At 41.1% G+C, this 144,179-nt stretch overlaps 3 protein-coding genes and 1 long non-coding RNA gene across 13 annotated transcripts; 2 read left to right on the plus strand and 2 right to left on the minus strand.

Moving 5' to 3' along the window:
• Window positions 1-10,535: 10,535 nt before the first annotated feature.
• Window positions 10,536-18,666, minus strand: use1 (unconventional SNARE in the ER 1 homolog (S. cerevisiae)). 2 transcript variants are annotated; one of them, XM_037771331.1, is made up of 8 exons: window positions 18,558-18,666; window positions 13,856-13,905; window positions 13,681-13,759; window positions 13,285-13,437; window positions 13,005-13,020; window positions 12,857-12,887; window positions 12,499-12,661; window positions 10,536-12,169 (listed from the first exon to the last, which is right to left on the minus strand). In XM_037771331.1, the coding sequence occupies exons 2-8, from the start codon at window positions 13,882-13,884 to the stop codon at window positions 11,987-11,989; spliced, it is 654 nt and encodes a 217-aa protein (XP_037627259.1). In that variant the 5' UTR covers window positions 13,885-13,905; window positions 18,558-18,666; the 3' UTR covers window positions 10,536-11,986. The 2 variants fall into 2 exon arrangements, with proteins under 2 accessions (XP_037627259.1, XP_037627258.1); XM_037771330.1 differs by lacking the exon at window positions 18,558-18,666 and adding an exon at window positions 15,917-16,092.
• A 900-nt stretch (window positions 18,667-19,566) lies between these two features.
• On the minus strand, window positions 19,567-90,128 carry LOC119489125 (unconventional myosin-IXb). 9 transcript variants are annotated; one of them, XM_037771327.1, is made up of 45 exons: window positions 89,554-90,128; window positions 65,956-66,176; window positions 65,620-65,839; window positions 64,806-65,312; window positions 50,362-50,456; window positions 46,735-46,797; window positions 43,487-43,586; window positions 42,958-43,058; window positions 42,422-42,551; window positions 42,253-42,342; window positions 41,460-41,576; window positions 41,126-41,260; window positions 40,018-40,139; window positions 39,714-39,855; window positions 39,411-39,606; window positions 38,796-38,871; window positions 38,171-38,263; window positions 35,336-35,449; window positions 34,003-34,042; window positions 33,753-33,875; window positions 33,565-33,645; window positions 32,555-32,665; window positions 32,100-32,225; window positions 31,841-31,990; window positions 31,577-31,737; window positions 30,289-31,434; window positions 30,053-30,128; window positions 29,794-29,912; window positions 28,923-29,038; window positions 28,188-28,387; window positions 27,986-28,093; window positions 27,722-27,892; window positions 27,593-27,634; window positions 27,361-27,472; window positions 27,134-27,207; window positions 26,047-26,239; window positions 25,830-25,958; window positions 25,438-25,543; window positions 24,400-24,531; window positions 24,146-24,269; window positions 23,927-23,977; window positions 22,465-22,580; window positions 22,231-22,379; window positions 22,077-22,130; window positions 21,149-21,286 (listed from the first exon to the last, which is right to left on the minus strand). In XM_037771327.1, exons 2-44 carry the CDS (start codon window positions 66,111-66,113, stop codon window positions 22,117-22,119), a joined length of 6,429 nt encoding a protein of 2,142 aa, XP_037627255.1. In that variant the 5' UTR covers window positions 66,114-66,176; window positions 89,554-90,128; the 3' UTR covers window positions 21,149-21,286; window positions 22,077-22,116. The 9 variants fall into 9 exon arrangements, 8 of the variants coding, with proteins under 8 accessions (XP_037627249.1, XP_037627252.1, XP_037627253.1 ...); XR_005207097.1 differs by having other exon boundaries at window positions 21,198-21,286; window positions 22,219-22,379; XM_037771321.1 differs by lacking the exon at window positions 22,077-22,130 and having other exon boundaries at window positions 19,567-21,286; window positions 89,554-90,126.
• Window positions 68,571-84,081, plus strand: LOC119489127. Its single transcript, XR_005207098.1, has 3 exons — window positions 68,571-68,638; window positions 80,826-80,840; window positions 84,071-84,081. It is a non-coding gene; the product is annotated as an uncharacterized LOC119489127 (long non-coding RNA).
• Window positions 90,129-97,313: 7,185 nt separating the features above from the next.
• s1pr4 (sphingosine-1-phosphate receptor 4) lies at window positions 97,314-99,953 on the plus strand. Its single transcript, XM_037768850.1, has 2 exons — window positions 97,314-97,466; window positions 98,133-99,953. Exon 2 carries the CDS (start codon window positions 98,272-98,274, stop codon window positions 99,496-99,498), a length of 1,227 nt encoding a protein of 408 aa, XP_037624778.1. The 5' UTR covers window positions 97,314-97,466; window positions 98,133-98,271; the 3' UTR covers window positions 99,499-99,953.
• The last annotated feature ends 44,226 nt before the right edge of the window (window positions 99,954-144,179 follow it).

The following is a 144,179-nucleotide window of genomic DNA, read 5'->3' on the forward strand; positions in this document are numbered from 1 at the left end:
AATGATTGTTGCCGTATTTGAGCATCCCTGAACTGTGATCAATAGCTCTGCCGGTGTTCTTCCATATACCCTCTCACCCGCCTGGCCCTCAAACAACAGGAAGATCCAGGCTTTAACTCGTCAGCGTCAATCACAGACAAGTGGACTGATGTTGAACATCACAAGACGCCGCAGAATAAAAAGCATAACAAAGGAAAATCCAGACGACAATGAAAAATCACTCAATACAAAATCAAATTTTCTGTTTTCTTTAGCAACAGAACAGTTAGTGCCTAAATTGACTGGCAGCAGCCATGGAGAGGGGTTTCAGTCAGAAGATCTCTAAGCTACTAAATAAAAAAAAGCCTCCAACACCGAGCTTAAGCATTACGACTGCAGGTCAAGGTTTCTCCCAACCTTCTCCCTGGTCCTGTGATGTTTTATTTAGTGGTAACGTTTCTCTGCTGCAGTGTGAGATGGATGGACGCAGAGAGGGGGAGGCAGAGGAGAGGGGGAGGAAGGATAGGGAGAGGTGGACAGGTAAAACTGGGAGAGAAGCCGTGCGATAGGAGAGAATACAATATCAGTGTCGGTTACAGCAGCAGTGGTCGAGGACAGCGTGACATTTACTGAGAAGTAAAATTTTCACACCAGGATGTGCAGAAAACCCCAAAAGACACTGCAGAGTAGCAGAACCTGCTAATGACACCTGACCAGCCGAGGAGACGATAGTATCAGTACGCTCAGCGTAAAGATTTAGTCTTAGGGGTGTGTTATCCATCAGCAGCAGTGGAAGAAGTATTCAGATCTATTTTCTTAAGTAAAAGTAGCAATGCAACTATTTAAAAATACCATATTCATGTCAAACTTAAGTAGAAATACAGAAATATTATCAGCAAAATGTACTTGAAGTATCAAAACTGTATTTTAGTATTATCTTTTTATCTATTATTATTTATTTTATTTTTATTATATTTATTTTTTTCTTGTTTTTTTCCCCGAGTGTGTGTCTTTTATCCTTTAATTGTTTCCTTGTTTTTATTCCTGTTATTATTTTCTTTATTTTTTTTCTAATTTACTATCAATTTAACTTTTTCATTTTAAAATATGTAAACATTGTAGAAATTATATAAATATGAACAACATCATATGTACGCAAATGTAAATCTATGTTAACTCCTGCACTACAGTATATAAAAAAAAACTTTGGGTTATTGTTACCGGTGTGTATTAATGTGAAAGTAGCATTTTATTGTAGTTGGAACTAATTTTAAGTACATTATTTAGTGTTTTGTATTTTTATATGTAACAGCGCATCATATTTTATAAACTGTTCATATGTTTTATAGGTAAAATCTTAATCCGCAGAATATATAATAAATGTAGTGGAGTAAAAGTACAATATTTTTCCTCTAAAATGCAAGTATAAAGTACCTCAAACTTCAGACTACTTACATTCCTGCCTATCAGCCTCTCAGTATTCTGACTGAGGTCCAATATTTAATAGCTTATTGTACGTACAAATGATTGTTCCTTCTTTGTATGTGGTGATATGTTGCTTGGATATTGTATAAATCTATTGTTCACTCAGTCTTCTCCATTTTTATCTATAATGCTGTTATATTTCCAATACTACAGCAGCCTTTTGCAGCCAAAAGCATCCTGCAAATCAAACATCCTCCCCCTGCAGGAGGCCCTTCATTCATTTATGAATGCTTTTGTATTGCGCTAAAGCACAGAGCCTGTTACACAAAAAAAAAATGCACTCCATATTCCCGCTCTTCGAATTTTGTCTCACTGGTTTCCAGTAGCTCACCAGCTCTTTCATGAGACATTTTCTATAGCTGAAGATGCTCACTATTGTAAGCATCCTCTTCCCCATCTTCCCCTTCGAGACATCCAGTCAGTTAACAAGGCACAAGAAACAGAGAGAGAGAAAAGAATCAATAGTTTACATACAAAGAGCTGGAGTTAGTCTGACAACCAAACAGGCAGCTCCACTATTGATCTGGATCGGTTGGAATATGATGGATTTGAGAGGAGGGCACAGGCAGGATTAGTGCACACACACACAAAATGGATGTGAAACACAATATGTTACATTTACAAAATATAGTCCTTTGCAACAGAGTAAAAATCGCTGGTATTGAAATCATAATATTCACAGTTTGGGCTGCATTTTCTCAGCGGCGAACTAACATGTCACTGGAAAACCTTGGAGAAGATTATTTTTTGCCAAAATGTAGCACCTTTGTATTTGTAATTAATCAAGGTCCATCTGGTCGGCCTTGACATACCGACTCAGTGGACAAAAATGCGATGAATGACGTTGGAACTACCCTTGAAAGAAACCTTGGTCTCAAACATCCTCACAAATAACATCTCAGCCAAGGATTCAGCCCTTTTATCAACACGGTATTTTACACACACACACACAACACAAAAAGACATACACAGGTTTAGTGTGAAACTAGAGAGAAACCTCGCAGATGAAAGCAAATATTACACACACACATGCATACACACCCCCAATCTGCTACCCCGAGGAGCCTCCCTTGTTGCAGGAGGGGCCCTGCACCTGCTGTGGCAGCTCGGGGCCTCCTGGGGGAGACCGTGGAGGAGGCCCAGGAGAGGCGCGCCTAGTTCCAACTTATCACTTTTGTTAAACAGCACATTATTCCACGGGATGCATACCCCGACCCACCCCGCACCCCCCAGGAGACATCCCAGTCTTGGCTCCAGCCTCAGGCGGAGCCCAAAGCCTCAACTGCTCCTGCTTCATGTTGTCTACAGCACCTTTACGTCCTTGACAGTTTCTACCCTCAAGGCCTCCTCCCTGTCTGAGCAGCCATTCCCAGCCAGAGACTCAGTCTACTCCGAGAAAAACAAGCGCTGCATGAAAGACACCTGCAACTTCTTACCTCAGACTCCAAGTCTAGTTTTAAACACCAGGAATATTTGGACATTTTAAGAAGATGTTTGCTTTCTGCTCGAGAATCAGATGAGAGGATCAATACCGCGCTCGATTCAGTATGAAGCTGCAGCCGGGTAGCTTAGTTTAGGATGAAGACTGGAAACGGGGAAACATCTCGCCTGGCTCTGTCTGAAGTAGGGCGGCAACAAATGTTTATTATGCATTAATATAGCAATTCTTTTTGAATAATAAATTAACTGTTTAGTTTATAACAGGTCAGAAAATAGTGAAAAATGCCACAACACAAGTTCCCTGAGACCAAGGTGACTTCTTTAAATGACTTGTTCTGTCCGACAGTTCAAAACCCCCAAAATTTAAAATTTTGCATAATATAAAGCAGAGAAAAGCAGCAAATCCTGACATGTGAGAAGCTGGAGCCAGAGAATGTGTGGCAATATTGCTTGATAAATAACTTAAACTGTTAATCAATTATCAAAATGGTTGCCGATTTTTCTTTTTTTATTGTTGCAGCTCTAAAAACTGAAGTGTAAAATCGTGATTAGGCCAATGTGCCGGACTATTTCTTGGCTTTGAACGAAAAAAACTGTAAAACGGTAAATTTACATTTTTACACTTCAGTTTTTGAACAGATTACACAAACGAGACAAAACATGTTTATTGGTGAGCTTTAAAGATGCAGATTTTGTTACCTTTAAAGCGAGCTGTTTCCCCTTGTTCCCAGTCTTTATGTTAAGCTAAACTAAGCTCATCTAACTGGCTCTAGCTACATATTTACCGTACAGGCATCAAACTTTTGGCAATAAAGCATATTTCCCCAAAATGTCAAACTATTCCTTTAATAATTGTGCTACATACGAGATTGGGAGCATTTCTATTGCCTCCACACAGCTCTCAACATGGGGACAGCTGAACTGAATGACTTCATTCTCAGGTAGACATTACTCCTCTATATGTTTACACAGCAAACAGTGTTATTAATGCTCTAAATATCATATAGAGAACCTTTAAGTCTGCTGTCTTATGGTCAACCAAAAGGCACACAAGCTTTCCCTCTCAGTATCAAGCCACACAGCCTCCTGTAGTACCAGCAACAGCAGCAGTCTTCAGCAGTCTGCCTGCTGGGAGATCCTGGATCACTAAAAGGTGAAGGAGCAAAGAACCAAGAAATTAAGCCTCTCAGCAGCAGCACTACCTGAGCTCCATACATCAAAGAGCTGAACAGAGACCAGCAGGGAGATTTGTTCTTTCACTGGGGACTCTTTCAGTGCTGCGCTGCCTGACAAATAGGCTGGAAGGTTCAGTGCATTAACCCACATGTTGACACTAGGCTGCGAGTGATAGAGGGGCAATAGGGGGCTGCAGAGAATGACATATGGCTCAGGTCTTTGGGGTGCAATAAACATACATGCATGCACAGGCGAAAACACACAGGCAAGTACAGACACACACCAAACACACAGCAAAGGAAGTGCTGTTATGGCTGCTTGGTTTATCTTGGTTAATCTGCTTCTTGGTGGAATTTCTCTGAAATCAACCTGGATCCTCAACCTGTCACAGATACAACAAGAGAGGTGAAAGTGGTCCTTCTAGGTGCTTCAACGCTCCAGTCAGAGAGCTGCCACAACACACAGCTGTATGTGTGTGTGTGTGTGTGTGTGAGCTTTGAGATGAGCCCTCATTAGACTGAGGAAGAGCCACAGACACAACACAACCACACAGACAGACAGAGATACAGAAACAGTCTCACACACACACACACACACACACACACACAGGGAGGCGGGAAACAGTAACGGCAAAATGAAAACAGAGAAACTTCCACCGCACCTGTGTAGACAAGAGAGATTAAGAGATTGAGATCAACAGCGGTGCAATTCTCAGATCAGAAGACACAGACTCCACTCCAAAGTTTTACTGTTTTAATATAAGTTTACCAATAAAGCAGTGCCTTGTAAACTCTACAACCGCTCTGTGAATAAAGATTAACTGCACCAAAGTTGGTTTGGTTTATTGACAACTTTCTAACATTAATTTTGTGGGGGATAAAATGATCAAATTTGACTTATTTCCATCATAGTTCCTGGTGTTTTAACTGTCCATTAAATGGTAAATGGACTTGGACTTATATAGCGCTTTTCTAGTCTTCCGACCATTCAAAGCGCTTTACACTACATGTCAGTATTCACCCATTCACACACACATTCATACACTGATGGCAGAGGCTACTAAGGTGCCAACTTTGCCCATCAGGATTTAATCTAAATACTCATTCACACACCGATGGCTATGCCTCCGGGAGCAATTTGGTTTGGGTTAAGTGTCTTGCTCAAGGACACATCGACATGTGACCCGGAGCAGCCAGGGATCGAACTACCGACCTTCCGATTGGTGGACAACCCACTCTACCCTCTGAGCCACAGCCGCCCTAGTTTCACCCACTTCGGGTGATAAAGTTCCCTCTAGGGTGCTTTTCCAGTAGAGAAAATGTCTCGAGTTGCCCTTTAAGTAGAAAAAAAACGTGATGAAGTGCACTATAGGGTGCTCTTAAATCGAGAAAATGTGATGAAGAGCCCCCTAGGGTGCCCTTCCAGTGGAGAAAACGTCTTTAAGTGCCCTCTAGGGTGTCCTTAATCGGAGAAAATATGATAAAGTGCCCTCTAGGGTGCCCTTCCAATGGAGAAAATGTGATGAAGTGCCCTAGGGTGCCCTTCCAGTGAAGAAAACGTGATAAAGTGCCCTTTAGGGTGCCCTTAAATGGAGAAAACAAGATAAAGTCCCCTCTAGGATGCCCTTCCAGTAGAGAAAACGTCTTGAAGTGCCCTCTAGGTGCCCTTAAATGGAGAAATGGTGATGAAGTGCCCTCTAGGGTGTGCATCCAGTAGAGACAGTGTGATCAAGGGTCCTCTAGGGTGGTCTTAAAATGGAGAAAACATGATGTCGTGCCATACAGGCTGTCCTACATGCTAGAAAACTGTCCGTGCGCAGCATGCAGCTGGTACCCCTCAGACAGCCTGAGTCCGCCACTGCATTATCCTTTTATCTAGATGATTTCCATGTCTGACCTAAGAAATACTGGAAACTATGAACTAAAAACTGGAAAATTAAACCATAAAAGCAGCCAGTCAATAAAAAAATCAAGGAGTTTATTGACTCATGGGAGATTAAACTGCAAATTGTATAAATTCTGAGCAATTCCAAACTGAGCCTCGGTGACTGAGAGTAAAGGCAGAAGCAGATCAGTTCTGTTTCCATGAATAGGAGTATGTGTGTGTGTGAGATAGTGAGTCACATTATAAGCTTAATAAGTGCAGCCTTTTACGCTCCCATTAGGTCATTAACATTACAGCACATTCAAAACATTGGCAAGAAGAAAAAAAAGAAAAGCCCTCTTTACCCTTTTGCTCCCTGAAGGAAGTACATGGAAAAAAATGAATGAAAGGAAAATCTCCTTCATCTCTGTAGGCAGCCCAAATCCTCACTGTAGCTGCAGCCAAAAACTAAATTAAAAAGACTGGAGTGTTGGTGTTTAACAGCCGCAGCGCTGCGCTGAGAGGGGATGGAAGCTCTCTCATGCTTAACAATTCCTCTGCTCTCTGCTGTTTGGAAGGATCAAACCAATTTAAAACGTACTCTCTCACACACACACATACCAGCTCAAATATTACCGGAACAATATCAAATGATATTCCTTGTTTCCTACTCCTAAATGATGAAAAATTGTTCCTACGTATGGCTTATAACTGATCTACAAAGCATTGGAATAGAGGGATAATGTACAGTGAGCTGGTCATTGTTGTGAAATAAACCCTGACAGGGTGATGCATCAACCTGAAGGGGTTTATTTCACAACAATGACCTGCTAGCTGTACATTATCCCGCTTATTACACGGCTACTTACTTAAGAAATCAATAGTTTGACACAAAAACAGTCTGCCAGAGTCCGACATCAGAACAGCGTCCATAGCAATGGTCTGTTATACATAGCAACGGTCTGCTTTAAAGAAATAACAGACCACAGAACGCCATGATTAACCAATCAGAATCCAGTATTCAACGAAGCTGTGTCATAATAACCATTAATAACAAGTGGTGGATGATATTTTCAGATATTTTCCTTAAAAATGTAGCAATCCCACACTAAAACAATACTCCATTAAATGTAAATGCCCTGTATTCATAATTTTGTTTTGGTGGCATCTAGTGGTGTGGTTGCAGATTGCAACCAACCGAGTACACCTCCACTCACTCCTCCCTTTACAAGACTGCGGTAACGTGAGCAGCCGAGTGTGAAATCGTGGTAACGCCTTTTGTCTTGCTCAGAAGCCATCCTTACCATAATAACACTACTTTAGGAGCAACAGAAGTCAGACAGCAGCTGGCGGTACCACAATTTTGCACCCTGCGGCTCACGTTACCGCAGTTTCACAAGCGTGTCAGAGAACTACGGTGGCCTTCAGGTAACTTAAAAAAGGGAAAGTCTGTTCCTTTAAGTATATGTAGTAATCCTACACTATAAAAATACTCCATTACAAGTAAAAGCCCTGCAATCAGGATTTTAATTAAGTACAAAAGTACTTACAGCAGAATGATCCCTGTCAGTGTTTATGGATATATATATAATATCATTAGATAATCATTATTGATGCATTACTGTGTAGCTAGTTTTAACTATGTTGGGTAGTTTAGATACTTAAATCTACAACAATGCATCAAATTCTACAAGCTGATTATATATTTTCATACAAAATCTTGATTGTCAAAGTAACTAGTAACTATTTAGAAACCCAAATACCCCACTGGTTGCAACTTACAACCCTTCATAAAGGGTCTTATTACACAATGGTACTGATTGATTCAGCTCAACTTACAAGCACAGGGTGTCAGACACTATTTTCAGGGTGTCCCCGTGGGAAAAGAGTGCAGGAAGGAACCCATTCAGGTTTCCGGGGTCAGAGGTTAAAAGTGCCATTAATGATCCCCACAGATCTCGAGGCCTTTGCTGAATATAGGAACTTAACACGTGCCAGACTCTGGAGTCTGCGTAGGAAACTAAGACGACCCAGTCTCTTTGAGTTAATGGGATAATACAACCATAATGAACATGAGAAACCGCGCCGCTGATGAAGTCATGTACTGTGGCCGCCGTGGCCTCGGAGAGCGGATCACACAGCCAGAGCATTAGCAAAGGCCTGAGAATGGAGGCGCAAACAGCTGTGATTTAACTGAGGGATGATGATCCTCCGCAGTGACACAACCTCATTTGGTCTCCTGGTGGCCTGCATACCTCGGCTTCCAGCAGGCAAAACACCCCCCAGGGATCCTAAAATACACGGCAGGCCGAGTCTCGGCCCAGCCAGCCAACCGGCCGGCCGTGAGGAGGGGCAGCGGCAGAGAGGAAGGGCCAGAGGCAGAGCTGCAAGCCTGGACAAGCTAGTCAGCTCCACAGTCCTCAGACGACAGTCAGACTGACAACACAGCAGGAATGTTAACCTCTTACAAGCTCTTTCAGTGCATCTGATCGCATGAAAAACAGTGATTCCAAAATGTTATCAGGTAAAAATTAAGTTAGAACAAATGCACAGATTACCCAGAAGTCCCATATGGTCACTGTGTGCTTTCTCTTTATTTAGCCATAGTTCAGTCCACAGATCATTTCTAAATGAGTGGTGGGGTTAATTTAGGATTCATGGCTCGATCAGGCCATCGGGGTCATGGAGGCCATTGATTTGTTCACATATGAAGGATGTGACTGACACACTGTGGCCACATGGAGGCACTGCATCAGACATGTTCAACAACAGAGGGCGCAGTTTGGTATTTTTACTTTATGAGGAAAACTCATACACAGCTCCCACAACACAAACACACACACACACACACACACAGTACACACGTCACACTTTCTGGAATTAAATTCTTGGGATCCTTAAAACATACAACAGCCACTCTGAATGATATATGTGGTTACAGTCATTTTAATGAGAACTAAACTTTCATCAGCTGCAGCAGTCATCACACATATCATCACTGATGGACATTTAAGGAATCAACCAGCAACACATACAGACTCATACACAATAAACAGGACTGAGGCTATTGGATATAATGAGGAGTGGTGAACTAAAAAACAAAAATCTATCAGCACAAAGCTTTAAACATCTGCACTATGAACATCTGCAAAACTTAACTGAGAAGATGAAAATGAAACTGATGCTTATCTTTTTAGTAATTTGTAATATGTCATTTTAGAGAAACGCTTAACTTTAACCCCTGTATTTAGCATTTATAAGCACTATATAAACATTTAAGAAATGGTTGATAACACACTATAATGTAGTCGTTTATTAAAGCTGCAGTCGGTAACTTTGAACAAGCGCTGGCTGGTGGGTACTGCCTGGTTTTGGCTCGACTGTTTTCAACATGAGCCCGTTTCCACCGCAGGAACTTTCCCCCCGAACTAAGAACCTTTTGAGGAACAAAGCGTTTTGACTGCAGGGACCAGAGTCTAAATTAAGTTCCGGGGACATTTTATGGGCTTTTTTACCCCCCTAAAAAGGGCCTGGTCGGGGGTAGTACTTTCTGAAAGTACCTGAACTTTCAGGGTGGAGTTTGCAGGGATGACCGTCGCTGATTGGTAAAACACACACACACACAAACAGCACCGCTGCTTCAATGGCATCAACTTGTGTACCGCTTCATTCATGAACAAGTAAGCACACCAGTATCGATTTAGGACCATTTTAGGACAAGAGGAGTGCATTTGTCTTTGTTTGATAACATTGAAGGTAAAGTTAAGCTCTGCGGTCGGCCTCCACGACTCATTAAAAAAAAGCCAGAGAGAAAAAAAAAAGAGAGAGATCGCAAAGTGGTAACATTAGAGGAGGGAGACATCGCAACGGTGCTGTGAATGAGAGAAAGAAAAGTTATTTTCTCATTGTTTCACAGCGGTTACGTTCTAATGCACAAATAAAGAACCATCAAACAGGCGAGAAATAGGCATTACAGCAACAGAATATAATAATTAACATTTGATCAGCGTTGCCTAGTTTGATAGTTTCAGAGTTTGCAAAATTTGCAAGCAGTGATTGACAGCTGCCCAGAGACGGCTCGGCTCCGATTGGTTGTTTTCGTTTGGGCGCGGTGGAAACTTGGCGTGGTGGAACAATAGGATTAGACAGAGGAACACGATTTTTTTTCACAGATTACTTGTCTCATGCACTACTGTCAGGATATAGTAACCGTTTTATAATAAATAACCTTTTCTCATATTTGCTCAAAGTTACCAACTGCAGCTTTAACATACTTTTCAACAAATGTAACTCCTCCTGTGGGCACTCATAAGTGGAGGCTGCTCTATAAGCAGATAATGAATGACAATATAGTAAATATAATATGTCTTCATAGGAGAAGTCAGAATTGTTGACAAACTTAAAAACATACTTATAGGTGCTTACAACAACATTATAGTGATTTATTACACGGCTTTGTTGAATGCTCTATTCTGATTGATCAATTATGGCGTTCTACAGTCTGTTATTTCTTTATACCAGACCGTTGCTATGTAGAACAGACTGTTGCTATGGACGCAGTTCTGATGTCAAACTCTGGAGGATCATTTTTGTGTCAAACTATTGTTTTCTTATGTAAGTTGCCGTGTAATAAGCAGGATAATGTACAGCTAGTGGGTCACTGTTGTGAAATAAACCCCTTCACGTCGAGGTCCTGCATCACCCTGTCGGAGTTTATTTCACAACAATGACCCGCTCGCTGTGCATTATCCCTCACATAAACCATTTATATAGTGTGTATAAAAGCCAAATCGGGCAGTTATAGTTAAGTGTTACCAAACTATTCTAAGCTTTAGTATGTTCTCAGCTATTAATAAGTCAGAATCTTTAGATACTCAATGAATTCAATGTGGTGTTGAAACTGTGGTTGATGTACAGTATATGGTGGACGGTTCGTGAACTCTTTAAGACGTATAGAGACAGAGCACAATTAAGTCCCGCCCACACCGAAAACAATTCATCGCTCTCCATTGACTTTGTATTGCGTGAAGGTGCCTCCTTGTCAATTTCTGTCCGCTGGCAAACAACAGAAAAGTGTCTAAAGGCTGCTGTGAGATGAGATGCACTACCAACAGGGTAAAGAATCAAGTTTTTATAAGCTGCCGAACCAAAAACCTGAGCTTTTAGGAAAACAAAAGTGAGGCGTCAACAGGAAGAACGGGGAAATTGAGGGATGCTGACACTCCGTATGCTTAGGAGCATATGTCAGTTTAAGGCTATCTATGTTTCTGTAAATTAAGCTAAAGCATTTTGACAGCATGCATCTTGTGTTGTAGTGGAATGTGGATAAATCACAAAGCTATGAAGTATTGTTTGTAAGTGCCTTAGATAACATTAGCTTGTTAACAGCAAACTTCATCATCTTTGTTATCATCCATCAACATTTTAGTTATCAACTGCACCCCTGGTAGGTATAATCCTTTGACATGCTGAAATCTGATGTTTTTAGATAGCTGCAGCATTTCAGCCCTTGGTTGCATATTGTGGCGCCAAATATTTTCCCCTTCGGTGGGCGTGGTTTTCAGAGTATGACGCGTTGTGCTCTGTCTCTTCTCATGGCGAAAAAAAAAGTTCCACAAAAGATGATTAAGTCGCACTAAGTGAGAGGATACATCCATGTGTTGAATGGCTAGTAGCCGACCTGATGAGAGATTAAATTAATTAAGGCTCTGTCGCTGCTGTCTGGGGATTAAGACTACGTTGCTGCTCGCAAAAAAAAAACTCCAACAGAAAGCTCTTCACCTCCAATCATGTTCTGTCCTGTTTAAAAAAAAAAAGAATATGATGCTTCAAACCACATTTTAAACTTCCATCAGCCCGTCTAGAGGAAGAATTTCTGTTTCAAAAGTGCAAATGTTTCAGTTCGTCGAACTGAGTCGTTTTGGTTCTGACCGCTACTGCTCTGTATCACACACACAGACGAGCTGCGTAGATCTATGTAGTGTACCGCTCTGTAAACACAGGAGGACGTAGCACTAAGAGTTCAGGGGGTTGTAGACGGTCATCATCGGAGTCTGGGGAAGATTCTGATGAAGAGGATCATGCTGATGAAGGAGAAGGAGACCAGGATGAGCATCAGCCACAGCAGCCAGTTGACGGACTTCTTGGTGTGCTGCTCCAGGCGCTCCGACTCCGTCTTCAGCTTCTCGAAGTTCATGTCCGCCTGACGCATCGACTGGCTCAGAGTCTGGGAGGGAAACGAACGCACAGCTGATGATGTAGACGTCGAGATAAATGTCGAGCACACAAACATACAACTCAGCTTTCTGATTCAGTGAATACTACACCGTTAACTACCGTACATATTTTTTCTGAAATAAGGTCCCATGATGGTCCACCGGAAGGGGCGTGACCTTTATGCATTTGTTGAATATTGAGATTATTCCCATAAACAAATTTAATCTATCCTTGTTTCTGCTGAACCTGGGTCAACAAATATATTATATTTTAGTAACCCTGATATTGTAAATACAGTATGATGAATACTGTGATACTTGCATGTGTCTATCCAGTTACCTGGTTGTCCTGTTTGATGATGTTCTGTGCTGCCAGAGTGTTGTTCTTCAGGTTTCGGGCCAGGTTGAGCATGTCCTCGGCCAGTTTCTCCTGCAGGTTGTGGTGGTGCTGCAGGACGGCCTCCAGCTCTGCAGAAGACTGACGCTCATCCATAGGAACACCTCTGCACAAAGTGGGACAGACTGGTTCATATTTTAAATTTGACTGTATGTCATTTTTTAAAAGCATTTAGCAGTGAGGAGTGATTTATGATCGAGCCTGAACTTTTCAGAAGCAATCACTGTTTGCACATATGTAAATAAATACAGTATAATAGACATAAGTCCTTTGAGATAAGAAATAATATGTGCCGCTTTACCTTCTGTTTCGCAAGTCTGTTTCTGACATGCCTAAAGAGAGGAAAGGAGAATGTCATCTTTCTAAAACTAACTTGTTTAAATATAAGTATCATTTTTCAGTCGAGATACTGAAATTAAGATGCCTTTGAATTAAAAAATATTTCTTACCTTTGCCCGACCCCCCCTGTAATGACACAAAAGAATAAAATGTGTGAGCTGGACAGATTGAGGCCTTTATTATTTATTTTCTAAATCTATTTTTTCTACCAAACTTTAAAATATTTAATTTGGAGAGCCCAACTCTGAAATACAGTGCAGTCAAGGGGGTAAAATGTCCAAATTTAAATGGAAACAAACAAACAAACAAACAAATTGTAAATGGACTACTAATCTACCTTATATCTTGACTACTCTGCATTTTGGCTCAGGAGTGTACATCTGATCTTACCGTGCCGAGCAGCTCGTTCCTCATCTCTCCTGTACACCGGGCCTTCGTCTGCATGTGGACAGTTTTAGAGGTAGGCATCCTCTCGTTGGCTATTGTGGGTGTTCGTCCGGGGGCGAGGAATTGATTAGCTAAAGCTTTTTCTGTTGGTGAAGACTGTGAACGAGAACAGGAGAGACATGAGACAAGAGATCAATTAAAAAAAAAAGTCTTAACAGGAACTGATTGTTGTCAAATGTACAGTTCAGATAACAAATACGAAATACAGTAGGTTGAGAGAGTGGACTACTGCTTTAAACACTGACAGAAATACGAAAGTGACAATAACACATCCAGCACATAACATGGAAAATGGCAATAATCTTGAAAATGATGAATTTGTAAAATATTGCCACTGACCAGTTTCTCTGCCTCAAGAAGTCCTTTCAGAAAATCTACTTTTCTAGAATATTCAGTCAGTAATTCTGCTGTAGGTTTGCTGGGAAAAAAACACAAGTTGTTAATGATTTGTGTGTCACAAATTATATAAATAATAAGAAACATTAAGATTCATGAGATGTAAGAGAGATGTTACCTCAGGCTTTTCTTCAGAGCCACCAACATCTCCTCGAGGGCAACGACATACTAGAGGAGAGAAAACAGTGATTGTATACGTTAGCTGACATTTGTTTGGATGATTGATTGGATATAGTTTGAAAATGACATGAATTTAAGCGATGCCAATCTGTGCCTCTGTCTTTTGCAGCTTTTTTGGTGTTAGAAAGCCAAGACAAAGCAGCGCTGAAGACCTATTCCCACTTTTCCTGTTAATAAACCCATCCAGATGTTAATTGTGGCTGTCATCCACTTCAAATGTATTAATGAGCAAATATTTAAACCGAGAAATTCAGCGGTTTGCTGTGATGAACATCACAGCGGCATACAACTTAACAGAACAGCGGCTGTGGCTCAGAGGGTAGAGCAGGTCACATGCCGATGTGTCCTTGAACATACTGAAGACATAGCCATCGCTGTGTGAATGAGTATTTAGATAAGATCCTGATGGGCAAAGTTGGCACCTTGCATGGCAGCCTCTGTCATCGGTGTATGAATGTGTGTGTGAATGGGTGAATGCTGACATGTAGTGTAAAGCGCTTTGAGTGGTCGGAAGACTAGCTATATAAATGCAAGTCCATTTACAACTTAAGCGAATCAGTTTTATTCGCCAAGGACATACATACAACTTAACTTATGTTTAACTAATATTGATAAACCAGATAAAACAGCAGACTAGTCACTAATCTCACCATCCAATGGCAGCATATATTAATGATCTAGAGATTGCACTAAGAAACTGTTTATAAATCACAACTAATGAACGTGCCAAGGCCGTCACATTATTTTAAACAAGGCAAGCATACACAGTCAGTTGCCAGTTTATTAGGTACACATAGCCAAAACTAATGCCAAAACAATACAACAATAAATCCTACATTAATGAAGGATGTGCAGTTGTGGTTGGAACTGTTTTAGAGAGGTGTCCATTCAACTTTATGGTAATTTTGGAGGCTTTAGTTTGTGTGATTTTAACATTAGTCTACTCATTTTCCACTTGTGCAATTTTGTTAATAGTCTGTTTATTGTCAGTACTGTATATACTGCGCCTATTTGTATACTTCCTTCTATTTAAATGGTTCATATTTTGTTACACTTTGTTTTTTTACTGTGTTAGCTGATGCATCTTGTTTTTTGCACTATCCCCTTTGCTGCTGTACACTGCAAATGTCCCCACTGCGGTACTAATAATAAAAGGTTTAATGTTGGATAAATACAAAGTCACGTTAATACTTATGGTAAAAGAAGTTGTTTCTTGATCTGTTTTTGTATTTTGACATAATATGCTATGGCCCAACCACTAATGAATCATATTTACCTCTATACTCTGTGAATAGTATTAACTTGAACCTAGGTCCTGTGTTGTGTGTTGGGTTGTGTCTTAAATATTGTGTGTTTTCTTGCTGTAGCTCTTTTGATGCTGTGGTCATTGTTGGTAAAGATTGTAATGTGATTGTGTACTGAAATGTAGCCTAACAGTTCAAAGTGATTTAAGTGGACTCCAGGAAGAATAGCTGGGCTTCAACCACAGCTAATGGAGATCCAAATAAAAGACAATAAAGGAATATCTTATCTTATCTCTCATTGATATAAATAAGTGGACAAAAGGAATCCCTCTTGTAAAGCAATACAGCTCAACAGCCCCTTCAAAATGACAACACAGTTGACTCAACACCTCTCTAAAACAGTTTCAACTGAACATTATAAGCTTCACTAAGGTAGGATGTTGTATTAGACTGCATTAGTGTCAGCTAGGTTTATCAAATAAGATGTAAAGTGAGTGTTAAAGTGTGAATATGAAGCTGTAGGAGCTCAGATGCAGTGTGTGACATCAAGTAACGTGAGTAACGTGTGTCAGAGAGGTAAACACCCTGAGAGGAGCCCTGTACTGAGCTCCTGTGGGGGGTTTTCAGTGACGACGTGGCTAACAGGCTGCAGCTCTCAACAACAACAGTCATGCTAACAGTTCTCTTTCTCTGCTGAAGGTTAGAGTTCAACAACAACATTCAGGATTATTACATTATATTCACGCTGTCTTTACCTTCTCTAACCTCCATTCAGCCTCTCCTCGTTTCTCCGACGCGATAGACTCACAGCGGGACAATAATCTGATGAAATTTATTTCTAATCTGGAAGCCATGTTTGCAGCTGACGCACCGTCGCAGCAGTATGACGTCAAACAGAGAGAGAGGTGGACGCGGGTGGAGCGCGTCACGGCTGAACTGTGTTTGGTATTAACATGAAGGACATTGTACTATAGAAATATTATATTTGGTTGCTATGGTTACAGTGACTAAAGACAGTAATGCATTTTTTCTTATTAATTTAATTTTAATTCTCTCCAAGTTCCACATTCACAAGTGTAAATTTACAAAAGAAAAAGCCTAATTTCTTTGTATTTATGAAAGAAATGGAATTATATCTGTCAACAATTTCTTCCTCACAAAACAAAAAAAGCAATGAAAACAATGAATGTATGCAATATCTTTAATGTTTTTAAGTGAAATTATTGTCATACTCTCGCGTGGTCTTTTTTATTATTATCTGATTATTTATTTATTTTTGTGTTTTTTTTATTTTATGTTTGTTTTTTCTTTTTCTGTTGTCCTTTTATGTTTGACACAACACATGTTTTTAATGTGTTCTGCTGTTACTATGTATACTGTAATTTTGAAATAAAAAAACAAATAAAAAAATTAAAAAAACCCATGAAGGACATTAAGAGTGACTTGATATTGAACAATTTGATTCTGCTGGCAGATTCTTTCATCCATGCATCAAAATGGAGGAAAAGGAAATCCCCTAGAGCTACTATGGAAGAGTGCAGTCTTATTGTTTATTTATTTATGCATTTCTTTTTTTGTTCCTTTAATTATTTTCTACCCTCTTTTATTTTTGTTATTATATATATATATTTTTTTATAATTTAAGTTATCTTTCCTATCCAATTGTGCCTTGTATGTTATAAGTATTGAGTTTAGATTGCAATGCCTTAATGTTTGTAAATGAATTATCTTCAATAAAAAAAAATAAAAAAACTGTCCAGTGGTGGAAATGCTTAAAAATAAATGGAAGTATCATTTATATACTCAATAAATCAAGAGAGAAACAATGTATACAGTATATATATTTATATATGAATAGATTTTATTTCATTTTATTGTTTTAAATTGTATTTCTTTTACTTGTGTATATTCTTTTTACTTATATATCTATTTTTTTGTATATAATATGTTTTTCCTGTATCTATACTGGCTTATTTTATATTAATATTAGGTTTATTAAGTTTCTTTGTACCGAGAATATTATTATTGGGGACGTTTGTGAATGTTTGTTCTGTTGTTTCAAAATGAACAAAAAAACAAGAAATATAATATTGGAAAAAAAGAGAGAAACAATGTTTTTTTTACATTTATCATTTGATATTGCAATATATTGATATTAATTGTTTTTTATGTTTGTTTGTTTTATTAACACAACAAACATGTATTACTTCTTTATTGTTTTCTTCCATTTACATGCATGTTCTTTTTAAATATCTATATATTGTATATTGCTTAATGAATTGTATACATGTGTATATATATGTTTTTGTTTTTATTTTGTTCTTTTTTTATTTTTATTTATTATTGAATTGACGCTTTGGCAATATTGTTCACCTGACAGTCATGCCAATAAAGCAAATTGATTTGAATTGAATTGAATTAAACAAGATCATTTAAACTCCTATTTCTGACATGATTAATATGATCATTTATGTGTAAATATATTCCTTGTAGCAATTGGAGAAATAGTGAGCCTCCTTTGTTTGGTTTAAAATTATTTATCTCATCACTTAAAAAATGTACTCTAGTAAAATAGCAAGAAAGAATTGTGGAGAAATATCTCATATTTTTATTGTTTTGATTCATGCCCCTCATTTTTGAAGTCCTCTCTGTTCCTCTCTGTTTTTTTTGTTCTTATCTATGCCTAATGATTAAGAAATTACTGTTTATTTCTATATTTCCATATATAATTTTAAATAAATCCCCCTTATTTTATTTGTTTTCATTTATTTTGATCTAGTTTGTATCCATCATTTTGAGTCACTTTGACTCAGAAACACATTTTGAGTTTTATATACGTCTGTAAAGAGCTTTATGGCAATACCAAGATTATCTTTATATGCCAAATATTCTAATGCAATATAGAACAAAACTAAAAAACTAAATGCTTTTTGTTTTATACACTGACTGTGATGCTTGACTGACCAGTGGTCATATTTTTCTGCTTTTATTCACCACATTGCAGGTTGTATTGTTAAGATTCCACTGTTATGTACTGTAAACGGCATGCATCTTGCATTATTAATTACTTATTCATTTTATGTCTGGGCTAATAGGTACTGTAGGTAATGCATTTCTTTATTTAATTTGGAGGTAATTAGTACTCTCTCTATGAGCTTTGTTGCACCTGTTAGGGGGCAAATTACACCTTACTTTTTTATTAGTGAATGGAGTCCATTGACCTCACATTATTCCCAATATATTAACAATTAAAACTAAGAACACACACGCACCTGGCAAGGCCCAAGGAAAAATGCAGAATAGTTTATATTGTGAAGTCATATCGGTGTCTTTTTATGTACAGCACGCCCTGTGTCAACTCTTGGCTTGAGTTATGATTCTGATATTTAGGCATACCTGTTGATCCTGAAGGGCGGTGTCGTCTTTTGGTGCATTTATTTCTCCATGTGTGTGAGAAGCGCCATGTAGATACAGTTTTCTTTGCCTCGTCTAATCTCCAACAGGTTGTGGGAAAATCCAAAACATTTTCAAAAACTAAATTCAAGTTAGGACACAGTTTCAAACGGCTGCGGGTTGTCATGTACGAGTTGCCAAAGACAACGTAGTGCTGTAATGTGATTTTATAAAATCTGAGCATTTGTTAGTACAAAGAAGCTTGATGGTTGTAACTATAAAATGTGTTTTTTTTTTTTTAATCTAGAACAAACTCTTTCACTGTCCTCTTAACACACAGCACTCTACTTACCTTCGATATGACCTCAGGTTTATCAAGTCATTGCTGCAGCTTCACTGGGAACAGTGAAAGTTAACATTTAAACAGCCAAACCTAAGTTTAAGTCAGAGTTAATGTCCCTATTTTTAAAGAAAATATTGTGACTGCAGACTGAATGTCAAATTGAATGGATGAAGATTCAAAACAACAGCAAAGACTTTCATCCCATGGTTATTTCTTTTGATTCAACATAACTGTAACACTTAAATAACAAACAGGTGCTGCTCTTCGGTCTAAATGTACAAATTAAAGCACATTAATTCATTTTTAATTAATTTGTGAATGTGTTACTGACTACATTCACATTTTTCTTCACAATAATGGTGTTAATGGGGTAAGTGCGCCTGTTAACCCTTGTTGGAACACGTTGTGCACCCGTTTGTTTAAAATGAACCACCAAATCAGAGTGATTTCTTTCACAGACGAGCTCCGCCGCCAGTTCAACAGGCTGAAGCGGCCGAAAAAAACTCTGACATGGGCAGACTAGAACCGACGGTGCGGGATGTACTAGAAAAACTATGCCGACGGACGCTCACCGACGGCCCAAAACTGTCCGATGGCCGACCGTCAGCTTGGTGTGTCAGTGCCTACAGAGACTAATTCATGGAGCGAGGTCATGAACACACAGCAACAGATGTTACAAGCATCACGTTCTGTATTGTCATGTTAATACTAATAATAACCATTACAGTTCACGTCATTCAGTCCCAACCACACACTCTCTGTTACACATTACACATCTTCCGCATAATCCAGACAAACTAACAGACATCATTCAACAGCAGTCAGAGAGGAACATTAGTATTACGTTTCATACAAAGTTGGCCAAAGCTGTGCTCCAGCAGAACCTGCTCATTTTGGGACTGTTTACTCTGAAAGGCAGGTACGCTACAGCTGAGTGAAGTTCGTTTTAGAAAAGTTCGAGTTCGAGGACCTGGAGCTTTAAAGACATCGTGGCACGGCTTGTTGCATCATGGCTGGGTTGGTGTTTTTGATGTTTTCAAAAGGAAAAAAGTGGCGTGTGCTGCTCCCGTTTCCCTTTGCTGTGTGAGGCAATGACTTCCTATCTGGGGTTTGTTGTGCGGTAGGTGGAAAGACAACGTTGTCCATTGCAGCTGTTGTGACGAGGCACCTACATAACAGTCACAATGTGCATGTTCAGGTCCTTGTTTCAAACATGTCTTGTGTCGGTTCAGTACAATAAACACAAAAAGTCACAAAGGACAATGGTACCCTCTCTTAATCCCAGATAACCCTCCCACCCTCTGTGAGCACTGTCCATAGCACGACAGGAGAAATGTGTTTCTTCGTCAACTTACTGTACATTACCAAGGCACTAGCTAACATTTCAGTGAGCGTGTTCTGCTCATTAGGAGAACTACGAAATGAAAAGTGCGGCTAGAACCTGCAATATCTCCTTGAATTAGCACAAATGTGTTTAAAAAAAAACAACAGGAGAAAGAAACAGAATTGCTGGTCCATCATTACGAGGCTACAGAAAACACAGTAACCACAATATATTAAAATGGTAGAAAAGGTGCTTGGCAACATCTTGTCCAGTCATTTTTACTGTCAGAGAGGACAACAACATTTGCAGTTCCTTGATTAGTTCCCACTGACGACAGCGACTGGAAGAGCCTCCATCACCTTTACATGTACAGCTTATGTTCCTCTACTGTGATTCTTGATTCGTATCCTCTCCTGGCTCTCTACTATCCATCATTGTCGTCTGTGGCTACTCGGAGGTTGTCGCTCGTACTCCTCTTCACTTCTCCATCTTTTCTGTTCTGCCCTGGTCACACGTCATCGTCCATATAAGGTATGTCTGGGTCAGAAAATCGTCTCTGGCCCTTCGTGGCTTGAGTGTCGGGGCGCTGGTGCTGAGGAGAGGGTGTTACCATGGAGACGGAGGAGGAGGAGGAGGAAGAGGAGGGAGGGCAGGAGGAGAAATGCATCAATAGGTCACACTCAGGGCTGTCGATGTACAGGGACTGGGTGCTGTCTTTACGGCGGCCTGGGTGATCCCTTCTCCTGACCAAGTACTGTAATGCTCGATTTCCAGGAGGGTTATTAGTCTGATCTGGACTCGAGGCTGCAGTGTGGGACAGGACGCCGGGCGGGAGCTTAACTGTGCTTGGTATGATGGGGTTGCGGCGCTGCAGCGGACGCCTGGAGGAAACGGTGGAGGATTCAGAGGTTGAAGAAACGCAGCTGGACACAGAGGAGATGGAGCTAGCAGGAGTGAGGCTTAGCAGAGAGACACGTCCACCAGGGACTTTAGGTCGCTGGGTCAGGTCTGATGGTTTGGGTGGACAGACTGGCCTGTATCTCCTCAGCTGGGGGCCACTTCGTCCTGGAAGAGAGAAAGAGGACAGAGGGAGAGTTGAGGGAGATAAACATGTTTTGCCTCAAATCTATGGAGTCATAGGAGTGCCATAATAAAGAGCACATCTGTAAAAGAATAAGAAAGTAAATGTGAAAATATAAAGAGGAATAAATAAAAGAATATATAAGTACAAAAATATGGAAAAATACAGAATACATAAGCATTTTCATATATTTCACATTTACTTATTCATTTATTTCTCTATGTATGTTTAAAAAATGTTTATTTAATCATTGCATATAAATTACTTAATAAATGAACAATTAAAGGTGAAAATAAATTAACAATTAAATGTGAAAATAAATGAATCGCTCATAATTATTCTTTTATATTTTGTTATTTTGTCTTTATATTTCCACATGAATTTATTTATTTTTTTCCTCTTTATATTTCCACGTTTTTTAATTTACTTATTTATTCCTCTTTATATTTCCACATTTATTTTCTTATTCTTTTACAGATTTAATCCTTATTTATGACTCCATACAAAGCTACTTGTTAAATTCAATCAACAATACTGACAGGGTGAAGAGCAATGGAAGAGCATGCAACCATGTTATCTACCAAAAATGATGTTCAATCAGGCAAACATCTGACTGGATATGTTGTGCCAAATGTTGAATTCATTAATTTGGATAAAGTTTGAGCATGCTTCTGTGCCACACATGCATTTACATGCATACATGGGTGTGCAGACGTATGGACGCAAACACACACACACACACAAACACAAAAACACGGTTGCTGTTCGTCCAACCTGCTTGGTTACAGAGAAGACATCACCGCCCCCGTCACCATCACTGGTCAAGACCTGCACCACAAAAAACAGGTCTGGTCTGGTCAGAAACCCACAGGTGAGTGAGAGAACCAGGTAGAAGGAAGGAGAGGCCATGCTGTACCTTAATACTGACCTTCAGGCTCTGAGCCGTGAACAGAAGAGCGCTGCTGCTGCTGCTGCTCGTCCAAAAGACTCTCGGAGCTCAACGACGCTTCAGAGTCAAAGTTCTCCTGGTCTGAACCAGGCTGCTCCATCTCTGGCAGTCTGCAGGCCAGATCCTCTCTGCAGAGGAACAAATGACATTAGAGAAATGGAGAAGGACGATACATCATGGTGAACAGAGAAATAACACAGAAAGCATTCTTACTTCTCCTGTTTGATGGACTTGATGCGTTCCATCAGGTTATTCTCAGCCTCCGTGTCCGAGTCCAGAGGCTCGTTCTCAGGGACCACGCTGAGATCAGAAGTCACCTTCTCATGCACCTGCAGAACACAGGACATCACACGCTGATACCTCAAACCAACTCAACTCAACAATGTCCATCATGTAATTATTATATAAACTCAATCGCTCATATAATAATTACACAATAAACATTAAAGGCCACAAAATACACATGGCTTTTCACCCAAATCTGAAACCTTTTGTTAGTGAGGGAAAGAGAAGAGGCTGGATGGTGCCTGTGGCATTCATGCATCTGCATCATTCCTGCAGCAAATCTGTGAAACACAATAACTAAAATGCTACAAAAGAAGCTAGAAAACTATGGAGGAGAAAGCCTGCCAAAATAAAAAAATAAATGACTCGATAAATAAATAAATATGCCATTAAATTAACCAAAGATAATATTAAAAAATAAATGTTGGCATTAATTAATTGTTTTAATTTGCTTCTTTATTTATTTATCTTTGTATCACGTCCCCCATCTCTCTACTCATCTATTTAATTTCCCCATTTATTTATTTTTTAACCTAATTTTTTGTATTAATTTTAGATGTATATTTACATGTATTTATTCATTATTAAATTGTATATTTATTTATTTCTGCATGGTTTTCCCTTTGCATTTCCCACCTATTTATTTCCCCAAACTTAGTTATTTATGTATTATTTTCTTTATACATTTCCTTTTAAAATATCAATTTATGTCACATTTTATCAATTAATTAATGGCAACATGTATTGTTAATATTATTTTTAATTCATTTAATGGCATATTTATTCATTGATTGAGTCATTTATTTATTTTTGATTTTGGCAGGTTCCGTCCTCCACAGTAAACACATTACCACCCTTTCAAAACAGTACTGGCGCAAGGCGTTTACATATAAACAGTTTGTTTGAGCTATGATAAAAGTTAAAAGACACATCACCACAATCCAGAAATGTCCAACCACTCATCAACAAATATAACTTTCAGAGCTTTGTGGTCTTCTTTCAATAAAAAAACAAAACAGAATAAGATAGGAAGACACTGGAATAGCACAAAGGAAAAAAATGCATGGCAACCATCAAGCTTTGCAAGTCACACTGTTGTCAGGCCATTGTCTTATCATAAGACAACAAAAGTATTATCATGACACCAACCCAGAACCATCTTGTCCTCTTATAAAGAGAACAAGAATAACAAACAGCAACATGCAAACTACTACCAGTTAGTAATGAAGAGTAAAAAGGATTATGGGAAGAAGGATAATAAATAAAAATAAAAAAACAGCCAGAGCATCACCCACATCTAACATGCCATGCACAGGCGCTTCCACATGGCACACTACTACACACTACAACTACTAGGTCTACTGTACGAGGAGAGCTCGATGATACATACCACCACTCCTTTGTAAGGAGCTGAGAACCTGAGAGGTAAATGCCAGTAGTGCTAAAGAGAGACAAGGAACATTGGCCATGTTACCCATGTGATTCCTTTACATCCAGACATGAGGCTGAGCAACAGTCTAAAACTTTATGCTGTCGCTGTGGTATTGAGAGACCACTTTAAATCAAACAAAAAGGTGATCCAGAGCGAGGCAGAGCGTTTGTTTCTCACCGTGTTCTGTCTTTTGAGTTTGAGCTGGTTAACAGCCAGAGCCTCGGCGTACTCCAGCTGCTCGATCTCGTCCATTTTCTCATTGTAGCGTCTGATCTGCTCGTTGATGACCATCTCTATACACCTGCAGGGCGAGGAGGGAACGAGATGTCAGATCGTATGTGTGTACAGATGTTTATTAGTTAACGATGCACGACAGAATGAAGGATTCATTCATATTGTGGAAAAGTGTTTTGCTTTCATGACAGTCTTACGTGGTGGTCTTGGCAACATCCTTCATGCTGAGCAGCGGGTCAGCGTTGTCTGGGCAGCGCAGGATACACGGAGCAAAAACTATGGCCAACGAGTTAGCAGACATACGGTTGTGAGCCTCCTCTTTACACACCCTGCAATGGAAATCATTTGATATCAGCATGTAGTTTAGTTGCACATACATATAATCAGAGCAGTAATTTAAAGGGATAGTTCAAGTGGTTTGAAATGGGGTTGTATGAGGTACTTATCCATAGTCAGTGTATTACCTACAGTAGATGACGGTCAACGCGCCCCCAGTTTGGAGAAGCAGACAGGAGTTACTGCCCAGAAGCAAAGTAATGTACTGCTGTGGACGGGGCCGGCAGCTAAACGTATTTTAGCTACTTAAAAGAAAGGCCCACCTAAAACATTCAATATCAGTATAAGTGTACGCTATATATTTAAAATATTTTCGCCGTAAGACAGTTATACAGTCTATGTTTCTGATGGCGAACTGATAGGCTCTCGCCAAAACAACTAGACTCCAAATTACAGTTTTTTTTCAACGGAGTCTGGTGGTTTTGGGGGGAGAATAGATGGATATAACGGCTTCAGTTCCCGGTTGGAAGGGGCTGTCTGACGGCAAGGTAAAGTGGTGAAAATATTTTAAATTTAGCGCACATTTATGCAGATATAGATTTTTTTTTTTAGTGGTCCTTTCTTTCAGGAGGATGAAACTTGTTTTGCTGCCGGTCTTGTCCACACAGCAGTACATTGTTTTGCTTACGTGCGGTTACTCCTGTCTGTTTCTCCAAACTGGGGACGTGTCGACCGTCATCTACTGTAGGTGATACACTGACTATGGATAAGTACCTCATACAACCCCACTTCAAAACACCCAAACTATCCCTTTAACTGCTGAGGTAAACTGAATATATTCATATTACGTCAAGTGACAAAAGAACCAATACAGAGAGTACATACAGTTTGAGTTGCCGTAATGTATTCAAGTGATGATCACATTAAAATAAACAAGACCACAGTGAGAGAATCCCTACCTGACGAGGTGGAAGACGAGTCTCTCCAATGTGTTGAAGTTTGCTGAAGGAAGCTCTTCCAGAATTTTGTATACAGCTTGAAGCTGTTCCTGCTTCTCCGGCAGTTCTAGAGGAGAAAACACATCGTAAGTAAAACCCCACAATTAACCATGAACAATAATAGCTCTCATTATATTTTTAAAAATACCTAATTTCAGTTTTAATCACAACTGATAAATGTTTTCCACCTCACATGTCAAATCCTAGTTTCACCTCACTACTAACAATTTACAAAAACGTTGTCATAAATAACTTAAACAGTCCCACAACCCACTGAACACTGAAAAGAAAATACGAGCACTCAGATGATCTATTGTAAAATGCTGCCCCCTGGTGGGGAACTTCCTCCTCACCCACTGCATGCAGGAAGTCACTGTAATGCGTGAAGGTCATGAGTGGATCTGGTAGCTCCCTCAACCACTGTTTTACCAGGCCCGTCACTGTGTGGATGGGATAGTCTTCAAGGCAGACCAGATGGGGGTCTAAACAGCATCAACAGAAAAATCAATAAAGGAGCCATGACAGAGTTTTTATCAGTTATCTGTAAATGTCAAATAGAAGGAGTCTAACCGGTCTCTAGCCGCTGGTGCAGCTCTTTCATTCGGTTGGCAGAGCCTGACTTGCGGTAGATGCCCTCGGTGTAGAGGCCGTGCATCTCCACGTGCTCCAGCATCATCTCCAGCACCATGGGTACTGGGTTCTTTTCGTTGACCAGGCGACACACGCGCACGCCGAAGTGCAGACCGGCAGTGTCTTCGTCACTCTGTAGATTCAGACAGACAGCAACAGTCAGTAAGACGTCTACTTATCCAGCCCACTCACCACAATCTATCTACCACATCTACATTCTTCACTAAAATAAAGTTGACCATCTGATGTTGAAATATAATTAAAGGATAACTTCGGTACTTTTCATCCTGGACCCTTTTTTCTCATATTTTTGTGTCTTACTGACTATTGGGACAACAATTTCTGAAACTGGTCCAATATTGAGGGAGAGCGCTGTAGACGGCAGCTGCTCTCGGGCTGCAATATGGTGCTATCAGGTCATCCACTAAAAGTTCTTGTTTTTGTCTCGTTCTTGAAATCTGGTGAGGTGACGTGTTGCTGGAAGACAGCGGTGGAATAGTGGAATACATCCATGGTGGAAAGCTGAGTGCCAGCCGGGCAGAGTTTGTTGTGTTGGAGTATAGAAAGCTTAGCTTAGTGTTATGTAAAAGATTTTCAATGTATGTATTTATTTGAGCCAGAGTATACGGATATTCAGATTTCACAACGAGACTTCTCTCGGCTCTTGGCTACGGCCACACGCGAGCGCGCATATGAGAGCGTGCATGTGTCCCGACCCGGTACATTTATACGCTTACAAAGTTACAAACAGTCCCTTTAAACCCTCTTGTAATTTTAACAAAGATAAGACTGATTGTTAAAATGAGGTGCTTAAATTTCACTAGCCAGTGCTGTAATAGTGAGTCATTAATCTTAGAATAAGGACAGTCATAAAGTCGGCCATGTTTCAGACTTTATGAGAACATATGCTTGAGTCTAGTAGTACATATTAAATTAGGACATTGTGTTTACTGCCTCACTCCAAACCCTTACATATAATAAGCAAATCATTAATCCAGGCCTGTAATTTCTAAAAATAAAAACCTACCTTTTTGGCACAGAAGGTGGAGCAGTCAGTGACTATTTTGCAGAGGCACTTCTTGTGGCACACCATTTTACAATCTGTCAGGCAAGATAAAAAAAAATATTATGAATTAACACAGGAACTCATTACTTTATGCTATGCTGCAAGATTTATTCTTAATATTTGAACACAAATAAAACAATAAAAGAAGAAATAGAGAAAGAAAGAAAGAGTTTTGTTTGTTAACTCACAGCTGCACATATAGGCCTTCTCCATGCCCCAGATGTAAGAACTACACTGGTCACATGACTGCATAATGTTGACCTGATAGTTGACGAAAACGTGATCCAGGGGGCTCTCCATCTAACAACACAGACACTCACTCAGTTAGAAATCATAATCTAGATTAAATTACAAATCATTATTGAATGAAAAAAAGTAGGTGAAATATAAATTGGGTTAATTTTAACATTGCATACTTACACTTTTATCTTTTTTCCTCCTCTTCTTCCTCGCTTTAGCAGGCTGAAAAACACATGGAGAGCATTGATGCGTTACTTTTTCATATTTGGACTAATTAGACTGAATAATAATGAATGTCGGTATTTAAACCTTTGCAGGTTCGGCCTCCTCCTTCTTCATCTCTCCTCTGATGAAGCCGTCAAGCACCGACTGGAAGAGGTTCACCACCAGTTGGACTTCTCCTTTCTGCTTGTCACGCGCCAGGATGATCACTCTGTTTTGGTAGCCTGTCATCAGATCTTTGTAGCCGATGGTGGGTTTCTGGTATAAAATGAGGAAGAGGAGAGGATGTTGAGGAAGAACTCTGATCAGTATGTATTATGTGTGTTATTATGTGCCTGCTGACAAACTCACTGGGAGAGAATACATGGCTTTGATAGTGTCTCTGAACTGCATGGTGGCTGATACAAAGATGGTCTCTGTGGCTGACAGCGGCTTCCCTCTGGAGCGGAAATCATTGACCTATAAAAGGAACGCAAACAAAACATAGTTTTGCTGGTAAATAAGATAAAATTACTTTATATAATAAGTACAAATCTTGTTGATTTCCACTCACCTGGTTGCCCAGAAACTCATCGAGGTGCCGCAGCTCGTTGGCGTTGGTGATTTCCCGATCCAGTGAGGCGTTCCACTGCTCAGAGACCCGTGTGGCACGACTGATCTTTATGGTGGGGTTGCGGCTTAAACCTTTACCACCGCGGTCCCCATGTGCCAGAGGCACAGACAGAGGCCGAGACTGATGTCCAGACGCTGGGGCTGAAAGGGAGGGAGGATGTTTTCATGCTTATCATCACAAAGTAAAAGGTGACTGAATCATACATAGACTACTTCTCCTTTCTCAAACTGAACTCTAAAGGAGAATGTAAAGTACCACGGAGGAAACAAAACCCAGAGTAAAGTTATTCTGTTAGCTCTGAGCGTGATCCTGCACGGGTCGGTATTTTCTCAGAAAGCAAGCAGCAGGATTAGTTAAGGCCTGAGAATATTAGTGATAATAAACCTGTGTTTTCTTTCCAGTTCTCACTTCATGAGGTGTGATGAAAGTGGACGTATCAGTCCAGCAGTTTGTGTTGAGCAATAAAATCTCAATATTTAATTTCAAAATATTTTTATTGATAATGAAATATAATCAGTTGGATCATTTTCAGTATAAAACAGAATTACTTTCCTTTTAACCAGCTTTAAGCAAATGGCACCCCAAAAATTCAAATTAAAAGGAATAAAGTTGATCTCTCTGCTCCAGTAAATATAATTCTTCTGAAACATGACAAAGACAAAGTGTATTATTTACCTTCACCTCCTGTTGGCCTCTCATTGAGAATCTGAGCAAGTGTCACCTCCCCGTCTGGAGTCTGGGCCTCCTTGTGCGGTCGTTTTTTCAAAATCTTGCTGAAGAAACCACCTGATCTGCAGGACACAGAGACACGGGAAGCTCTAAAGAATATTCACAAATCTTGTTCAGCAAAACTGTTTTGTAACTCTAAAGTGACTCATAGCGGTGGTAGCTGACTCGGGATACTGGGAAGAGATTTTTCAGTGTGGATTCACAATGTCAGCAGAGAAAGGTTTGTTTAGTGTTTCTGAAATGTTTCATGTTCTTAATAATATGCCTGTTTGTAACTCCCTGGAAGATGTCCAGTTTTTAAAAATACCACCAAAACGGAATTATCCAGAAACAGTCGTTTTTTTAAACTGCCACATATTCAAGCTCTGCTCCAGCAATGTCACCATAGCAACAATACAAACATACAAATTAAAAACAAAGCAGTCAAGCCGATGCCTCCGTCTGATAAAACTCTGGCTCCGTGTCTGAGCCTCAAGCGTTCATTTCTGGCATATAAATCCATTCAGAGTAAATTCAGTTATCAGGAATTTCCGGCTGTGAACGTGCAGCCCCACACGGGGAGCTGAGGATGGTTTGATTACGCGAGTCAAAGTGATTTCCCAGGAACAATCTGACTCAAGCAGACATTTGATTAAACGGAGGATGATTTCCTGTGAATTTTCTTGTCTCAGCAGTGTATTACACGTCAGATTGCACCTTTACTGACACATTGTCCTCTGCTTCATCTTAATCACCTCCTTTTCAAACCTCCTTTTTTTCCCACATTTAATAGCAAGCCTTCTGCTCCTCTATAGGCTGGTTCAGTGCAGTTCAGTACCTGTCTGGTGTGGACGGGATGGAGGGTGCCGAGTCTTGGTGACCAGAACCATCTTGGTGTTTCCTTCTGATGGAGCTTCCCTTTGAGCCATCGGCATGACTTTCTGAGGGGGAATTCATCTGCAGAACACAAAACAATTTACAAGTGATAAAGTATGTGCAGAATAAGTCGACCAGAAACAGATTTTTACAGCGTAAAAAGTCAAAAAGTTTATATCTGAAGCAATTTTTCCATTGTAACAGATGAGCATTTTAATTACCTCTCTGGCTGAAAAAGCACCAGCTCCTTCATAGCCTGGAGACAAACTGTCAATAGATGAGAAGGCTGTTTCGCTCCTGCAGAAGAACAGAGAGAAAAATAAATATCAATCAATTTATGAAAAGATAATAGTGTTCTTTTAAATGAGGGGTTTCCTAATCACATGAACATTATGTTGGAGAAAATATTGCCATTGATTAGAAAACATGATAATATGATGAGAGCTGAAAGACATACAACGGTTGTTTTTTCCTCCTTTCCTCCCTGCTGCGAGGAGGGCTGGTGTTCTCAGTAGATTCTCCATCACCACTCCTCCTCCCCCTCCATTTCTCCGGCTTCTCCTTAATTGCCCCTGGACGGCGATGCAGGTTTGTTGCACCAACGCCGTCTCCTAAACCGTTCCTGTCAGGCACGGGGTCAGCGGTGTGCAGGGCTAACGAAGACGGGCGAACAGGACTGGCAGAAGGAGGAGACGTTTTAGCCTCCTTCTTCCCTCCTTTATCTTCCTTCACCTTCCAGGCCACGAAGGTGTACTGGTCCAGCTCCTTGCTGTCCGCCCGCTCCTTTAGCTTAGAGGGCTCCTGGCTTTTGCTCTTAGGTGGGGATGTTTGATCCTTGCTGCTGGCTGATGTGGAGGAAGAGGAGGCAGCTCGTTCAGTCTCTCTCTGGTTGTGCTCGAGGCCTCGTCGTCTCCTCTGCTCTCTCTTCTCCACACTCTTGGATGACTGGCGCTGAATAGCTGGAGCTCGTGCTTTCTTCTGTTCAGCATTGGGAGGTGTGGCGGTGTCGCCGGGCGCCTGTTTGTCCAACTCCTCACCTGTGTCACCAGAGGGTAGTTTTGAATCTGACTGTCCTAAATCCTCATCTTCTTTCTCGTCCAGCTGGGGTCCAGCCTCAGCCAGGGTACCGTTGGTCTCCAATTCCTCATCCTCCTCCAGCTCTTCATCCTTGCCCTGTTCCTCCTCTGTTGTTGAGCTTGTGTTAACCTCTCTGTCCTCCACTCCTCTTTCCTCCTCTGTCTCCTGGACAGGGGGGATGACATCCAGCATCTCCTCTGTGACCAGCTCTATATCCGGATCCTCTCTTGTTTGAGGCTCGCTTGCCAGTCTTTTCTCCGCTTCCTCTCTCAGTTTCTGTGCTTCCTGCTCTTTCCTGGCAGCCTCCTCTTCTTCCTCTGCTCTCCTCCTTGCTTCTTCTTCTTCTTCTGCCTTTCTCCTTGCTGCTGCTTCTTCTTCCATCCTCCTCCTTTCTTCCTCCTCCTCAGCTCTTCTCCTTGCCTCCTCCTCTTCTTCCCTCCTCCTTCTTTCCTCTTCTTCTACCATCCTCAGAGCTTCTCTTTCCTCGTCCTCCTTTTTCTGTTTCTCCTCACGTATGGAGTGGCACCTGGAATACACAAAACATAATTAATGACACCCCGCGAGCATTTCTATCAGCATTTTTTAAAGCATAGTATGTCCATCTGTGGTCCACCTGACTTTTAATAATATGTTGTCTACAAACTCTCTGAGTGTCTCTGTGTTGTTACCTTCTGCGTGCCGAGTGTCCTCTGACCAGGGCTTGTATTTTGGTAGCTCCCTGTCTTTGGCGGTGGTACTCTGATCTCTGTCTGTGCCCTCTCCACACAGCCTGGATCACAGAGGCTGCCCGTCGCCTGGTCACCTCATTGCAGAACCTGCGCCATGAACGCTAAGTAGAAGGACAGGTAACGGGACAGGATCAGCATCACACTTTAGTTGTCTCCCAATACTGACATGACATCCCATAAAATAAATGTTGCGCCTGTGTTTACCTGAATCACGATGGCCGCCTGTATCATGTCCAGAAACTCTTTCCTCTGCAGGCGACTTCTGAACCAGCGCTGAAGGAAGATGATCTTACGCATTACATCCTTATGCAGCGTGTCCTGCAGCTGCTGTCGCTCCAGCTCCTTCAAGAACACCTGAACAGAGAGAACACATCATGATGTACATGGACAGAAGGGAAACAGGTTTATAAGGTGTACTGAAAGAATAAAACTCAGGAGCAATGACGAGAGTTTAGCGGTGTACCTTAGTTTTGCCTATCTGGTACGTGGTGGGGTCCAGGCCCATCTTCTTCTCAAGCAGCGCTGAGATGTCTTCTTTAGAGGCAGCGGCGTTCTTTGGCAGCAAAACCCTGAACTGCTCTATGAACTCCTGCAGGGACAGGACAACAAGGATCATCCAAACAAGAAATTAATGAGCTATTCAAGAGAGGACTTATGTTGTTGAGATGAATGGTCAAAAACCAAGGCCAAATATTAAAACAAATGTAATAGATATTCATGTCCAGGGAGACGGCAGCTATGAGTGAATAAGGACATGTGTGTTGAATAATATTTTGACGCTGTCTTCATGTGTGTTTGTAGTATTGCATCAGCTTCTATCCAGTATTAAAATGTTTTATCTTCAGTGCCTGGCGTGACATGATATTGGTATGTGATTATCACATGGATTTCCCTAAAGGAGGAGTAACGTTGCAGTACCTGGAATGTGTACTTGGCTCCGTAGCCTGACCTCCTGATGCGAACAGTTTCAAGCATTCCTGTGTATCGCAGCTGCTGGAGCACCAAGGCCTCATCCAGATACATCTCCTGCTGCTCATATGCAAGGACACAAGAAGCACATTCAGTTATACTCTTACTATTTAGATATCCATATTTAGCAAGTAAACAACTGTGATCATCAGCAAAATTGAGAATTGTGTTCAAGAAAATCTTGATTTAGATTGATTTTACCCTGTTACCTTAAATTCTTGAAGAAAACTTGGCATGCCTCCACGGTTAAAAGAGAATCAAAAAACGGCCGCATTTAACAACAGCGTTTACAATCTCACACACAACTCGTGAAGTATAATCCAAGTCTCAAGTCATATGCTCAGTACTTCCCAAACACATGCATCTTCGCTAGTACCTCACTATTTAAAACACTTTGAACTCGTCCGGACACACACGGACGAGCAGCGCACCTGTGCAAGCGTGAGACTGTTTATGCTGAAGTGTTTTAAATAGTGAGCTTATAGCGAAGATCCATATGTTTGGGAAGTAGTGAACATACGACTGGATAAATGAAACTTGGATTATACTGCACGAGTTGTGTGAGAGCTTGGAAACGGATGATTTGATATGGTTTTGCTGTTGTTAAACTTGGCCCCTATTTACTTCAATTCTTCAAGACTTTTCTGTTTTTTTTATTCTTCATTCGCCATAGAGGCATGCAAGAAAAAAAAGTTTTCTTCAAGAATCCAATGTAACATTGAGTGAGTAATTCATATAGAAATGGTCATTTTGTGGGTGAAGTATTCCTTTAATAAAAACAAATTCCATCATGCATCAGAGCAAAGAGGTTTGTTTAACAGAGGTATATGAAATGTGATTACACTACAACAGTTACACTCAAGACTTGCTCTTATAATGTCTTTACGCTGGAAGAAAACTTACCTATTAATTAAGAGGCCAAAGATTTGAACAGAAGATAATAAAGAACAAAGTCTTACCTTCTCAGCATTGGAGCGGATACAACGAATGAAGAAAGGCTCTGCTCTGTTCAGAGTCTCCAAGAGTTTGGTCAGAGAGGTCTGAGGAAAACAAGAAAAGGGGTTTGCTGAATGTTCAGAACTGCTGCTGGAGGGCGCGTTTGGCTTGTTTCTGTGTGTAACGTGCATACTGATGTGGGTGATGTTACCTGGAACTGGGCACTGATGCTGGGGGGCTTCTTCTTCTTGTGCAGGTGGAGCAGAGACTTGGTGGTGCGATCGTGCAGCGTCAGACTCACAATGAACTTCAGAGACCGAGAATCCAACAAACTCTGCACAGCAGTAACACAGTAAATTAATTCCCTGCTTAAACTCAATCATTATAAATCTAATGAAATGATGGTGAACAGTATATTCTTCTTATCCACCCCTAAACTGTGAGTCTTTACTCAGATTTACCTTGGGGATGCCCTGCCTCTGTTTGGTGTTCTTGTTTTTCCTGCGAAAAGGGGAGAAAGATGACGTAAGGTGAGTAAGAGCTTAAGAAGTGTTTAACAAGTAGTAGATGGAGGGTGTGAAGCCGGGTTAGTACGGACGGCTGATTTTCCTTCATGCACTGTCAGTCAGTGATGAAATCCAGGGTCGCAAATGGAAGACGAGATGAATGACGGGCAGAGACGAGGCATGAAATGAGTGAGAGGGTGAGGATGACAGAGAGGAGGAGGGGGGAGTCTGCTGCAGGAGATGGGATGTAACTCTAAACAGCTCAGCAGAGACTCACCATACACAGACAGACATGCTCTATCACTTTATAAAAAGGGCCCTAAATTCATGTTCAGGTTCTCTCTGTTGCCATGTGTCAGACTGCAGAACTAATTTCTAACATGCTGCGAGGCCGCTCGGACATACTTTCACAAGACCTCACATGCCAGCACAGTCGTCTGAGGATGCTCATGCAGCAGTCAACGAAGGTATTCAAGGCATCTCAGCTTTAGCCTTCAAGAAAACTAGATAGCGTCTACAAACAGAGCTAATGATGTGATGTCTGCTGATGATGCAGGAGTGTGTTTGATGTTTTTATTACATTAGCTCGTTGGTTCCCAACCTTATTTCTGAAGGGGTCCCTTTTCTATCAACGAGTAAACGACCCCTGACTAAGGGATATATTTCATATTATATTCAATGCATAACAATAACTGTACAGAACAACGGCTGAACTGTACATCAGAAATAGTGAATGCAACAACTGAAGGAAGTTTGTGTAAAACAAGAGATTTGGATCAATGTTGAGCAAACTATTTCCTGTGAATATTGCATCAGAGATAAGTTTTCCTGTTATTTTTAGGAACTTCCTGTCAGCATTATGTATTTTTAACAATCATACATAGGCTTCTTTTTCTTGACAAATTATTTTCTTTTCCTCTCCCTGACGCTTGGCCATTGTTCTAATAGCTCTTTGGTAGTTTTAGCTACATACTTTTCTAATGCAGGACAAGACTTTTTAGCAGAGAAGTTTTGGTAACCCGTAGTGGGGGTCGGGACCCCCAGGTTGGGAATCAGTGGATTAGATCACATGAGACATTAACGGGAAAAGTGGCTATAAATGTGACAGCTATAATTACATATGGCTGGTTATGTTATGAGCTGAACATGGCTGGTCAAAATGAGTTCATGATAGTCCTTATCATTCTTGGGGGAGAAGAAAAGCTATGATAGGAGCATGTTCTGCCGAAGCAAACTAGACTGGACTGATTTGGAGAAGAGCTGATGCCAGGTCTGTCTGCAGACTCACTGGAGGACGTGTCGAGGGAAGCGGAGGCGACCCCAGGACTGCAGCAGCTTGCGAGGGTCCTCACCGTCCAACGGCAAGTTCTTAATGGAGCTGATGATCTCTGCATGCATGTTTCTGATCACACCACACACACACACACACGCCCAGTGTGGAGAGGGAAAGACAGGGGGAGTACAGGGAGCAGGAGAAGGGAGGGGAAAAAGATTGGAAAAACCGACAAAAGGAGGAAGGAAATAAAAAAAAAAAAAGTGGGGCGTGATACAACATCACGGTTAGGACACCTTAGAAGAAAATACATCACCGCAGTTACCAAAGACAAGAACACACACTGCAGCATAGCTGGGGGTCTGATATTAAGAGGAACTTCATGCTCTACTCATCCATGAAGAATAACCCATATGTATTCTCCCACTGTTCATGGTTATGTACATGGAAACCACAAGACACACTAGACCACCCAACCATGCTGCCGTATCCTTTTTATGAACAGAGGAAGACACACACACACACACAAAGAGAATGGGGCACATAGGGGTTGTATTCACACCCATATCCCTGCCGCTGTGGTAGTTAACATGCAGAGCTGACGTTCAGTGTGGTTGGCCGTCTGTTTCCATGCTGGGGTTGTTGTTACTGGCTGTGTGACTGTAAGTTGTTACTGGTGAGGCTGTTGGATTCATTGGCTTTTAATCAGGGCTGGTGTTACACTGGACACTGGGTCAGGTGAGGTTAATATGGAACCTTTTCTGTGTCCATGCAATACTTTTCTGTACTTACCATGACTGACCATGAAAACAGAGGGCAGGCAGTGAAGGAATGGGCAACGTATACAGGAAATGAGTCCCAGTGAATCTGACCTCTACACCTCCGTGTTTGCAGATCTGGTAGAGGCTGGTGATTTAATAATGATAACAATGGGCCTCATGCAAGAACCACTCGCACTAACAGATTCGTTATTATGTGGCATGTACGAGTAATTTTTAGAACTTCAGCAGCATTCACCAATTTTCTTATATTTTGAATTTTCTCTTAGGAACAAACACGATTTACAAGTGGTCCAGATCTGTCATAGGAGTCATGTGCAGTTAGTCTGCTGTTATCCAAACCAGTTTTTCCACCGATGGATTGTATATTTCATTACTTTGAAGCAACTCTGAGTTTGAAAATCCTATAAATTACACTTCATAATTATGACTCTGCAATTTGAGTTATAATCTAATTCTAAATGTATTTATATAGCCTAATGATATCATCAACAATTTAAATTGGCCATTGATCCTATCGTATAACAGTTCCCTCATTTGCATAATGAGGCAGAAATGCATAAAGAAATGTGTAAAATAAATAATACAGAAATAAATAAGTTTGGGGAAATAAATAAGGGAATAAATAAGGGGTTAAATGCAAAGGGAAATTGTGCAGGAATAAATATACGCATAAATACATACATTTAAGAAATTCAAAAATTAATAAAAATAAATTGATAAATAAACAAAAGGGATAATTAAACAGAAAAGTAAAAAATAATAATAATAATAATAATAATAATAATAATAAAATTAATACAAAGATAGACAAATAAAGAAGCAAATCAAAACAGAAATAGAAATTTATGTCACATTTCAGCAATTAATTAATGGCTACATTTATTTTGAATACTATTTTCTGATACATTTAATGACATTTATTTAATTATCGAGTCATTTATTTATTTATTCATTCCTTTTTGATTTTGGCAGGTTACGTCCTCCATACAAAAGGACTTAAATTAAGCACTAATTGAAAGTTTATTTGTCTCTGTATAAAATAAGGTCAACATGGAGCTTAACCATGCGCGTCATCGCTGACTTACTTCTTTTGGATGCGCATCAGGACTTTAGAAGAGAGCGTGTCTTTAGACAGTGTGCTAATATATTGGCAGAGACAGATGAATGGGGCAGGATGCGTAGTATATGGTATCATTGGGGTGTTAAATATGCTAATTTACAGTTCTCATAAATGCATGCTCATTTGTGCCCAGGTGGCATTTATCATGTTTGGTCATTTACACAGCTATCTGAAGTTAGGAGGCGTTTGCTGAATCGGACGAGGCACAATCGTTTGAGCCCATGGAACAAAAAAAAGTAAGAGAAAGTTAAGGCAAGAATATGAAAATGTTCCTGCATGAGGCCCAATGTGCTGGGAGGTTTAACTCAGCTCAGGTACTATTCTGTAAAAAAATAAACACCCCAGTAATTTTAGATCTGAAAGCAGGAGGTTGAAGGTCAGGATTCAGAGGGCCCGACAAAATATTCTCCATGGTTTGGTTCCACTCTGAGAAAGCTCCCCAATTCTGTCTGTCTATTTGACTTGGGGCCTCTGGACGTGTATGAATACTTGTGTGCTTTCAAAGCACCACAGTTGATGTAAGTAATCCGGGTGGCTAATCAGAGAAGGCCAGTACAAACACCTTCCTGTGCTTTATAGCAAGAATAATAAACGTGAGGAAGGAGAGAGATTATCACAGCTACAGTAAAAGATGGGGACTACAGTGAGGGAAGAGAGGTAAAGGGCAACTTTGTTGTACTACTGTGTTATAGTGGTGTACTGAACTTCCTCCTATACTTTCATATTTAAAGAAGCGACATTTCGCAAGCCGGGCCTTCTGTGATAAAACCCATTTCATACATCAACTATATTAAATAGCTAAAAAAAGATTCAGATGTTTTTTTAAGATGGTAGCAAACTCAGAAAATGGAGCAAACCAGTCGGTATCTATTACCCCAAACAAAACACACTTCCTTCCTGCCTGGCCTCATTTCTTCATTCCTTTTCCTGTCCACCAAATTCACTTACTTCTTACTCTCATAGCTAGCAAAGATGTCTTCAAAGGCCTCTAGAGGGCGCTCCTCTGAGTGATCAAAGTAGAAATCGAGCATAGATGCTCGTCTGTGGAGGGGAGAGGAGAGAACCGCATACAGTGGGGTCACCAAGAGGTGGAGAGGATATGGGTGACTGAGATGAGGTGAAGGAGGATTCATATGTCAGGGTGATGTGTTAAAAACAAGCTGTGATTTTGTCAGTTACAGTAACTCAGCTGAACAGATTTCCCCTTCCTCATCTCATCTAGCACCACAGGGTAAATGTGGAGGTCCACAGTTCACCAACCATTTGAAACATCACCTTCAGCAAGGAGCATCAAACAGGAAATATGTTGCTGTGTAGTTTATAAGTGGAGGAAAGGCTGCAGCTTCATGAAGGCTGTATATTATATTCATCCTATTTAAAATAACCAGTCTGTTTGAGTCATGGAAGAAAAGTAACAGAGTTATTAGATGTTATTAGTCTGCCTCCACATCCACAGGTACTATAGCAGACAGATTCCTCCAGAGGCAAAACACCTGACAGTTAGAAAACCATCCAAACCCAACAGAGACCAAGTGAGAAAATAGTTTTAGATTAAATGATATACATTACTTACTTGTACATTCTGTCTATTGGGGCATTGGATCGCTGAAGCTCTCCTAAAGGAGTTCTGGAGATTGGACGGACAACACCTATAAAAAAAAAATTAATATGCATTATTAACGAGCAAACAATGTATTTATCATAAGACGGCTTTCAAGTAGAAGAAAACAGCAATTTTTGATGTTTTGGTTTTGGTCTCAACCTTATTTAATCTTGTTAATCCACATAAAAAGGCTCCTACGTCAGTGTGTTACGCCTGAGGGCATCAGAATAGTCTGGGGGATTTGAGAATTGCACGGAAAATATCAAAATCTCCTAAAGCCTCATAATTCTCCGTATTCCTCTGACCTGAGAGACTAATTACAGAGCAGAGAAACTGCAGGACTCTGAAGTTGTGGTATAAGCTGCACAAGTGGAGCGAAGGAAGCTGGTGTGCGTGACACATTTGTAAATGTACTGTAATCTATCTACCTATAATGAAACCATTGTACCTTTGTGTTCCATCAATACTTCCCTTACAATAATTCTGACTGATGAACAAGAATATCAGTCTCTGTTTAGCATTAGCATAATTCAGATAGTGTCAATTAGTTCACCCTGGGCTGACACTGTTCCACCGATAACGTACCTGAAGTTTTGGCGGCCCAGGAGCGGCCCGCTTCGTTAAAAGCAGCCATGCCCCTGATGGTGGCGCGCAGGATGCCCCATCGAAACATGGCCACCGGGTCCATGCCGATGAGCTGCCGCACATACGCACGGTCGCTACTCCGCAACAACGCCACAATGTCTGGACGCATGTGGTCTGTGTTTTTCTCCCGGAAATCCTGGTGAGGTCAAATATATCAAGAACATTAAAAACAGTATTGTCAACACACAAACAAATGGCCATATGCTTATGTTACCTGATGTCTTCTCTGTCCGTCCTCCTTACCTTGATTTGATATTTGACTTTCCCAGCAAAGTGTCGAATGACGAAGGCGGGCTCCATGACTGCTGTGGGGACAAAGTATTTGTTCCCCTGGTGCTGCTGCTTGAATTTGGCTAATAGTGTCTCATCTGTGGCATGGGGAAAGCTGGAGTACAGGCACAGAGAGAGGGAAAGGGGAACGAGGGATCGATAGAAAGAGGAGAGGAAAAGACAATATGTGATAGGTTAATAGAAAGCTTCAACTGAATCAAACTCACAGCCATGAGTCATGAATGAAACAGTGTGAATCATGTGTAGCTGTTCGTACTTGCTCTCCTCATCCAGCAGGTAGAGCAGGCCAGTGGGCTTCTTGCTGATGAGATGGATACAGCCCACGTTGTCTGTGTAGTCGATGTTGTGCCAGGTGATTCCCTCTGCTTGGTACTCCTCCTGGTTGAGGCAGGGCAGAACATGTTGGTGAATAAGCTCAATTTCACTCTTGATTTTTTACCTGATTTATTGGTCTCAAATGTAAAATAATTACAAATACTCAAAAACATCCAGAACAGATGTAGTTATTACACTGTTTATGCTAAAAGATACTGCAGTTTTACAAGTCAAGTTTGACTAAAGCCCTGTTTCGACCGTAGGAATTTCCCCCCAGAACTAGGAAGCTTTTGAGGAACTCATTGCGTTTCAACCGCAGGATCCACGGTCTAAATTAAGTTCCAGGGACATTTTCCAGGGCCTTTTTACAAAAGGCCCTGGTAAGGGGTAGTACTTTCTGAAAGTACAGGAACTTTTGGGGTGGAGTTTGCAGGGATGACCGACACACGCACGCACGCACGCACGCACGCACGCACGCACGCACGCACGCACGCACGCACGCACACAGCGCTGCTGCTTAAACTTGTACCGCTTCATTCATAAAACAAGGAAGTACTCTAGGATCAATTTAGGACCATTTTAGGATGAGGGGAGAGCATTTCTCCTTGTTTGATAACATTAAAAGTGAAGTAAGGCTCTGCTGTCAGCTTCCCGACTCATTTGAAAAAAGACGGAAAGAAAAAGAGAGAGAGATCGTGTGAGCGAGCCGAGAGGGCAAGCGGTAGAAGAGACAGACAGCGAGTAGTTCCGGGACTAAATTACCAGGAACCTCTTGGTGGAAACAGGGCTTAAATAACTAAATATTTTAACAGTAAATGTAACTTTGTATTCCTGTTGTCACCAGGCTCTGAAGGATAAGATAAACTAACATGTAAACTTTTCTCCCTTCAGAGAGGAAATGTTTGCATGAGTCACCATTTAAGTAGTCATTATTATAAACACAGAGCAGAGAAGAGAGTCATAAGTTTGAATCACAGGGGAGAAAATCCTCTGATGGTGTGTTGCTGGGTGCGTCATATCTGTGAGGCAAACGAAACAAGACCACTCACCTGCTCCAGGTTGAAGATGTGATGGTTGAAATAATACTGCAGCTGCTCGTTTGCATAGTTGATGCAGAACTGCTCAAAGCTGTTGGTCACAAAATCCTCAAAGCCAAAAATGTCCAGGACACCGATGGACAAACACTGGAAAAGAGGATGATGAACACTAGTGAGGAGCAGGAAGGGGAATGCATTGCATACAACAATCATACTCGCAAAAACAACAATATTTATAGCATTTGTTCTTCTGTCACATCAAAATGAAGTTCCTTCAGGTACGTCAGCAGAGGAAATCTCTAATATTCACTGTTTGTGTGTTGTTGTGTGAGTGTTTCTGTCTTACTGGGACAGATTCCTCCATATCTTTCTTGTTGAGCAGTGCGTGATTGATGCGCAGGACGATCCAGTCAAACAAGGCGCTGTACAGAGATTTAGCCATGGAGTCTCTGGCTGTGATAGCCTGATAGGAGGAAGAGGGGATGATGCATATTGTGACAAAAACTTCAATAAACACAATAGAACAGAGAACTACGGTGGCCTTCAGGTAACGTAAAAAGGTGAAAGTCTCTCTCTAGAGCCTGTGTTTGGTTTGTCCGTTCTGGGCTGCTGTAGAAACATGCCGGACTCTGTGAAGAGGACCCGCTCCCTATGTAGATATGAAGGGCTCATTCTAAGCTAACGAAAACACAACGATTCTTAGTTTCAGGTGATTATCCACTACAGAAAACATAGTTATGAATATTATATTTTATTTCTGCTAATAGATCCCCAAAATGTTACACACTGTTCCTTCAATCTGAATCTGCAAAGTTACTGAAGTCTTCAAATACATGTAGTGTAGTAGAAGTATAAGGCAAATCAAAAATGGAAATACTCAAGACAAGTATAAGTACAAAGTACAAGTACAAACTTTGGAAACAGACTATGTTACAACAAAAGTCTGATGTAAGCAAATGTAAATGAGGGCTTAATCAGAAACAAAAACAGAGAAAAGGACAACATGAAAGGTTGAACATGACCCACTGACTGTAGGTGTGGTATCAATAAAGAAGCAGACACATAAGGTCACCAATTAGTATGTGGTTAGACACCATTACAGTAATGACAGGTTAGAAGTCTTCATGGCTGGTGCCTACCTCAGAGTGGCTATAGGGAAGGATCAGCTTGTCGTTGACCGTCACTGTTTTCCTCTTCGTCAGCGCCTCAACCAGCAGCTCCTCTTTAACCTGAGAGGGAACCCACACCGGTTAATGCTGACAGTCACAGACAACTCACCAGACACAGTGAAATATGAACATATGTTACCTTCAGCAGGTCAGAGAGCGTAGCCAGGACCTCTGGAGGTCCCACATCCAACCCTTCGTCTCGGCCTGTCGACTTCCTCCTGTAGGTCACGTTGCCCAGATACAAGATGGCCGAAAGCACAGAAAAGATCCTGCAACACAGTCACAAAAATTAAGCTGAAAGCAGCAGCGACAATGCAGTCACATGACAAATGCAGGAACAGTGATACACATACTGTTCTTCAGCCATATCATCTGTTTATGTTTAATAACTAGTAACCTGAATAGAAGCATTGTATGGGGCTGCATCCGGACACTGTTTCTAATAAACGGCTACATTAGCCGCATTAGTTGCAGCTATTATTATAAACAGTCTCTTTGATGTAATTTATATTTTTGGTAATGTGTCCAACGCTCAGACAAAATAACGTCTGTTTTTCGGACTGAGTGGAAAAATGCTTCAAGATGGATTTACAACATAATCCCCTCAACATGTCTGGAAGAACATTATGTCTCGTTCCTACATTACATACAATGTATGAACACTGATTCACTTACTGTTTCTTGGTGGCGGGAAGGAAGCCAACCATCTCCATCGCCTGCTGCAGCCTTTCGAAGTCATGCCGCAGGTCTTCCTCATCTTCTATCTTAAAGTTTTGCTACAAGACAAGACATACAGTTAGTATGGGTGACAGCAAAAGCACAAAATGGGCAAACAAAAAGGTGACTGAAAAGGAGGGTGAGGAAAGAGGGGAATAAAAACGAGTGAGAGAACAAAGACTGCTTCATTAACATGCAGTGCACATGTGCGCAGTAAGCTGGGAGTGTATACAGCAGCTTATTCAGGAGCTTGACAGTCTTCATGAATACAGGGTACACTCACAGTGAAATACAGTGTTACCTTAAAGGTCAAATCACACACAACAGACACAACGGGTTATAGTTCATTAACACAATCCGAAGGTTATCCAGTCGGGTTGCGTAGACTGAAAACGGTAGAATGAAAGTGAATCAAGATTTGCTGTTTATTTCAAATGGATAGACAATGAACTGCTGGATGTGATTGGACAGGGGAGCAGTACTGTACCTGCTTGAGGTAGAAGTAGTCTTCAGGCGGCAGCAGCTTGAACTCCTTCCTCTCCTCCTCTGAAGCTCCCAACAACAGGTAGTAAAACACGTGGTAGTTCCTGGTAACAACAACACACATCATTCTTAAAACCTGTACTATACACAAACTGTACTCACACCAAGTTATTACGGCAAGAAAATGTTCTTTAAACTGCTCTTCAAAGGATGAATTAATTCTTATATGCATCCATTAGGGCTGTCCTTGACCAAAGAAATTCTTAGTTGATTAAAACTCATACCATTTTGTCTACTAATCCACTAATTGATTTAATTGACAGATCTGTAAAACTGAGTTTCTCCACAAAGTATCAACAAAAACACCACTTTAAATCTTGTGTTTACCAGAGATGTGCTCAAAAGTGTCTTGGGAATAAGTCATTTAGCATGAAAAAAAGCATAAAAAACAACTAATCGACTAAAGAAATCTTAGTCCACTAAGAACAAAACGACCGTTTAATTGACTAATCGACTAAGAGGGGGCAGCCCTAGCATCCATCAGTTGTTTATTATGTGGTGAGCAGTTATCAGTGGATATGAGCTTCACGTTTATGGGCACAAATAAGGGGGTGATAAAGTTTTGCCGATAAACCAAGAGTCAACACATTGTAAAAAGCTAATAGAAAGAAGACAATGTCTGGAGCTCAATGATATCAGTTTTCCACTCGTGCTATCAGTGGGCAGGTAGGCAGATAGGCGACTAAGCTTTGTTGTTAAAGCAAATGGGAGTAATGAGTTTCCACACGTATCACTAAGAAACACCATACAGTGGAGTCACTCCCTGACCAGACAGGCAGGATGCACCGTCAACAGCAACTGTAGGCTCGGTGACTCACTGTACACTGTACAGGTGGCTGGTAGCTTGAAGGTTACGGAGGCGGGCTTGTCAATGGAAGGTGTCTACATTTTCCAAAACTAGGTAGGAAAATCTGGACATGAGAAGTGTAACGCTCTTCCCACTTACAACAGCTACAGTATGTTTTCATATACAAGGCGTCAACTCCTTCAGCTGAGCTGCTCAGTGCTAGGTTGTGGTTTTTCAGACTAACCCACATGAGCGCCTTTGTGTATCTTTATCTGTACAAATCTAAAACAGAGAGTATCAAACATGACTTGAGTAGTCTTTCTGTGAACAGGCTTCCTGTGACAGTTCAATCAATACCACCTCATGGTTAAAGCGTTGCTGTATCTACAGTCAATATGGAAACATTCTTATTGAAGTCAGATTAAACTGGGGTTAATCAACATCTGTCAGTCTCTTCTTTTGACTCATTCATCAGTAATACAAATTACTAGAACTTGTTCACTCCCGTAACACTTTGACTGTATTTCTCAATTACCAAAGCCCAAATATTTGTCTGCACATTAATCACACAAGTAGCAACAGACCTGTGGTCTAGTCGGTAGTGAATGTCACAGTGAGTAACGAGGCTTACATGACTTGAGGAAGAGTGAGCAACCACATGGTGAGTGAGGACAGGAAAGTGATTTTGTATCTCCGTTTGTATGGCAACAGTTAATTCTTAACACACAAGCTGGAGTCACTTAAGGTCACAACACCAAATTATATTAATATGATCTATCACTGCTACATTCAAACTCCCACCAAGTGTCCACACTGTCCACTTTGACATCAGTGGGCAACATTATTCAGTCTTCTATGGACACACAGCTAATGCTAGTTTAATTGCCATAATTGTTTATGTCATTATTTGATATGTTTGTTTACATAATATTATTTATGTGATTTATTTTCATGAATATTGATTTCTTTGTATTAACTAGGGCTGTCAAAGTAAACGCAGTAACGCAAATTTGTTTTAATGCGTCTTATTTCTTTAACGCATTAATGGAATCGATCTTTCGGAGGTTGTAGTGGGCTCAGTTTTAAAGCCTGAGTGAAGATGCTGGCATCACATGAAACTAGAAAACCTAAGCACTAAATTGGTACCAACCGTGTCATACTAGCTTATCGCGAAGGAGGCTAAATAATGCTCTAAACTTATGCTAAATTTTGGCACGGAAAAACTGGCATGGCCATTTCCAAAGGGGTCCCTTGACCTCTGACCTCAAGATATGTAAATGAAAATTGATTCTCTGGGTACCCACGAGTCTCCCCTTTACAGACATGCCAACTTTATGATAATCACATGCAGTTTGGGGCAAGTCATAGTCAAGTCAGCACACTGACACACTGACAGCTGTTGTTGCCTGTTGGGCTTGAGTTTGCCATGTTATGATTTGAGTATATTTTTTATGCAAAATGCAGTACCTGTGAGGGTTTCTGGACAATATTTGTCATTGTTTTGTGTTGTTAATTGATTTCCGATAATAAATATAAACATACATTTGCATAAAGCAGCATATTTTCCCACTCCCATATTGATAAGAGTATTAAATACTTGACAATTCTTGACCCTTTAAGGTCAGTTCCCTTTATCAGGAACTGATAAAAAATGTGTGATTAATTTGCGATTAATCACGATTAACTATGGACAATCCTGCAATAAATTTTGATTAAATATTTTAATTGATTGACAGCCCTAGTATTAACACACAGGAACTATGTTTACATCTTATGTTGTGCAGGGACACATTTAGTTGTGGCAATTTCCTCCTAGAAGACACGTGAAGCAGCAGAAGTTTTTATTCTCCGCTTAAAGATTTTAGTTCAAGTTTAAGATGATTGCATTGCCTGTTCTTGAGATTTAACGGTGTTCAAGTGGACTCATCCCGTCTCGGTTGTGTGCAGCCAGCGAGGTATGTTTATTTTGTGTTTTTTTTCGTAGCTCACATTTACCGTTACGTGTCTACAATTTGTGTGTAATTATTCTGTACATTGTCATGTATTTTCAACAGTTCGACTGTGGGTTTGATGACGGTGATTTTGACTGAGGCGCTATTAAGAGATGAATAAATCCATTAGTAACAGAAGAACCACGATGTTGCGCATTTCTGGGAGGGAGTGATAGCTAGTATTAAAATATGAACATAATTAAGCTTTTAAGTAGCTAATATCTCAGTCTAGACTGTGAGTTCATGTATGTGGGTGTGTAAGCGTTTAGACAGATGAACATCTAAAGTCAAAGACTGAAGCTGAACTTCATATCCAACCATCAGAGGCTTCCCATGTTTGTACAGAGGGCCCCATGAAGGTCAGTGGGGTGAAGGGTCAAGACCCCTCCTGTCCCTCCTCCTCCTCCTCCTCACCTCTCGTTCTTCTCTCTGGAGACCAGACGAGACTTCTCCAGGAGATACTTCTCCACCACGGCCCTATGAGACAGAGAGAGAGGGAGAGGGAGGGGAGAAAAAGGGGAAGAAGAAAGACAATGAGGATGAATCACTTAACACTAAAGGTCACTCAGCTCTGTCTGTGTGTGTGTGTGTGTGTGTGTGTGCGCGCGCGTGTCTGTGTGTGTGTGTGTGTATGTGTTTTCAGGTCATATGTGAAAGTCGGCTGGTAATAAAAAATGAGGGGAGGAGCAGGAGGGGAAGTGAGGACAGATGGTTGGAACAATCAAAGAGCGAACAAAGCGTTCAGATACGGTCAGATGGATAGTAGAACATCACATAGCAACACACACACGTGGCAACAAACAGACAGCTTTGGCATTAATTTGTTTTATTTTATTTTATTGTGTACTATAGATGGAAAGAGGAGACAGGAAGGCTACTGCGGGGGTAGAGGTATGCTTTCAGACCACTGCAGTCATGAGATATGCACTAAGAGCAGTGGTATTTACGCACTGCACCAGGCCAAGGCCATAAAGTTGTCTAAATCAGGTTTTATAAGTAACAGTTGTTTTTTCTATAGCCAAGCAAAAACAACACTGACGCCAGTCCTCATGGCACACTAAGAATAGAGCGGTGCTGTGAGAAACATAGTTATGTCCATCTGCTAAAACTGCAGCCACAACTGTGGACAGATTAACTGAGACCAGGTTCACGCATCTACTGCATAGATCCACTAGTCTGAGTTCTCCTTCTGCAACTTCTACACAAAAGAAAATTACTTTTATGGATATTATAAAAAATGTTGGGGTGTCATGGCCACGGTTAAACCCGCAAAAACTATTCAACCTTAATTTACAATGGGTAAATTTTTACCACCTCAAGTTCAAGATGTATATGCATAAAGATGTATCAGATGTTTTTGACAGGACAGAGCCTTGTGACGCACCCCGAGTAACTCACAGGAATTTACATTAGGCTGTCCCTGCCCTCACACATTGATGTCTGACTGATAAATACCTCTTGGACCAGTTAGGGGGCTATGAATATATACAGAAATACAGCCTCCATGTGAGCTTTCATTGCTTGATGCTGCTTCTTGAAAAACCTAAGCAGACATTCACCAAACTACATGGACTCCTTGTGTAGCATCAAATGGAAATACTCAAGTAAAGTACAAGTAGCTGAAAATTGTACTTAAGTATAGTACTTGAGTAGATGTACTTAAATACATTCCACAACTGTGTACACATGGAGGTGATTTGTTTCTGTGAACCTGTTTCACACCTGAACTCATTCCAGGATATGGGCCGTTGCACAAGTTGCACAATGTGTCTCATTGGCTCTCATGACGTATACATGTTACAGTACGGTTGTGAAAGTATTTCCAGGGAATACTGAGCATTAAGGGCCACCACAGGAGACAGTATGTGGATGTGAATAGCTTCCTAAAAGTTGTGTCTGTTCATATGAGCTGATCTAATGGAGAACAGTACACGTCTGCAGGAATGTTGACAGGAGCCTCTTTTCAGATAAGTACAGAGGAGCGGACCGACCATACAGGCTATACAGTAAATCTGTCAGCATATACCGAAGAGTAAGAGAAGTCTCACTACACATACAGTACATACATGTTCATGCTCAGACATCTTTCACCAACACTCCCCCTTCTTTTTACACCTCCTTTCCTTTCAACGTTCTGCTCCATCTCTCTCAGATCTCAGTGAGGAAGGATTAGCCACACAGAGACCCACACAGAGAGCGAGAGAGCGAGAGAGCATAAAAACATCCCGTCTGTCAGTTAGTCGGTCCGCTCAGAAAGCAGAGCATGGCGGAACAGCAGCCATCCCTTTGTTAATCTCCTCTATTGACTGTCTGAATGGCTGCCACTGGAGATGGAGAGATAGACAGGCAGCCTTTGTTAGGACTACAGAGCAGAGCTGTGATGCTGCTCTGAGTCCAATACATTACTGGTGTGAAGCAGAAGGCTACACCAGTAGCGCTTACGGTGATGGTAAACTATGGAATAGGGATGTTAAAATACCAGAAATTTAGTAGTCGATACCAACACCCGTGAAATTCCACGATTCTCAATACCAATTCAATAACACAGTAAAGAACAAAAGTAAAACAATAAATCCCACGTACTTCAACATACACTCCTGTATTACCATTATTAGAATACTGCATACTGTTTTTTGTAGGTTAGTTAAACAGGTCATAATTCCCTCTCTATTATCTATTTTATATTGACGTGAAAACATCTTCTTCAAACAACTGGATTTATTCAAGTTTCTTGCCAAAAAACTACATTTTACAAGATTACATTTGAACACATAATAACGTTAGAATTTACCTTCGCCTAATACTCATACTTTACTGAATAGATCCTTAACGCATCATAATGTAAATCAATGGCACCTTCTGTGTTGAAATCAGCAGGATGAGAGCTAGTTAATGTTAGCTGACAGCAGCCGGTAAGCACAGTCCTGCACAAAGCTAACAGCTAACGTTAACTAGCTCTCGTCCTGCTGATTTCAACACAGATTTGTTGTCACAATGTGGCATTATCAGGAAAAGAATTGGGTGTGTCCCCTGGACACGTTGATAGCAATTTTTACTGTGACCCAAACCCATTTTCTATTGTTCCCTCATCAGTCTTGAGCCCTGACGGTACCTACGGTACTGTATAAAAACGAGTACCGTCACGTTTTCAGAATTTTGGCATCGGCTTGGTACCTAAGTATCGGTTCTCGTGACATCCCTGCTGTAGAACGTGTTTTATGTTCACTACATTCATAGTTTTCAGCATTTCCTTTTCTAAGTGGCTTCACTTTGTAGCACAGAAAAGCAGCAGCCAGCTAAAATCAACTCTACTGATTGGATTACAGACCTTTCTCAGGGTAAGCAATTCAATAGAGCATGATGAGATGTGGTGCCATTAGGGGATAATCAGGTTGGGGATGCCCACTCACTGTGGAGCTGAGCAGCTGTCGCCACAGGCATTTACACGCTTCAGATCTAATTCTATTTCTAGAACGAAACATTTGCATACACACTAGTCTTATAAATCTGATCCTGTTAGCCCTTAGTCAGAATATAGTATCGAATATTTTCTGCAGCCCCTCAGCTGTTGACTCTTCCACAACTATAGCATAACATGTCGTCTTTTTTAAGACACTGTATAGAGCAGCTGTTCCCCTCTCCTGATGAGGAAATGAGGAAGTGGCACAGCTGACCAGACTTTGATACAGCTCCTAACCAGAGTCTGACTGCTGAGAAAAAGGAAGGACATGCTGCTGGTGGTTGAAACTTTCAGTCTACACACACACTTATTGCACGGAGGAGGATCCACATGACCAGCCATAAAAAGAACAAAGAGGAAGATATCAGGCCATAGAGAGGTGGAAGACCCTGTTGTGATGAACAACAGGAAGAGGACACAGAACACAGACACAACCGTTTACATGTCCCTGTTTGGTGTTGTACTGCAGATTAAAGCAGTGTGGCTTGACTTAACTTTGTGTGAGACCTTGTTGAGAGTAGTCGGTTGCAAAAGACACAGACACAAAATACACACACATGCACCCGCTGTTAATTACTCACCCTCTGACCACTCCACTCTCCAGGTAATTCACCTGGATGAATTTACCGAAGCGGCTGGAGTTGTTGTTGTGGGCTGTCTTGGCGTTTCCAAAGGCCTGACAGAGACAACAGAAGAAGAGAGAGACACATAAGTTTCAGGGTATGAAGTCAAAAACATGCAGTGCATTAACAAATCAACCAGCAACTTCTCAAGATTAATGCGACATCACTATGAACGTGTTTCTTCTTCTTATGTCTTAATTTTTTGTCAAATAAACCAATGAGGTAACTGGTTTATATGTGAAAGACAACAACATTTCAAACACTGAGTATATGGCTGCACGACTTCGAGAAAATATCTAATTGCGATTATTTTGACTGATATTGCAATTGCGATATGATTTGCGATATTAGAGGGAAAGATATCTTTTACATTATATTCTCCTTTTCACTGAAAAACATTAAAATTGTTTATGGTGTGATTTTTGTGGGGATCTGTACCAAACAAAGATGTTTTCTTAAGTCTGTAGAATATGATGTGTAGGCCGGGACATCTCTGCAGTACCATAATATTTGATCTAAAATGGTATTTTGACGCACATTTCACCTTTCACTAGCTAGATTTGAAAATTGCAGTAGGCCATATTGCGATTTTGATAAAATTTCTAATAATTGTGCAGCCTTAAAGTGGCAGTATATTTTTGGCATCATTGGGCAAAAATTCCATAATAACCTTTCAGCATATTGTAATTCAAGTGTTCTGATAGATAACTAGACTTCTGCAACTCATCATGGCTCTGTTTTTAGGCTTTAAAAAATCTAGCCTGTGACGGGAGACTTTGACCAATCACAGGTAATTTCATTGAGAGAGCGTTCCTATCGGCTGTGCCCCGGTCATGTGACCGGAACTTGGCGTTTCTTCAACAGATTTTACAATGGCGGCCATGTCACAAACTTTCTCATTTCACAGCTAAACTGTACACTACAGGATGATTCTGAAAACAATTGAGGCAAGAAATAGGCATTAATGTAACAATCAATAATAATATATATAATAATATATCAATGATATTGATTCATATTTGATCAGCGCTGCCTAGTTTGACCGTTTGGTCGGAGTTTGCGAGTGATTGACAGTCGGCTATCATATACAGCAGATCAGCGCTTACTGCTTGTTTTCCTCCGGTCTGTGAAATTTTGCAGATGCCGTTAGGAGCACTGGAGGACACAGAGGCACATGACTTTTTTCAGGTTACCTGTTTCATGTTACGAAAATAATGTATTTAATGTGAGCAGAGCAGCATCACAACACAAACGGCAACAAAGTACTTTGTATTTATATATTTGGGAAAATACGCTTATTGCCAGCCATTCATTTTTACCTTTCACAATAACAGCCTTAGAAGCCTTAGACATATACGCTGCATCACTGTTTACCAAGGGGAACTCAAATTCTCTCAGAGCATTTCACTAAGAGACCATATCAGGCTTGATTTTAAAGACATACTAGCTGATTATTTGTAGTTGCACCCAGTAGTGCCCCCCAAAATTTAAAATCTCTTCCCTTCCTCCTTGTTGATGTTTTGAAACTCGACTATGAGCTCTATTGAGTTTCAAACCTTATATGGAGGTACTATTGGGTGCAACACAATCAGTGCCAGCACATGTATCAGCATCCTCACTGAAGTCAACAACAATAACGACAAATCACCATGACAACAAAGAAACTCAACAGTCATGGGGTTAAATCTTGTTTTGAAACAGCAGCTGAGATGGCAGGAGGGGGTAGGACCATGCTTGTGTGTGTGTGTGTGTGTGTGTGTGTGTGTGTGTGTGTGTGTGTGTTTGTGTATGTTGGGGGTGATAGGAGGGGGCCAGCATCTGCAACTCGTTGTCCCCTCTTGCCCTTCTCTCACTCTCTTCCCATCCATCTCTTTCTCGTCTTTCCTCCTTCACAACCTTTTCCACCTCATTCTCTTGTGCACCGTGTGTGTGTGTGCGTGTGTGTGTGTGTGTGTGTGTGTGTGTGTGTGTGTGTGTGTGTGTGTGTGCGCGTGCGTGTGTGTGTGCGTGTGTGTGATTAGGTCAGTGATGATAAATGAGGTTGGGACAGCCGCTCTGTATAGCAGTGTCGGAGACAGAAACAGAGAGGACCAGGGTTTCTCTCCAGGCTTCTTCAGACTAACGCTAACCCAGCCAGGGGCACACAGAGCCCAGCTACCAGGCCCCGCTGAGGGGCCCCGTTTACTGCATTGAGACGGTAACAGAATAGCGCTCTCTTTTCTTCATGATGCACATGCTCACATGGTTACAGATAGACAGACACACACACACACACACACACACACACACACACACACACACACACACACACACACACACACACACACACACACACACACACACACACACACACACACACACACACACACACACACACACACACACACACACACACACACACACACACACACACACACACACACACACTCAACAAAAGGCCACCGCAGGGGAAGTTGACTCAGTGCATGTTAAATAGGAGCCACATTGTATCTTCCAAAGCAGTTGCAGGGTGAATTTGATACAGTGGTGTTGAGGCTGATTGGACTTCGGGGACACAAACACACACACGCCTACAGGGTCTGATTGAGATTCCTTAAGATGAACCGTTGACCTATTTTCATTTGTACTGCTCAAGAGTAGACCTGAAAGTTTTGCATTCTTGTTTTACTAAAACTTTTCTTCCCTTTTAACCCATTTTGCACCAACTTTCTTTTCGGTGCACTAAAGTTGTGTATTAGTTTTGAGACCTGAGGGAAGTATGAGGCAAGAGTTGCTGCTTGTTGATGGATGATGAAAGAGACGATCAGTTGTTTCTTGTCCGTGACCAGAATTATCCCACTTCAGACTAACCTGGACTTGCTTAGACAAGACTCTCACCCACCCACTCACTGGGCTCACCCACCCACACTCTCGCTTTCTTTCTTTTTTTATGCATGTGTGTATACACCACACTGTCATTCTAGGTGCATGTTTGGTTGTATGTTTAGTTTGCCAATAAATAAAATGTAAAATTGTACATTTATTTATACAGCTGTTGCCTGTGTTTACAGAGTAAAATGCCATTGCTTCTGTTCCAGGTTTGAGGGTCAGTACGTGTGTTTTGGCACTGATACCCCAAGGAGTCTCACTGCTCAATGCTGCCCACTGTGACCAGTACTGTTCTGATCACCCCCACTCGTCAAACCTTGCAGCCAAGAAGAGCACAAAAACCCTGGGAAATCTCTGAAAAGCCCAGGCCGCTGCACCACGGAGGGAATGCTAAACATGTCACAGCATCGTTCGTATTTGAACTTGCCCACGAGCAGACGATCTGATTGGCTGGACGGCTCAGCAGGTATGGGGAAGCGGACTGACGGCTTTCCAAAACCGTGTCCCTGGAAAAGGTCTAATCTGCATTCTTACGAAATAGGGGTTGCTCTCAGGGAGAAAAAAGAGGGAAGGGAGAGTGAGAGTATATAAAGAGAAGGAGAGAGACAGAAAGCAGAAGGGCTCAGCAATCTGCAGTGTGTACATATCTGCATGTTGCGGGTATTCATATCCACTGATCATTTCATGACGTACAACGCTGTCTTAACTGATTCCTCTCTGTGGTGAGCCGGCCTCTCTGGCAGCCCGCTCCCTTGTATATTTCCACTTCAACAGAACCAGACCGATCCGAATGAAGTCTCACATCCCCATTCAGCCCCCTCACACACACACACACTTCTCCTTACAAACTAAACGAGGGGAGTGTCTCTAAAACAGTGCAGTTTATGAGTTGTTTGTCTCAACAAGCGATTGGGGCAGAGACGAGAAAGCATAAATTATCTACTCTAAAACACAACATTAAATGTTTGGTCTAGTATAAACTTGCAAACACAAAAAAATCTGTGTAAGGAAACGGTCTGATGTTGTGTAAAAGATTATATGTTAACGGAAACACAAATTAGATTGACTCCTCAGAAACACATTTCTATGCTCAGAGTTGGCATACTTCTCTGTAAGCTATTTGTAGTTGTCCCTTCTGTGTTGATCTGAAAGCATAAGAGTTTTGAGCATTATTTGCATAATTTCAATATGCCTACAAAACTGAGAAAAAAGAGAAAAACTCTTTTGTAATCAGTCAAAAGTTAGAGCTGGTGTGGGGTACTAGACCTTATTGCTATGACACGGAGGCACTGCTGCATCCTTTAAAGTCTAGCTGCTCAAAAGAGCTTCAGTTTAACGTTTCCACAGGCGCTGCCAAGGCCCCGACACTGACACCTCACTACAGCACGGATACACTCACAAAAGGAGTCTAAACAGTCCAACCGTCACAAAGAGAGTTCCCACGTTCATAGAGGGCAACGGCAGGCGCTCGTGCAAACATTTATCAAACCTCTAGGTGGACATGCTCGCTCACTCAGCTGCAGACACTTCACACCCATCAATCATGTTCTTTAAGCCCAACTCAACTTTATACACTCTTCAATTACAGGTTAAACTGGAGAATCAAGCAGCAAAGTAATGAAATATATAATCACTGTTAGCTGCAATATTGAGGCAAAACACAGAGTGACAAAATAATCACTGTTTGTTGTCCTGAATGTGAAAAATGCTTTGGTGAAATCACATGATGTTGGCAGTGATTGAATGCAACCGCGTCTCTACACAGTTCCTCCTCTATGCTTGGCCTCGCTTCAAGCCGCCACTATATCCCACCGACTACCCTTAAACCCCTCGAGCTTAACTCAACTGAGATGTTAACAAAGAATTGATTCTTTGACGTGCAATAATGGCGTCAATAGCGCTCAGAGGGGCTTGTGCTCTTGATTCAATAACGGTGGTGAATGTTCCAGTGAAAGCGGTTATACTGAACCATTTCATGATTTCACAGCATGAAGGTCAGAAACAAATATTTAGATATTCTTTGTTTCTTATCTTAAGCAGAATGACATGGCACTTCTTTGTTTTTGGGGAAATGACTTGCAGTTTGCTAAAATTGTGTAGCTGGGTGATACTTTCACACTGCAGATCATTAACATATAAGGATTTTAGCTGATCGATAGAAAAATCAATAATTTATCAAGCATAAATGCCAAATATTTGCTCGTCCTGTCACAAATGCGGGATTTGCTGCTTTTCTCTCTTATACACTCACCGGCCACTTTATTAAGCACACCTGTTCAATTGCTTGTTAACACAAATAGCTAATCAGCCAATCACATGGCAGCAACTCAATGCATTTAGGCATCTAGACGTGGTGAAGAGGACTTGCTGAAGTTCAAACCGAGCATCAGAATGGGGAAGAAAGGGGATTTAAGTGACTTTGAAGGTGGCATGGTTGTTGGTGCCAGACGGGCTGGTCTGAGTATTTCAAAAACTGCTGATCTACTGGGATTTTCACGCACAACCATCTCTAGGGTTTACAGAGAATGGTCCGAAAAAGAGAAAATATCCAGTGAGCGGTAGTTGTCTGGATGGAAATGCCTTGTTGATGTCAGAGGTCAGAGGAGAATGGGCAGGGTGGTTCGAGATGATAGAAAGGCAACAGTAACTCAAATAACCACTCGGTACAACCAAGGTATGCAGAATACCATCTCTGATCGCACAACACGTCCAACCTTGAAGCAGATGGGCTACAGCAGCAGAAGACCACCCGGTACTAGCAAGGTGTACCTAATAAAGTGGCCGGTGAGTGTATATCATGTTTTGGACTGTTGGTTGGACAAAACAAGCATGAAGATGTCACTTTTGGCACTGAGAAACTGTATTTTTTCACTGCTTTATAATCAACAGTTTAATTGATAATGACAATTGTTAGCTGCAGCCCTAAATGAATTACAGATTTACAGTAAATGGTGACAAAGACACATAAAGCTTGTATGTAAAGTATATTAAGCCTGTTATCACATGACAGCTACACAGCAGTAAATCAACTACAGTGGAAAACAAAACTAACTAGTGTTGGATGTCAGCATAGTGGAAATAAAGTGGTGGTTGGGAGAAAAAAAACTATAATTGCTTCAGTATGCAATGGTTGATTGTAATAGATGATCGTTATTATTAGCAAAGGCTGGAAAACAGAGCAGACACTTCCATGCACTGACTTTAAGGTAAATGCTTTGATTAACTGTACAGGGGATCAACAGAATAATGACATGGAGAAGGACTAACTCAGTCTATTACGCAAGCAACATGAGACAAATAAAGCTCCATAGAGGGAAATCATCTGTGCCCAAATTTCAGTTTCAAAATAAACTGCATAAATATCTATATAGAGTACTTCAGGAATGAGTCCTAAAACCTGGAAATGAGTTAGCATTTTAGCACTTCCGGTTCCCTTGTTTTGGAAGTCAATGGGTTTTTTTAATGGGTTTTTAGTTAGATGCCTGAAATAAGGTCTGTGGTTAACACAAGCTTTAGAGATTTTAACATTTTGTTCTATGACATAAAGTGCATTCACCCTCGTGAATTTTGAAGCTTTTAAGTGTCTTAAAAAAAGCGGTTGCTAACAAGTGGCTAAATGAGACTACTAAACGTCATCACGCCGACACGCCCACTTTTACAGCCTCGTTGTGTATACTCGAGCTCATGCGACCGTGGTGTAATTCGTTATAGCCTAATGTTGGTGTTTTACTTCTGGCGATTGCATTCACGCCTCAAAAATCACAAGAGTGGTGTCTATTTGTGAAGATTATTTTACGGAACAAAACGTGTCAGTATCATAAACGTTTGTTTGCCACAGAGTTTATTTTCTGCAATAATCTAAAACCCAATGGAAAAATCCCATTGGCTTTTTGTCGAGGGAACCAGGGCAATGCTAACATCCTGGTTGGCCAACAAAAATACATCATCCCTGCACCACTCTATTTTAGGGACAACATCTAAAACTACTGATACATACACAGAAGCAAATGCTAACTAAATCGACAAACAAGAGCAGTTGACACAAACAGATCAAACCAACAAGGTTATGAGGTCATTTTGTTGAGCCCAGTAGGAGACTGGAGTGTACAGCATACTTTTATTTATTAATATAGTGCAAGAATTTTAGCAATCCTCATCTTTAAAAGGCGTGTTTAGTTTGAACATCACAGACCACACAGGCATTTCAACATCAAGAGTATACATCATGTGTTGTGTCACAACTTTTAACTGACTCAACTACTGAACATAAGGCTGCAATGTGCAATGGAAACATGAACTTTGGAACTGTACACTAATATAGTCGGTCAAACTATAACTTTTCTGCAGCATTAAAATATTACCCTCAACTCTGTTGAGTCTTTTGGACTGAATGAGAAACTGAACCTCTCGTTTTCTGTGTCCCGTACTATTTACACGATTCACTTACTAGTAAATTATCGTTATTTTTATTTGACATATGTCTGAAATACTTTCATTTGCAATTTTACAGTACAATTAGCCCCATTTGTGACCTTGGCACTCCATATGTGACTTCTCAGCGCAAACCTCAGGGCCGGAAATACAAACCTTATTTGTTCACCGGTTATCTGGCAGCGTTTTTCATCTTCAAGGTATTTTCAAGGTGATCTCACAGGTGTTTGATGTCTAAATTATTTGGTTTACCACCTGTATGCATACATAATACAGGGTCAAGTGATGAAGACGTTAGAGGTAAGAGGTTGGAATAGTTAGAATAAAGCTTTCTAGCACCAGTTTTGCTCCTCTTGTGGTCTGGTGTTTTACCAGATTGGAGCCATTTCAAGCAGCTCCACCCATGTCTAGATGGGTACCACATCAAACCTTAGCTTGTGGTGTGGTCAGAGTACCATGAATAGACCCTGAAGTGGCCTGCAGCATGCTGCTACATGTAAGCTGTGTTTGGCCTGTAAGAAACAGCATATTCCACTCTTCAATATGTTTCTGAGTGGTATGATTACAGTAAGGCCTTTGTATACTGTACATGTGTGTGTGTATGAAATGAATGACACATGTGCATGACGCAGTGACTTAAACTCAGTAATGCCAGCTTTTCCCAGACTTGTACACAATGCCACCCAGCCTGACCAAATATAGCAGAGGAATAAAGAGGTGCAACCCATAACTAAGAGATAAACAATGGCTCAGCAGAGAGAACGGCCAGCTACTCCTCTGCACTTCCTGCACAACAATACAATACTTTGCTATATCCACACCCCTCAAAGCCCTGAGCTAACAGCAGAGAGTACTGACATTACTTCCCGTGTCGTAGCTGCTTCCTGTTAAAAAGGGTTCCGGATGATAGGAACTTCCTGTCTGAAGTTGTGAGACTGAGTAGCATGGAGGAGGCTGGCGACTATATATTACCTCACTGGCTGGTCTGTCGATGATGTTCTCTATGCCGACTAAATCAATAACATCAATCTTTTTATCAAAAGCGTTTTATGTTTATGTATGAGAAAGAAACCTTGGTGAAATAGCTTTTTTCACTTATGTTGGTATCATTGCATCATTGCATTTTTTATCTTTGGTGGTGGACCTGAAAGTGTGAGTCAAGCTTTTATCCTTAAACTATTAAACTGATAATACACTACTTTCTGAGGATGAAATGAATGCTATGCTGCTCAATCTTTTCAGGCCTGTAACCACATTATTAAGTACCTCTTAACCCTTTGAACTCTACAGTAGAATTGGTCCGCCAGTGCCTACATTGGTATTTCTGCTTATTGTGTGTATCTGTGCTTATCTTCAAATTCTTCATATCCCCAAATCTGTACAACCTAAGCTAAAAGGTAATAGAAGTCAATAAAACATAACAATCGACAAAAGTATTGAAATTGTGTCATAAGTACAAACAAAACAAAAAATCTGACATGTTTTTTCATTAAATGTTATTAAACAAACATACAACATACATACAACAAACATACTGATCCAAAAGATTTCTTAATGCAGAAACATGAACAAAATATTTCTTAACACTCCATAATGTATTTCAACTATGCAAGTTTTTTAGTTTTTGAGATATGCTCATTTTAATGAGCAGAACAAGTACAAAAGCGTTTTGATAGTTTTGTTACATTCCGCACTTAACGTAACGTAATGATGTCATCATGAGCGTACAACGTCGAAGACAGAAGCCTTAGCTTTCTGCAGCTTTTTACAGCGATTTAAACAGGATCATGTAAACAGGGATGTCGTGCAGGGAAATCTGGCCCCACCGCGCGTTGTCACTGCGTTTTGTGCCACGTTTTGTACCACGTTTTGTGCCACGTTTTGACCAATCACAACAGACAGAAAAATAAGCATAATAGGTCTTTTTTAACTTCACCAATTACACCAACTCGCCAAATTGTATCTTTAAGGAGCATGGATGGATCTCCATGTGGATTATTAAATCTAGAATTTTTCAAATCTATTTGTTAAAAAACATATCAAGGAAATATTCATTTAACAGTTTTCTGATAAATACACTGGGACAAGAGAAACTTGATCCATACTTCTCTATGATTAACATATAACTCCAACATATTCCCTGCAACGTGTCAGCCAACCCTCTGCAACGGAGGAGGGGCCCTGTCCCTGTGCTGTTGACATTTAGAGTAAATAGGCTTCAAAGCCTGGCAAAAGAAAATCGAGACACCAAAAGAACCACGTAACAGAGGATCAACCAGTTGGACCAGTTCACAAGTGACACACTCATTCAGAGCTGGTGAGCTGTCTTGCAGGCACAAGTCTTATTTGTTCAAACGAACAAACAAAAAGTATTTAGGACAATCTCTCCTTTACCTGCATTATTTTCAAGACAAAGGAGGGAAAATTATAGAATAGAATATAGAATAGAAAGAAGTTGTACAATGAACTGAAGTAGGACAGCGGCTTTCCCACATGGTTTCAGGTTGGGGTCATTCAATCTGCCAGCAACACAGCACGTAGCCAGTCTAGCACCATAAACAATGATCTCATCTCCTCAAAATGTGTGACCCGGGTCTGAAGACCTCCCCTATAGCTTGAGGACATGCGCACACACACACACACGCACACATTTTCCAACACTGTAACCGGATCACCGTTCAGGACAAAAGAAGAAGCAAATGAAACCCTTTTGACAAAGCAGAAATTCCTTAATTTTGATATACGTATCTATAAATAGCACTCTAGACTCCATATATAAAGGGCCTTGACTGGAACCTGTCAGGAAGGAACCACAAGAGGTGGACTATTTGTGTGGAGAGAAACTGCAGGGAACATCATTTCAGAGGAGCTATTGCTTCCTCTGTAAAGTGACTTTTGTTTCATGTCAGCCATCTTATGAGCATGCTGCTAAAGCTGGCGGGTGTTGTTGTCAAAACAGAGTCTTTTCACATAAACTAACTAGGAGGTCTTAGCACGTAATAGTGTGGAAAAACGTTTACTGCAACCGCCTCCGCTTATGCTTTAACTGTTTAGAGTAAAATGCCAATTTAGATGCAAAAATACTGCCAGGGTGGGAATGTACAGCTGTTTACTGACTGGTCCTCCCTGACCTGGATCCTCCAGCGATCAGACCAGCAAGGACCGAACCCGTCTGCCCCTGCAACCACAGCTCTGGACCGGGCTAACACATACTCTGCTTTCTCAAAATGAACGGCAGAGTGGCAGTGTGTCTGCCAAAAGGGACCAGAACTCTGCTGATGGAGGGGAAAATCTCTTCATCCCCCTGCTCCCCCCTTTCTCAATCAACCGCCTGGAACCAAAGACTGACAGACTGACGCACATCAAGGGACCAACGCCGCACTTATTCAAATGCATCTGAAAGCAGAAGCAGTTCTATGAGTGAAGGCTCCAGTACTGAGTCAGAGGGTCTGGAGACGCCAGTGACAGATGACGGATAGATACACGGTGCCTGTAAGTTACTGTGGCTGCCCACCCTGTAAGCCAATAGCTTGTGGCCAATTCTCTCTTTTCTCTTTTATTTTGTTCTGCTCCATACTGTTGTGTGTTCCAATGAGCTTACTTTCACAGATCAGGGAGTTTTGCTTTTCAGCACCGTTTGGTACTTTGAATAAACCGCATTCCACATACAGCTTTTCTGGCTAAGAGGTCTATTTTTAGCCACATTACTGCGAAATAAAACAGAAAAATCTGTGGAGGAGATTTACTTCCAGACCGGGACTGTAAGTAATTAGCTCCCCACACCAAGGAGGACTATTAAACTGAAGCTCAGAGCTGGGATTTCTGCTTTTTGTCTACATGGTGTTCAGAGATATGGGTCTTCCCAGCCTGATATTTACTCTTCAGCCTCAGGCAGAACTTCATTTGATCTTTTTTTCCATCTCTAGTCCTTCCATATGAAATCACCAACATACATCCAGATTACATCGCTGACAGGAAGAACTCAAACATAACATGACCTAGGGTCACACACTTTCATGCCACCCAGTACACCACACACATCATCACAAGCACACAACATTATGGTTAATCCAGCATAACTGCAGGGCAGTGTAATAGTCCACAGTGTTGAAAATATACATCATAGAGTTAAAACTTCCAGTGACTGAGGTCTACACTGCAGGGCACAATGTGAGACAACACTCAACACTCAACACTCTTTGCTTATGAAAGAGCTTCAGAGTGGGAGTGATGTGGATGCTGAAAATGACTTCACAATAATAACCCTGCTTGAGGTCTGACCAGAGGTAAATTCTTCCATATGTGAAAGTAGAGGAGACCCCGGTCGTTTCTCATTACAGCAATGAAAAATACACAAAATGAAGTCAACTCTGTTCTTTGCCACGTAGCTCAGGGATTTAACTAATAACTTATCTTTCATGATGCAACCATTTTTTTTGTTAAACAATGTAAAAGCTAACAGATGTCTACTTGTCTGCATGTATTTGTATGGGCCTCTTTTGTAACCAAACAAAGAGAGCTGTAGTTTTCAATGGGCCTTGGGTATTTAACTGTCTGCAGCATAAAGATACCCTCAGCAGCCTTACAGACAGAAGCCTTTGCTCACTGGTGACGCCCCATGCAGTGTCTGTTTCTAAATGCATACTCACTTCACAGTTGACTGAAAAAAACACACATTCAAGTCAAACTGCTGACAGGACAGGGCAAATAAAAATGAGTAAATAAGTATAACAATTTGAAAATATTTTGAATGCAAATACATGCAACAGGAAAGATGTGTATTCTGGTGGTGTGTTTCATCTGATTAGCACTGCCTTTTCCTGTGTACCAGTGAGGCAGTTGCTCACTGGAGTTAATCAGACGACCAAGCGAGGGAGACGCTCTGTCTGTTCAGAGTCCATATGACTCAGCTGAACAGACTGTTGGTCAGTCTGTCTGTCCGGAGTCAGGCCTGAACGTTGTGAACCATAATTATCAACCAGCTGGCCTTACACAAATATTCAACACTGCTGTGATTAAAAAAAAATTGTATCATGTAAAACTCATTAATTGAGTTTTCATGATTTATTGGTAGATATTCTCCCACTAGCTATCAAAATCAGGAACTTACAAGCTTTCTGTATCAGTTTGGCTGTAGTTTTGCTTTGTTCTGTCTCGTCAGCGGTTGCAGAGAGCAAGTCAGTACAAGCATTTCATTTCTCAGAGAGCAGAAAGCAGGAAGAGGAGCAGTCACCTGACTGAAACGGCAACAAAGAGACACCAGCTTTTGGTCAACAGCAACTCCAAATTCATGTTGTCCATAATCTAATGGTGAAAAACCCCTGAAGTTACGCAATCAGTTACCCAAAGATTGCATTTCAAACCTGGTCAGAAATATCAACTCAGAAGTAGGAAGTGATAGAAAGAAAACAGCACTATCTTGTCTAGATTCCCACAGCACTTTCAAAAGACAAGGGGCCACATGATGGGTTAGTAAAGCAACTTCCCATCCTCTTTTTCATTTCTTCTTTCTGAGTAGACCATAGTCTTTATGTTAAAGTCTTTTACGCTGCACACAGACTACCATATGCTCCATTAAATCAGCCCACGCACGGAAGTGCAATGGAGTCACAGCCTGAAAATACATTTACTCGGCACTGCATGGGATCTGATACTTTCAGGGGATGTTTTATCATTCATAGCCATTGAACTGGAGATAATCATTGTCCCATAAAATCATCTCAAAATATAACTCAAGTGTATTTTACATCCTCTGCCTGTGTGTGTGTACTTTCGCACACTTTAGCAACAAGATGAGTCAGCTTTGAGGAAGTAATGTCATTGTTGGATATGACTTAATCAAAATAGCAAAGTATTTCACACCCGACTGAAGCCAACGCAGAAAAGAAATGTGTGAATTACGATAACAGATCATTTGTGAGATGAGATGATTTCATGTGACTGATGAGACAGGGGAGAAGCTAATGGGGATCTAACAGACTCACCTGTTTCACTAACACATTCTTTCATTCTTTCGTTTGTTGTGACTTATACAAGACAGACACTGGCTTTAATATTAAAGACTTTATCCCATCTCTCATCTCTTCACAAGCATTAACCTGCTTCCCCATCCAGAGCAGGTCACTACTCTTTGTCTAAGAGCAACAGTGGGTTACACTAGTTTAGCAATTACCTCAAAGTTTTTGAATAAAAAAAACACAACATGAGGAGGTTCGGTAGCACTTTATAATAACCATCATTAATAAATGGTCAATTGACGGTTATCAAATAATGAAATGATAATGCTTCATAATAATCATTAATGCTATTATTTGTTATTTTAACAGTTTATTGTTGTCCACATTATAACATTTGATATACTATATTAAGTATTTGTTAATGATTACCAAATGATTTGTAAACCTTTAAGAAATAATTTGTAAAACATCTATAAACATTACATAGAAAGATGGACTGGATATTTGAAATACTTTGTTAATGGTTAATAACTGGTTTGTAAAGCGTCTAAAAATATTATTTGGATGGCTATTATAAAGTTGCAACTGATGATTATAATACCTTGTTAAATGGTTAATAAATACTTTGTAGAGCATCTATAAACATTATTTAGATATATAATACTTTGTCAAAGGTTAATAATTGGTTTCTGGTCCATCTGTCTATGTAATGTTTATATATGTTTCACAAACAATTTCTTAGGTTTACAAATCAATTGTTAATTAACAAATATTTGTATAAATATAATATATAAAATGTTATAATGTGTGCAACAGTAAACTGTTATTAACAGTTTACTAATGTAATCAGAATGTAATTCTTATCAGCTATGACACAATATATAATTTATAAACTAATCTCATATTAGAAAAACTAATGATAAAAATAAAATAAATTATAGCATTACTAATCATTTGTAAACATTATTCATTATCATTCCATTGTTTGTTAACTGCAAAATAACAATTAACTCAGTTCCTATTAAATATCAATTTACCATTTATTATTGATGGTTATTATAAAGTGTTACCGGAGGGGGTCAGTCAAAGTGACTGGTGGAGTAGACACAAGCCAAAACACTGCTGTCACACATGTTAACTTCTTACCTCCAGTACCGGTCCAGCTCCCAGTATGGTCCTCTCCACCCCGCTGGCGTAGCCCTTCTGGCTGAGCGCAGTCAGACAGTGGATCAGGAAGTTGGTACTCTGGGTCTTGCCTGAGCCACTTTCCCCAGAGATGACGATGCACTGGTTGACCCTCTTCCTGAGCATAGCGTAGTAGGCCACATCTGCGATGGCAAAAATATGAGGCTCCAGTTTACCCAGCTGGTGGTTCTCGTACATCTTGACGTACTTAGGGTTGTAGATGGGCAGGAACTTGAAGGGGTTGATTGCGATGAGGATGCTGCCTGCATAGGTGTAGATCTTTTTCTTGTAAAAGCGCGTGCGCAGGTTATTTAATATGCTGTCCTCATTGAGGACGGGGAGGTTGCAGAGGTCTGCAAAGTCGTCCTGTGGAGGTGGAAGGAAGCCCCTGGCGGCTAGCTGCGCCTCCTGCTCCTTAGTCACAGATGGGAGGTGGACATAATGGATAGTGCCATCATGATTCCTCTCCTGGAAAAGAAAAGAGCTTAAATTAGCTTAACCATTTACTGCTGTCAAAATAGTTATGTGAAATGATATTGAGGAACATTTCGCATATGGCTAATTTAACTGCCTTTTTGGTTATATCTTTCCATCGTTAGTGTGTAATTTTGTTATTTAGGTTGACTACTTGTTTTTGTTTCTCACAGAAAATGGCAACAAAGAGGAAGAGCGAGCAGAAGGAAGCAGGATGCAATAGTAGTCAGACAGTGGGAGGACATTCCTCAGCGGTCCACATCCACTGACTGCAAAGTGAACTGTGTGCTGTCAACTCTACCTGTAGTAAGAAGTAAAAGCCGAGGCTCCGAGGGTGTTGCTCCTGGGCTTTCCGAGGCCACAGCAGAAACCTCTGTGCTGGCAGGTCTCCGGCCTCTAGCACCCACTCTTCCCCGCCACATTCCTTCACCTCTGCCAACACGTACATGCGGCCAGGGTCCAGCCCAAGCGCCGTGGCAGCGTCCGAGATCACGGAGGCTGCTGTTGCATCCTTTTGCACTCTGATGAGTAGAAAAAAGGTAAGTTTGGTCAATGCTGGGTTACAGTTATTCCTCTACCTTAACTACTTCAACAACATCATAGCTAAACATAAACTGCTGATGCTTAATTTTCTCACCTAAGGTTGCAGCAGGTGGAGGACTGGGCAGCCAACCGTGGGTAGATCTGGAGCATGTATGAGCGGCCATCTTGGTCGTTTGGGCTAGCTGGCCCGCCTCCCCCCCCTCCTCCACCTGCGTTCGTTGCCATGGTGGCAGCGCCATCTCTGACACTCATCCTGGGCCAGGGGGAGTGGCCTCAGCATGCCGCACCCACTGCTTCCCTCTCACCACGCAGCACCTGAAAATGACAGGTTGATTGATCAGCGACAATTATTTCCACTTTTATGCATCCACACTGACAATAGTGCCAAATATTTCCTCATATTGACAGAGGCCATGAGAAAAGGAGGCTGTCCGAGGTTACAGCAGAAACATATCTAGTTATAACATGTGGGATGAAAGAGAGAGGACTGACTATCAAGCCAACAAATAGCTATTCTATTCCAATAAAGACTCAGCACTGGCCAGTAGAAACAGACAGTGAACGGATTCCAATATAAAGCACTGCAGCTTTCTAAAAGCCTAAACAATGCATCATTGCAGCTCCGAGCAAGAATTTTAAAATGCAAACAAAATAGTTGATTTTCAAACAAAGTCTCAAACCACAGGGGAAGCTCATCCTTGGTATTTGACCCTCTGAATTTTACCTTCTGGACATAATGTAACTCAGAGGTGTGTCTTAGATTAGCCGAGACAAGAGGCCCATACAAGAAATATAACAGTTTGATAGGATACAGGCCTTATAAATTAGCACCAGATCTCTTGTGAGGCCTGTGTCCTATCAAGTTATTTACTTGCCTAAAGCTCTTTCTTTGTAATCAGCTGTTTATGATAAAAAGATGTTCAAACTCTGTAGACTACAGTGAGCAAAGTACCCAAAGCTAAATAATATTCCCTTACCAAACGTTTACCAATCACCACTGAAATGTTTCAGAAATATAAGAAGAGAAATCACAAACTGTATGGTGAGAAACCCTGTTGATGCTGTCCTCATGTTGTGAAACAGCTAAGTGTGATAAGTGTAAGTGTAAGATAAGTGTGAAGTGATATTGACAAAACACACTGAAAGGCAAACTTCAACATATTTAGATTTTATGATATTTATGAAACTAATAGTTTAATGGAGTGGATGCAACTACTATAGTTTCCAGTTTGTGGTTTTCCTCGCATCTAAAAATACAGTTCAGTCATCAGAGTAGGTCAAACGAAAATGATCCATTTAAACAAAATAAAGAGAAGAATATTCCTATTTCTCTAAAAGTACTGTCTGGGTACAGGGCTCAGACATGTGCATCAGTGGCGACTCAAATTTAACAACACTGCAGTGCGTTGATATCACATCACAAGTTTGCCACTGAAACTTTACTGTACGTTACAGCTGCAGATGATGCATAGAAATTGAACCCTTCCGCTTGACGATAGTAACCAAGACACAAACACAGTAAACATTTCAACCACAAATGGTGTAATGACTGCACGTCATTCACTCTCACAGACACCTACAGCGGTGTATGACGTAGAACTGGTTGGCAGCAGGATGAAGTGTTTAGCAACTTTTCACCACAACAACTCATCTCTCAATCCATAGATAACTCAATTTTCTCTACCTGGAAAGGTTCCAACACAAAAGGACTTACAACATCACAGAGCACTGAGCAGACCATGAACTGAGAACAAAGTAGAGGTTTGTTCAGTCATTACTATGGATATCACTGATTTCCTGAGTGAGATGAAGCTGCCTTGAAGATGTACCAGGCTCTTTTATGAACTAAACCACTACAAACTAAAAGGGGCAGGTCAAACCTCTTACTGATGAATCATCACATGACTGGGTTCCATTCCATTAAACTCACTGGAGTCAACGAGGTCGGGCACCAATTCTTTGAAAAACCCTTTCATGTAACTGCAAAACTGTTTATAGGAAGAGTTTGGCCACAGAGGGCTGTGGTGACGGTGTATTAATCAGTAAAATCAGCTCAGAAGGTTTTTAGTTGGAATGAAAAGGTGCATACTTTCAGCCCACCTCAACATGTGACCTTTTCCACTGTAAGGTATGAGCAGTCATTACCAGCATTAACAAGGTTTTAGTACGCAAGCTTAAATACAAAAGAATAGATTCAACCACAGCGTTTGCATGCTGTTCTGCAAAAGTTGAGCAAGAGTTCGCGGCATGCTAAAAGTCTACTGACGTCACACGTTTGTGCTAAATGGATTTCTTGTTTCAAAGAAAACTTGAAATGCTAATCTATAACTCTTCCATTAACACATGGCTATGTGCAACCTGAACATAGAGGAAAGAGAACAGTTGGGTTCATCCATGTACAAGTTTTCCGCACCACAATCTACTTTACAGCAGTTAGCTTCAGTACAAAACCATGTCGGGCTAACACTACTCTGTAATTAGCACTCAAATCATTGTACAATCATACTTCTTCGTACAAGTTACCTTTACTCCACACCCAAATTACTGACAGTGTGTTGCTGTGGTTACTTTACCAGACTGACATGATGACAGCTTTACATCATAGCCGTTGAACAGAAAGCTTGGCCAACGTTACAGATTAATTTAAAGGCACCTCTTTGAAGTAATGCTGAGGTATTTCAGGACTGAGTCAGTGTAACATCTACAGCCAAAGCAATATGATCCAGGTTAAAGCCGCCTGTAACAACAATTAATGCAGAATAGTGAAATATAGTTGAGTGTGAATCGCAGAGACAGCAGCTGGGTAAAGTTTGGTCTAATGATGGATCATGTAGCGAGGCTTTTGCATCAGTAAAGTATTCTGTGTACACTGTGAAGTCCCCCTTGGGAACCAGGAACCTGGTTTAAATCACTGTATGGCAGGCAGACTGCCCTGCTTGGGTAACCTGATCCCGGGTCGAGTCCTGAAAGCACAGAGTCCTACAGTTTATCATTTTTATCAGTCGAGCAGAGATAGTTTATTTTCTCGACCTGGAAAATAAGAAATGTTATAGTCTGAGATACAGCATGCCCAAAAAAGCATGCTGAGGGAAAAGAGGCCCTCACAGATGTTTGCATGTGTTATGAAATCAAGTTCTCCATTCCTCCATTATAAGGTTTGTTTTCACTGAGACTTTCCAATGACTGATATAACCAATGTGTTCTGTGGAGTTATCATGAATAACAGACACAGTAAATCTACTAAGTGGCCATTTTATGAGTTAGCTCAAATAACAGGATAGCTCATTTCAATCGTTCAAAAATATCTAGTTTCGTAATAGTGGTTTTGTCCCTTCCTCTATTGTTACCACCTGTCTAACCAGGGGGATATTGTGTCGAGAAAAGAATAAATTACAAACAATCTCACCTCAACAATTTCTATCTTTAGAAGGAACTAGTGCAGTGACTATTCGGCACCGGGGATCTTCTGCATTCATTGGGCCCATAGAACAGGCGCACTAGCGTTTCCTTTAACCCCGCCTCCCAGCCCTCGGTCTGGGGCTCATTCACATGAACGAAGGAAGGGAAATAACTCTGGATTCGGCTATTAGTGCATTTTACAACTTTTAGGAGCTAATGATTTAAATAAGGGCAATTTAAGTGCTTGTACTGGGAAGTTAATTTACCTAAAAAAAAATTAGCCGCTAAGTTACAGACGTCTATTTCCCAATGTAAGTCTCTGGGAAAAAGTCTATTTGGGCCCAATGGCATCACGTGACGGACACGGAAATTGTAGTACCACTGTTTGGCCACTACGCAAATTTGCTTCAAAACCTGACGCTCTTCCTGGTGATTTAGTCTACGCATGTCCACTAAGTGTAGTCTCAATAGCACAAAGTGTTCAGGAGACATGACATTTTTTGTAACATAAGCCCTGCCCACCACATTTGAGCTAACCATGTGGGCCAGCTATAGCAAAACTGTATTGAACGTCAACAATCCAAAAAAATAACTTTGTCCGGCTTGGTCCAGAAATGTTCTGTACCAAATTTTGTGCCGATTGCTCAAAATGTGTCGGAGTAGTGGCAAAAATTCTGATTTGGAAACAGTTCAAGATGACGGAAAATCTACACACAAATGGGCGTGGCTAATATGGATAAAACACAGGAAAAAATATTTTTGTTTGTGAGACTTATGGTTAAAAAGTTACAGGCCAAAATGTAAAGTTCATTGTTATTTCGCCACCATCTGGCCAAATTGCACCACATCGACACTGCACTCCCTTGGATCCCCAGCAATACACCTGTCAAAAGTCAAGAAGATCGGATGAGCGGTTCGAGATATTCGAAGGACATACAGAAGGAAAGAAAGAAAGATTCCTTGCTTTATAGCTAGATTAACACCTCTGCATTACTAACAAGAGATACTAAAGCAAACCACACGGTGCTGCTAGTAACTGGTACCCAATATATCTGGGGTTGCCTTAATTGATCCCATTGCAATGTTCAAGCCTGTTTCTATGTTTTCTTTTTGCCTTTATGATGCATGAACATTATCAAATTTGTTGTTTAACACATACAAAAGGACAAAGATCATTACTTACATACTATAATGGTGCAAACTCAAAACTACAACAACAAAGAGATCTTAACAAAGCTGTCTCTGGAATCATTTAGGTCACAGTAGAGAATTAGAGGAAAACTAGAGCAGCTTGAGAGTCATGAGCTTGTGCCTTTGCCAGGCTCGCTGACCACAGTCCCAAAAACATGCAAGCCTGTAAAATGCCAAGGCATGCAAAACTGCAGAGAGACCACAAAAGACAGCATCATTATTATCCTCGATCATGGGCCCTGTCTGGTTTAAATCTTTAACTCCTGAGCTGCTCTCTGAACTAGTTTCAAAAGAGCAAATACAAAGTACAGTATATGTTTGTAAGACGTAAAGCATTTCATCTCAGTTGGTGTGACCGTGTGAAGAGAGAAAACGGGTTGTGATAGAGAGAAAACTGAATAAAGTAGAGGAGAGGAAGGGAGAAGGACAGACAGACAGACAGACAGACAGACAGAGAAAAGTAAACATCTAAAAGTGAGACAGAAAAGAGAGAGGTCCCGGGGGACAATCAAAGGAGACGGAGGCTTTGAGATAATACAGCTTCCTCCCTGCGGAGGAGATCCTCTGCAAGGATGCCCAGCATTCCTCAGATAAGACCCGGGGTTGTCTGCTTTGCGTAGGCTTAGCCTGGCACTTTAGCTGCTTACTGGGGGCTGATGGGAAGACACTAGAGCACAGAACTACAACTGATGGTAGAGAGGGACTCTTCAGCTGCTTACTGTGGGCAGGAGGGGGCATTAAATACTAACAAGCTCCTTAAACCAGACATTTTGTTTAAAGGCGGTACCATTGGACTCACTAACCTTATCCCAAGTAACCCTTCATTATCCAGACAAGGAGAATAGGCTTGCAGTAAATTAATTCCACTGTGTGCATTCATCAGGATGAATACCGTAATCAAGATAAATAAAGATTGGCCTACATACAGAATTATTACTCATCTGATTTCATCAAAACAACAAATTGTTGATCAGTACAATCAATTTAACAGCTACTTAAGTAAAACTACTAATTGTGGCTGTCCCGAATACCATTTTTTGGGCTTCGGAGCTTCGGTGAGAAATATTCAAAGGTATTGGAAGCTTCAGGACAGCGCCGCACGGCACTACTGTACATACACACATACACACACACAGACACCTCTACACATAACAAACAGCAATATCCGTCTTAGAATAACTAATAATAATTAATGTCGATTACCATGGCAACGGTCGAAGCTACTACTACCACCTAATACTACCCATTACTAATTGAGGGTTTATAGTTAATTTTTTCTTTTGGATTGAATTTCCTTAGACCACCCAGGTTCATGTCTGGACTTCTGCACTGATTTTCAATCCTCTGTCACAGGGGAACTATTAGAGACAGCCGTGTGAGGGGCAGTATTTCACTGAGCTGTGCTGTTAACACTGAAGGTTATGGTCCATTTTATATGCTATAATTCTGGCCAGCACAGTATTAAAAGTGAGCTATAGTGTACACATTCAGTGAATTAAAATGTGTTGCATGTATGCACACAGGAAGAATGAAGAACAGTAACTGCCAAACTAGAAAGAGATAGCTGCATAAAACAAGCAATCTTCTAATGTAATATTAACTGAAGGTGGAGTTGGCAGTAAGAGCGGAGTTGTTTGACAGGAGTGAATTAATCCAACTAGGTCTTACTCACTTTGCCCTTTCTCCAAACTCCTCCTCAGTCTTCTTCATCCAACTTCAAAGAAACAGCAAAAAGCTCCACCCAGAGAAGAAGAAGGAGGAAGAGGAGGAGGAGGAGTGATAGTAAGTCTAGAGTGCCAATTAGTGAAGAGAGAAAAGAAATGTTTTGCCTTTATATGGCCAGTTGTTGTAGTGTTTATGATCTCACTCAAAAGATGTGTGAAAATCTTGAGTGTAATGCTCTTAGTCTGTCCTACAGACAGTACATTTTTCTTCCTAATGGACCTCCCAAGACTGGCACTCACACTCATATATATAGTCTGCATAAACAGAGAAGCCCGTCAGTGCTGAGACACCAGCAGCTGACTCTATGATCTGGCAGGAAGTGAATGACCCAGTGACACATAGAGGCTCAATGAGCTTCAGCTGGAAGACTGGCAAGTCTCTGTTAAAACCCTCTGTCTCACTCCTTCGGTCTCTCCCTCACTGTATGCCTCACACGCTAATAAACACATGAATACAAAGAGGTGATCCAAAAGGAAGCAGCTTATGATGTCAGCAGTGAGTGTGGACCAAAGATATGGTGACGCCTGATAAATCTCATGAGTCAGGGCTAAAAGCAGCTCCTATCATGGACGCAACTGGTCACTGACACGACACTGACAGCAGTTCGGGGACCTAGAAGGCTGTTATTTCAACCATGAATGAGTCAATCACAATGATTTTTTTTCAAAAACTGAAAAGCTAACTACAACTTTGAAAGCGTCTGTAGTTTGTTTACATTTCCACCAACATTGATGTACACTGTCTTTACATCTGGACATGTAATTATTCTATTTGGGTTGAAAATAATGAATAATAAAAAACAATTTACTTCGCAAATACCCTTCAATGATTGATAATTGTAAAATTATTTGGTAGACAGAGGACAAGTATGAAATTACTTGTGATAGAAACAATTAATCGATGAATCAATGAGCTGGTCAACAGAAAATTTATTACAACTACTTTGATAATCAATTAATCATCAAACATTTCCTATTCTCAAATGTGAGGGTTTGTTGCTTTTCTTTGTTCTATGCGATTGTGGACTGCCTATCTTTAGGTTTAATGTTAGTCGGACAAAATAAGTAATTTGAAAATGGCCCCATGGGCTTTAATAATGAAAAACTTTCAAGTTTCAGCCGTATATACTACTACTATACTAAATACTTCTCTGGAAACTAGCATGCATTTTCTTTCCAACTAACGTTTTATAAAGAAATGAAAAACCATAACTTTTGTCCATAAGTGACTAACATGTTTTTACCTTCAACTACATACATGTCCCTTGGGAGCAATTTGGAGTTCAGTGTCTTGCTCAAGGACAAGGGGATGTTGTAGACAAGGGGAGCCGTGAATTCAGGCACCAACCACTATGATTAACTGTCAAAACACTCAATCTGAGCTACAGCCATGTAGGTCAAATTTTCATGCACAAGAAATCATCCACAGATCAATCAAATACAAATATTTTCAATAAAAGCAACAAAGACACGTGTATCAAGAATAATTTGTGCCAATAGACCTTTTAAGGTCTACCTTCTGGAGGAGTCCCAGCGAGCCCTAATGAGTAAATGCAAGGCTACACTTCTCATCATGAGTGTTGTAAAGCAGACATTTCTGGATCTGACTCAGAAAGGATGAGCAAGTTGGGTGTAATTGTAGAGACGAGTGATTTCATTGTTACTATAACAAGAGATGCCTCTGGGAAATCACTTTCACACAAAAAAATCTACATGTCTGACTGCTTCATGAAGACACTAAGATGTTGTATTGGCAGAAAAGGTCCTATATAGTTTGTTCCAAAGCTTTGTTGAAGCTATTTCTTTTTAATGAATGAATTGTTCAAATCCATCCGCCAACCCTTTTATAATTCTTTGGAAATCTTGAGACCTTGACTAGAATTTAAATGAAGCTCTGTGGGTTTAAACTGTGCTTGTTCCAACAACATGTGCTTGCAATGATGGACCCGCCAAAGGCTTTGTGGGGTTGCGGAGGTTAACCATTTGAACATCTGTGCTCAAGTTAAATGTAATCATTTTGTTTTACACTAAATTTCAAACATTTCAAAATCCCCAAGTCCACCTAGACCCCTTCCAGGGTACATCTGTGTGTCTGGCTGCAACGCTGTAGACCAAGTTGATTTCCTCTCCCTTGGGAAAGTGAAGCTGAGGGCCACTGAGGTATCCATCACCACTACAACTCTCTCTGCATGACCTAATGGAGATGAGAGGGGCTGGCTCTTTGCCAAAGAGGGCTGCATAGTCCTCTGGGCACAATGAGAAGCAGAAGAAAGGAAGTACAGATTCACTCTATGTGTGTGTGTCTGTCCTCTTAGGGATTCATAAATGCACTCGGGACTTGTGTGATAGAGATCGCTCCTGTTGCTGCTGAGTGGTGGTAAATCAGCCTCACAGTTGAGGCTCTAAAGGAAGTGCAGATGCACCCAAAATGGCTGTGAATGGATCAGAGCCCTCCCACTGGAGCCATGTGGCCTATTCAAAAGATGCTGCCTTTTGTTTAAAAAGGGACCAAAACCTCAATCAGGGAATTAACTCATCCAGCAGACACCAACTGGGCTCAATAAGACAAACACAGATAGAGAGGGAACTATGAAGAGAGAGTGAAGGAAAGGGAAGAAAAAGGGCACTAAAAGCTCATCTCCTCCCCCCTAGTTTTTAAGTCAGCTCCCAGGCTGGCCAGCCATGAACAATAAAAGCAGAGCTGAGGAGCATCTGCTGCCTCCGTCTAAAGAAGAGGATAAAGGAGAGAGGAGCCGCAGGGATCCAGTCTTTGACTTGTTGATATTATCCTATTCATTCAATATGGAGCCCAAGCTCATGGTCAAAATCCTCTTCTCTGCCACACGTAAGCTGCAAGAAAAGGAGTATGAAGCGGAGAGAAAGACATCACAGATGCTGTTTGGTCTCACAGCCAAACTGCACAGTGGCAAGTCTTTGAGAGGGATAAACACCATTTGATAGCTTGGTTTTCCGAACCATATCTAAACTCAAGCTGGCCAGCTGTCTGTCACAATAAATCACCATAACTACCATAGACAATGCTAATCAATTATAACACGGTCATCTGAGTGCACTCCATTGATCTGCCACTCCCAATATCATGTGTCTGAGTCATGCATCGACAAACTGAAGCGGGCTGCTGTTCATTTGACATCGCTGGGAGGTATCTATGACCCCATATCACGCACAGATCGTTCAGCAGGCTGGCTGTAAACACAATGGACTTCAAAACAACGTGAAATCATGGCTGTATCACTCCTCCAAGGCCTCCACGTGTCAGCCCGTTCTGCTGTTGCTTGAGGCAACCCAACATTAGTTTTAGCCACAGCTTTATGAACTCCTACTTTATGTTCATTTCACAGCAGGTGAGTAATCCAAGAGGGCCGGGTACAGACTTACACTACTCCCCCGTGTCTCGCCACCCGTCTGTCCTGGCTGGACTGCTGTGTTTCCAACCGCTTCCTTAACTATACCCCCTTCCCTCCATCTCTCCTGTCATATTCCACTGTCTTTAACAGAATCTTCCCCAATGCTACCCCCGATGCCTCCCCTTGGACCCCCCGCTGGTCACCCCCTTCTGCTCCCCACTGCCTAACATTTGGCACTGCTGCTTTAACTAAGTCCAGATGCCAAACCACACTGAGTAGAGGTGAGCGGAGGGAGTGCTCTGTGTTGAGGGAACTCTGCTTACTATAAAAACCAATGTCTTGGTGTTTTTGGTTGACATATAATCCCCCTTTATTATTCTGTCATCCAGACCTGAGGGCAAGCCCCAGTGAGCAAAGTAAAAAGGCCAGCGAAACTGATTTGAATGAAACACAAACTATTATAAGTGCTTTGTATTTCATCAGACCACTCAAAATGTGAGGCAGAGTGCTGCAACACAGCGCAGTGAAGCTCACATGCAAATACACATGCAAATTCTCTCTAAATATTATCCCAACCTTGAACGTTAATACCGGCATGAGATGGCGCATAGCAACCAAAATGGTGTAGAGAAATATATATGTTTTCAATCAGTGTGATGAGCTGAAACTCTAGATTCAAAGCAACAGCATCCACATGAAATACACCAGACCAGTGAGGCCATAGCATGTCTGACTTAATGCAACCCAGAAGGCCTCTGCTGAGTCTGATTGGCTGTTTGGGGATTCCACGCTGGTTGGTGGTGACAGGGGATTCCGGAGAGTTTTCCGGACCAGTCATGTCAGCCATGTTGGACTAATAATGGACTTGTTTAGACCAGCGGTAAAGAAATACAGCTAAATGATGACATGAAGGGCACTGGTATGCTCTTAATTAGTATTACAGACGTTCAGGGGGTGGACAAAACAGCATTAACACCACTACGATATACAGTAATGTATTCCTCCAATAAAGTCTATATTTGTAAATAGTGATTGCATTATGTGTGACAGTAATCATGACAAAAACAACAGTTCGAAAAAATATATTGACATGCGAATTAATCGCATGAAAAAAATCGCGCCGGTGTGTAACAGCCTTTAAACTGGTTCCACTTTCTCAAATGAGAATATTTACTGGTATCCTGAGTGTTCTGTGAGAGTAATCTAAATACCTTTGGGGTTTGTTGGGAGTGTTGGTCAGACAAACGAGTAATTTGAATATCAGTATATAAACTTGGGCTTTGGGAGTAGCTGTAATGGACATTTTTCACAATTTCCAGACATTTTATAGACAAATGATTGATCAATTGTTCAAAATATAATCAACAGATTAACTGTTAATGAAAAGTATTGTTATTTGCAGCCCTGTCTGAATTAAGCCTGTTAAAATAAATGCTATATTTGCACAATGTGTTGCTCAGGATGGTCTCCAGTTTCGGAAACACTTCCTTCCCGTTCAGCTTGACAAACCACAAGCACAAACACACAAACATACAGTATGTCGTCTGGAGATGTGGGGCAGCTGCAGGCAGAAACCAGGAAGAGGAGAAAAGGAAGCGAAGGGAAGGAGGCAGACAGAGGGGATTATTGTACACGCTCACTCATGTGGGCTACCCTGCTCTAAAAACACTTCCCAAACACATGACTCCATTGTAGCACCAGAATAGCCACTGCACTGCACCAAGTTCATACTTATTTAAAATCCTTTAACCCTGCCGCTGGTTCACATGCCGCACCATTTTTCTTTATTCCTTAGAAAAAAAATATTCAGACAGCACTGCAGGGTACAATGCCAAACTGCTTCTGTCTGGAAGCATACATCACAGGTAGATTTAACCCACCCAACACAAACTAAAGACTCAGCTCTCTCTGCTATGGCACCATGTTTTAGTTTGGGTTGCAAAAAGCAGTGCCAAAACCACGCTCTACCAACTGAGAAATGTTAGCAATATTACTCATCTTACATTTTATACACGCCTTGCCCTAAGTTTGAACTTAAAAGTGGGGCAAAAAGCAGCAGGAGGGGTAGCAAAAAGAGCTTATGATGAAGGATGTGTAATGAAGGGGAGCAACAAAAGGGGAAAAAAGTATAATCTCAGTCATTCTAACATACAACAGATTATATGTGGTGCAGCTAGTATAATCTATTGAAACAGTCTTCCCTGTGGTTTATCCTGATGATGTTTGGGTGGCCTGGCAGATTCACACACCAACGTGTGGATGATAAGCATCTTAGAAAGGATAATGTCATTCTAACATCTAGGCCTAGGGCAACCTTTTTATAAATCTACCCATCTGTATTGTTTCTAGAGAAGTGGAGCTAACAGTAACAGCAGGAAAGAACAGAACTGATGCTGTGCAACGTCACATGCCATAAACAAAACAATTTGGAGTAAAAAGACAAGCTATTTTCCAAAACATATTCTTCTACTGTCCCTTTCTTTTCTTCTGAACAGATCACATCGTGTCTCTTTAACACTCCCACTTGGGTTGGACTTCCTGAATGATTTCTGTCAGATGAAATGTAACTTACATATGGTGCTATTCGTCAGTGACCACAGTCAGTCTGCACAGTAAAAATAGAGCAAAAACAAACAGAACAGAGCAGAGCACATAGCCAAGGTCTACTGTTCCCGCTCCATCTCCCTCTCCTTGTCTCTTTCTTTCCATCTCTTTCCATCTCTTTCCCCCATCTGTGCCTCTCTTGTCTGTACTCTTCTGTGCTTCGCTTTTTCTCTTTCACTTCCCTTGTCACTCTCCACAGCCCTTCAGGCATCTAGCGGTAAGACTGGGCTGCAGTTAGCAGGCTGGGTCACAGAGTCCAATCCTAGTGCTGAACACACAGTGATACAAATGCCCAAATTACATGCCTTGAATTAATATATTTGGACTGGAAAATGTACGTCAAAGGCTAACATACATCACAATAACAGAAAAAGTAGTTAACATAAATTATGTTGCAAGAAAATCAAGCCTCATCTCATAAAGATAATCATTTCCAGGTTATGTTTACATGAACACAAATAATCTCATCAAACTGTAATCAAAGCAATATGCGAGCAAAGTGGAGTAAACACCATGCTCAATTTTGTGAATGCAGTTTTACTCACACTATCACAGGAACATCATATGATGTACTCCAATTTTACGCTCAAGTTTGAAGGCCATTTTAGTCAATAAACACCACAAACTAACTTAGATACAAACTTAATTACACAGAATTACAAGGACAAACGTCATGCGTTTCAAGTGGCGCCATGTGGACCTCGTACTAACCCAACACTGTGCCACCTTCGCCATTGTCCTCTGTGACACACTGGCTTGCTTTTGCCCTGGCACATATAATGGGAATGTACCGTCACCTCTACCGCCGCCTTGCCTGGCTGAGATTATTCATTTTTTCCTCACATCATTTCAATAGTAGTGAGTAAGGAATGACGTTAGAAGTCTACTCTGTTAGACTTGTCCATAACTCTTAAACCAAGATGTAAACAAGTCCAATCCAACAATTCCCCACAATATTTGTGGGGGATGCAAATGAAGGAAGTGTTTTAATAAGTAAACACAGAAAGAGATCAAAGCTTGAACTTGGTCATTACATAGTCATTTCCACATGCAATGCGGATATTTATAAGGCAGGAGGTCATGTTTATTAGAATGTACATACCTACTGTAGTGTTTTATGTGCACTAAAACAACCCAAACTACTACAAATTCAGGAATTCACTGTCAGTTACACATGGCAATTGCGTGACTTCTTTGGTTTGCTGAAAGATAAAGCAGGTGGAGGTAGGTAGATGATGGTTGTTTCATATGTGCTTGTTGGAGGCAGTGTTTTAGATAACAAAATATTACAATTAAATCCAATTTAGCCTAAAAACTGTCCGCTCTTATGGCTAGTTTCTGTCGGTTTCCTCCAACTGTAGGAGGAACTGACAGAGATATGATTGACATTTAGGTAAACAATAATGATAGATAGACTCAAGACAGTGCATCTGCCTGGCCCTGGCTAGCTATGCCTAATGATCCAATGTTGACTGTCACCTTCAGAGCTGGACTACGGTGCAGAATAACAGCAAACAGAGCCTCAGGGTGTGCCCTCTCTCTGCCCATAATCCAGAGCCAAGGGACAGGATCAGTGACCGCAGAGAGGATGGAGGGGGAGGTTAGCACTCACCACAGCCATCAACTAGTCACTCAATCTGTATCCAGTCGGTCCCCTTCCTGAGGGGGCAGGGAGTGAATGACAGAAAGGCTTGTCAGACTTCTGAGATATAAGCACAGATTGGATTTCATATTTTTTGCAAAAAGTTGCATGTGTTGTTGACCAGTAGTGATATTAATGCATGGAATATTTCAAGATGGGTATGAGAAGAGAATCAAATGGTGGAATCATGCAAAAGATGTCAATCTACTGAGGACAGTTGCATTTTTTTGTATGTTTTTATAGCTGAAATGTTTTTGTTTGGTGTCACTGTGTGGCTGCTGCTCATTTTTCACTGACATGTTGCTCTCACTGGGAGATCTCCAACCGCAGGAGTCTCTGCCGGAGCTAAAGTCCATGCATCAAGAGAGTAGTAACTCCATGTCAAAAAATTATACACTATCCCTTCAACATGAACAGCAAATACTGAAAATCTGGGCTTTTAAGATGCATGTAGAAAAGCTGGTAAAACTGGGCTATTGTTAGTGCTTGGACAATACACCTTTCTCCGAATTCGATACTATCACGATACTTGGGTGCCGATTCAATATGTATTGTGATTTTTAAGTATTGTGATTCTACGAGTTTTGCGATTTGATATTAAAATTTATTGCGATTTTTGTTAACTTGTTTAACACTAGACCATGGGAAAAAGTTGAATTATACACTTCTAGGGACTTTTTCTTATGAAAATATCTAAATCTAAGTAAAAATGTTTTATACTTCAATCAATCTTATTTCCATATATGTATTTTGTACATACAGTTCCCTTTGTTAACACCTTATTTTGAAAACCAGATGTAGCCACACGTGTATACTTCCACTAACTGCGCAAAGTCCGTCGCTAGCTCTTACCGTCAGCTCCGTTCTCTTTATACATCCATGGTCAGCTCCATCAGAGATGTTTAAATGCATTTAACATAAATGTCAGTATATGGGTGCGCTACAGTTGTAGCGTCGGCTGATTTGACCACGGAGATGAGAGTTACAGCTGGCTTGACTGCAATACGATAACGTTTCCTGTCCATGACAGAGTTAGCATGCAGCTTTAGCCGTGATGTCAAGCTCTGCTTTTCCTGGTAAATTTGTGAAACCCAAAGTGTTTCCATACTTTACTGTATGTGTAGTGTTTAGCACTTTGGATTTAATATGTGAAGGTGCAGGTTGTATCCACGTGGACCCTGCGCCGTTTTCTGATTTGTCCTTTCGGCTCGCGGCTGTTTGTTTTGGTGATACGGAACGGATAGGACGTCACATTACTCAGACTACAACAATAAAAGCAGCAACTTCCTTTTATGGCCGCATAGACTCAAATGAAGCAAATATATCGATTCTGGCATTAAAAAATGGATTTCAAAATCGTTAAAAAGAAAGAAAAAAAAAGAAAAAAATCGCAATACATAGCTGAATCAATTTTTTTCCCCAGCCCTAGTTATTGTTGGTAGCTTTCACTTTACGATCGATATATTTCAATGTGATGACAGCAGGTAATGTAAACACTGGAGGGTTACTACCCAAAAGAGAGCAACAATAAAGATGTCACATGTAGATTTTAAACTGAATGCCATATGAAGTCATTGTGCTCAAGCTGCCTGAAAGTGGTAAAAATATGCCTTCCATGACGCTGACAGACCACTTTTCACTTCACTTTGGAAAATTCTTGAGTTGTATATTTTGGTGAAAACTTTTGCTTGGCTTATAACGGTGCCTATAATCAGAATCTAAACATGCAGATTTGGTATAATCATAATCACCACAATCAAGCTTTGATCCCAATCATCTTGACTGGATGTGTAATGATGGCTGAGTGAAGGCACAACAAACAAATGCACTGTAAGTAGGCCATCCCTAAACAGTCGGTCTGCCTTTTTCCTCACTTATACCCTATCATTACAGCTGCGTCTATTTATAAAGCCCATAAATTCAGCTCCCCACATTGAAAGAGCCAAGTTACCAAGGAGTTTGTGGAATGGATGACTTTAAAACCTCACCACTCTCCCTCTCTTTACCTCTCCTTGTCTACTCAGACTGCCTCGCTCACTCGCTAACTTTGTTTTGCGTGCACTCTCCATCTGGTGGTCCAGTCTCTACAAAATACAGGTCAGTGCAAATTTTGGTTAGCAGGTTTCTGAAAGAACTCAAGGCAATTTTTTTCTCCCTGTCTTCTCGCCGCAGAAAGGTGGACCCTGGGGCATTCCTGTCACATTATTGGACTTAGCGCTGACGCACTGTATGTACACAAAAAGACACACACATATGCACACATACCGGTGTCCCATTTCTCCTTTCTGACCTCCTTCTTTCCATTCCTCTCTCCCTCTGTCTCCAAACACCTACTCAGTTTGCTTTACTGAAGAGGTATGATAGGAATCATCCAGTTTTTACCCATGATAGCTTATTCAAATCCGCTGTCAACATCTGTAATGAGAAGATATGGAGATGGAGCTCTTTCAACGGCTTTTTTCCTCTCCTGAACCAGCCCACAGGTTTACAAAAGGGAGAATGACACCTAAACCAGCCCGTCCCAGTGTTCTGGAGCAGCAGAGCGATACAGACATTTTCCTGATGAGCACACACGTAAAAGAAACACAAGCCTCTACATGTCTTGACTTTCCTGCCAAGCCCTTGGCAATGAGCCCTTCACTTTACTACCTTGTGTAGTAGTAGCAAACAGACTGACAATCAGTCAACACTTGTATCCTACTGACTGAGGCTGTTCTGCAGGGCCATGGGACTGCAGGTGTCTGCGTCATTCCACAGGTAGCCTACATCATCTTGCCCCAGTACACCAGCTGCACATAAAGACAAGGCATGCTGCTAAGGGACTCGCTCTACTGCCACATACAGCACACCGCAGTTCCTCTGTCCTTGTTCTGTCAGAGACCTAAATTAGTCAGAGTCTGAAATAAAAAATAAAAAGACGAACACAGCAACCTAATACTGAACTCACATGAACAGGCTTACAACACAGTAGACAAACTATTTCTTTGCATCTTTGCATTATGCTTTCATGTGCTAACCACTTGGTTGACTAAACATCCAAGAAGGTTTTATGTCTGTTGTTTTTTATAGAGCTGAAACGATTAATCGATTAGTTATCCTCTTTTAAATTAACCGGCAACTATTTTGATAATCTGTAATTTTTAATTAAAAAAAAAGTCAAAATTCTCTGATTCCAGCTTCTTAAATGTGAATATTTTCTGGTTTCCTTACTTCTCTATGACAGTAAACTGAATATATTTGAGTTGTGGACAAAACAAGATATCATCTTGGGCTTTGGGAAACACTGACAATTTTTCACCATTTTCTAACATTTACAACTCATTGATTAATCGAGAAAATAATTGACAGATTCAATAGATTGGATATTGGTGACAAAGGGGGCCTATCTATTCAATTCAATGTTTATATCTTATATACATTACATACTGTAATTTGAATGCCTGTTTAAGTTTTGACCAATTTGTTGCTGCATTTATAAAGGTTTACACAGGAGCTGTAATTCCTGTTAATTTTTAAGATTTTTATCAAGTTGCTGGTGTACAATTTATCATTTTAATACTAAATAATTAAATAAATGTATATCTATGTATTCATTGGTCATATTTAGTCTTACAAAGTTAGGAACGCAATATTTAAGTCAAGCCTGATGTTGCATTGCACATAAAAGAATGATCCCAGTCACTTCCACAGTGTGGCATACAGCTTAGTAATTAAACACTGGTATCGGATCGTCTGAGATGGCTAGGCCATGTGCTGAGAATGGAGCAGGACCGGATCCCAAGAGTCGCCTTAAGATGGACACCACCAGGCAAAAGAAAACCCGGGAAGCCCAAATCCACCTGGTGCAGAACTGTCATACAGGAGCTGGACAAGATGAACCTGTCATGGGGAGAGGCCCAACATGCTGCCAAGGACAGAATGCAATGGAGAGAGCTCAGAGCTTATGTCCCATAGGGGATGAAGAGGAGTGATGATGTGATGATCGGACCGTTACTCTGTATCGGCCGATACCCGAAGCCCAGGTATCGTATCGGGACTGAAAAAATCTGATCGGTACATCAGGATAAGGTTAATCTACAATGGAAATAATCATTAGTTGCAGCCCTAGTTTTTTATACCCAAAATAAAAATCAATCAACTAGGCAAACAGACCTTTTTGCATGTATATTTTGTGTTTCCATAATCATTTGAAATAGAAGAAAGACAGCCAACCTCGCACAATCTGCAGATTTTACATGTATACACCAAACAGTAGGCTGAAACCAGATTAAAATGCCACAGTGGACATATTGTATATTCTACAGCCTACAGTTTAGGTCTAATTTCCCACACTAATCATGATTCATCAAACAGTTGTGGGAAACAAAGTAGCTTCTCAGTAATTCTAGAAACATCCGGCACATTTGACCTCGTAAAACCCACCAGGTAAGATAAGACACCAGACAGAGGTGCTGAAAGATCAATTGCAACCAATCACAAAGTTGCTTTTACTATCTGCAATGCAAAAACAGCCCCCGCCCCCACCCTCTGACGCCATCAGCTAAAAATAAAATGCTCATATGTAGCTAACCACAAGACATCTAAGACATCAATGTAAAAATAAGCCAATAGCAATTTCATTACCATTCTTCACCCACCACTTCATTATTGTAAACATTTTTAAAAAACATCTTGCTGGCTTTGGTCACAGCAGAGAGCAGCTTGCTTGCTAAGCGTTGTATAGAAACAACAGTTCCTCTAATGTGGTTCAGGGTGATGATTCAAAACAGCTACATACCTAAATGTATTAAAAACACAGACATACTACAATAAGCAGATGCTGCTAGAGATAAAACCAACAGCTCTGTGGACTAAAACACAACGTTTAGCTGAGATAAGACTGATTTATAGTGTTTTCTGTGAGGAAATTAATATTTATAAACACACAGGGTAAGATTTAGTGGTTGAAAATAAATGTAATAAAGCTGAATATGAAAGCTGAGACTGAGGAAACCCTTGAATCTCTCCTCTGAGAAATACAGGCACAGCTATGATTGAGCCAATTATCTTTTCATCCGCAGTTTCACACAATTGCATCCGCCAGGATGTGTAGACCAATTACAACTCAGGCTGAGCTGGAGATGTAATTGGTCTTCCTTCCCCCACCCCATTCTGGTCCTCTCAACCACTGTCAGCTCTGCAGAGTATCGACCATTAGCAGGGGGCCATATGGCCCTTTTCTTTCAGAGATGGCAGAGAGACGTTCTGTGGACTGGCTAAATGTTTAGGAGGAGGTGTGGGATCAAATTGGCTGTATTGCAACATAATTTGTGGGGTTTTCTGTTTACAATAATTTGAAGATATTGGAGCATGTCTTTAAAGTGAATAATTAAGTGAAAGTTAATATTATAGCTCCAGTTCGGACGCCATTCATTCATACATGTTTAGACAGCATTATGTGTTCACATCTGAATAATATCTGTGTTCAGTTATACCTCTTCCCTTTTACATTTCTAAATAGTTACTATAATTGAAATTATGAGACAGGAGGAATTTTAATAAATGGAGATTTGTCTCGTAAGCTTTCTCTGAAGAATTGGGATGTTAATTAGATTTTGAATATGACAGATGGGGACCTTGACTCTATTGAATATGCTGATGCTTGATCCACAGCAAAGTGTAGTTGGCAGGTCCTACACCACCAGTGGGCTTACAGATGCTGCACACACAAACACCCAACACACCTCAAGTCCACACACCTCCTCCTGTGTCCCTCCCCATCACCCATTACAACTGAAATCATTACACAGAGTGTTTCAATAGATTTATTCTATGATGCTCATGAAGGCATATTTAATAGCTCTATGATAGACAATCACATTGTAAAAATAAATAATAGATTTAAAAGGCGGTCTGGTTGCGCTCATCTTTTTAATGAGATGTCACTTGCGTTTCTATTCCACGCAGAAGCTTTGTAGTTCAATGATGAACCACGGTTTGCAAAACATCTGATGAAGATTGGTTTCCGACTGTTATGTAATGATTATTTGTATAATTATTTATCCATTTGTGGTAAAGAAGCGACTTGTTATTTTCAATGTTCTGCGTGTTTTTAGAAGAGAAACAAATTGAACTAAAACTTGAAAATATATATATAAACTAGAGACCATCTTGCGATGGGATCACATCAGCCGCAACGCCAAATCGGACCAGGGGCGTAAACATATCTCCCAATACGCTCAGAGCACACTCATCTGCGAACTCTGCCTTCATTTTGATCTCAGCTACACACCTGTAAAGTTTCGTGACTGCATCTTGCATCGGTTGCGATGCTATTTCATCCACAGACAAACAGACATATAAACACCTGGCAAAGTACTCAAAACCGCTTCTGTGGTAGTTCCCACTACAGTAGGCGTCTCACCACATTATGACACACACACAGAGACTCACAAGGTGACAACAATACTAGCCAGTGATAATTAAAATAGACTTACAACAGTCATTTGCTCAGAAAGCTACTCTCAAACTAAACTTAAAATAAAATGAAACAGGAAAGGTTAATTCCATCCAAGATACGTTGCCCCACCTATTTGTTTTGCAGGGTCACCGAGTACATTTGGTGTATATCCCATAACCTCTGACAGCTTATTTCAAGCCATTCCTGAAGGCCTGGGTCACAACATGTGGCTTAATAAGCACAGAAGGATGTGTATACATTATTTTACAATGGGGAAATGACTGGCTAGTTAGTGTTCAGACCAAAGTAAATCAGAGAAATGGAAAAAGGGAAACGAGGAGGGAGAGGAACTTCCAAGTGAAGTGCATGTGTGCGTAATTTTAATGTTCCTATGTATGAGAACTTTTTTCCACCACCCAGACGTTAGTCATGATGTAGCGAGAGAGCTTGTTCCTGCTGCTTGTGTGGAAGATTTTGTCAAGGTTTGGTCAATGTGCTACTGTACGGAAGAAACAGCTACAAAATGATTTTATATGCGATTCTGAATACATTTAACATATTGAAATAATAATTAACATTGGAAAATATCCCATGATAAATATTGTGATATTGATTTCAACCACCTCTCTTCTTTGCACTTTTTGTATTGTTTACAATTTACAGAACACTTGACTTGTATATTAGACATTTTATTTTATTTCTTATTTTATTGTTGGTCATTAGTGCTTTTTATATATATTTATATAATATTTATACTAGGGCTGTCAAAGTTAACGCGATAATAACGCGTTAACGCAAATTCGTTTTAACACCACGCATTAAGGCAACTTGGGATTTTTACCTTGTAGCCGGGCTTTAAAGCTAGAATGAAGATACTGGTATCATATGAAACTAGAAAACCACGAGTCTCCCCTTTACAGAACATGCCCACTTTATGATAATCATATGCAGTTTGGGGAAAGTCATAGTCAAGTCAGCCCACTGACAGCTGTTGTTGCCTGTTGGGTTTGAGTTTGCCATGTTATGATTTGAGCATATTTGTTATGCTAAATGCAGTACCTGTGAGGGTTTCTGGAAAATACTAGTCTTTTTTGTGTTGTTAATTGATTTCCACTAATAAACATAAATTTGCATAAAGCAAGCATATCTGCTCACTCCCATATTGATAAGAGTATTAAATACTTGACAAATCTCCCTTTAAGGTACATTTTATTTGTCCAGCTTTGTTGTTTTTTGTGTAAGTACATTGAGAGAGATGTAGAAAACCAGTCAAATTCCTTATATGAATGTACAGTACTTGGCAAATAAAAGTGATTCTGATCTCCCAGTCCTAATTGTTGAGCTCTAAATTGATATGGTGACAGTAATTTAGGGCTGCAACTAACAATTATTTTCATTGTCGTGGTTTCACAGGATTACAGACATAAAGCAGGGATGGGCGGTATTAATATTAGTGTGCAATGACAGGAACAGTAAATAGAGGCAGTCACTGCTGATATTACTCAGCCAGACAGTCAAATAAGTTCAGAAGGGTGTTGGTTAGTTGTAATGCAGTTGTCGAGTCTGGGAAAAAGACAACATATCATATTAATAGATACACATGGGTAAATATACATGAGTATCGGGATATTATGTTGTATGATACTGTTTCAATTCTCAAAAATACTGTTGATTTTTAATTAACCTCTTAAAAATCTGACGACCTGCGATCGGGCCTGGCTGCTCAATTTTAAAGATAGAATGAAGATACTGTCAACATATTAAACTAGAAAACCTGAGCAATCCATTGGTACAATCCATTGGTACCAACCATGTCATACTAGCTTATTGCGAAGGATGCTAAATAACACTCAAACGTTCACGCAAATTAGTTTTAACGCCACTAATTTCTTTAACACATTAACGCAAATTGCGATTTCTAGGTTGTAGTGTGCGCAGTTTTAATGCTAGAAGCTGAAGATACGGACATCATATGAAACTAGAAAACCATGGTACCATGTCATACTAGCTTGAAGTGAAGGAGGTTAAATATCGCTTCAAAAGGGGTTCCTTGACCTCTGACCTTAAGATATGTGAATGAAAATGGGTTCTATGGGTATCCACGAGTCTCCCCTTTACAGACATGCCCACTTTATGATAATCACATGCAGTTTGGGGCAAAAAACATGCAGTTTTTTTTGCATGCAATACAAATGTGGTATTGTATGTTATTTTCACTTATTCTAAAATGATGTATTTCTGGTGTGTTCTTTATATAATGACAATTTAAAAAAAAAAAAATCACAATATATCGCCTTGCTTACAGTATCGCAATACATTGAGTCGTTACCCCTGTATCATATGTATGCCAGATTCTTGCCAATACACAGCCTTAGACAATACCTATCCCTTTATCATGATAACAATACAATAAATATATAAGATAAGATGAACCTTTATTAATCCCCGGGGGGAAATTCAGGTGTCAAAACAGCAAAGCGCAGGTACAGAGGTACAGGTGTACAAAAAGATTATAAAACAATAAATAGAAATACAGAATATACATAGTGAATGAACATAGTGAATGGACATAGCATTTACAATAAATAGATGTAATATGTACAGTCTATAAAATGGTATATTGGATGTAGTGTAAAGTAAGTTTAAAGTGCAATATGTCCAAGCTCTAAACAAGATCAGTTACACCCATCACTGTCATAGCTGTACTGTAATGTAGCCATAAACTGTGCACCACCATGGAGGGCACACATAATAACAGTAATTTGGATAAACTGTAGTTGCACCCTCTCTAGACAATTCTGGTTTATGTCAAAGACTGTAAATAAAAAAAAAAAAACTCAACACTGTGGATCTTTTTTTTCCTGAAATCCCAGTTGTTGACACCATTGAAACAACAAGCCAGTGACATGAAGGTTAGTCACATTATGAACCAGGCCTGTGGGCACATTGCACTGCAACAAGTCAGCCTACATTTCTCAGCTCCATTCACACACACTTAACTAGATGCAACTCTGTGGCACCAACCAGACAGGCGACATGCTGGTACCAACAATCATTATTATTATTACAGTGAGCCTCTGGACGCCTGTGTGAAAGTTATAGCTGCTGCTGGTAACCTCCATTTTAAAAATGCAACGTTAAAAACGTTTAGAACGGTTTAAAAATGGAACGTTAAAAACGGTTAATTTCAAATTAACTTCCTATAACAGATCTGTCAATGCCATAAAACACATATATGCTTCGACAAAACAAAGATATTTCGACATTATTTTGCCATATTTACGGAACAAGCTCGTACAAAAGGCAAATTTAACCCTCCACGTACCTTTACCGGCTGTTTTTCCTCATTGTCTTGGTGTAATCCTTGATAGCATTCCCCGAGATTCAACCAACGGCTCAAACTAATAAATGATAACCTGCTTTTCAGTTGGTGGTTTGTTTGAAAACCAAAGACGTTGACTTGTATGAACCAGTAGCTAGCAGACGGTGGAAGGTCCCAGACAAGACAAAGCTTGAGTGTTGAGTCAGTTTTTTGACGGTTTGAATTAAAAGAAAATGAACCGACAGAAAACCGTCCAGTCCGCTTCTGTATGAAACAAAGAAGGTGAGTCTCTCTGAGATGAACCGGGTTCAGAAGCTCGTCTTCCTGACTGACAGACTGACTGTGCGTGGTTGTTTCAGACCCGGCTAACTGAGCTAGCCCTGTCGCTACTTCCTTTCTCTCTCTGAGCCTAAATAACAGAAGCAGTCTGCTGCTGGGCGGTGAAAAAAAAAAAGTTGAGGAAAAAAGGTTGAAGGCAGATTGTGTAGAATGAAGGAGGCACCCTGTTGCTCTGGGTTCATCTACTGAAGGACAGCGACCTCTGCCGGAGGACAGCGGTGGTACTACACCGGGGTTGCCAGGTCCGCGGGGAATTGGAGATTCATCCCCCTGCAGAGCCGCAGAGCCACAGTTGTAGACGTACGCATGCGCGACTTCAATAACCGCAGTTGTATATATATATGTATATACAGATTTTTACACAGATTTATATATATATATGTGTGTGTATATATATACATATTACCTGGTTAAATAAAGGATATATATATATATACACATATATATTTAATTTATATGTATATATATATATATATATATGTATATATATATATATATATATACGTATATATATATTTGTGTGTATATATATATATATATATCCTTTATTTAACCAGGTAAAAAAACTCATTGAGATTAAAATCGCTTTTCCAAGAGTGACCTGGCCAAGAGGGAGGCACAGATATTGTTACAACAATAAAAACAAACAATACAAGCAGACGAATACAACAGTCACACACCACGAGTGAACGAGCATGACATCCAGTTTGTATGCAACACAAAATTTGTTTGCCATAACACACAAACAGGTCAATTTCAAAACAATTCAGTGAGAAAATCAAGAGCAATCACATCGACCTATAGTGCCACTTTCTCGATCCTTTAAAATGGACTTAAATTCCCCCATAGTAATCAGCTCTGACAATTTCAGGTCCTTCTGTACATTATTCCAGGAAGAAGGAGCAGAGTATTTAAAAGCTTTTTTGCCTAGCTCTAACCTTTGGGACCAACATCTGTAGAACAAGTTTTAGACGTATGCAGTACCAAAACCAATATATATACATATATATATATATATCATTTCAAAATGTATTTCTAACATGTAGAATACAAACAAATATATAAAAAATAAAGAAAAAGAGAATGATCATACCGTACACATTTATTTAATCCCAGCCCTTCTCCATAAATCATTCATAAATAATAAACCAGTTTCCTTATTGAGCTATACATATACTCTAATTAAATTATCCTAAATTTGTCTAACTATAATTATTACCTTTTATGGACTTATATAGCGCTTTTCTAGTCTTCCGACCACTCAAAGCGCTTTACACTACATGTCAGTATTCACACATTCATACACTGATGGCAGAGGCTACTAAGGTGCCCACTTTGCCCATCAGGATTTAATCTAAATACTCATTCACACACCGATGGCTATGCCTCCGGGAGCAATTTAGGGTTAAGTGTCTTGCTCAAGGACACATCAACATGAGACCCGGAGCAGCCGGGGATCGAACCACCGACCTTCCGATTGGTGGACAACCTGCTCTACCCTCTGAGCCACAGCCGCCCTTTTATCTCTGTCATACAGAAATATAAATGAATTACTGATATAATTATCCTTATCAAAATATAAATTTGTTATCAAATCAGAATACCAATTCATTACTTATAATATAAGTTAATTGCAATAGAAATTCATTACTTACATATTTAACTAAATCATATTGACTAGTTGTTATCTTTTCTTATATATATATATGTATATATATATACACACACACACACACACATCTACAACTGTGGGTCTGGACCTTGCGCATGCATACATCTAGAACTGTGGGTCTGCAGGGGGATGATATTGGGGAATGGGCTACTTTTGAGTGTTTTTCTAATTTGCTTTGGCTCAATCTTGAAGGACAATATATTTTTTTTCAAAACATTAGTTCAAATCTCTAAACAGTAAGTTTGTTGTTCACAAACAAACTGCCTCCTTCTCGACAAGCTGGTATGACATGGTTGGGACCAATGGATTCATTAGGTTTTCTCGTTTCATATGATACCAGTATCTTCAGCCAGCCAGCTTTAAAACTGAGCCTGCTGCAACCTAAAAATCGCAAGTTGCGTTAATGAGTTAAAGAAATTAGTGGCGTTAAAACAAATTTGCTTTAACCTTTCTCAATATGCAAACAAGGTTGTTGTAATGGAATAAATGTATTTTACATTAAGAAAATAAGATTTCTCAAGCCTGGTATGTTAAATGCAAAACCAACAGTCCAAAATATAGCCTACAGAGGTGAAATTGGAATTTACAATTCAATTTTCGAAGATTTGTAAACTGTTATTTATTCCAATTTATGTTATATTAAGTTGTGTCTGCCATCCATAGTTTTCAGAATTACAATTCTCAAAAGACAAAGACAATTTTGTGTCATTTTATGATATCAGAGTGAGCTTTTTAGCATCTTCCAGCAATGCTGAATGTTTTCCTCTTGACAGGAAAACAGCTGTAATTCTCCTTTGTGGCCACCAGATGTTGACTGTTCAACACCATGCAAGTCTGTATCTTTACCCCAAAGCCTGTCCGTAATAAGACTCCAGCAACCGCATTTGTTAGAGGTTGTTTCTTAAATTGCACTGATTGGCCAGATGGTGTCACCATTATAAAAATCTCTATTTTATGACCAATAACCTCTCAACCATGAGATTGGAATTACCATTTATTTGGGTCTAGTACCATGCATCATCAACCATTGTCCATAATTGCCATCAGATGTTTTACACACCCACTTTTAACTGTCTCCATCATCCTTGTATCATGAGTTCTGTTATTTGTGGTTGTTTAACCACAACATAATAGTTGACGTCAAAGACCCAAAACAGGAAGGGAGGCGGTTTCCCTAAATGTTTAAAGCTCAACTTTCAATATTTTCTTTGGGCTATATTAACAATGCATAAAGTGGCTGTGTGTAATGTGAAATGTGGTGCAGTGGATGTGTAAGAAGGCAATTGTTTGCTTGTATGTAAGCCATACCAGGTTTGTCTCTCTGACTGGAACCCTCAGCATAAGCTCTTCCGCTCTACTTACATACTTAATAATACCTTTTATTATTTTAAGGATCTACTGTCTCACACTCAACATGTGAATTTAAGCACGTTCATGCATGAGTGTATGTACGATCTATGTTTTATGCATGTATGTACATTGTGACTTTGGTATGTTGTTTGATGCAGTGGCTTGGAGCCCAAGACAAATTTCCCTGTGGGGCAATAAAGTATATCTTATCTATCTTATCTTATCTTACTTAAAAGAGTGCTAATGAGTTGGTGGAAGCTTTGGTTGCAATTAAAATCTTCAGACTTTCGTCTCTCCGTGCAACATCATTTATTTGTCCACTTCTGGACTTATTTGTCAGGACTGTGTGTCTGTCAGCTTGTTGTGAAACTCTTCTGCCTCCAAGTTGTCAAAAAATAAGTAACTGCAGCTTTAAATGAATGAAAAACCTTGAATTACATAGAACAGAAGCATGCTGCACTGCGTGGGCTGAAACTGTATTGTGCAACTCCACCGATTTTACACATCAAAGTCTGTTTACAAGTCTTGAGGAGTACTACTACATCTTCAGAGGGAGCTGAACCAAATCTAATGAAGTACCTCGGGTGATGTCACTTGAGTCAGTATCGGTCGGCGCTGAAGACTATAAGGAAATGACAAAAATCTGGAGGTGTGGAGTTAGACAGAAGTGAGGATACCAGGCCGCTGTAGCCAGCTGCTCATCTTTGCTTGCAGCTAGCAGATCAAGGACCAAACAGTGGATAGTCGAGTTGCACTAAGTGCAAACCTAAATCAGTGGAATACTCTTAGGAGATCTGCATGTCTGATCGCACCATAATCAATAAAGTTAAAGCAGGTTTGTCAATCATTCGTCAAAGGCTGGACTAACGTTTTTGTGATATTTTTGGTTGGAGGTTTGGTTGTCATTTTCTGAGCGCAAAGGCAAATATGGAAGTGCCTAAAGATGAAGTCTCTCTAATAATCACTAAATGCTGACACTAAGAAAACTCTGGCCTCGTCATAACGTCCACTCTTACAGACTCTGAGACTTCTACATGTGTTCATAACTGGTACATGAGGGCTCACTGAGAAATTAGCAAGACCTTGAGGGCTTTCTAACACATTTTTAAATCACTTAATGCACATTTTTCCATAATGTTGTAATGCTACAGACTTTGTTTGAGGTATTACTGTACCCACAATTCGTAGTATTTCAATGATAAAAACAGGGGGAATCTGAGAAAGAGCTGGCAAGAACAAGTTTCCATGTAAATACTCTATAGTAGCAACTAGGGCTGTCAATCGATTTAAATATTTAATCAAGATTAATCACACATTCTTTTTTATCAGTTCAAAATGTACCTTAAAGGGAGATTTGTCAAGTATTTAATACTTATCAACATGGGAGTGGGCAAATATGCTTGTTTTATGCAAATGTATGTATATATTTATTATTATATAGAAATATGCTCAAGTCATAACATGACAAACTCAAGCCCAACAGGCAACAACAGCTGTCAGTGTGTCAGCTTGCTGACTTGACTATGACTTGCCCCAAACTGCATGTGATTATCATACAGTGGGCATGTCTGTAAAGGGGAGACTCGTGGGTACCCATAGAAACCCTTTTCATTCACATATCTTGAGGTCAGAGGTCAAGAGACCCATTTGAAAATGGCCGTGACAGCTTTTCCTCGCCAAAATTCAGTACAAGTTTGGAGAGTTATTTAGCCTCCTTCGTGACAAGCTAGTATAACATGGTTGGTACCAATGGATTCCTTAGGTTCTTATAGTTTCATATAATGTCAGTATCTTCAGCTTCTAACATTAAAACTGAGCCTGCAACAACCTAGAAATCGCAAGTTGTGTTAATGCGTTAAAGAAATCAGTGGCGTTAAAATGAATTTGCGTTAACGTGTTTTTATCGCGTTAACTTTGACAGCCCTAGTAGGAACATGGAGTCTAGTTCTTTAGTCTATGAGGGCAAGATCATGTTGATTTTTGGTTCATATGCTTGAACAAACATTACTGAACGTATATTACGTTATCATATAAAAAATGAGCAACAAACACTGACTTTTATTCAATTAGACATGGACTATTCCTCATGAAGCTTTTTAAACCCCTGCATACCTCAGCATTCATACATTTTCACAGGTGAGGAAACTCCACGGACGGCCGGGGCTTTTTCTGTGTAGAGTTTGCATGTTGGCATAGGTTTCCTCCCACAAGAAACCTAGATGCCTGACAGACCGGTGACCACTCCAAGTGCATTCTGGGATCAACTTCAGCCCCCTGCAACTCCAAACATGATAAACAAATGTAAAAGACAGAGATGGGAGTCGATATCACCGGGCAAACAATAACATCCCTGGACTGACTTGAGGGCACAATGTTGTTCAGAGCCACAGTAAGAGCCTACAGGGTTGACTCTGCTTATCAGTTAAAAGACATACGCACGCAGGCATGCACACACACATGCACCCACTCACACACACACACTCGTGGTGAAGACTGTGGTTATAGTGCTGTTTGTAGTGATATTTTCGGAGTAGGGCGTTTTCAACAGTCTTGGGTGTTGTTAACACCTCCGGTTGGCTTGTTGTGAATTGAATTGTGTTTTTCCTTTTCCCCGTTTAATTTACAATAACAGCATCACCACCATGTCATTAGATTCAGATAAACAGATCTATCCTAGATCAAAATTCTTACTATACTGTTTGATTTACTGACGCATGCAATAAAAAGGAGAAGTTGTGTTAGAAATTAAGATACTTTGGTTACAAGGGGAAAGGCCTGTGAATGTTACACCTCCTTACTGTTACACAATGCAGGTCACAGTTATATTACCTTTGTGTTGTTTCCTTTCTTGCTCTTGAAGAGAGAAGCCATGCAAACTGGAGAACTGTGAGTAAAACCACAGAAACATGTTTGTGATGGACATAGATGGAAGATGACATATAAAACCCACTTGCAATTTTTCATATTACTGAAATAACAACATGTGCTATGAGCATGAAAAACTATATTTTCTTTGGAGCATTGGCCTGATTATAGTTTTATAGTTTCTTCTGACCTTTTTTCAGACCACACTAGCATGCTTTTGAAGCATTTGATAAATGAAAATTATAGTGCAGTGATACAATTAGAGCCTACTTTGCTGAAAGCTTGAAATATATAATCATAAGTCTTTGAAAAATCCACTCTAAAGGGCAAATGTGTTCAGCCACAGGTTCTGGTTTTGCTCATATTTGCAGAGTGGTTTCTTGATTTTGGGGTCTGGCATCACTTTCTAGTGCTTGTAAGATGCCTCGTACGCTGGTTCTCAGTATATTATGTGTTTATGGTTGACTTGAAAGTGGCCATGGTCTCAATGCCTGCCTTATGGCATGCGGTTATGGCCTGCTGGCGCATGGTTGGGGGTTTGCTGAAGTAAAGTGTGCCATGCATGATAGGAGCATGAAGCCAACAACGGGACAGTGGCCTGTCTAACCAACAACCACAGCTGTATGATGAGACATGTGAAACCTTATCTACAGGGAGGGGTACCTTTAAATCTGATTGGGAGTTCCTGTTTTTCTACTTCTGAGAATAATTGAGAAAAAACATAAACTCTAATTTTGCAACCTTGGCTAAGTGCCATGATGTGTAAGTGCAAGTGATTGCAACAGGCCATGTTGAGTCATGTTATTTTACAAAACATTTACAACTTTGTGTGCCAAGGGGGGTTGAAAGAGCACTTCCCGTATAAGTTATCATAGGGCAGCTTGAGCAATATGATTTGATGTGTTGTTGGGGATGGGGGCGTCCTTCAAGTACAGACAATATCATAAAGTACCCTCATAGGGTGCCCTTCCAGTAGAGAAAACATGATAAAGTGCATTCTAGGGTGCCTTTCCAGTGATAAAACTTAATGAAGCGCCTTCTAGGGTGCCTTTCCAGTGAGAAAACTTAATGAAGTGCTTTCTAGGGTACCCTTCCAGTAGAGAAAAGGTGATAAAGTGCCTGCTATGGGTGCCCTCCCAGTAGAGAAAACATGATTGTACCTTCTAGGGTGCCTTTACAGTGAGAAAATATGGTTAAGTGCCTTCTAGGGTGACCTTTCATTGGAGAAAACATGATGAAGTGCCTTCTAGGGTGACCTTAGAGAAGAGAAAACATGATGAAGTGCCCTCCAAGATGCCCTTCCAGTGAAGAAAACATGGTGAGGTGCCCACTAAGGTGCCCATATGGTATATAAAACATGATTGATGACCTTTCCAGTGGAGAATACAAGATGCAGTGCACTAATGGGTGCCCTTAAATGGAAAAAAAAACGTGAAATTAAACTGTGAAAATCTCACAATTGCTTTGTCTCTTTTTAAGTGGATGGAACAAAAGTGACGGCAATCTCTCTGTTGCATACCATGTGTGTGTGTGTGTATGTGTGTGTGTGTGCGTGGGTGTGTGTGTGTGTTTTTTGGGTGTGGTGTTTACTACCTAACCTACTTCCCCATCAAAAATGTGCTTCAAAAATCTGTAGTCAGCTACATCTTCTCACTCCCTGACTCACTCAGCATCCCCACCAGCAGCCAGAGTAAGTACCCTCCACTGCACAGCATTCACACCACTCTACAGCCATGATAATTACCTGTAATGGATTTTATCAATATATAATAAGATGAAATCAGAATGCAATGTAAAAGGTTTCAGAATTTCTACTTAACTCTTGGGGTATAGCATGAAGTACTTGATGTGGAGTTTAAAAAAAAAAAAAAAGGTTTAGCCCAAATTTGATCTGACATTAACCTTGGAAAAAAAGATTTATGTTTCTTTAGAAGTGTTTGATTAATTTATTTTGATTGATTTCACTGAAGAGAGTTTTAAGAGAAAAAAGAAAAAAATATGTTTTTGCCATTTTTTTTCCTCCATTTTTTTATAATTGTTATAATTATTATTATAGCGCAGTAATTCAGTCAGCAGTATTTGGGAAATTTTGAGAAAGAATTTTCCAGCGTTCTTGTAAAAAACAACATGTGTATTTGTTGATTTAAATGCCCTGTGCAGCTGCTCACTCATCCTGTGTTAACCACAACTAGGTGGAGTGTTGTAGCACATGAGGGAGGCATTTAAATGATGTCTTTTAAATTGATTGAAGCGCCGTAATGAGGAAGCACACAGTACAGTCATGAGGGGTGAGGGGAGTTGTATCTTATTTTCACATAGATGCTGTATTGAAATTGTTCTTATTTCTTGTGTGCAGGCAGAGCTCCCATGGTTAGAGTGTGGTGATAGCCTGTCTGATCGCAGGAGTTTCACACTAATTCCCGTGCAGCTCGTACCAGCTCGGTTCCGCCTGTTCCCACTCCACAGCCTTCATCCTGACCAGCCCAGCCGCTACTATGGACATCTTCTCCTCCTCTTGCCCCCACTTGTACCACTTACCCAGCTACCCCAGCAACACCACCACATCAAACGATACCACCACGGCCAACGAGATCAACCATGTGATCCTGCGGCATTACAACCACACCGGCCGCCTGCAGAACAGAACCGTCTCAAACACCCAGAACCACATCAGTGCCTCCGTGGCCGTCTTCCTCTTCGTCAGTATTTTCATCATCCTGGAGAACCTCCTGGTGCTGGTGGCCGTCATCTCCCGCATCCGCAACAGCCGGCGCTGGGTTTACATCTGCATCGCCAACATCACGCTCAGTGACCTCCTCACCGGTGCTGCCTACCTGCTCAACATCTGCATGTCTGGCAGGCAGACGTTTCGCCTCAGCCCTGCTCTGTGGCTCTTCAGGGAAGGGATGGTGTTTGTGGCCTTGGCAGCATCCATATTCAGCTTGTTGCTGATTGCCGTGGAGCGTTACACCACCATGATGAAGCCACTGCCCCAGAAGTCAGCCAGGAAGTCCTATAGGATCTACGGCTTGGTGGTGCTCTGCTGGGTTTTGGCGCTGGTGATTGGTTTCCTCCCCTTGCTGGGCTGGAACTGTGTGTGCAGCCTGGACGAATGCTCCACCCTCCTCCCTCTCTACTCTAAGAGCTACATCTTTTTCACTCTCCTCATCTTCTTCATCATCCTCCTGGCTATTGGCGTGCTATATGGTAAAATCTTCTGCCACGTACACAAGAGTGCACAGCAGGGCCCCCCGCGCGGTCGCAAACGCACTTCTGATCTGCTTAAAACTGTGATCACCATTGTTGTGGCCTTTATAGTCTGCTGGGGGCCTCTGTTCCTGCTCTTACTGGTGGATTTCTTCTGTAAATCCCGCAAGTGTGCAGTGCTGTTCAGCGCTGACTTTTGCATCTCTGTGGCTGTCCTCAACTCTGCCCTGAACCCCGTAATCTACGCACTAGGCAGCAGCGACATGAGGAAGGCTATCTGTAAGCTGCTGTGCTGCTGCTGCCCGAAGGCCTGCCTCTGTCACCCAGACACGTCCGCATCCAAGGAGACGAGCAGCACCTCAGGGAGCCGGAGAGACAGTTTGAGGAACAGTTTTAACAAGGTCAGGAATCTGAGCGTGGCCTCCCCGCCGTCAACACCGAGCAAGACTCGCAGGGCACCCAAAAAATACAGGCTGAGCTCCACCACCAGCTGCCTCTCGGTTTCAAGCGGTTAAACCACAAAGTGCTCCCCTCCCAAGCAAAGACCTGTGTGTTCACTGATACACATCTAACCGTTTCCTGGTTTGAATGTTCAATGCTTTGCCTGCAGGCACTTGCACTGATACTTACACACTGTCAGAAAACCTGTTAAAAATATGAATTCATCTTGAAGTTTGCAATGATAAGCAGTTTTTTGTTTTGCATTAGAGTACTAGACATGCCTTTTATCCAATGCATTTGACACACTTTATTGATCTGTTGTTGCACTGTACTTGTTTGTATTACCCAGTCAAGAATAAAATGTGAATTTTTTATAGAAGTATTATTAAGTATTATTTACTAGAATAACATGGAAATGTATAATGTGCAGAATGGAAAAATGTGTATATACTGTATGTGTTGTAACATTTTTTGTAAGCTGGATGTTTTACTGTATGATGAAAATATAAATAAAGTTTATTTTGCTTTATACGTGAGTGCATGCTGTTAATTACCTCTGCTTTCCTCTGGAGGGAGACACATCATCGAAGCCTTGACTGGCTGCTGTGGATGGATCAGATCATTAAAAATGCTTTAGATGGACAGTAACCTCAACACATCTTGGTTTTATAACTTTATCTACATTTTACATATACCACCACATTAAAATTACATATTTTAATCTCTGCCAAAATAAACAAGATCTTTGTTCCCTCATCAGTTTAATGCAAGTTTGCGAAACACTCATGTGACTGCACATGAGAGAATATACTTTATACTTTACTTTTAAAGGCTCGTCTTCTTTGTTAGACCTGACAGACTCCTCAAAACGCCTTTTTTTTTTGCCGGCTGCTCTCCCCTCCCTGCTTTTCTGACAGGATGACTGATTGAAGTTCAGTTTAGAGGAGGTGAGGGCTGGGACTGCAGCCCCAAGGGCACACACAGCCAGGGCTAATTGATAAATGCATTATGACTGTCTGGCAGGGTAGATAGATGAGGTTTAGCAGATAGTATGCACCTGTGAATTATACAGGCTACTGTACTGCACTCCTGCTACTTTATACTGGAGCAACTGGTTTTGTCTTGTAAAAGTATTTTCACAAAACAAAACCAACGTTCTGCCATGCTGCAAAGACAGAGTATGCAAAGTGTGCTCTCTGGCTGTTTCACCGTTTTATTCCATGAAACAGTCACTGCAATAGATCACAGCCACAAGGTGCAGACGCGCTTACTGTGAGAAGTCAATACTGTATTGTTCTCACTTTCAGTATTTGCTTTACTTTCTAGTATCGTTTTTCACACCCCGTTCTCTTCACATCATATCTTACAGAAATGGCCACTTACATCTTAAAGCCATATTTCCTCTATGACATTAAATATTCATGATTAATTAAGCAACAGCTCAAGTTAAAGTTCAGAAAAAAAGCATCAGTTATTTATTAGGCGTGTACTCAAAAATCTCAGCTAGTTCGTTGCAGGGTGGTGTGGTTGGATCAGTTTGTTTGACATCAGCAAACAACCACCAACCGTCAACAGATTCTGATTCGAATGATGCTGAATGCTGATTGGTGCTCAGGATTGCATGACATCAGCTTTTTTCCCCAACTACCTTAAGCCCCAAGCTCTCATGTAAGATATAGAAAAAATAGTGCGTTCAAGTAAAAGCAAATTGCTCAGAAGCTGATTGAGAAAATATGTTTATATGGATATGGCCCTTTAACCATGAAGGACCAGTTCTATAAATATATTGTTTGTTTTTACTGAGTGACCATTAAAATCCTATGTGTTTTATTAAGTGTAAAATTAAAGCCCATTCAAAAACCATTAAGATAGTAATGTGTTAGAGGACATTCTGAAAACGACTGGTTAATCATAACAGGTTACGGCTGAAATGATTTATTATTGCAAATTACAAATGACAAATTAAACTGCTGATACAGTAAGAGTCTGTGTGGTTTTGCGTGTGGTTGTGTGTGTGGTTGTGTGTGTGTGTGTGTGTGGTTTGTTGTGTATGTGTGTGCGTGAGTCATGTTCACAAACCCATGCTGACGATAAAAGAGATTAAGCAAGAGCACAAGATGGTGAAAATATCCTTAATCCTTTTTTTTCTCAGCCAGAGTTTGCAGAATGTTGTTGTAAATGACTTTAAAGTGTCCCTGTAGACTGCAGCGATGCATTAGCCTCCCCAGGAGGTGTATTTTCTCACAGAGGGTTTTTTAAAAAGATTAAATATGATACTGGGATTATCTGTCAATTGTTTAATGAGTATTTATTTCTTTACTGTTCTAGCTAGTGTACTGTCATTTTTAAAACAGTGGGCAACCTCCGGGGTCTGAAAAGTGAAGCCAATGCTGAAGTGCCTTAAACTTGCATTCTTTCTAATAGCCAGCAGGGGGCGACTCCTCTGGTTGCAAAAAGATGTCTGATTGTATAGAAGTCTATGAACGACATATGGCATGAGTTTTAGCAACATGCTCTCAAAGCCTAGTGGGAGCTGTTTAATTCGGACAAAATATTTCTTATCTTTGTTAAAGGGACTGTTTGTAAGAATCAGAAATTGCTTGTTAACAGCGATGTTAAGTCAACGAAAGTCAGCGTCCTGTTGCTTGGGCTCGCGCTTGTGCTCGCTCTACATAGACATGAACGAGCATCGCTCAAAACAGTGAGGCGACACACGTCAGCTAAAACCACAATATCACTCTATATTTCACCTGCTTGGCAGTAATGTTAGCTGACCAGACGAAGGTCTCTCCATGAATCACTGCTGATCCTAGTGTTGGCTTTTCCTGCCTCAGCCTCCCGACCGCGGTCGGAGGGAACAGGGGAGACACCGGAGTTTTGGTCGGACAGGATAACGTTTCTCGCTGCGGAGCCCCGTCACTTCACAAGACACGGGAAACCTCTGTTGGTCTGGAGGAGCTGCAGCATTTATTTCTCCGCAAACCTCCACTGTACATTCACTAGATATTCTCAGAGCTAAACTAACTCTTCTGCAGTGTGTAGTGTGCGCGCATGCATGTGATAGTGGAGTGAAAGCGCGAGAACTAGCGCGGTGTGTGAGTGAAGGCAAGCAGGCTGAGGAGCAGAGGAGCAGAGGAGCAGAGTACAGCAGAGACTCCGGCCCTGGAGACCAAGGCTACGGTCTCCCCCGCGTCCTCCGACCGCAGCCAACACTGTTTTGCAAGACAGGCTTCACTATATATAACTTTGCGGTTTGGTGCTTCCGTGTAGTTTGTGTTGGAGTCTCGTCTGAACAGCGTAGCCACACACGAGCGCGCATGGGACACCGACCCAGATTGAATTATACGTGTAAGAAGTTACAAACAGTCCCTTTAACATAAATATAGACAGAAAATCCTGATATCATGTTTCAAGAGAGAGGAAATTACAATTGAGCAATAAAAGACTTTAACAGAATCTAATCTGGAAACTAGACGTGACTTCAGCTCTATAATATACTGCAATAATATTCATGCAAGCAAGGAACAATAAGATCACTTGCTTATCAAAAAAGTCTTTTGAGATGTTCCACCATCTTGGCAGCCAGTCACGTTGGCATTCCTGTTTGTGACGTGTGTGAGCTGCACGGGCTCGTCGGTGACGACCAGAGGAAGGAAATGGGTGTTGATGTGAGAAAGGAAGAACTTTGCTTTTCTCCGTATTACCTGTAACGGCCGCCCACGCAGCGGCTGAGCTGATTGTGCAGTAATAGCAGGAGAGCACACAAACACACACATTCATATAAATGCATACTGGATTGCAACTGTGCATGCATAACTTACACACAGACACTCTGTAGATGTAAGTGCACACACTCAGAAGCAAACATGCCCATAAACACACACTCTAAATCCGGTGTCTGCAGCCGTTTATGAGGTTTCTAAGACGTAAGGATTTCTTCAAAATCTTTTCCTGTTTTTGTGGCCGGGGAAGCAAACAAGTCATTGCTGGTTGTGAGTGTGTGTGTGTGTGTGTGTGTGTGTGTGTGTGTGTGTGTTTGTGTGAGTTCCCCTCTCATGAATTCCTGCATCTTTACGGTTAAGAGTAGGGGATAAGCCTCTCTCATCCTTGGTCCTGGCACGGCTCCAGGTCCGGTGCCTGATGAAAAAGCAACAGCAAATTCCAGGCTTTATTAGCTCTAGCTTCAGAGACATTCGTTGTATCATATTTGACATGTCAGGGGCTGATCAGTAATCTCTCTCTCCTTCTCCCCTTACAACAACAAGGCCTTTTCTCTGCACTAAATGAGGTACGATGGGTTAATGACGGTTGCGTGCAGACGTGGCTATGCCCTCAATAATTACCTCGCTGGCTTTGCCTCCAGGTGTTCAGCAGACAGCTAATGATGTACTGTCTGAGGAGAGGGGAAGGCAGCGGGTGAGGCACGGAGACGCTACACGGGGGGAGAGAGGGCGATACGCTGCCATCAGCACTGCGACAACTCGGTGACACATGTGCTTCACAAAAACTGGATGTAACATCAAAGCCTGGAAAAAGAAAACTGTTAAATGTTAAAATCTCTATTCAACCATCATGGATAAGAAATGTGTTTGCTCTCAGTTTGTTAAAAACTGTAATTTGTTAAAGGGAAATTCCACTCTTTTAGATCCTTGGTCAATTTTATTTGTATTTTTGATCATCACTCCCATCCGTTATAATAAGATTTTACTAGCCGAGATATGGGGCTTACAGCTTTACACTTGACTCAGTTTAAAGGGACACTCCACCCAAAATCTTGAAGTGTGGAAGTCAACACGACGGTTATGAAGTGACCCAGTTTCTTGTAGAACTACAGATCCAGATGTCTATAGAAATGTCTCTTAAACCTCCTACTGCAGCATAATCTACATCTCTGTGATCCAACCATGTGCCCAAATATGACTAAATGCACAGCTTCTGATCTCAATACTCGTACACAACTCTCTAAAGCAAGTGCGTGTGTTGGGTTATACACAGAGTGGATGCTGAATGCAACACAATACATACAACAAAGGTTAGCTACTTTATCTCAATCTTCATGGGTAAGTACGATGGTCCCAATAATTTACTGTATATAAGAAGTGGATATAGTCACCGTGACGTCACCCATTGGTTTGTGGACCAAGGTTTTGAAGCCTTGAGTTCAGCATTTTGGCCGGCGCTGTCTTGGTTTTTCGCAACCACAAGTGACACGAGAGGGTGGAGCTAAGTACAACCGAATAATGAATGACATTTTTAGGCAACCAAAATGTTCCAATTAACTTCATGAACTGAAAACACACTGTGAAAGGGTCAAAGTTCTAAGACAAAAACACGGAGAACCCCCAGACCAGACAACGCCGTGGTAGCGACCTGTCAATCACAAGGCAGCCACGCCCTAAAGCATCCCCTGCTTTGGGGTCTATTTGACTCTAAATGGGACCATAATTTACTAAATGAACATCATGCTGTATTGAAGAAGACTTGAAACTAGCGATTGAGATCATAAACTCAAGTTTACAATGTTTACTGAGGTAATAAATCAAGTGAGAAGTGGGGTCATTTTCTCATAGACTTCTATACAATCAGACTTCTTTTTGTAACCAGAGGAGTCGCCCCCTGCTGGCTATTAGAAAGAATGCAAGTTTAAGGCACTTCTGCACTGGCTTCACTTTTCAGACCCACAGGTTGCTTCCTGATCCCAATCAGCTACACAGGACATTAAACCACCTAAAGACAAAGGTTAGGTTTGATTTAAACATTGCATGGCAAACTATTTGACAAAAAAGATATGAAAATTCTCCCAGCCTCACATCATAAATGCCCCTTTGCATCAGCTCTTGAAAGAGTTTGTTTGGGGATTTACAACATGATGATTCATTCAGAAAGAATGAAAGCACTGATCACATGAGAACTAGACCATGTCTAGTCTGAGCTTCAGTCCAGCTCAGACCACAGGGTGCATTAAATATGGATGAGGCACAGTTTTACTCAAAGAAAAATCTATTCACTGTGAAATCAACTACACTCACTTTTTTTGTTTGGACACAAATGTTTCCAACATTGTGTCTATGGCAACAGCACAGCTGAAGCTGCAGAAAATGATCCTTCAGCTGCAGAAATACGACTCAACTAGTGTCCACGGGGCAGAAATGAAAGGGCACTGTTTGACTCTTCACCCCAGACAGCAGCCAATGAGAAGATATGAACATAGTGTATGTAAGCACCATAACTGTGAGTGACACCACACTTAAAAGAAATCAGAGCAGAAGTGTTGAAAGACAAACTGTCTGATATTGACAGATGATGGCAGAGAGATTATCATTCCTGTCTTGCTGACATGTTGTCACGCATACATTGCAGGTCACGTGGTAATGATAACAGTAAAAGAGAGAGCCTGTGACATCTTGTTTTCTACCTACAGCTCACGGAAAAGTGTAGGAAAAACATGTCAGAATATTAGAGATACTCCACTGTCTGATGAGCATGATAGCTCATAGGTATAGCTGATTCCTATGGCTGTTTAATGGAGAATATAATGGGAATATTGCAAGTTTATGCTAAAGGACTGTACAACAGTGGATTTCTTGTAATGTAAATCTGTCATGATCATTCATTTGTAATAATCTGGAGAAAAAGCTATAGCGCTTTGCTTGTGTTTAAGTGACCATGTGTTGCTTATGTGTGTATACCTAACCATATGTCTGCGTGTGCATGTGCTTGTGCACCTGTGTACTTATGGATTTACAGTAAATATGTTCCCACGGTGATATGAAGCAGACAGTAACAGCCAGGTATCCGCTGGGTCAGGCGGTCGTTATCTGGCATTTCTCATTCACACACACACAGGATGATTTCATGAACTGGCGACGTCAGGGAACTCTTTCTTTATTTAACCCAGCGGACTCGCTCCCTGAGAAAGACTCCCTAAGAAAATATCCAGTTTATTTGGCTACGTTACAGCGTCCCATTCCGCTTTCAGCCATCAATAATGTCTGCGCAAATATTCAGTGTTGTGGTTACAGTTATCCCCAATCAATCAATGTGTTTGCTATTTTCCTGGGAGCTGACATCATACTTACACCAACAACGAGAACAAAAGACAAGGAAGGGCGTTAACTCGCTGCATGTCCAAACAAACAAATCAATCATTTGCATACAAGACCCTTTTCTTCTTCACGTGTTTCTGTCGACTGCACCTGCAGGGCTTGACATTAAGCTTTTACAGACAGTTGCCCTTTGGGCAAGTAGATGAGATGTTTTACTTGTCTGATCGCCAAACTTACTTGTCTGAAATGGAAAATGTAGGCCTATCAACAGGGATTTAAGCAATTATTATAATTTATTAATGTACAAAGCATACAATTAATATGCTCTCCTCAAAGCCACCAGACTCCATTTACAGAAAAACTGTCTTGATCAGTCTTTCCACTGTTTCAACTATCACCAACTCTGGTTATTTTCTACAGAAGCCTGGCATTAGTAGTTTTAAGTATGTATTATTATAACCTGCTTAAAGCGAGTGTTAGGAAGTTAAACAGGTCATAATTCCCTCTCTATCTATTTTATATTACAGTGAAAACATCTCCTTCAAACAACTGGATTTATTTATTCAAGTTTTTCTCCAAAAACTAAATTTAACAAGATTACATATGAACACATCATGATAGCTTCATAATTTATCTTCGACTAATGCTCATTTTACTGAGCAGAGATTGAACGCACCATAATGTAACCCAAGGGAACTTCCGTTAACGTTAGATGCCTTATTTACATGGGAGAAGTTTGCTTTCAGGGATTTCTGACAGAAAGCCCTGTCTGACAAGTTTAGGAGAAGATCATAGTTTAGGTTCAAATAAACCCGTTCTGGCAGAAAGTCCTGAAAACTCCTGGTAAACTTCTCCCGTGGGCACACTGCGCTGCCCACCGGTGGCTAACAGCTAACGTTAACTGAAGTTCCATTGGGTTACATTATGGTGCGTTCAATCTATGATGTAGCTTCACACTAAGGGTGCAATTGAAAATAGTCACTCCGAGCACCAGAGCGTACTCTGGCACAAACTGGACTGTACTGAATGTAGCGTTACCGTTCAGTTATTCAGAGTACCTCACTCTCGGAGCGGCGGAGTATACTTTGGGAACTCGAACGCAAGCATTAATGCTGATCTCCAGATCACATATTTTTTACTGAATATCGGGACATCTCTAATAAAGATTACATTTATTTTTCACTTGCCCAATCGGACAACTGCATGAGGCATTCCACTTGCCCGAACACAGAGTTTACTTGCCCCGGGCAAGAACAACGCCCTCTTCTTCTCTGTGCTAGTGGAATAATTTAGGATTTATGTACTTTTTGGTCATACCAGTAGTTTAAAGGTCCAGTATGTAAGATCGGTGAGGCCAAGGCTGACGTGAAAGCGTGAATGGCCCTTCCTAGAGGTTCATTCAAGGTCAATGCCTAACCTTAATCATCTCGCGAGAGTTTCGCAATTTGCATGTTACCTTCTAGACCTGACCTTTTCTAGAGCCAGTTGTTGTAAGAGTAGCGTAGGTCATTTGGAGAATAGCAGAGTCAGTGCGTAGGTGTGTGTGCGTGGGAAGTGAGTGGTGAAGCAAGAGAGAGGGCGGCGGCAAATGTGAGAATATCAAGTGAATGTTCAGTGGAAGTTGTAGTTTGTGCAGAAATAAAAGCTGCAGCTCCTCAAAACCAACAAAGGTTACCTCTGCCTTGTTTCTCGGCGGCTGAGTGGAGTGACGGAGATCAACATAATTGTTACACACTGGTCTTTTAAAGTTATGCATGTCTCTATAGTTGTGCATAAACGCATATCAAGCATGTCTGTTATTCCCTGTACGCACTGTGGGTCTCTAAACTGGAGATCCACAGTAGGAAGAGAACGACTCAAGAGGAAAGGGAAAGGATGAGAGAACAGGGCAAGACGAATTCTCTTCAGTTGTTCCTTAATTAAAAGGGAATGCACCGCCACGTCGTCTTCGGTCTGCAACAGAAGAATAGCTCAGAGGTACACAAAGAGCCTGTTCTGGAGAGATTTACTCGGATGCCAATGTGAGAACATGTGGAGGAGGAAGGGATCTTTAAATCTACACCATCTCTGGACCCAGCTGTTTCCTCTTCATCAGATTTGAGATAGTTGGACAGCGGATACCAAGGCCAGATGTTATGAGTTTTAAAAACGATGAAGCCAGACACGCTGTTATTAGTCATGTTTTTTAAATAAATAGCATGTTCCAACAAGATAAAAACAAAATTGCCACAAGCACACAAAAGTGCTTATTCATTCCTCTTCCATTGTTAGGGTAGGAGACAATTACCAAAGACAACAAGTTTTCTCTTGAGGGCTGGATGTCGGCCATGTGCAGTGACTTTGCTCTCAACCTTGGAAATGTATGTGAGCAAGACTTCACTCTTTTCTTAATCCTCTCCCTCATTCTTGCTGTGCTTTGGCTGAGCACCGTGACCACTTAACTAATTGTGTTGTGAAAGATGTTCCAAGGGTGATGATTCAGCTTTGGTTTCCAAAAGTTTCTCAAGTGAGAATGAAGGTTTTCTTAAGAGAGGGGCTCTGCAGGGGACTCGTTTAGGAACAACACTAAGACTCTACAGCCATGCTAGCGGCTCTGTCACATTGTATTTAGGGAACAGGGGTGCTTTGAGCTAAATGCTAACATAAGCATGCTCACATGCTCACATGACAATGTTAACATGCTCATGTAAAGCAGGTAATGCTTGCCACGTTCTCCATCTCGGTTCAGCGCATTAGCATGCTAACATTTACTCATTAGTCACCCATTGTCTGTTGGAGCTGAAGACAAGTTTGAAAAGGAAAACAATCTGGGGGTGTAGAGTTAGAAAGAAGCGAGCTTGTAGGCGCCAGGTTTTGACAAGGAAGAACAATGTGTGGAATAAAAAGGCAATTAAGTTATCCATCGTCTGACAATATTATAAGACGAAAAACAACCAATCAGAGCCGAGCTGGAGCCTTGCCATCTCTGATCAGCTGTCAATCACTCACGAACTCCGACCAAACGGTCAAACTAGGCAGCGCTGATCAAATATGAGTCAATATTCTGTTACTGTAATGCCTATTTCTCTCCTTAAATAGTTTCAGAAACATCTTGTAGTGTACAGTTTAGCTGTAAAATTAGAAAGTTTGTGACCTGGCAGCCATGTTGAGATTAGTTGAGGAAATACCAAGCACCGCCTACCAGCCGGAGCACAGCCAATAGGAACGCTTGTCTTATAAAAACAATATTACCAAACAAGCTGTCATTTTATGGTCAGAAACGGATACAAAAGTCAGTAAACTTTGTTGTGTCCACTCACTCATATTATTCACTCATTTAATTTGAGAAATATTTGATTGACATGAGCTGTATTCAATCGTCAGTAGGGATAATGGAGGACCTACTTGATGTCATCATCATTGACATTGTCGTGGGAATTTGTGTATTTAGTTGACTGCTCTTTAGTTGGCCGCCCACCCAGAGCCGGGTTCTGCCCGAGGTTTCCACCCGTTAAAGGGGAGTTTTTCCTTGCCACTGTCGCATAACAATGCATGCTCATGGGGGATCTCTTGTTGGGTTTCTAAATTATAGAGTATGGTCTAGACCTACTCTATATTAAAAGTGTCTCGAGATAACTTCTGATTTGACGCTATATAAAAATAAATTGAATTGAATTGAAACTCTTTGTGGGTTGCGATAGCCTGTCTATTTAACATTTTTATCTTTGATTATTTGATGCAGTTATGAAGTTTTGCATACTTATGATGTATTTTCTATTGTGCATGATGGTTTTATGGTGGGTTTCTGGCAAGGTTATGATTTGGGCTTGTTATTTATTGATTATGGGGCGAGTTTTGAGTTGTGATTGGGCTGGAAACTGGCAATCTAATCTGGCAACACTGTCCCCTGGCTCAAGCTTGGTTTTAGCTAAAAATATATGAGTGGTATCATTCTTCTCATCTAGCTTTGGCAAGAAAGCAAATAAGCTGTCTCAAAATGATGAACTATTCCTTTAAATGATGACATGGTTTTGTCAAAATTAAAATCACTGTTTTTGAAACCAGCTCCATACAGTATTTCATAAATCCCAGCTTTATGTGAGTTTGGGCACATGCACAAAATGTGTGCACATTTCTTGAGTGTGACTACAGATCTCTGACGAAATAATACCAATAACACTGAGACACTTAAGACATCAAAGTAATGTCACAACTGTACACACTCTGTATTCACATAATAAATCTATTCCATGTGAGTCATCTGACTGAATGCTTCGTCTCACAGTTTAAAGCCTCCTACTGTACATATGAAATCAATAAAGCAAGCTCTTAATCACTGTTAGTCCACCTATAAATCCTACACGCCTTCTCACATTTGAACTTTGCATTTCAAAGCCTCTTCTTCTGTCATCGCTGAGATTACTCTTGTGGACTCGAGGGTTGTGATGTGCAGGTTTGGAGGTCTTGTGCTGCAGCGGCAGCCCCACCGCTGGCCTTGGTTTTTTTCCATGAGGCCCGAGGAATGGAAGGAGCTGAGGCTTTGTAGAACAGATGTTCCCGCTCAGCTCTAAACCAAATTACGCAGCCAAGCTCTCAGCCATGGGCCAGAACCGCACGGATGCTGATTGAATGGCAAAGGGGGCAACAAAAGCAGATCAGGCTCAATAAAGCAGCCACATCATGAAATCTGGTCAGCCTTTGAGGCCTGAAGATAAAAGGGGTATTGACATCGCTATGGAGACTAAAAGGAGAGCTGGAGGCTTTGGTCTGGGTACCCGTCTCCGGCTGTGGGGAGGCGTGTGTCTGTTTTCAAGATTGTGTATTGTCATGTTTCAATGAAAAAGGCAGCCTGCAACTGGGTGTAACAAGTATAACTCAAACAGAAAGTTAAACCTTTGACCTTATGCAATTTGCTGGAAATCGTCTGCTACAACACGGACTATAAACAAACACACTCGTCACACTGGTGAGGATTTGTCACACTGACAGACAGCAAACACATTTTTCTGTCAGTAGCATTGTCTGTGAACTTTATCTCCAACATGAAGGTCTCCGTCTTGTGAAACCATGAATCTCCAAAACATCAACATTTAATAATGTAAAAGCTAAAAAGTCTTGTTTTCAGCCTTTTTTGGCGATGCATTTTTCAGACATTCCAATTTTTTATGTTTTCTTTAGCCTAAGAAGTGGGACACAAAAGGGGAACTGCATCGATTTCACACCTAAAAGTCTGTTTACATGCTTAGAGGAGTACTTCTGCATTAGTGAAAAAAAAAGATAAATTGCCTCAAGTGATGTCACTCAGCGTCTGTTGGAGCTGAAGACTACAAGTTTGAAAAGGAAAACAATCTGGGGGTGTAGAGTTAGAAAGAAGTGAGCGTACCAGACCTCTGTAGCTTCTCATCTGTGCTTGAGGCTAGTGACTCAAGGCTACATTAGTTGCTACTAGCGTAACACACCTGACCAAACTATCAGGATCAGGATCAGAATCAGGATGGTGTTTATTGCCAGGTGTACACTAGGAATGTTCTTTGGTTTTGTTGGTGCAAGTCAAACAGTATAATAACAAAAGAATAGATAAAACGTCAGCAGTCAAGTTGTATTGTGGGTAATGTAGGCACCAGGTTTTGAAAAGGAAAAACAATGTGTGGAATAAAAAAGACGATTAAGTTGTCCATCATCTCCCAATATTATAGGAGGAGACAATATTAAGTTATTGGGTTATATTACGTTCAATGGGCAAAATTCATATATCAATTACAATATATATTACAATAAAGCATGTTTTCTGGTAATTCAGTAAATACATTTTACTGGTAAAGCCTATTTTTTATACTCCTGTGTGAATTAAATATTTGACAAATGAAAAGTATTTTCTCATTTTAAGAACTTGAGAACAAAATTAATTTAACAGTTATGTTAGTGAAATTATAGAGGGGAAAAATAAATATAGGCCAAGCTTATATCGCAATAGAAACAATATAGAAAAATATATACTGTATGATAGACATTTTTATATCCTTTTGACAATATATATCATTATGTTGCCCGTACTACCACATACCATCATCCAGATCTTCAGCCAACTCTCTTCACCTCCTCACCACAAACACCAGTGTCTAGACTATCCATGCATCAAATATGACTACGTCACGATGGGGTCTAATTACCAAAGACTTTTCACAATTCTAACTTTATTGTGCACTTTGTAATAAATGTACTTGTTCACTCTATATGAAGTCTCTCCTGATTGAAATGTAAACAGGCTCCAGGTTCCTAAAACCCCCAAATTGACCTCATGACCTCAGTTTCCTCAATGCTAGCTTTGAACCTGACATATGGCAACCCCAAAAACTCAACAATTTGGTAATTATCTGCAATTAAACCCATCTTTTCATAATTTCTCAGCACCACGCAGACACATTTATCTCTTATTTTGCCTTTTTGATGACCTTTTTATTCTTCGTTTATACCTTTGTTCTTTCCTGCTGCAACATGTTTCCCTCCCAGCGATAAATGATGGTATCTCATGATATTTGAAAAAACACAAAACAATAATAGAATTCTTTGTTCAGGCTCATTGAAACTTTATTACATTAAATTATGGTCTGGATTAGTAATGAAATGAAACATTGGTTGCACCAGCAACATCAAAATAAATCATGCTCCAAATGAAAGTAGTTAGAAACTTACTGACATTTAGAATAATGCACTTCATGCACCGTCGTCGTCCACATTCAGGTAGATTAAATGCTTACACAAATCACAGCTAACTTGTCAGTGGTACCATTTGGCTGGAACAATGCCCTGCAGACAATATCACACCGCTGACACGATGAAAAAAACAACTTGCTAACCTTTCTTTGGGTAATCTCCTCGAGGTTTGAATGAAACCTTTATCCGCAGAAATTCAAAGCAACAGAAATATAATTTTATGGTGCCAACCACGATCAGTGGAGTTGTTGGATAAGAGCAGATTCATCACGCTCGGTAATGAGCTTTCATTTTTCCCGTGGGTATGAAATCTTCAAGATGAAGCACTTTTTCTTTGGTGGCTGCGAGTTATCTGGAGAGTGGGGAGGAAGCAGCGTTGCACACATTCCCAATCACTGATAATGGGGACTGCTGGGTGACATCAATTACACAGACATAGCAGACATTACACTGGGATTACCTGACAATGAACTCCAGTCTCAGGCTGGCCTTTGACAGCACAGAAAGGCGAGAGTCAGAGAGGGAGCGACATAGGCGAAGAGTGAGATGTGTTTGCAGCTTTTTCGAGGGAAGAATGCTGAAATAAACATGAAGGCTGAGCACAACAAGACGGCATCAGTATGTAACAGTATTCACACAACGGCTCAGGACGCCAGGGCCTACCTATCAAGCAAAAAATGGTAAATCTGCTCATGAAACATTCATATTTTAGCGAAGAAAGGGACAGTCATCTAAAACTGGAGCTGCGCCGCCTTGCATACACTTCAGGGTTCAGTGGCGTCGTCTGACAGGTTGGAGGACTCGGGTTTGACTTTGATCAGGGCCGATGACTCGAGGCAACCACTGTGGTCAACTAAACACGAAAGCACTGCAAAAGAAGAAGAGTTGAATCTGGGCTGTCTTGGTGCACGTTCAGTGGAAGTTGTTGACATAGATCCTGCTAATTGGTGGACTCCACTCCTGTTCCTGCTGAACTGAGCCAGTTTTTAGGTCAAACACTGATACCAGTTCAGTAGGCACGGGAGGGCACAGCCCGAACATCGCTCCGTTTGAAAGTGCACTGTGCAGTCCAGTGTTGCCAACTCTTCTTCAATGAAAGTAGCTCCAAAAGTTGCCAGGTGATGTCATACGCTTATTTGCATAAATCTTAGTGGTTGTGTCGGCTGACTGCCTGCACATGGCGCGAGAGGAGAGGGAGAGACTGTTATTACTCTGAGCAGCATGCATGGGAATGAATTACAATATATTTCTCACTTTTTCCCTGATGGTCTGAATAGGTCGCTAAATTTGTCGCTTTTTTATAAATAAAGTCGCTATAAGAGCGTCTGAAAAGTCACAAAATCTAGCGAGAAAGTGACAACAAACACACATTTCACTTTTCAAAGGGGTCCCTTGACCTTTGACCTCAAGATATGTGAATGAAAATGGGTTCTCTGGGTACCCACGAGTCTCCCCTTTACAGACATTCCCACTTTATATAATCAAATGCAGTTTGGGGCAATTCATAGTCAAGTCAACACACTGACACACTGACAGCTGTTGTGGCCTCTTGGGCTTGAATTTGCCATGTTATGATTTGAGCAGATCTTTTATGCTAAATGCAGTACCTTTGAGAGTTTCTGGACAATATTTGTCATTGTTTTGTGTTGTTAATTGATTTCCAATAATAAATATATACATACATTTGTATAAAGCAAACATATTTAGTATTAAATACTTGACAAATCTCCCTTTAAGGTACATTTGAACAGATAGAAAATGTGCGATTAATCGCGATTAAATATTTTAAATCGATTGACAACCCTAGTTTAAAGTCTCCGGCTGACTTTAATGTATCCATGTGACTCGTTTTATGCATGATGCCGACTTGCACGCCGCTTTAGCTTGTGGAGAAATTCAGAGCTTGAGAGGCCAGCTGTGCCTGGTTACGGTTGCTAAGCTTAGACAATCGCTGCTTGGGGAGTGGGTTATCAAACAGCTAACTAGGTTTATGCAGGTTTCTTGGAGCCATCCTTCTGTTCCCAGGGTCCTTACTGTAAGAGATTGGGGCTATCCTCTCAGTTCAAATTGCAAAAGAACGAAGGGAGACGTTCCAAATGCAATTTTCATGGTTAAAAATCCGTTCAGCCACTGTGGAGATATCAATGTCTAAAGTCAAGAAAACTGTCTTGCTCGTAAATTTAAAGGCATAGGTTTTAAGGGGTATAAAAGTAAGATATAGGTGGGTGATTTCTACATGTTGACCCAGGGAAATATGCTTTGAACTTTTGACCTAGGGGAAAAAAACATTTCTGAGAACATAAAATCATTTGAAAGGTCTCATTAATGTGTCATCTTAAGAGGATTATATGAGCTGCGGGCAACATAGCGGACATATACGCTCACATATTCTATTGTGTGGCACCGAAACGCTGGCACACTCAGTTGGACATGAACTGGGCATGCCCTGACGGGTCTGACATTTAACACCACATTCCTAAAATCGCGATACAACCTGTGGCATTTTTAAAGTCCACATTAAACCTGGGTCAAACTGTCTCACACTGAAACGCTGTCAAATATATTCGGTATACATGATGATTCTTGCCAGATGCATAAGGTGAGATAAGAGTTGTTGCTGCAGGCAACCATAATAAAACAGTACAGCTTGTCACACGTGTGGACCGTATTGCACAACCAAGACCTGCATTTGGTCCACATTCAACCCTACATGGGACCACATCCAAGCCTCCCTCTCCACCTAATCTCTCGTCACTCCTCTCCTCCTCCTCCTCCCTCCGCCTTTCTTCATATCCGAGATCATCAAGTTCTTTCCATTCACCGGAACAAATCCCCTCCGTCGAATCAACTATTTCACCTCAGGCACTGAACTTAGCCACTGTGAACAACACATAGCAGGGATCAATGCTCACCAATTAGCTAAGCTCTGTGCCTTTAGCAAGTGGGTGGCTGGCTTTTGAGGGAACGCAGACTCTCGCAGACCTTTACGTGACTGCTCGGTGGTAAAGTTTGGCGGGTTTCAAAGCCTGCATGATGTTGGGGTTTGCTTCGCCTTCGACGGGGCTCATTCGTATTATGTTTCAGAGTGTGCTGCCAACGGAGGATCCTCGCCGTCATTTGAAACATCAAAATCGTCTCCTTGTTTATAAAAATCTAAAGTTCCAAGAGCCGAAACGTGATCTGCCTCCAAAAATTTGCTCTGTCGTGTAAAGCCGTGTGGCTCTAATATGCTTTTACATCGACTCCCTGGCTGATTTGAAATGGGAGAATAGTGGAGACAGTTTAAATTTCAGACAGCTGCACATTTAACTGGAGCCTTAAACGCATTTCGCAGTTTTCAGTGTGAGAAACTCCACAACTCTTGAAGTCCACTGAGAGATCACAATATCCGTCTAAACTTCTCCAGTGTTTATTCCTTTGACTCCATGGCAACATCCAGTGTCGGATAATAACAGAACAGCTAAGGAGACTACACAAAAGCATCCCACTGTGGAAATATAACGCGGGCGGGTCACCTGCTGAGCTGTGAAGGAGTGGAAATCCCTGGCAATGTGATTTTTGTTATTCTTTGTGCATCAAATCACGGTGCCAGGAACCCTCCCCACCACAGCCGGGGCAGAGGATGGATCCACCCTGCCTGCATCTCGCCGCCCTCTGTATCTCCTCCAGCATCCTCCCGGGCTCCAGATGCCTTCGTCCAACAGCAGCTGTGGAGCACCTGTGACCTGAAAGAAAGAGGAAAAGAGAGACGTGTGGTGCATTACTCGTCTGAACAAAACCTTTATAGAACATAAAAATAATCTATGATGCGCTTTCAACCGCGCGTATAACCCTGGCATGAAAGATGATACAGTTTATCTAAAAATATTAAATTTGTGGTTGAGGAATGACTCTGCAGACTGCACAGATCAGCAGGATGCAGCAGATGTGTTGGAGTCTGGTAGGAACATGCAGAGCCAGCTACCTGGTCAGTTTGTTTAAAGCAACTCAGGGGCAAAATGAAAACACTGTGCTTGTTTGAAATGGCGAAGGGCAAAGCAAACTGTTTGCTGGTGCTCCTGGATATCAATACTCTCACTGTAAAATGTCGGCCGAGGAGAACGTGCACCATAAGGAGATCTGTGTCTTGTTTTTGCAAACTAATTTATGTTATAAGGACACAATTCTGTTTTGTCTCTGTTTCCCATTAAACGCGTGGGTTTCAGGTCAGAGAGGTTTGTTTGATTTGTTCCCCCATTGTAGATGTAGGTAGCTGGGTGGGTCCATAAGGGGAGACGTAGAAAAAACAAACTCCTTTTAACAACTTCCTTCTTGAAAAATTGGAACGTCACCGTGTGTCATTATCTTTTGTTGTTGTTGTTTGCGCAGTTTTGCACGGAAAATTCCAGGCCCACCCGGCTGGGAAAGGAATAATGACAGGATTGTTGAGGAGCAGTGAGGAGGAAGAGGAGGAGGAGGAGGTTAGAGCTGAGTCTCAACAGTCTCTCCTTCATCGCCAGCGCCTCCTCACACCTGATTAAAGAGTCAAAATGATTGGAGGAGAACCACATCTGGAGTTTCTTCTATTACAAGAGGGAAATTCAGATCAGCTTCTTTTTTTAAATAAACACCACAATCAGTTGTTCTCATGCTACTTGTAAATGTTTTCTTTAAAGAGGACCTATTATGCTTTTGTGCTTTTCCCTTTTCCTTTAGTGTGTTATATAGTTTTCTGTGCATGTAAAAGGTCTGCAGAGTGACAAAGCCCAAAGTCCACACCAAAGGGAGATACAGTACTCTCTCACACAGAAACACTGCTCCTGAACTGCCTGAAACACCTTGCTTGAGGTCCTGCCTTTTCTTCCATAAAATGGTGATGTCACCATGTAACACATTTTGCCTGGCGGCTAGTTTGGCACGCCTTCAAACAAAGCTGCTATGCTGCTATGAGAATAATGAAGCGTTTTGTATGTGAACATGTTCTAGAACAAACCCAAAATACAAGTATGCACCTGAAAATGAGAATAATAGGTCCTCTTACGTTTTTGGATTTAAGGCAATCTCCTCTGGTTGACTTGGAACTGCTCAGAGCCAAGAAATAAAAGCAGTGAATAGGGTTTGGCTTTTGTTCAAATAAAAAAAAAAAACGAGATATAGCATGTTAGCTGATTCTGTTACCTTTGGACAGAGCCAGGCTAATTGTTTCCCTGTTTCCAGTCTTCGTGCTCAGCTACGCGGCTGCTGGATAACGCTTTACTGTATATTTAACAAACATGACAGCGGTATCATTCTTGCAACCCTGTCTTCCACATAATTACGGTTCTCATACAACTGAACTGCATACCCAAAATACTTTTTGAGGGAAACATATTTTCTCCCGGATTACGGTGGCAGTTTATACAGTTTCAATCACGTGATTAACGTTGTAAATGGAAACAAAACAAAACGAAAACACAACAAAACTACTTACTTAGGTTTAGGCAACAAAACTACTGGGTTAGGTTTAGTATAAAAAACATCATGGTTTGGCTTAAAATTACTTAAAAACAAATAGAAAACGCAAGAAATGACTACGTTTCACATGGGATACGAACGTCTCTTCGGGGAAAGACTGGTGTTTCTTGGACCCATCCACCTTTCCTCCCACCCAGTAGTGGAGTTTCTCGCTTGTTATACCCGATACTATTCAATAACATTTTTATTCAACATATTTTCATTTACGGTCGCTCTGTTCTGCTGTGTGCGTCACTCGTTGTACTACGTCACTCGCTGCAGCCGTACGCAGACTTACAAAAGTATTTGTGATGCGTAAAAAACAAACGTAATCCGTGATAAAATACGTTTCCCCCCAAATGTAATTGAAAATGCAATTTAGTTGTATGGGAACGTAATTTTTAGGGGACAAGGCTGCAATCTTGTAATCTGTAACCAGAAAGCAAATAAGTGTATTTCCCAAAATGACAAACTATTCCTTTAATTATCAGTCGCATAATGTGTACTATAAATGTCCAAGTTTATTATTTATAGAGTACATTCCAATGATTAACTAACAGATTAGAGTAACTTGTGCCAGTTCCAGTGAGGAGCTGGTTAATGACATTTCCATCTATAATCAACGCTGCAGGAGTGCAGATCTCAGCTCAAAGAACTACCATAAGTGCATTTTGAAATCTTTATAATTACAAAGAAATTTCACAAGACCCCACTTTAGAAGTCAAAGCTCTCTCTTGTCTCCACTTGCTGGTACATAATAAACATTACTGTCTGTTGACAAGATCTCATTGGCATGTGTGCATCATTTCATGAAGGAACTGGGTGTCCTCCACAGCTGTTTGTGTGCAGAGACACGGTACATGTTGTACAACCTACCGAAGGCGTGCAGAATCCTTCCAGACAGGGAAATATGTCTACCCTGTCAACCGGCGTTACCAGCCCGCCCCTCCCTGCACAGGAGTCATGAATAAATATGTTTGTCTAGATTGTGAGATGTGGAACGTAAAAGTTGTGCTTCACTGAGCAGTTGTCGGAAAGTGGAATGAGGGATCGCCTCTGCGTGTGTGTGTGCGTGCGTGTGTGCGTGCATTTGTGTGTGTGTATGTGTGTGTGTGTTCATTTGTATGCATGAGTTGGAGTGTGTTCAGTATAAAAGAAAAGAAGAAAAATGTTGAGTGAATCAGAGGGAGTGGTCATGCCCTCTGACATGTCTGTGAGTCACTGTTTGGTTTCTGGGTGTGATAACTTGATATGGGAAATAAGTGATCTGAGACGTCCTTGTCAGGTTCGAATGAATGGTGCAATGGTGATGTGATATATTTTTGGCACGCACAGTGAATTACCGGGTGGCATACAAAGGTCGGATGTGGTAATGATTACACAGTAGATAAGAACTGCAGCTAATAATTATTTTAATCATCAGGTAATTGTCAGAGATTTTTTCAAATATTTGATTTATTGTTTTTTCTATAAAACGAAAAAAAAGGGTAATTATAATTTAAGAGCCAAACATGACGTGTTCAAGTATGCTTTTTAACCCACCAGCAGTCCAAAACCCAAAGATTTTCATTTTATTCTAAAATATGACAAAGAAAACCAGCAAATCCTCCCATTTGAGAAGCTGGAACCAGCAGAAATGACTCAGACCGTTCGCACGAAAAGGCGTATGAATGCCACGATAATACACATGGCGTTTAGCATGCAATAAGGACAGTATGCCTTTATTGATTTCCGCGTGTCATTTGTACACCATATATCCTGTACTTACTGCAATGTAAACGCATCTGTGTATAAATACTGAGGTAATAGTACATGCTCACAGCCTCCGTCCTTTCTACGCTTCCCATTCGTTGTCTATGGTAAGAAGCCGTGCAATGTATTCGAAAGACAGGGCATCGCGTTGGCTACTCCTCATTTACATAAAGTTGAGGTCTCGGCTACTTTATGCAAAGCAGGGGCGTCCGGCATGAATCGCCGCCTCTGGAAACTCCCTGGAAACTTTGAAACTAACCGTTGTTGATCTAAATTAAAGTCAGATTCAGCAACTGCATAGCTTTTTTCTTGCAGAAAATGTTTTCAGAAACACATTTCGGTGAACTATTTTCACAATATAAGAGAAGAAAGTTTCCAAAGGAGCCTCCATAGTCGGTTCCGGTTTGAAAGATGGGAGCAGCAGCCCACGAGGGAAAGCATTCGTCCAATCGGGTGCTTTGTCTAGTAGCAGCCCATCAAGCGTCCAATGCTGGGAAGCGAGGCGATCCCTCAAGATTTAAAAACACGCCTGTGGACACGTAGCATGAGAGTTAGTGACGTGATATAAAAAGCAAGAAAGACCAATTATGATGGGAGGGACGGAGGGGAGATCACACGGCTTTTGACCAGGAGACCGTGGAATGTCTGTGGAATGGCGTGCTATTTATACGCCTTCCCGATTAATTGATCAGGAAAATAGTACAATCTGTCAATCGACTAATCCTTTCAGCTCCACTCTAGATAAATAATCCACTGCAGAATGAAGAATATTGTAGAAACATTTCTACAGTATCAGGACAAGACAATATTCTCTCTAAGTGTCCAGTTTGACATGATTTCCTTATCTCCATAGCAACTAAACTTGACCCTCATTGTCATTAGTATGTGGTTTGTGAAAGCAGTGTGTCACATCTTGTGTGAGTCCCAATGAACATCATTTACAGCCTGATGGAAGTTATTATTTTACACAAGGCTGAAGGTGTGAACAAGTCACCACATTTAGAAAGTGCAATGTTTGCACACTCAGCCGAACAAAATGACCTCATTCACGCAGCCTGGAGGAAACTGCTTGTTGGGCAAAAGGCTGAAGGAGAGAGGGAATAATACTGATAATATAAATACTGAAATATTACTGAGCTCAAGTGGTCGGGAAATTAAAAACGTAAAAAAACTAAACTGCAACATTTATGCACACATAAATATCCACAAATATCTAACTTTCTTTGAGATGCCTCTTCTTCTGTTTCCTTTCAAAGGTGAAAAAAAGCCACACCATTTGCTGAAAAGCAGTTTCTCATGTCGTTTTACTCTCGGCAGTTGGCAGTGTTTACACAGGAGATGTTGTGATATATGTGGAGGTGACCGCGGGCGTAAGATTCCCATCTGAACCCGGTCGTTCAGCGCTGACGTCACCCTGCATCTCGCACATCGGTGCCACTGTGATTTCTCACCCCGGTCTCACAAAACACAGGCAGAGTGTTGAGACGGAGATGAAGAAACAAGAGACGGAAAGATTTATAACTATGTGGGAATGTGAGTACAAGTCGAATAGAGTGCATTAGGAAAGATTTATGGACGCCACTGTGTCATGCTGTTCTTCTCCGTAAAGTGTGCAAATCTCTTCTGAAATGTGGAGCTGTTTTACAGACTCGGAGAGCTTGTCGAACAGCGTCTGAAACCGCCTCCCCTCAGCTGTGACCGATAATATCTGTAACCTTCCAAAACTGACAATCCATTCTCTAAACAATCACTAGACAGGTGTGTTATTCTTAGACAACTATTTCTGTCACTTTTTGGGTATACAAATGAGTCAACCTGATCTCACAGGAAGGCTTATAAAAAGCACGACATTCCACGGACATTCCACATGTCATTAGGACGCATTTAAGGCTTTTAGCGTTTCATTTGTACGAGACGCAACAAAACTACAGTAACGTACACAGTTAGGTTGAGGCAACAAATCACTTAGTTAGGTTTAGGAAAAACAAACATCCCTAACATAACTTTCAAAACAAAACAACGGTCTGGACCCATCCACCTCGTCTCCCTCCCGCCCTGTGTATGTCTTTTCACTCTTTAAACCATGTCACCACATTCCCGGAGCACTGTCTCAGAGAGTTTACTGTTGCCGCAAATGGGTTTACATTACAGTTCATGAAACACCCGCAGTGTTTCATACCGGCGCTAAAGGGTATCATGTGCAGCGGTACTGAACGCCAATGGACATCACAAAGCGTCAGTATTTAACGCCCTGGGAATGAGAACGGGCTGCCCACCCACCTCACCTCCCGCCGGCATAAGCAGTTTTCCTTGCTTTTTATTCTATGTCACTAGCTCTGAGGGTTGCATATATACATGGATGCGTTTACATTGCAGTCAGTACGGACAACATGTACAAATGACACGCAAAAAGCAAGAGCGACATTCTTATTGCACGCTAAAATGCCTTGCGCATTATCGTGGCATTCATACGTCTTTTAGTGCGAACGGGCCGGTGACACAGAACTTTTCATTGTCATTTTGTTGCTTTAGGGCAATAGCTTTGCAAGTTTACTTCCTGTCAGCTACTGCATTAACAACCATTGCAACAGGAAATACAAACATTCAGAATGTGTCAAGTTTGAAAAGGTCTATAAAAGTCTTCCAAAGTGACGAAAAGTGTGCGTTGTTATCCCCATATTTCAACAATCATCACATAGGAAAAACAACATGGTTGGGCTTAAAACTACTACGTTTGTACAGTGAAAATTAAACTGAACGTTGTGAACACGAGACACGAATGAACAGCAGATTGTAACATGAAAGTGAAACTTAACGCACGGGACGCACAGGTTTTTTGGACCCATCCACCTCCCCTCACGCCCGCCCGGTGTGTGTCTTTTCGCTCTTCAAACTACGTCATGACAGTCACTCCCGGAACACTTTCTCTGAGCATTTACTGTTGCCGCGGATGGGTTTACATTGTAGTAAGAAAGCCCGGTGCGTCTCCCACCGGTGCTAAAGGGTGCCGTGTGTGGCGGTATCAAATGCAGACAGACATGACAAAGCCTCGGTATTTGACGCCCTGGGAATGAGAACGGGCTTTTTCATACAGTAATGGTTTAGTAGCAGAGCTGAGATAGCTGGCAGACTGCTTTTAACTCCTCTCTTATTGTGTGTTCAGACAGAACGCAAAGTGAATTTTAGAGGTGCATTTATCATATGGACAACTTGCGTATAAAGTTGATGGAAAGACGAGTGGGTGCAACCGTGTGGGTTGAAAGTGTTTCGCGGGGCTTAATGAATCTGCTTCAGAAATGTGGAGGAAAAAGGTGAGAGACTGGAGGGAAATAACAGAAAGAAGTGGAGTTTCAGGTGAGTCAGACGCTGAGTCGGACAGTGTTCGAATCGATCAGAGAGATAAAACATGAGGCCCCCGTCTCGACCAATCACACCTCTGTAGGTAACTAAAGACCCCATGAGCATTAAAAAGTCATTACCAGAGCTTGTTGGGTCTGTACTTCATTATTGAGCTCATTAGATCACTCTGTCCTGATAAACCAGCCCTGCCATGTGACTGATGGAGGCAGCCGGCTTCAAGCAGCAGCTTTTTCTCATGTCCCATTAACAATAATCCACTTTGCATAGCGTTAATTCAATTTTGGCGGGGATGTAATTTCATGCAAAATCAATCATCACCCAGCCTTTTGTTAGAAACAGAATAAGACATGCGAGACTAAACAGATTTTTATGTCATAAGGTACTTGATGCTAAATCTTGTGAATGTTATCTTTATAGAGGCACTGACTCACCTCTTATAGGAACAATGGAGAAATGAAAAACTGATCCGGGCCTCTGCGCTGACAGGAACACGATCCATTATAATGCATGAGGGGAAATGGCACAGCTGCATTAAATCCTGGCATCTCTGAATCTGATAGCAGCAGCTATCTGAGCTATTAGCTAATAGCCGTGGCTAGGCTGATAACATTATGACTAGAAGGGAAAAAGAACAGAGAGGGGTGGTGTAGTATTCTAAGTGGCGCACAAAAGATGGGGAAAATATGGAAGATAAAGGAGATGATATAGTGTTTGTGTGCGAGAGTGACGTAGCACTGGAGGGAATAAACTCGGGTTCATCTGAGGACACCACATGCTGCTATTAGTAAATCTAATAAAGTCTCACCAGACTCAACTAAACCAAACGCTTCTTTTTATTTGTGACACACCCTGACAGCGTTGTTACACCTATAAGAACAAAAGCTCACTTTCCTTCGCGCCTTTTTTTGATATGCGTTGTCCCAAAAGTCATCCCATAAAAGTTATAAAATAAAAATGTAAAAATATCAGGTGAAAGCTTCTTATTATATCCAGATAAAAGGTAAAGAGGGAGTGTGTGGGAGGTTCGGGAGGGATTCCTGACTGACTATTGAGATGCATCCGTCAGCATGGCGCGTGAGAAGGGCCAAGAGGAGTTGGCGTGTTCGGATCGTGACCTCCGTGACCGGCAGGCTCCCTCCCACTCCAAGCATGCAATCTCTCCACAAACTGAGGCCTGTTTTTCCATCACACATGGCTTCAATTGGAGGCTACCGCTGCTGCTGCTGCTGCTGCTGTGTCTGCAGCTCCGAAAAAAAACAAAAAAACAACCAGGCGTAGCTCGACAAACCTGATTATGAAATCAGTGCCTGGCAAACAGAGCTGGCAGCGTCACTTAGTCGTGGATGCTTCTGTGGTGTTGGCTGAATTGGCATAAGAAGAGATGGCCGTATAGTTTTCTCTTGCAATGCACGTGTGTGTTTATGTGTGCGTGAACAGGCCGGTATTTAAAGTCTCGCTCCAGCGCCAACAAGGCAAGCTGTTTACTACTTGGTTGGTCATAAAAAGTAAATATGCATCAACCGGGGCCTATCAAAGGCTCCTTCATTTGGTTCCTGGCTAAGATGGTTTTGGATGTGTGCTGTAATTGCCCCGGCTCAGACAGAAATTCTCTGTGGTAGACGCATGACCGGGCTGAAAGAGCTGAGGGAAACCAGGCTGTCCTGTACACTTAAACACTCCGCAGTTGATCTGAGGGGAACCAGCGGACACACAAAGTGAAGGGAAACCATGAGAGAGAGAGAGGAGAAGGACACCGACACACACAGGAAACTACTGTAGAGTCACACAGGTGCACCTCTTACAGGAGAACATACAGACATGTGCTCACACTCACATAAACTCCATCGATTAAATCAGCAGCAGCCGAACCCAAATAACAAACATCTGTTCATTGTTTTCGAGACAACGCCCATGTCAACATCTGCCACAGATAGTGGGTATATGCAATGTTAGGCCTATTCTGAAATAGATTTAAAGCTGAATTAACTAATACTTGACCACTAGGGGGCAGAAAGACTCACGGAAATAGAAATACAGCGTTAACATAACACTCAGCTCTTTCTCTTAAAAATTACATTTCCATTCAACTAAACTATATTCTCAATTACGTTGGGGGAAGCATATTTTGCACGTTTGTCTTTGACGTATCACAGAAACGTTTGCAATGATAGTCCGCGGAAGGCCACAGCAGGTGACTTAGTATATAGAGCGACCGTTATTGAAAGTTACATGAATACAACAATGAGTATAACAATCGAGAAAGTCCACTATACGGGCGGACGGGAGGGGTGGTGGATGGGTAAAACAAACCTTTCCCCAGGTGACCGCTTGGTGCGGGGTATCCACTTGTCTAAAGTCGCTGGCTGTAAATGGCTGTTTACGTTTTTTTCCTGGGGGATTAATGATTGAGTCTAAAGTTGTCAACTATTAAATTAATCAGCAATTATTTTGATAATTAATCAGTTTGAGTAATTTTTTTAAGAAAAGAAAGTTCAAGTTTAAGAAAATTCTCTGATTCCAGCTTCTTAAATGTGAATATTTTCTGGTTTCCTTACTCCTCTGTGACAGTAAACTGAATGTCTTTGAGTTGTGGACAAAACAAGAGATTTGAGGACGACATCAATGACATTTTTCATAATTTTCTGACATTTTATAGACCAAACAACTGATCTATCAATCGAGAAAATAATCAACAGATTAATCCGCAAGGAAAATAATCGTTAGTCGCAGCCCTAGCTGAGTCTCACGGTGTCACGAGCTGTCATGATATCAGATTTGCACTACATGATTATCGTGGGCAAAAGAATCCATGATAATGATATTATCGAGATATCTATAGAAAATTTGAAGAAACAAATAATAATGCTATCAGTCAAATTCATCTTTGACGTTGTTTATTGTGTCTCTTTTTTGGCAAATTAATTGCACTCAAAATACGAGTGTAGGGAGGTGGAAAAAGAGTCTGTAACCATAACTGTATAAAATGATTTATGAGATGCTGGATTATTTATTGTGTGTATTATTAACATGATTAGCAACTAACGATTATTTTCATTGTCAATTAATCTGTTGATTATTTTCTCGATTACTGGTTTAGTTGTTTGGTCTTTAAAATGTCAGAAAATGGTGAAAAATGTTGATCAGTGTTTCCCAAAGCCCAAGATGACGTCCTCAAATGTCTTGTTTTGTCCACAACTCAAAGGTATTCAGTTTACTGTCATAGAGTAAAGAAACATTCACATTTAAGAAGCTGGAATCAGAGAATTTTGAGGATATCAATATAATTTATAATTTTTAAATATCTCGGTTATAGAGAACCATTATGTGCAAGCAGGGAAACAAAAACAGATTTGCAAAAAGGCGAAGAAGAAGTTAAAAGATGCAGATTAAAGCTGCTGCAGAGTTGGGTTTAATATCACGAGTGACTCTCTGTTACATTAAAAACAATTATTTATTACTATTTGTGTCGGCATTTAGAATCCCTCGTGTTCCACTATTACAATAAAACATTCTTCTCTCATTTATATTGCTGCATTTGCTATAAACACTGTATATCCAGAAGAATAAAGCTCCTCTAAAAGCATCGGCCTTGCCCTTGTGTAACATTTCTCTTACACATGGGAACAACTCACAATGATTTAGCAGACCCAGATAAGGCCTTGGAGCGCGCTCAAATATTTGAACTATTCGTCCAAAAATGTTCTGTGTGCACTTGACTTTAGGGTGAGTTTATCAAATCAAACTCCTTTTCCAAACAGTGGCGAGATTATGTCGTCCTACAAGGGGGAAAAAAAAAACTCTCACAGTCATGAGTTTGCTGAGAAAAAGTGCTGCTACAGCAGCCAGAAGTCATGCAGGTGTGCGTGTGTGTGTGTGTGTGTGTGTGTGTGTGTGCAAATGCAGGTTTATTCAACTTTTATAAAGCTTTTATTGATTTGGCATTACAGAACCCACTACGTTACGCTCTAAAGCAGCCTTGAGTAAATAAAGATTTTTATTTTTTCAATCGACCCTCCCAAACAACGAGATTAAACCGCCCGCGTGAAACATCTTTGGTGAGCGTATGATGGCTGTAAAACCTGTTTGTCATACAAACAGAGATACACTGTCTTTTCAAGTGCCATTACCAGCAGATGAAAGCCAGACTATGACAACTGCATAAACTCCATTACATCAGACAAGCTTTGATCGTATCTGCTGTCTTGTTTTTGTGTCAGCTGCCAAAGGGGAGGAAAAAAAAAATAAGGAGAGGCACACAACAGAGCAAAGCTAATAAAATTTGGAAATGGAAAGATACACCCACACAAGGAAAAAGGAAGAAAAAAAATGTGTGTGTGAGAAAAAGCATGTGAGAGACAGAGAGGGGTGTTTGCCACTCACCATGCCCACAGGTCCGTTTGTGTTATTCGGTAAGTCTGAGTCACCTCAAGAGTTCAGATGAGGATAAGTTGACCCTACGGGGAGGACCCCACTGACCGATTTACTGGCTGACTAACTAGCTAATGACTGACTGTGCCATTTCACATCCAAGAATCAGTCAAAATCCTCAGCGATGAGCCAAAGCTGTCCATGTCCTGCTCTGTCCAGCAAGAGAGAGAGAGAGAGAGGGGTAAAATGAAGATCTGTCCCCCTTCGTTCCCACAGCCTGCCAGGAGGAGAGGGGAGGAGTGGAGGCTGCTCTGTTCCCATAGAGGTCAGATGTGGAGTTAACACACCCAGCCGGCAGCAGCCTGGTAACTGCTGCCTGCCTGCTACCGGAGAGTTGTCTCCCCCTTCTCTCTCTCTTTCTCTTTCTGTCTCTCCTCCCTGCAAACCTGACAAATCACTCTGGAGACCCAGCAGAGCACCGACCCACTCAGCCAGGAGTAACAGTAGAGACTTTCAACCAGTTGTCCCAAGAGATCCACTGTCCATATGAGAGTCTGGAGGAAGAGCTGCCAGTTCTCCTTCTTCCCTCCCTTCCTCCTCCTCCTCCTCCTCTCCCTCCCTCCCTGCCTCTCCTCTTTCACTCCCCTCTCTAGTTTTTTTTACAGCCTCCGCTGAGACACTCTTATTGTGGCAATTGCATTAGCCTTTAGCGAGCGAGCAATGGCTCTTAGTGCCTAATGCAATGTTGTGTCTCTCTTTCTCCTTATCTCTCTTTCCTCCCTCTCTGTCTTTCTCCCAAGTGTCTGTCAGTTTGACATGTACACGTACACATACACACCTCCTCTCCTCCCTTCTTTGCAGCTTATTTTTCTCCTTCCTCTGTGAGTTATCCCTTAAAGGGACACTGTCTCTCTCTTTTTTGGCTCTTTCGTGGAGGTGCTGAGGTGCTTTTTTGAAGGACTCCTCCAGGTGCAGGATCATATTTCTGGAGGCTGAGAGGCATCGATTGTGTTTCTCTGTTTGCCTTGTGATTGTCTCCAGTGTTTACCCGCTATTACAGAACTAATGGTCTGCTGTGCCACTGCAGGAGATATGTATGTGGGATCAATAAAACAACGATGGACAGAAAACACATTTAACCACTTAGTTTATGACCATAATAACATAGTAAGAGGGATATTATCACAATATATCTTGATGGGAGTTTGAGTTTTCGACATGAAGCATCTCAAACAAGTTTCAGTGTCCTTTGATTAGAGGACATCAAACTTTAGACTTTTATTTCCAAATAAGGAAGATTTGACTCATCTCCCTTTAATGTTGCTACACACAATACACAATAATAATGGTTATTTTTTAAACAATATGGGTCAAAACAGAGGCAGACAAAAGGAGGCATCTCATTTCTGAGCAGCTAATGTCAGTTTTCTTTTGTAAGAAATGAGGACTGGTAGATTTCACCAGCTGTAGGTTGAAAACTACATCTCTTGCTGACTTTTGACTGTTTCAAGTTGACCCGTTTTAACACATGAACTCTGTAAAGGCAGTCATAGATGTGCATTATATATGCACATGATATCGTGTTAAAAGACTGAGGTTAAAGCTAACAGGTCCCAGATAAAAATTCACCCTCCTCACCCGTTGATGATCCAATAGAGACACAGCATTTTTCTAGTATTGCAGTGTAGAGCCAACTAGTCGTAGAATTATGACAAGGAAAAATGTAAGATCACACTATTATTAAGTTCGAACATAACCCTGTTTAGATGCTTAACATATATACTGGTTCACACTTTCAAACAGTACGCTTCAATCTTCAACATTAAGAAACAAGAGAAAAGCCTTTTTGAGTGAGGACCAATGTGTTTGGTAAACATAACACAGTCTCTATAACGTTGTCTGGGGTTGCTGAAGTGTTAACTTACTTAAATACAGAGCAGAATCGTAGACTGTATATAAGAAGTGGACGTGGTCACAGTAACGTCACCTATTGGTTTGTGGACTGTCGTTTTGAAGCATCAATTTCGGCATTTCTTTCAACCAGAAGTGACACTCCAGGGTGGAGCCAAGTACAACCAAATGCGGAATAAGACATTTTGAAACTGAAAACACACTGTGAAAGGGTTAAAGTTGTAAGACGAAAATACGGACAACTCCCAGACCGGACAACGGCGTGGTAGCGACCTGTCAATCACAAGGTAGCCACACCCTAAACATACCTTGCTTTATGGTCTATTTGACTCTAAATGGGACCATAAATTACTAAATGAACATCATGCTGTATTGAAGAAGACTTGAAACTAGTGATTCAGACCATAAACTCATGTTTACAATGTTTACTGAGGTAATAAATCAAGTGAGAAGTAGGCTCATTCTCTCATAGAGAGACTTCTTTTTGCAACCAGAGGAGTCGCCCCCTACTGGCTGTTAGAAAGAATGCAAGTTTAAGGCACTTCAGCATTGGCTTCACTTTTCAGACCCGGAGGTTAACCACTGCATCCAGGATCAGCTTCCACACAGTGGGGAAATACTACAAAGATTGTCATGAACTGGGCTATTTTTAACATAACCTGCATCCCCACACATTTATGATGTTGGGCAATGATGTGGTGCTGGCCTTGGAGGTACAGTACGATCGATTAGGCTACTACTGTAGTTAGCTGGGCATGCTATTGACTGTAGCCTAAACATACAGGTTAATCCACTCTTTGCCCTTTTGCTCGTGTTTTTTTGGTTTTAGAAAGTCTAAAAAACACTACTACAGCCCCGGACACTGCTTCAATGGGTGGAGAAATCCAAATCATGCCTCGTTGCAGTTCCAAAAGTAATTAGTCACATGTAATTTATCTTACAACAAGGTTAAAGCATTTTGCAGCACCGATATGTTTGAAAAAGTAAATGTTAAGAGGTGAAAAAGTCATATTCACTCGTGTCTCTAAAGCCCAGCAGGCATCAATATGTTCAACCCAGTAAATAACTCTGTCAACAAAGCCAGTAGAGGGGTGACAGTGTTTCATCAGCAGGCACGATGCAGCAGTTTTGGACTTGGTCTGAAAGTCTGACACTGAAGACTGACAGGAGGCCCAGCGGAGAGAGCGTTGAGTAAGTAGAAAAGTCACAAATTGTATCCCCATAACAGTGTTGCCAAAAACAGCTTTTTTGTCTCTAAAAACAATGCTGAAATCCTCGTAGTCACCATACAAAAGGTCAGTCTGGGTGAAATAAGTCCACTTTGTTAAAAAGTAGAATTTACTGTCATTGATGCACGGCAAAATATGTGAACAACCAGGAGAATAAAACACTCAGCAGGGACATCCTAATGATGTCCCTCCGAGCTAGAGGCATGGCCATCGGCGGCTCCAACTGCTCCCTGCCGTAAATCTAAAATGATTGGAGGGCAGCAGCTATAAGATTAGGCTGTATTTCAAAGAGTATTACATGTCCAGACATAACATTCATTAATTAAACTCTTGTGTTCTCTTTGAAGTTAGATAATATCTTACAAAAGCAGTTTTGGGGACGAGAACTGCAGCCCCTGCAATGTTCTTGGAGCCGTCTGTCCGTCTCATAACTCACAGCTACTTTATCAGTGCGATCTATCATTTCCACTGCACAAAATTAGACTTCAGTGTCTTTTTCCCGGCTGGCTTTTCTAAGTTTTTGAGCTAACAGCAGAAGAGGCTACTGGTGCACTGAGTCTCTCCTGAACAAATGTCCTGGGTGTGATACTGTAGGCAACCCAAAATACAAGAAGTCTGCAGTATTTTATCACTTACTTCTAATGCTTCCTAGCCATGCAGGTAGTGTTGGTTTCATTTGCACAAGATTTCCAGATTTCTGCCTCCACCCCAAATGCAATGGAGGTGGAAGGAATTTGGTTTGTGGTGCTTAATGCTGCATTAACTCATATTTTTTTTTAAATTACAGGAATGATCAATTATCAGACTGAATTGTCATTTAATTTCACTTCTGACAAGATGTTCATTTTTGCCATTTTCTTTCTAGTGAGGGGTTTTTATTTGTATTTATTTATGGTTTATTTGGTAGGGACAGATACAAACATAGACAAACTGAACACAGCTATCCGATGCAATATATCATAGTGTTTATAGCGAATTCTACTTTGATAACACCCGTCAATAGAAGAGCTTTTTTCCCCCTGACCTGACCCGCCAGATCAACACGTTCTTATCCCTCGTCACATACCGACACTTTGTCAGACCCCTCTGCGGTATTTGACGCCCTGGGAATGATGATGAGTTTGTTACACCATCTGAGAAGCCGTCATTGGAAACTGTTATAAAAAATACTTGGCAAGTGATTGGATGAACTATCTGTCAATCAAACTCCTGAAGCCAGTCGGGAGAAGAGTGAAAACATCTTTTCCATCGAGAAAAGCCTTCAGTACCGCTCTTTGCTTTTCTTTAAATTAGGAAATACTCTCCAATTCGGATATAGCTGATACTATTGCATCTACCTAAGCCAAGCCCATAGCTGCCAGTATAGCTCTTAACAGGACTCTGATTGGTCCGTGCTCTGGTTTGCCGGACACAAACGCATTACTTTGAAGAATAATGTTTTTTTGGTGTGATATGTGATCTCGCAATTCTCGCATGATCTCATGACATCGCAAGAATCCAGCTGCCGTGCAAAGTAAACTTTTCCCTAACCAATTAAATGATGTATTCATCCCACTGACGTCATCGTTCAGTAGACACGGAAGCTTCAGTGCTGGTTGCTGAGAGCAGCTAACTAAACATTAAGCCAGTTTAAGAGTCATTATTTCTGTAAGTGGACATACGACAACATCTACAGCTGTGTCAATCTCTTGCATACATGTTGCTTTTTTTGGTGTAATTTTTCTGTCGTCATTTTTGTGCCACTGGGACAGGAAGATGACGACCACATTCTTCATCCCGCCCCGTCGTTTTTTCAACAGCCTTCAATGTGCACAACACCAGACCTTTTTTAAATTGCTGAACAACTCTGAGATGTGTGCAGAGATTCAGAGATCGGGAGCCATACTAAAAGAATTCGACTTTTGACATCCAGATTGAAGGAACACTGTTTCTGAAAAGAGATGTTAGCACCACAAATCAAATTCCATTCAACTCCGTTGAGTTGGTGTGTCGAGGGAGAAATCTCAGAGATGGATATCTCAAACCTCGAGCAAATAAAACCTGACTGAAAGAAATTACTGCCCACTCTGGAAACTACAGAAAATTAATCAGCACTTATGAGAGGAAAGCTTCACAGGATGAAAACAGACGCGGCACGACAACATTAATCATAGATCACGTCGCTGATGCCGTCTCAGCACAAAACAAGCCATCTTTCAAGGCAGCGTTGGGTGCTCATTGCTCAAGCCCGAGGTGCTGATGTTTGCCTGTGTTTCTCATATTTTCCCTCTGGGCTTATTTGTTTGTTTAAACTAGTCTGAAGCATTCAGATTTTCCAGCAGACCGAGCCAGGAGAAAGCAGGCTGACCGACTGGGATCATACCATCGCTTTCAGCGACGCAAAACCAAACATTCACTCAAACGCCGAGCAGAGTGGTTTCACTGCATGCAATGACTTCTGTGTTGTTACACATTACTGTGTTACAGTATATAAACACTGTCACACAATGTAAGATGGGGGCTTGTTTGCAGAAAGAAAACACTCCTACATTAATATTTTCCGTTTACACTATAAACCAACATTACTGTAAATCAGGACACTAGAGACATTGTGCTGTTTCCAATGTGAATTGAATTAAGTGGCATCATCTTCATACTGGAGGAGGGATCTGCAGAGCTCTTTTTATGTCTTTTGGGGAAGTCTTAAGTCAAATCAAGTCTCACATCAAATCTCTCATCTATTAAGGGGAGATTTGACTTCAAGTCCAAGTCTTTTCTGAAGTATTTTTTATGCCTTTGGTAGAGTTTTGACCAACCCGGTCTCACAGGAAGTCGTATAAATAGCATGACATTACAACGACATTCTGTTTGTCATGAGAACGCATAATATTGGGTTTACATGGGCCATTTGTACGCCACTTTTCACATGTAATTTGTACACCATGCAACAAAACTACAGTAACGCCTGCAGTTAGGTTTAGGCAACAAAACCACTTGGTTAGGTTTAGGAAAAACGTCATGGTTGGGCTTAAAATAAGTATGTAAACTAAGTAAAATATGTACGGAAACAACATTACATACGGAAAACACGTCACAAACATCACTAACGTAACTTGCAAAACAAAAAAACACCTGTCTGGAATACCGGTCTCCTGGTTGAAAGTCGTGTGTTTGTTGGATGACATTGGATTTGAACATTTTCCTTTCAAATATGGTTAGTTTTTCAGTGTAAGACTTGAAAAACCTTTTGGACGTGAGACTTCAAATCTCAAATAAATCACATCAGTCAAGTCCAAGTAGAGTCCTAATCATTGTGACTTAAAGGTGCAGTGTGTGTGTGTGTGATCTGGCGGCATCTAGTGGTGAGGTTGCAGATTGCAACTTCTCCTGTGTGCCAAGCACGTAAGAGAACAACGTTGGCGAAAACGTGAAACTGTGAATGGCCCTATCTAGAGCCAGTGTTTTGGTTTGTCCGTTCTGGGCTACTGTAGAAACATGGCGGACTCCGTGAAGAGGACCTACTCCCTATGTAGATGTAAACGGCTCATTCTAAGGTAACGAAAAAACACAACAATTCTTATTTTCAGGTGATTATACACTAAAGAAAACATACTTATTAATATCATATTCCATTTCTGCCAATAGATCCCTCTAAATGTTACACACTGATCCTGTAAGGCTGATTTGAGTCCCAGTTTCAACTCTACAGTTCTGTGGTTAAGCATTTTTGTTTACCAGTCATTGCTAAACAGGTGTTTTTGTTTTGTAGAAATATGACGCCTGCAAGAGTCAGAACAAGATTTATGTACTTGTTAGGGGTAAATATTTTCGTAGCGTGTTGCTCCAGTCCTGACCGTCTTCATGTTTTGATATTCAACCACACATACTGTCGGAGCGGAAAGATAGAGAGGTGAGCCTGATGACAGACTGAGGGAGACAGACAGCCTGGCTGCATGTCTTTGACTTTTCCAGGGTGGGCTGAAGACAGTGCCAGCGGGGATGCCATGCATGGTGCTGTGCCGGGAAAAGAAGCCTACGCAAGACATGGGGGAGGGAACAAGCACATTGCACAGACACACACACTTGTGCACACACACACTTCTTGTATACAAGCGTTTCATGAAACAGGGGGCATGAACCCAACATTTGCAAGTATCCACACGCACAAACTGACAATAGACAAGTGCGCAGACACACACGCACACAAGGATTTCATTGGACCCTCAGCCACAAACCAAACACTTGTACAAACACACACACACGTACATAACCTATGCAAATGAGCTCCAGAGGCTCCATGGCATGTGGCAGATGCCCAGATCTCCTGCCCACATCCTGTTTCCAGACCAAACCAGAGCTCGCCCCTTCACACGGGGCAGCAACATGAAAAATGACACTGATGAAAGACGGTTTTTGAATGTTTATCATTTCTCTTCCTCTCTCTCATTAAAGAATTTCGATCACTCCTTCTAATTCATACATGTGCGTGTCAGCGTTCGTTTAAATGTGTTTGTACAGGCTTAAAAGGACTAGTGTGTAACATTTAGGGGGATCTGTGTGGCAGAAATGTAATATAATATTAAAGAAAATATTTTATTTAGTGTGTATTCACCTGAAACTAAGAATCGTGTTTTTTGTTATCTTAGAATAAGGTTGGGCGATTGGACGAATATATCGGCGTTTGGCTGAGTACGTTACCAGTTCTTTTTCAGCAGAGGCAAGACTTTCTTCAGTTTGTTGCTCGAGGGTACTTAAAGCACGGCCGAGGTTTGATGAGACAGAACTCAGATCATCATACAGCTGGAGGCGGTCTATCCCGCTGTATCGTACAGTAGGTCCAGTTTTTACAGCACTGCACTTTTTTGGAGCATCAATAACTTCAATGACCGTTTGAACAACCTCTCTCACTATAAAGCCAGACATAGCGAGAGAGAGTAACTATAACACACACACACATGCTAGAATACTCTTTTGAGTGAAAATAAACACATATGTTCCCTAAAGCTCGGTGACTTTTAGCTGTAAGCCGTTAAAGAGAGGGATTGTGTGTGATGCATGCTGCCTGGAGGCCTCTCAGAGTTCTCACTCTGCTCTTTCCCATCAAGGCCATCTGCAGCTCGCCTCATAACAAACTGTACCGCCACATGTGCATTCATTTTGAATACGCTCACTTCTCCACTCTGTCTAATGCAACGGATTACACACCTTATTTATATTTTATGAGACCATTTTTCTGATTCATTCAACCGCTTTTTTTCCCTCACAACAGACATTTTGATTTGTCATAGCGGGAGAAACACAGGTGTAATAACATTATCGGTGGCTCGGTTAGATTTTAAAGCGGGCCAGTACGCCAAACACCAGGGCCCTGGGCAATATCTATGTTATTAATTACAGCTGTACTTTTCCTGCAAGAACACACACAGTAGAGAATCCCAAAGGTTTTACTACCCTTTATCCAGTACAGTAGATCTTTATGTGATAACTATGATGTTGAAAATCAGCTGCAGTTGGGAGGACAAATGTCAAAGGGATGAGAAGAAGAAGGGGGAAGGAAGCAGCAGGTAAGATGTAGGAGTAGCAAGACGTGGAAGTAGAGTTACAGAGGAGAGAGTCGTACGACAATGGAGGGAAGGATGAGGAGGCGAGTAAAGACACACATATGTTGGGTGTAATGGCTCTTCCCAGCGGGCCTGTCTGTGTGAGCAGCTCAGGGGGGAAAATCCCCACGGACTAACTGAACTCTTCAAACCTCAGCTGCCACATCTGGATGACACACCGCCGCCCTGCATCAAAGGAAGGGATGCAGTGGACGGCCAGACAGGTGTTAGGGCGGTAGGACTGGGACACACACGTACAGTGTATAAACACAAACAAGATGTAAAATACATGTATGCACATATATTTACACACAATTACCTGACGTTTTTAGCCATGGCAGTGACTCTAGGGTGGTCAGTTGGTCACTTTGGTCCAAACTGAAATAACTCAATAATTATTTGATGGATTGCCATGAAATTTTGATTTTGATCAAAATGTTGATCCCCAGAGGATGAAGCCCACCAACATTGATGACTCTCCTAACAGCGCAACCAAAGAGGTCGACATTTGTGTATTTAAGTGAAACAGCAGACATTCGAGTCCCCATGTGGATGAATTGTAATAACTTTGGTGATACCTTAAAGGTACAGTGTGTAGGATTTGCCGATATCTAGTTGTGTGTTTGCATATCGCAACCAACTGAGTACCCCTCCGCTCACTCCTCCCTTTCCAAGACTGCGGTAACGTGAGGTGCTGAGTGCAAAACCGTGGTAACGCCGTTCACCTCACTCAGAGGCCATCCTTACTATAATAACATTACTTTAGGAACAACAGAAGTCAGACGGCGGCTGGTGGTACCACAGTTTTGCACTCTGCGGATCACGTTACCACAGTTTCATGAGCATGTCAGCGATCTACGGTGGCCTTCAGGTGACTTAAAAATGTGAAAGGCTCTCTCATGTCCAGCATTTGTTTTTTTCTGTTCTGGGCTACTATAGAAACATGGCGGAGCAACATGACGGACTGCGTGAAGAGGACCCGCTCCCTATGTAGATATGAAGGGCTCATTCTAAGCTAACAAAACACAACGATTCTTTGTTTCAGTAGATTATACACTAATGAAGTCATAGTTATGAATATTATATTCCATTTCTGCTAATAGATTACCTGAAATGTTACACACTGTTCCTTTAAAAGGAGGCCGGTGACATGAAGCTACAAACTGAAGGCCGACACTTGTCAGGCCGAGACGTGCTACAAATTAAAGTTGAGTTGACCTCAACTTTTTTCAGCACTCCAATGATGCAGTGAAGCGTAAACCGATAATGATTTTGTTTCACCATTTTCGGTCCCCTTCTCTCCCGAAAATTCCTGTTCCCTTCTGTCTAAAAAAAGAAAGAAAAAAAACGGAAGAAAAACATATTCTTGCTGTGAGTCAGTTCCACCAGTGTAAACAATATTTAGACAATCTTTCTGGATAAGAGGTTTTCTAAGAGTGCGACCAACTGAATAGGTAAGGATTTTGAGTAAAACCCCCTCGATTGGGAAGCATGATTGAATATTTATAGTTCCGCAGTACAAAAAATATGACCATTGGGCACTGATTTCTTTTAAAACCATAAACCAGATCTCTTGCTCCTCACCTGAGGCCTCTTCCAACACTTCAAACATCTTCTCATCTTGTTGGATCAAAAGTTGGATAATCAAAGCACAGACTGAGACTATAACTGAAGGATTCATCTCTCACACCCTGGTTCATATTGCAGCAGGTCTTTCTGCTGGTGTGATGTCATCAATAGATATCCAGTCTATCACCTCAACACGTGGACATTGCACAGGTTGAACTAATCACTGCACTACAGGAAGCTCACTGAAGCACCCAGTTGGGGCGCTCGGAGCAGAGTGCTCCCCGTATACGCTCCTGGGCCGTCACCCCGCCCAGCGCTGCTGCCGCTGTTGATGGATGACCTGTGAGGGATGATGAATCGGCTCCTGTCAGGTCCTCAACACATCCTCATCTGGGATTCAGCCATAAGGAGGAAGGAGGAGGAGGCAGAGCATCACTATCGCCCTGCATTGTACTTTAAAATACATAGTTCATATTCCCAGAGGCAAGATGATTATTAACGTATGAGATTACATAGTAGCTCCTATCACATCATATAATAATAATGATAATAGAGTAAAAAAGTTAATGTGAGATTATTGTTCTTTGTGTTGTTGTTAGAATAGAAGACAGACAGACTTTACTGGACATATGTGGGAAGCTCTTTACATCCTGTGGATTTACATGTGGATTTTGATAGGAGCATTATACTATAGAGTTTACTGATGTGTTTCGGACATAGACTGTATATAAGAAGTTGATGTACTGTGACGTCACATTGGTTTGTGGACTGTCATTGTGAAGCCTCGAGTTCAGCATTTTGGCCGTCGCCATCTTGTTTTTTGCAACCAGAAGTGACACGAGAGGGTGGAACTAAGTACAACCAAACGCTAAATAAGACGTTTTCCGGTGACCAACGTGTTACAATTAACTTTCATGAACTGAAAACACACTGTGAAAGGGTTAAAGTTCTAAGACGAAAACACGGACAACTCCCAGACTGGACAACGCCGTGGTAGCGACCTGTCAATCACAAGGTAGCCACGCCCTAAAGCATCCCCTGCTTTATGGTCTATTTGACTCTAAATGGGACAATAATCTACTAAATGAACATCATGCTGTATTAAAGAAGACTTGAAACTAGCGATTCAGACCATAAAATGATGTCTACAATGTTTACTGAGGTAATAAATCAAGTGAGAAGCTGGGTCATTTTCTCATAGACTTCTATACAATCATACTTATTTTTGCAAACGTTGTCGCCCCCTGCTGGCTATTAGCAATAATGCAAGTTTAAGGCACTTCAGCATCGGCTTCCCACCAGTTTGGGGGTTGCACTTTATGACAGCTTTTAGTTTGTGCATCATTTCCTTTTATTATTTCCTTATAATACTTCTGATATGTACCACTGTACCAGTTTTGAGATGAATGTCTTGTAACCAAAAAGCTTTGTCATTATGATTGAACCTGTGTACATAGCGTTCTTTTCAGTTAATAATCAGTTAATGTTACGGTGTGTCCCTGAATAGAAAGAACATTTCAGTTCTGTCACGGCACCGTTAACACTTTCATATATTGCAATATATATATATATAAAATAAGTCATCCCTCAGTCCACAGCTGGCACGAGCCTCATTCACACACCGGATCATCTCTGGTTTTACTGTTTGAACTTCACACTCTTTGCTTTCCTCACTCATTTCATCACGTTTTCTTCATTTCCTGTGTGCAGCAAGCAGATGGATCTGAGTTTGGGTTAAGGCCTGAGTGTTATCTGTGCTGAGTGAGAGAGGAGCCTCAAAGCCAGCAGATTTTGAGCTCCTTCAAACCCAAGAGAGCCTCTCTGCTATCATAAATACAGTTTCTCACTGAGGTGGTCAGTCGGCTTTATGAGAGTCAGCGGCACAGATGTTTTGTGTTTGTGAGGAGGGATCCGGTTAACGCCCCGCGATTATATTGTATCAATCGATAAAGCTGTGGGTCAGTACTGAGGTATCCACAGAGAGAGAGAGAGAAAGAGAGAGAGACATGTGGCGAGGAAGTCCTATTTCACACAGATCTCAGCGCGAGCGCAAACAGAAGCAGACGGAAACCATTCACTCTCTCCTCCGTTCCCCGGTCCAGATTACTTCCTGAAGGTTCACTAGAATTTCAATCATGGCCCCCCCATTCCTCCTCCTTCCTCCATCCTCTCTCACTGTCGTGCATCTGGCAAACGCAGGCCAATATTTATATTCATAACACACAACGAATCCACGAGGGAATGATAAAGAATAACTCCGGCAGCGTGGCTCAGGAGGCAGATACCACGCCGTAACAAAGCTGTGATGAGTTGCTGGCAGATATTGGACCTCCCTCGTAAACCTCCACCAGCAGGCCGGATGGAAGAAAGCTTCCAACAGTCTGCTGAACCCTCTGCATCATCCTAACGGCAGCACGGCCAATTACAAACCAGATGTGGCAAAAGCCCGGGGATCAGGCCTCCCTGATTGAAGCAGATCAACATCTGACGTTTCATTCTGGCTCGATTTGAGTTGTGCTGAGAGGATCTGAGGCCCGCGGAGGAGAAGAGTCCCGTCCTCAAGTTGTCTCTGAACAGAGGGAAACAGCTACCCTTTCTCTGTATGATGATAATAAAGAAATTAATAATAATAATTAGCATGTTTATCTCATTTGATTAATCTCTACGAAAACCGAAGCGTAAAAACAATTTGTGTGGAGTTAAAACACTTTTTCATCCCAACTTGTCACAAAGGCTATCTATCGCTGCTTTGTCACAAGCCTCGGCTTCACTTTAGGTTTAGGTAACAAAAACACTATAGTTACAGTTATAGTTACAAAGCCATGGTATTTGACACCCTGGGAATGACAAGGGGCTGGGGTTTACAGTATGTGCAAGGCTATTTCTTGATATTGCACAGTAACTTCCTTTAGTCTCCTCTGGATGTCTGGTAACCTCACAATGATGAAAAGACTCCAGGAAGTCATTGCACCTGGCCAAGAAATAGTCCACATAACCCCCCGTAAAATCACCAATTGTTGTTTCTTTATTTTGGTTTTAGTACGGATTAAAAAAATCGAGATATAGCTTGTTAGTAGTGAGCTTTAGAGGTGCTGGAGGTAATGTTACTTTAGAGGTAACATTAACAGGAAAAATATTGTGCATTCTCTTACCCTTTTATATATTTTCAAACTGTAATAGCAGAAGTTAATGATAGATACTGTATGTGTTTATTTATTCATTTTTCTTTCCTATTTCAACAGAAGTAAGAAGACAGAGTTCGCATGACAGTTAGTCTGTTTACTCTGAGACGCAACACTGTAATACTAACATGGGATCAGACACTGAGCTCTACATACGTGAACGCACGCGACGCTGATCCACGCCTGGATTCCTGTTTCTCTCTCGCCACCTGAACAACTTAAACCTGGCTGGCAATCAGTCAGCAATCAGGCCGGCAAACAAGCAAAACAAACAGCAGGAGGGTGAGCGATGGTCGCACAATGCTCCCGTAGGCCCGGCGTGACCTCCGGACGAGACGGCCTCATGACTGATTGGTGTTTAAGCTCAATCACAGTCAGCACACTTCCTACTCCTGTGGGCCGGCTAAATGGCTCTATTCTCTCTGTCAAACCCCCATTTCTCTCTCTCTCTCTCTCTCTCTCTCTCTCTCTCTCTCCCCCCCTCCAGGGTCTCTAACACCCCCCCTTCAGTCTGTCTGTCTGGGCCAGAGGGAGGCACCGTGGGAGTTTAATTGCCTCGTATTTCCATGAAGCCAAGTTCATTACATTAACAGCTCCGGCCCACGCTGCATACTTCTAACCTGCTGCAATTTGTTTTTGTATTTATTAGGCTGGCAGAAAGGCAGCTTCCCGCTCAGCTGGGGGAGAGAGAGAGGGAGCGGCTGGGTGAGGGAGAAGGTCAGAGGGAGCTCGGCAGGCACAGGCATCCATTGTGATGCACCAGCCGGGCGGATGAAAACATGACAGGGAGGTGCAGACGAGGAACGCAAGGCCTACTCGGTCTAGGAGTCAAATCAGGGTCGATCAGGTGGCGATGCAAAGACAGTGAAGAAACGATGAGTGGAAGGTCAGAGGACTCACCGGTGGAGGAAACTTTTAGAATAAATTGTCACCAATATAAAGAGGTAAACGCAGGAGAAAAAACCTTCATCATAAACAAACAGCATCGGCCGCCTTAATATGCTATCAGCCACAAAATAAATTCATTATTTGGTGCCTTTGCAGGTTTTATGGGGTTGCACAGTTACCACCCAACTCTGCAGCTCTCCTCAGCTTGTGTGAATATTTTAGCATCTTTCAGCCATAGACTGAATATTAGAAGTGGACGGAATTTCTGTGACGTCACCCATTGGTTTGTGGACTACGGTTTTGAAGCCTCGATTTTGGCATTTTGGCTGTCACCATCTTTATTCTTTGGAGCTAAGTACAACCGAACGATGAATAACTAAAAGCACACTGTGAAACGGTTAAAGCTGTCAGACGGAAAACACGGACAACTCTCAGACCAGACAACGCCGGTAGCGACCTGTCAATCACAAGGTAGCCAGGCCCTGAAGCATACTCTGCTTTATGGTTTATTTGACTCTAAATGGGACCATAATTTACTAAATGAACATCATGCTGTATTGAAGAAGACTTGAAACTAGCGACTGAGACCATAAACTCATGTTTACAATGTTTACTGAGGTAATAAATCAAGTGAGAAGTAGAGCCATTTTCTCATAGACTTCTATACAATCAGACTTCATTTTGCAACCAGAGGAGTCGCCCCCTGCTGGCTATTAGTAAGAATGCAAGTTTAAGGCACTTCACCTTTCAGACCTGGAGGTTTCAGCTGATTGTTTTGGGTTTACAGCCCATAACTTTGCTGTTTTGGTTCATTCTCAGGCAGCTGTCTTAAGTGAAAGAGCTCTAAAAATCTGTTCACTACCTCTCCAGCACCAAACTACACAGTTAGCGACTATCTGGTGAACAAAGTGGTGCATTTAGCATCTAAAGAGACAGATATTTCACACAGGTATTGGTATAGAGACCAAAAAACAGAGCTAAAAAGAGAGAATATTGGACTTCAAGTGGCCAAAAACACGACTCTAAATAAATGATAATGTTGCTGTGTATGCTGTTTGCAAACACATTTGCCATAACAACTTTATAAGGTGATAATATGTCAGTTTTGCGTTTACAACTTTTTCTGATGCCCCTTAATGGCCAATAAAAACAAACGCTGCTTTACTTTACTGGATATAAAGTTAAAAAAAATATGTGTTGGGCCTCTGCTACAAGATTCAGATAGATAGATAGATAGATAGAAAGATAGCTGAAATGGGAAGGCAGACAGGAAAGCGTTAGACAAGATCCTCTCCCATCCGCTGCTTGTATTCCCAGCATCATGTAGAAAATGATTGCTACACACACGCGCACACACACACACACACACACACACGCACACACACACACACACACACACACACACACACACACACACACACACACACACACACACACACACACACACACACACACACACACACACACACGCACACGCACGCACACAAACACACACATGTCCCCATTCATGAATTTCTCTCTGTTCCGCCCTCTAAATGTACAGTTCAAACTGTACAGATGTTCGGTGGGTGACTCGGTCATCGTGGCACATGTTCCTCTTTCACAAGCCTGGAGTTCCCAGTTTGCCATTGCAGCTGCAGCAACCTGCTAATATAGCACTAGAGAAGCACAGATTCAAGCAATAGGTTTCGAGGAATTTTGTATTG

The sequence above is a fragment of the Sebastes umbrosus genome, chromosome 5 (assembly GCF_015220745.1).
Source record: "Sebastes umbrosus isolate fSebUmb1 chromosome 5, fSebUmb1.pri, whole genome shotgun sequence".
NCBI lineage: Eukaryota > Metazoa > Chordata > Actinopteri > Perciformes > Sebastidae > Sebastes > Sebastes umbrosus.

Bases quoted from the DNA above. Each gene is read 5' to 3' on its own strand.
- LOC119489125 (XM_037771321.1), bottom strand. From the start codon at position 66,113: ATGAGTGTCAGAGATGGCGCTGCCACCATGGCAACGAACGCAGGTGGA. The intron at 34,043-35,335 runs GTGAGTCTGCAG...CCCTTTTCGCAG, and splicing joins TTCCCTCGACACGTCCTCCA to GAAAAACAAGAACACCAAAC. The intron at 31,991-32,099 runs GTACACCGCTAA...CTCTCTGTTCAG, and splicing joins ACCAGATAGGCAAAACTAAG to GTGTTCTTGAAGGAGCTGGA.
- s1pr4 (XM_037768850.1), top strand. From the start codon at position 98,272: ATGGACATCTTCTCCTCCTCTTGCCCCCACTTGTACCACTTACCCAGC.
- use1 (XM_037771330.1), bottom strand. From the start codon at position 16,015: ATGGCTTCCAGATTAGAAATAAATTTCATCAGATTATTGTCCCGCTGT. The intron at 13,760-13,855 runs GTAACATCTCTC...TTTTTTTCCCAG, and splicing joins GCTCTGAAGAAAAGCCTGAG to CAAACCTACAGCAGAATTAC. The intron at 13,438-13,680 runs GTCAGTGGCAAT...TCTCGTTCACAG, and splicing joins TTCTTGAGGCAGAGAAACTG to TCTTCACCAACAGAAAAAGC.